At 40.6% G+C, this 144179-nt stretch overlaps 4 protein-coding genes and 4 long non-coding RNA genes across 8 annotated transcripts in view; 2 read left to right on the forward strand and 6 right to left on the reverse strand.

The window, feature by feature from the left end:
* Positions 1 to 11525: 11525 nt before the first annotated feature.
* Positions 11526 to 12486, reverse strand: LOC115587649 (uncharacterized). The gene is made up of 2 exons (XR_003985111.1): positions 12268 to 12486; positions 11526 to 11702 (listed from the first exon to the last, which is right to left on the reverse strand). It is a non-coding gene; the product is annotated as an uncharacterized LOC115587649 (long non-coding RNA).
* A 24363-nt stretch (positions 12487 to 36849) lies between these two features.
* On the reverse strand, positions 36850 to 84676 carry LOC115588751 (interferon-induced protein 44-like). The gene is made up of 8 exons (XM_030429520.1): positions 84622 to 84676; positions 82653 to 82682; positions 82507 to 82540; positions 51463 to 51664; positions 50000 to 50152; positions 42309 to 42477; positions 37531 to 37631; positions 36850 to 37403 (listed from the first exon to the last, which is right to left on the reverse strand). Exons 1-8 carry the CDS (start codon positions 84674 to 84676, stop codon positions 37242 to 37244), a joined length of 906 nt encoding a protein of 301 aa, XP_030285380.1. The 3' UTR covers positions 36850 to 37241.
* A 2134-nt stretch (positions 84677 to 86810) lies between these two features.
* On the forward strand, positions 86811 to 89338 carry LOC115587651 (uncharacterized). Its single transcript, XR_003985113.1, has 4 exons — positions 86811 to 86864; positions 88445 to 88500; positions 88958 to 89023; positions 89278 to 89338. It is a non-coding gene; the product is annotated as an uncharacterized LOC115587651 (long non-coding RNA).
* Positions 89339 to 96927: 7589 nt separating this feature from the next.
* On the forward strand, positions 96928 to 97771 carry LOC115587650 (uncharacterized). Its single transcript, XR_003985112.1, has 2 exons — positions 96928 to 97020; positions 97597 to 97771. It is a non-coding gene; the product is annotated as an uncharacterized LOC115587650 (long non-coding RNA).
* A 5773-nt stretch (positions 97772 to 103544) lies between these two features.
* On the reverse strand, positions 103545 to 108487 carry LOC115587644 (activin receptor type-2A-like). Its single transcript, XM_030427566.1, has 6 exons — positions 108329 to 108487; positions 106991 to 107136; positions 106590 to 106704; positions 106128 to 106266; positions 105895 to 106025; positions 103545 to 104319 (listed from the first exon to the last, which is right to left on the reverse strand). The coding sequence occupies exons 1-6, from the start codon at positions 108422 to 108424 to the stop codon at positions 104125 to 104127; spliced, it is 822 nt and encodes a 273-aa protein (XP_030283426.1). The 5' UTR covers positions 108425 to 108487; the 3' UTR covers positions 103545 to 104124.
* A 3638-nt stretch (positions 108488 to 112125) lies between these two features.
* LOC115588752 (uncharacterized) lies at positions 112126 to 120980 on the reverse strand. Its single transcript, XM_030429521.1, has 11 exons — positions 120859 to 120980; positions 120577 to 120728; positions 119719 to 119763; positions 118550 to 118605; positions 118027 to 118092; positions 117712 to 117772; positions 115861 to 115974; positions 114754 to 114809; positions 114195 to 114296; positions 113270 to 113330; positions 112126 to 112187 (listed from the first exon to the last, which is right to left on the reverse strand). The coding sequence occupies exons 3-11, from the start codon at positions 119744 to 119746 to the stop codon at positions 112126 to 112128; spliced, it is 606 nt and encodes a 201-aa protein (XP_030285381.1). The 5' UTR covers positions 119747 to 119763; positions 120577 to 120728; positions 120859 to 120980.
* A 4945-nt stretch (positions 120981 to 125925) lies between these two features.
* On the reverse strand, positions 125926 to 132920 carry LOC115587652 (uncharacterized). Its single transcript, XR_003985114.1, has 3 exons — positions 132892 to 132920; positions 126469 to 126524; positions 125926 to 126009 (listed from the first exon to the last, which is right to left on the reverse strand). It is a non-coding gene; the product is annotated as an uncharacterized LOC115587652 (long non-coding RNA).
* A 1646-nt stretch (positions 132921 to 134566) lies between these two features.
* LOC115587643 (uncharacterized) overlaps positions 134567 to 144179 on the reverse strand; it is an 11407-nt gene continuing 1794 nt past the window's right edge. The window contains exons 4-8 of the mRNA XM_030427565.1: positions 139113 to 139226; positions 137704 to 137759; positions 137144 to 137246; positions 136251 to 136532; positions 134567 to 135590 (exon numbers count right to left, since the gene is read on the reverse strand). Of these exons, the coding sequence (XP_030283425.1) occupies positions 135310 to 135590; positions 136251 to 136532; positions 137144 to 137246; positions 137704 to 137759; positions 139113 to 139226 (836 nt within the window). The 3' untranslated portion in view covers positions 134567 to 135309. The remainder of the gene's footprint in view (positions 135591 to 136250; positions 136533 to 137143; positions 137247 to 137703; positions 137760 to 139112; positions 139227 to 144179) is intronic.

Consider the following 144179-nt stretch of genomic DNA (forward strand, 5'->3'; position numbering starts at 1 on the left):
ATATATATATATATATATATATATATATATATATATATATATATATATATATATCAGTGGCGGCTGGTGACTGAAAAAATTGAGGAGGACAGGAGAAAAACCAGTCCACGGTGTCATGTTATTTTATACAAGTCAACTACTTATCCCTACTTTCTTATATTTAATGAAAACTAAGCAATAAAACAATGACTTATAAAAATTCTTTAAAAAAACATTTTATTAAATGGCTAATATACAAGACAAAAAAAATACCACTGTATACCCCTTCCGGGATTTGATCCCCAGTCACCTGCTCTACTCACTGTGCTACCACAGCAATCAATGTACATACTTCAGGACAGCACAGGACATCACTCATCACAATCGCCCGGTCGTGCCGCTAACGTCCAGCAGGACGAACGAAACGAAAACTATGAATTATTTTTCTGACTGCTTCGCTCTGATTTCTCCCAAAAGTTTTTTTTCTATCAGAAATTTGCTTATATTTCCTTTGAAACCGATTCCAATATCGCTGAAAACTCCATATTTCTTGTCCGAGCATGGCGGGCAGTGAAAGCTGTAAAGTACCATATTGACCCGAATATAGGACGACCCTGATAATAAGACGACCCCTCTTTTCAAGACTAATCTTCAGAAAAAGACTCTGATAACCAAAATGTGTTTCTCAATAACAAACTCACACACCTTCCTGTCAATCTCATGGAAGCGGCCGCTTAGAGGACCACGATAAGCTTTTCTCTTACTGTTAGCGTTTTCAGACGATCTTTTTGGACCCGCCATCTTCGGACGTTACACTCCGTAACTCCATATTTCTTGGCTGGCTGACAGTTGTTTGGCACCTCCGCTGCATTGATCTCATTATCTTAAAATCAGCATCATAGCTCCGCCTCAGATGTCTGTTAACTTGCCACACTTGATTCGCTTTGCTCCGTAAAATCACCGCGTCTCTCCATTTTTCATCTCCTGTCACTTCTTCTCCGCTGTGATTGACAGATAACCGCCAGGCCCGTATTAACCCCATCTGGTGGTGTAAATATCTAGCTTAAACAGATTTATTTCTTTGCATAAGCAAATGCTTTTTGTTAATGAGGATCATCTCTCTCTCTCACGGCTGTCTGCATGCTGCGCATCACTACCTGTGTGAATATGTTACATCCAAATGAGTCGGAAGCAGCAGCCCGATCCTAGAAGTGGTCTTACATGAAGAAAATGAATTTTGGGCTGTTTTGGTTGTATATGTGTTTCAGAATTAATCTCAAGTTTAATATATAGACCCTAGCCAACATTCAAATGATAAGCTGTAGTTTAGGAATTAGTTTAGTAACGTTAGGTCGGAGGGGTTTTCTCCAACCCAACGTTACCTAAGGGTTTTAATATGTTATTTAACAGAGCTGAATAGAGTTTATTGACAGAGGAGACAGATTGTGGTTGACAGAGGGAGATAACTAGCTTGAAAAAAAAATTAAATCTGTGAGGAAAACATCGCCTGACATTTACATTTAAATTCCCATTGGCAATACAGATTTGAAGAAATCTGGATGTATTTCTCATTTGTAAACACAACACTTACCAGTCTATAGGCAAGAATCTAAAGGTTTATTAATTCAATTTTATTCAAATTCGCTTCATTGGCATGAATGCCACAACAACAATATTGCTAAAGCACCAAGAACCTCAAAGAGTAGCCAGCACTAGAACAGCCAAGATTCAAATTTATGTGCAATAATTTTGTTGAATGAAAAAAAATGCAATACTGCTGTTACATGACTTTTCCTGAAAGTGTCTGTATTTTAATTTAGAACAGTTTTTATATACCTATTACCTATTTCGGCCATAAGCGGTCATATTGACCATACATCATTTCGCAGGGTTTGCTATTTTCATTGTCTCTCTTCTCTGACTTTGTTTGTGGTCTCCAGCTGTGCTTCTTTGTGAATTTACTTGTAAGTGAGTCATATTATGTCCTGGTTGGCACCATGGGCAGACAAAAACCCCTCCGTGAAACAGCACGACGAGCTGTTCAACACTAAAGTGTGGTGATGCGACTCTGACTGTGTAGCAGGGAAATCCGAGGAAGAATGTCTGCATCCTGAGCACCTGCACACAGGTGTGGACAGCTTTAGTGGGGCGAAGACAAAACCAGAGTCTGTAATGAACTACAACAACACCGAGAACGGCGTGGACGTCCCGGACCAGATGGCGAGGACACTCCGTCAGAGGAAGATGGCCGGTGGCGGTCTTGTATAACATCCTCGACCTGGCTGGGATCAATTTCTGCATCTTATTCAAGGAGCACCAGCAGCAGGAGAGCCTGGAGGAAAGTCCTGCAGCAGCTGGCAGAGGAGCTGAGGGCAGAATACATGAAGGGGAAAGAGGCCGCGGCAGTCGGCACAAGGTGGGCAGCAGCGGAAGCAACCACCGCAGCAGCAGACACGGAGACGGAGGCAGTGCCGGTCCGAAAAAGCTGCAAACGGAACCAAATGTCGGACACATGACACGCCACAAGCCCGTGTGTGGTAACTGTGCATCTGGTATCGTCTCCACAGTTAGCTTCGGTTTCGTCAGCACTGCACCTGCTAGTGACCGCAGTTCTTCTTCCTGCTTTGTGGACCAACCCAACTCTGACCGATTGTGGGGGGGGGGGGGGGGACACGAGTGATGGGGTCATGTAATCCTGATTTATTATCATTGTTGTTATTTTTATGAAATTGATATTCATAAACCAGTAATGTATGGTCTTTCAACAATTTCCAGTGAATAATATAAACATTTAAGTAAAACATTTTTAAAGCTTGTATCATGAGGTGCCCCCCCCCCACTGGCTGTAAATGGTTGGTGCCCCTGGGCACTTGCCCAGTCCAGTCTATGGATAATCCGGCCTTGATAACCGCAGCCACAGTGTCAGTGACGTCTCTACAATAAGCTGGCGCTCTCTGCCGTTGCAGTCGTGTAGCGACCCTGACAACTATCAGCATGTGTCAACGGTTAGACCCTGATTATAAGACGACCCCACTTTTTCACATAATTTTAATCGAAAAAAAAAAAAAACTCGTACTATATTCGGGTCAATACGGTACATAGAAGTATTTTTTGTTTACGGCTGTATAAACGTGAGAATGAAATTTGGGAACTGTTATTGGACCAACCTGCTGTCAATCTTGTATTCTGGTTGCTGATTGGTAAGGGAGGACGTCCTCCCTTAGCGCGTCATTTTACGTGTCTTAGCCAATCATAGATCAGCATGAAAAAATCCTGAATGCATTGAGTGAATGGAAGGAGATCCCTCCTACGGAGGACAGAAGCCCTCCGTCCTCCTCTAGCCCCCACCTTCCTGCTCCCTGCTCCTCTCACAGACTGCTCTGTCTCCTCCGTCTGCAGCTGTCGCTGTTCAACCGTTTTAGGTGGATTTTCTTCCAAAGAAGAAACTTTTTTAATGATATAATATATATATAGTATTTTATAAATGATACTGAGATTTGGTAATGATTTATTTCAACCAGTTACTCTTTCTTAAAAAATGGATCTTCCTCTAGCCTCCCAAAAATAGAGGAGGACCAACCTCCTCTGCCTCTATGGACGAGCCTCCTCTGATATATATATATATATATATATATATATATATATATATATATATATATATATATATATATACAGTTCATATTTAGAGACAACAGAATGTGACAGCTTTGTCACAATAACTTCAAATTTGGATACTTTGTAATTGCTTCACTTCAAACGGTCACACAGTGGCTCATCAAGAGTAGATGAATAGCCTAAATGTTGTCTTACTGTAAATGATCATGTTCTGTTTTCCTTGTAATGTCACCATTAAATACATTTAACTTTGTCTATCTGGTACATTATAGTAAGTCTTGCACAATAACAATACAATTACAACAGTTATTCATTATTATGATGACAACTGTGCTTAGGTGCATCATGATTAAATCACAGCTGAGGGGAATTTGCTGACTACATTTAACAAATAAGCATAACTATAGACACATAAGATGAAGCATTTTCTCATAGCAACATTTTTCACAATGAATTAAATACATTTCACTGAATGAATGAAATACAATAATCAGAACAAATGACTGAATCAGATGCCTTGTCCCGCTGCACCATCTCATCACACGCAGAACAGCTCAGGATAATTCTCTGTATTGTTAATGTGACGGGAACAGAAAGGGTTAATTAATAAGAGTGGATAGTACAGATAACACTGGACACAGCAGTTAACCACTTCTCCATCATCACCACAAGCTGACAGAACTGAGCAGTTTATTGACGACATCTTTCAGGGTTGTTGTGTTACATGAAGGATTTTATAGGTTTATTCATGTTGACTATCCCACAGCTGCGGCCACACGGCTGCTACTGATCTGAAAGTATTTGATATTTGAGTAGAAAAGAGGCAGAGGCCTTATGGATATGTAAATTCATCGAAACAAACGTCATATACGTCAGCGTAGATGAGAGCCAATTAGGGCAAAGTCCTGACGTCATGAAGGTGGGTCTGGGGTCGCGCAGTACCTGGAGAGCAACTGCGCGAATGCTCTGCAGCAGCCTCGCTCCCGCGATAACTTAAGGTCATGTGACATCAGATGCGGAGCAGAAACCATCCAGGTCATCGTGGACACATTTTAACCAGCATGCATCACGATTTATGCAGCGCTGCGCAGCACTGCGTGATCTTGAACTCGCCTATTGTCGAGAGGAGGCCTGCGCTGATGGGAGGAGCTTTGCCGGGTCGCCACAGAGAGTGTCGCCGACGGACGGAGCTTCGCTGCCGCAGAGGGACACGGAGGTTTATCGCTGCGAGCATTTTGTTCTCACAGACTAACCTCGCATCACAACAAGGCCGTGACCTCCTATTAGCTCGGAGCTATGTCTGCAAGTCCAGATTTACATGATGCCAATAATGACGCCATCGTGTGTAAGTAACGTTTACTGTTTTCTCCTTCCTTGTTTAATTTTACTGTGACTCGTGTTTTTTTTTTTTTTTTTTTATATATATATATAACGTTATACCTTTCTTTTTTAATTGTTTTCCAGCTGCCTGTAAGACATTCAGAGACAGTACGCAGGAGCTTCAGGTACAAACAACCAGATCTTGCATCGCAGGCGGAAGCTGTGAGGAGTTCAGCTCGGAGTCAAAGAGGGTAAGATTTATTAGATTAGATCCGTTTTTGGTCAATGTGACTATTTTTCAGGTGCATTAAAAGATGTGATGTGTCCATATGCAGTGCATCGCGCAGTACTGATTGTCTTTATTGATTGTTTTTACAGCTGCTGGAAGCGAGACTGTGTGCTAGATGAGGATGAGACCATTGCAAGTGCGCCACCATGGACCTGATGTCTGAGGAGGAAGACGGCGGGGTGTCTGGATGGAGCCAGGAGCTCACCGAGCTTTGTGCCGTGCTGCAGTCGAGATTAGAGGCGATTCCGAAGTACAGAGCGACGCACCACAGACGTCTGCAAAACGGACCGAATTCATAAAGGAGGCCGGCAGTTACCCACAGCTCCGATGCTTTGTACATAGTTGTGTGTTTGTGCTAATAAAGCTCTGTCTTTGAATGAATAGCACCTTCCTGGCAAATTTTCCTTTCCTCAATAAATTCATTCATGTGTTTGATAAGATAAATATGCTTGTTTAAAAGTAGTGGTTTCATCCAATACAATCAAATTTTTATATATATTTATTTATATACTTTTAAACACACACATATATATATATATGCTTATGTGTATATGTATATATATGTATGTGTATATATATGTGTGTATATATATATGTGTATATGTATATATATATGTATGTGTATATATATACAGTTGTGGTCAAAAGTTTACATACACTTGTAAAGGACACAATGTCATGGCTGTCTTGAGTTTCCAATGATTTCTACAACTCTTATTTTTTTGTGATAGAGTGATTGGAGCACATACTTGTTTGTCACAAAAAACATTCATGAAGTTTGGTTCTTTTATGAATTTATTATGGGTCTACTGAAAATGTGACCAAATCTGCTGGGTCAAAAGTATACATACAGCAACATACATTATCAATTTTGGTGATGTAGAAAAGTTACAATAAAATCAAATTAGCTTCATGGCATGGCCTCTTAACTTCATGTGAGTGATTATGATTGACGACACCTGTTGACTTCTCTGAGCCCATTTAAATAGGGCTCATGTGATGCAGTCATTAGGCTCGGTTACAAACGCGACAATGGGAAAGTCAAAGGAACTCAGCACAGATCTGAAAAAACGAATCATTGACTTGAACAAGTCAGGAAAGTCACTTGGAGCCATTTCAAAGCAGCTTAAGGTCCCAAGAGCAACTGTGCAGACAATTGTTTGTAAGTATAAAGTGCATGGCACAGTTATGTCACTGCCACGATCAGGAAGAAAACACAAGCTATCACCTGCTGCTGAGAGAAAATTGGTCAGGATGATCAAGAGTCAACCGAGAACCACCAAAAAGCAGGTCTGCAATGAATTGGAAGCTGCTGGAACACAGGTGTCAGTGTCCACAGTCAAGCGTGTTTTGCATCGCCATGGACTGAGAGGCTACCATGCAAGAAGGAAGCCCTTGCTCCAGAAGCAACACCTTAAGGCTCGTCTAAAGTTTGCTGCTGATCACATGGACAAAGATAAGACCTTCTGGAGGAAAGTTCTGTGGTCAGATGAAACAAAAATTGCGCTGTTTGGTCACAATACCCAGCAATATGTTTGGAGGAGAAAAGGTGAGGCCTTTAATCCCAGGAACACCATGCCTACCATCAAGCATGGTGGTGGTAGTATTATGCTCTGGGCCTGTTTTGCTGCCAATGGAATTGGTGCTTTACAGAGAGTAAATGGGACAATGAAAAAGGAGGTTTACCTCCAAATTCTTCAGGACAACCTAAAATCATCAGCCCGAAGGTTGGGTCTTTGGCGCAGTTGGGTGTTCCAACAGGACAATGACCCCAAACACACATCAAAAGTAGTAAAGGAATGGCTAAATCAGGCTAGAATTAAGGTTTTAGAATGGCCTTCCCAAAGTCCTGACTTAAACCCCATTGAGAACATGTGGACAATGCTGAAGAAACAAGTCCATGTCAGAAAACCAACAAATTTAGCTGAACTGCACCAATTTTGTCAAGAGGAGTGGTAAAAAATTTAACCAGAAGCTTGTGGATGGCTACCAAAAGCGCCTTATTGCAGTGAAACTTGCCAAGGGACATGTAACCAATATTACCTTGCTGTATGTATACTTTTGACCCAGCAGATTTGGTCACATTTTTCAGTAGACCCATAATAAATTCAGAAAGAAACCAAACTTCATGAATGTTTTTTGTGACAAACAAGTAGTGCTGCCAATCACTCTATCACAAAAAAATAAGAGTTGTAGAAATTATTGTGAAACTCAAGACAGCCATGACATTATGTCCTTTACAAGTGTATGTAAAACTTTTCACCACAAACTGTGTATATATATATATATATATATCTCTCTCTATATATATCTATCTCTATATATATATATATATATCTATATATCTATATAATATATATATATATATATATATATATATATACTCTTATATCTATATCTACATATCTCGACTATCTATCTCTATATATCCTAATACTATACCTCTATTATAGATAGCTAACATATACTAGATAGATATATATATATAATATAGACCTAGATATATATATATATATATACATATATATATATATATATATATATATATATGCGCTTGTTTAAAAGTAGTGGTTTCATCCAATACTGAGTAACTAGGCATGGTTTCGCCGCTGTTCATATGCTAATTAGAGCCGTTCGGGAGAATCCTGGGCGTTCACGAACGAAAATCCTACTTTTCATGCAGTTACGACCAGTTGGCCGGGCGGGGATCGAACCGCAGATCCTCTGAACATGGGCCAACCCGCTCTATTACCTGAGCCAAGGTCGCATTTAATTGTTTGTGATGCAGTTTTCAGAACTATGCGTGTATGTGTAGAATAACCAATTTGGAATACATCACTTTTATGTATAAGTTCCCCTTAACGGTAACTGAATAAACACATAAGGTTTATGTGTAAGTTTGCATTAATTTAATTTAATCAAATCTCACCAAGTTATTACATTTATTCACATTAACTCAATGTGATATAAAAACACTGCATTTAATGCAACACTTTACACTGAACTTATGTAATAAAATTAGATGGAAAATTTACATGTAATTAAAATACATAAAGTCAACGTTTTAGGCTTGATTATTTTTTTGAGTGCAGGCACCTTTTTGTTTTTTGTTTGTTTTTGCATGAAGCCAACAGATCCCGAGGAGGACCTCATCAAGGGAATGGTGATTGGAATCCTTTTGGATGCTGAAGATGTGAAGGAGCCCCTTCCTGTTTCCTACAATGATGTTGCCATCGTCATTGAGGAAAATATTGTCGTGCGTCATCTGGGTGATGTACCCAAGGCTTTTGTGAACTTGATGGGCCTGCTGTACATGCTGAACCTTGACTATCCGAAAGACTTGAAATATACTTTTGAGGTTATTCAGCGCCTGTTCATGGGAATCGGGTCCGAGATGTGCACTCCTAGGGTCCACGCTCTAAAGAACAAACTGCTCAGTTAAAGGGATGCCTCAGGAGGATGTTTCTGCATTTGGCCCTAAGAAATAAAAAAATAAACATAAACCCCAACAATGCTGAACACACACTTAAAATGGACTCGGTTGATCAAGTCAGCTAGAGAGTTGATTTTTTTTCCCGTCAAAGGAAGGATTTTTTTATTTAAAAAAAATAAATAAATTTTTACAAGCGCGACAGCACAGTGTAATATCAGTTTTAGACCAGCCCTGAAAGAGCTGGTTGTTAAAGAGGATGTGAAAGCTTTTTTGTCCTCATGTGCCAGAGGAAGAATTCTCATTTTTTACACTATTTAGTAAGAGAAGAAATGTATAAAAATTTATTGCCCTTCTGTTTTCATGTTCTGACTTATTTATATTGCTCTGTTTGGAGGAAAACTAATCCATGTCATGTTACAGAGAAATTATTGAGAGTGGATATTTCAGTCATGTTTGAATGTTTTCATTTTTAACATTTTGAGCAAGTTTCTCAGAGATGCATTTTTTTGTTTGTTCTTACGAATCTCTTTCTGCAATTCAAGTTTTCTACAGCAACTCTGAACATTCACTGAGAACAGACTCTGTTTCAGAGAGTTATTGCTTTTCCCCAAAGGAAGGAAGCTCTTCTTTTTATGTATTATATTATTATTTATGTGTGGGACAGTGGAATTTCAGTTTGTGAAAGCAAAGGTCTGTTAGAGGGTGTTGAGGCCTTTTTTTTTTTTTTTTTTTTTTTTTTAACATGTCCCAAGGAAGGTCTTTTTTGACGTCTTGACATCCATTGACACTTATTTTGAAGCAAGGCAGGTTGAGTTGGACTTGTTGGGGTTTTAATAAAGGTCCTTATTGAATTGTCTTCTCAGCTATTTTTTCATGTGTTAATATTGAAGTTGCATGGCTAATTCTCATGTAGATTCTTTGTAAATATTAGTTTGCTTAAACTCAAGTAACTTGGAAATAGAGGTTGAGAAAAAATATATAATGTTGTGCTAACTTGATAAAATAAGTTCAACCCACATCTTTTTTAGTTATCTTAAGTAATGTTTTCAAGTCCACCTAACTTGATACAGAAAGTTGAGTCAGAACATCTCTTAAAGTTAACTCAAATAATATTTTGTAGTCCACCTAACTTGATACAGAAAGTTGAGTCAACAGACTACATGTTGCATCAACTCATGCTTTGAAGTGTAATGAACTTGACACTATAAGTTGACTCAAATTAACTCAGTCGAAGCAACAAGATGACTTGACTCAGTTAAGTCGAGTCAACTAATCTTTTTTAACAGTGTATATTTTATTTCTATTTTAATTTATTTACTTATTTTTTCTCTCTTATTCAAATCATTTTTAATATTTCTTTAGTATTGTACTTATTGTATGTCTGTATGTCTGTCCACCTTGCTATTGTGACAAGTAAGTTTCCCCGATGTGGGATAAAATAAAAGTCTAAAGTCTTGATAATGATTGATAGTAATTGAAATAAGTATTGCGCTGTTTGCTTTGCCCTTGCTAACATCTATGCAATAAAACCTACATAATTTAGTTAAAGTTAAAGTTGTGGACATTGATTTTATGTCTCTTTGATGGAAGTAAAAGTCAGGTGTTAAGTGTGCAAAATATCTTAAAGGTTCTTAAAGGTTACTCTAGCCAACCAAATTGAAACAGTCCCTTATTGTTTACCAAAAGCCCTTAAAATCCAACCCAGCACCATACTAAGTGCCCAGATCATTTAGAGGAGAGCTGCCATAACAGGCTGGTGGCCGTATGTGACTCAAGGGCTTCATGTCAGGTGCCAAAACAGAGGAAGCAGGTAGACGTTCGGATTCAGGCAGTTAGAAGCTAGGTGAGTCTCCTCACCACCAGCTTAACCAATCTCTGTTTAAATTGCCAGTTTCTAAGCAACCTTTTGTAGGTTTAGGGATCTAACCCTTTAAAGAGCTGGTCAAGTGCCTCCTGGACAGGGATAAAACTCGCAATCTAACAATGTGTGATAAATAAGTACAATATATATGTTAATGATGTGGAATATAATCTCTATATGTGTGTTTATGTGACAAACACACAGGAATGATATGAAGTACACAGAATAGAAAGAAGACAATACTGTGATGCAGCAGCAATATAATAATATATAAGAACAATAACACAAATATAGTATTAATATATAGTTGTTTAAAGTGATATTAGTCATTTAAAGCAATGTAAAGTGGAACAGTGTTGATGTTAGTGTGTATTTATTGCACCAGGACTGTAATAATCACAGTGCTGATGTGTATGTGGGTCCAGTCCAGTGGTGTTCTGATCTACAGAGCTGGATCACTGCTCTTTAAATGAAACACAGAGAAATAATCTGTCCACAGAGAAGATGTGAAAAGCTTTTATCTCTTCAGTCAACATGAAATCTGTTGAATGATGAATCCACACACAGAACAAAGAGTCACACTTTGACTCGTCAATCAAATCTTTAATTAAAGCGTCTGCAGACGAAGAGTTAAAGACAAACTGCAGGACAACTTTTATGATCTGAAACTTTAAAGGCAGCGTCACAATAAAAGCAGATTATTATTATTATTATTATTATTATATATTATTAATGTGTGAAAGGAAGCAAACAGGCTCAAACAAGCTGTTTCCTGTTTTCCACACAGAAAGTGACTGATGGTTACAGGATGACATCATGATGAAGTTTATACAGAACACATTTCATGAACTTTAGCAGGATTAACAACTTTATCACTTCAGTATTTGACACCAACGATCAACAGGACTGTTTGTTAAGTGATGATTTAATCTGTCAGAAGACGACACAGCTATGACTCGGCTTGTCATCATTAATAACAGCTGTTCTGTTGCTTGTTGCTTCACATCCCAACATTAACTCTTCTTGTATTTGTTTAACTGCGTCATCATTTCTTGGACACTTCAGTAATCCCCTCAGAGTCTCATGGAAGAGAACATGAACATCCAACTTGACGTTCTGACAGGTTTCACTCCACTTTTTGATATCAGTGGAATAGTCGACATCTCTGGTGTGATGCATCAGCACTAAAATGACACGTTTATCACCTGAAAGACAAAATATGAGACAAAGTTCGATCATCATCACTTCCTGTGAAGAAGAAGGTGCAGAGAACGTTTTTCTTAAAACACAAACATTACAGGATTGAACGACACAGGAACAAGTTAATACATCCCTCTGAACATTCAAGAGACACAAAATCATATTCTTTCTCTCAGCACGGCCACGTTCCCAATGAAGCGGCGTTGTTTGTTTGTGGCTGTTTGCTCAATAATTTGTCCACACTTGAACCTTAAATTAACTTAATGTGTCCCCTCAACACTTTTTAGTGAAGTGACTTGAGGACTCATGTTTGAATCTGCTGCAGTGTTCTTCACTGCTGTCACTGAAGGGTTTGTAAATGTAGAAGTAGAAGAGAAAAGTATCTGAGCTAACTGTGTACATGTTCACTGACTGTACGTACAGCTGCAGAACCAGAACTACAGGCTCAGACAGAACATGAACTCTGGTTCTGACAGTTGGAGACTATCATCAGTATATAATCTGAACATAATCCCTGTACAGATTAGTCTGATAACAATAAGAGAGAGTTACAAACAAATCTTTCATTACCTGCTGGAATCTTTCTCATGGCTGCCGGCACATCTGATCCAACACAAGATCTGATTGGACAGAAGACAATGATGATGTCACACTCCTGATAGTCTGTGATCTCCACCTTTGTTGTCGACCATAGTAGAGTCTTCACTTTCTCCAGTATTTCATCATCAGCACCAAAGGTCCGACCAGTAGTGACTGAGTGGACCTTCACTGTTTGTGATGAAGAACTCCTCACTGAAAGATAAAATCCTTCATTAGTTCCACAACAGAGACATTTACATCATGACAGCAGCAAAGTGGAGATCACAAACAGAGAGCATCAATTAAAACAGTAATAATTAATAAGTAAAAAAGCAGTTAGACCAATATAAATAAAGACAACTCCAAACATATTTACACCATCACACAGAGATAAACTAACTGTGAACATTTATTCATAAACACTGAAAGAACCTGGTAGGAACATGACACTCACCTTTTTGCTTGGACCTGGACCCAGAGGGTTTCTGTCCTAATTAACAATAAAGCAGAATTCAGTCAGATTCATATTTGTGTGTAACTGTTACTGAGTTTGATGACACGATTTGTGTCAAATAATAATAACAGAGGAAGTATTGACATCTTTTATTCAAGTAAAGATACTAATACTGTGAAAATACTCTGTTACAGGTTCAATATGTGTTATTATCAAAGTGAATCTAAATGATCAGCAGAACTTGTGCAGTAAAATGTGACTGATAAACCTGAACATGTTTTAATATTGAATTATTATTAATGTTGCAGTTAGTGCAGCTGATTCTAACTTCACTTCCTGTTGTGGGTTTAATCTTTAAAACATCATATTTCATGTTTTGTGTGTAAACTTAAACTAAATAAATGTACTGACTAATGTACTTTGTTGATTTCACTTTTTGCAAACTGAATTAATTGAGTGTTCGTGCAGCTCGTTCTCACTCCCAACATGTCAAATACAGCAGCCTGGTCGTTGGCCCTACACTTCTACTTCCTCTTTCATACTAGCCAAAAACCCACAAACATCTGCAAACATCTGGGTTTTGTGTGTAATGTGAATGTGTAAGATCTGCATTTACTCCCGGGTCAGTTAACGCTGCAGTAGTCACAGGCATTTATCTCTTCCAGCCCTGCTGTGATGTGAACACAACACCTGGGTGAACACCAGTGTTGGTCACGTTACTTTTAAATAGTAATTAGTTATAGTTATTAGTTACTTCTCCCAAAAAGAGTTAGTAACGGAATTACTCCAATATAAAAGTAATTAGTTACCAGGAAAAGTAACTCTTGCGTTACTTTCCTTTCTTCCCCTTTTGAGCTCGGCATTGATTTTGATGTACTCTGCATCTATGTATTTATAAAATGTCTTTCTGCATGGCGGACCGGCACCTGCTCTCCCTGGCATTTAGCCAATGAAGGAGTCTGGGTCAGCTGTTGATAACGGGAGCAAGTTCTCAACAACATACCTGCCTCTCATTGCATTCAGTCCAGTCTGTGTCACAAGTCTTAGTGAAGCTGGAGCAGAAACATCCAGCTGTAGCTGCTCGGACGGCTGTGTCCTTCTGTGTTAGCGGAGCTCACGTTAGCCAAACCTGCTATCATCATCAACAGTGTCAACAACAGAGTTTTTGGCCACTAGTGTTGTAGAAGCACGTGCAGTTGAGAGATGCGTCATTAGATCAGAGTTGTTTAAAACGGACGTGGACAAAGGAGGTTAAAGTAGTGTCTGTACTTCCACTTTGAAAACGTTAACTTTCCCTCTGAACTCGCCATTGCTGCAGCTCACCTCTGCTAGTGTGTGTGTGCGAGGCTGTGTGGTTTGTGTGTAAACCGAACACAGCCTCTGATTGGCTTACGAACTCTCACTCTACCTTAGAGAGCCAATCATCACCTCTGCGGTTGTCCCGCCCCTCCCTCCTGCCTCACCGGAGAAAAATAAAGCAGCCCTGCTACTCCGGTGGCTGAGAGCCAGATGACAACAGCTTCAATGAGAAACTTCAATTTGTAACGCGCCACATTTTAAAGCCGGTAACGGTAACGGCGTTGTAACGATGGGAAAAGTAAATCATTAGATTAGTCCGTTACTGAAAAAATAACGCCGTTAGTAACGCCGTTATACTTAAACGCCGTTACTCCCAACACTGGTGAACACGTTCATTTCCTCTTCTCTTCAGGAGTGATGTTGTGACGTGTTGAAGTTCAGACTGCAGACTTGTTTTTTTACTCCATCTGTCTCTGTGGAGCAACTTGTGAACATCGTTCAGTCAGCGCTGAGTTTGAAACAGAGACTGAAGTTATAGATATTGAAAAAACAACTGTTGTTCTATGTCTCTGTGTGGTCTGAGCCTGTCAGCTGCCTGATGGCCACTGAGCATGTGCAACTCATCAGAGATCAGAATGAAGTGAGTTGTCTCACTGCTTAATCACTTCAGTTATCAGCTCCAGATAAAAACAACGTCTCTAATTCAGAACATTACTGATTAAAGGTGCAGTTGGTAACTATTTGCTAAAACTGTCATGTAAAGACAGCATTACATGAAACTAGCAATCTGTAAAAAAAACAGGCTCCTTTAGTCCCGCCTACTGCTCCTACTGCAAATTGCCACAATCCACCGCTACCAAACAAAAAGAACCAATCAGAGCCAGGATGGTTTCTGATGGAGTGTCTGACAGCTGTCAATCACAGCTCCCGCCCCCTTCCTCCTCAGCTCCGCTCAGTCAAGCTCACATCTCCGAGAGCGGCTTCAGGAGCTCAGAGAAAGTGATGGAGCAGCAGCAACCATCAGGGAGGAAACAACTACCGATACCTCCGTTACCAACAACAGCAGACACGAGTAAAAAGAGGAAGCCAGAAGAAAATAAAGCACAAAAGAAAGAATTAGACAGAGCCCGGGATAAAACCAGAGTAAACATCGGAGTGGCTCGTCCACGGCTCCCTCGTCTACCCGTGCTAGTAGAAGCAGCTGCTCTTCATCTGAGCCCAGTGTCTCAGTCTCAAAACTCTAACCATACTGAGATACTGACGTGCTAAGCTAAATACTATACTTTCCGAACATTATTTTTATCACAAAATTAGACTTTATAGCTGAATAAACATGTAATGAATTGGGGAACAAGTTTCTAGCCATGTGAAAGTCACTGTAAAGCGTTTTATATCTAGCTGTGTGGAGTGCAGTTCATGTTACGTTATTACCGATTCATGCGCCATGTTGTTTACCTGGCTTCTTCAGTCACGTGCATGCCAGCCTCCTCTTGGGGAGGGACTTTGGAGGCACGGCAGGAGAGCAGTGGAGAGGGAGGGGGAAGGATCTGAAAGTTGTACTTGTTCAAATTTAATGCTAGTCCTCTCTCTCCTCCAAGTTACCAACTGCACCTTTAAGACTTTTTAAAACAGGTTCAGTGTATTCTGGATGTCGTCTGATGAGGTATATGATCTGCTGTCTTCTACTGTTCCCTGTTTTTCTGGCGGGTCCTCGATGGAAAAACACTCATCCACTGACAAAGTGAAGAGAAACAATTGCCTGTTTTTAGCGAGTTTAACCACGTTTAAAAAACCTGCATATTTGATGCTGTAGTTTCCTCTCCAGTGTCACTTCATGTAGAGCCCCTTTAATGCAGAATAAAGAGTTGAAGTGGGAGGTGGTTGGATTGGTCCTACAGTGGACTCTCCCTCCTGAGACTAGGGGTTTGCATCCGGTTTGTGACCAACAGTCAAGAACATTTGTGTTATGCAGGTAAGTGAATGCATATATATGACAGCATTTACATGCTCACGTGAGTGACATACTTACTTCACGTCTAAGAAACAATATGTGACATATGTCAATGCGTGAAGACTGAGACTGAACATAGTCATTTTTATTATTGCGACCCAAAGTTACTGGGACCATTAGACAAGTTAATAATAGTCCAAAAAGTCAAACAATGTGAGCTGTGTGTCAGAAAGCTTTATCTTAGTAACTGTATCTGGACAGACGTATGACATTATTATTGCTAACTTGACAGTCGAGTCTTTCACGTACAAAACGTGTAGTTAGTGCGTCACAGTTTGCAGTTTAAGGTCAAACCAAGCTGCTGTATTTAATGTGTTGTTCATTATCTTCTCTAAGGAGGTTCTGTTTTAACCCATGACCGGATTTCCACTGAACTTGGATGGAGGATGAGTCTTGGTCCAGAACCGACCTGTTAACTTTTGGTTTCGATCGAGATAAAGCACTATTCTGTGATTTTAAGATTATCAGGTTATTGATTATCTGTACAGGAGTGTATCTGACCTCTGTTTAGTCCCTGATCACATTCAAACATTGATTTCAGTCCTGTTTTGTATGTATGACTTAATGTATGACTTATAGTGCACATTTTAGGACTGCTTTCAAACACTGAAGCAGTGTAAATGTTTCACAGCAGAATATATTTACTTTGGGGACCTACAATGTTAAATATTAACCTATCAATCATGACTGGTGTTGTCCTGCTAGTTTTAAGTCTGCTGTGGTTAAGCCTCTACTTAAGAAACCACACCTCGACCCAGGATCACTAAAGTCCTGGAAAGAGTCGTGTCACAGCAACTTTCAGACTACTTTCTGAACAATAATCTTCTGGAACCTTTTCAGTCAGCATTCAGAGCCTGTCACTCCACCGAAACTGTTCTTACTAAAGAGGTAGATCACATTTTACTTATACTCTAACTCTACCTTAGTACTTATGCTACTGGATCTCAGCCCTGCACTGATACTATAGATCATGGCATATTGTCGGACCGACTTGAAAGTCAATTTGGCATCTCTGGCCTGGCTCTTGATTGGCTAAAGTCTTGACTAAAGGACAGATCACAATGTGTTTCTTACAATAATACTACATCAATATTTACTGATGTGAAGTATGGAGTTCCCCTGGGCTCTGTTCTGGGCCCTTTGCTCTTATCTTTATATGTTTCACTTCTTGGCCGAATTATTTATACATTTCCACTGCTATGCGGAGGACACTCAGCTATGTGCCCATAAAAGCTGATGAAGAATCTCAAAACACGAAATTAGAGACCTGCTTATACGCAGTGAAGAAATGGATGTCAGAAAACTTCCTGCTCCTGAATTCAGATAAAACTGAGATGCTGTCATTGATCCGCTTGACAGAGACACCACTTTGATCAGGTGACTGTAACTCTCGACAACTATTTCTCAAAGTTCACCAGTCAAGGATCTAGGTGATACTTTTGATTCTACCCTCTCTTTTGATCAGCACATCAAAGAAATCAAGATCGCTTTTTACCACCTGCACAATATAGTTAAAATTAGGTCCTTCCTGTCCACGACGGACGCAGAGATCCTGATTCTTGCCTTTGTTCCGTCTAGGCTGGATTTTTGCAATGCCTTATTTTTGGGTCTGCTGTGCAGGGGCACTGAAAGTCTTCAGGATGCTGCAGCTGGAGTCTGAAGAAGAACATTTGATCATATTACACCAGTCATAGCCTCATAGCATTGGCTCCTAGTTAATATGAAATCAGACTTTAAGGTGCTGATGATGACATACAAAACTGTACACGGCCTGTCGTATGCATCAGATCTCATTACATCATATATTCCACCTCATGCATAACATTATCAAAATTCATGGTTTCCAGGGCGAAGAAGAAGTCAGCTGGCTGCAGGGCTTTTTCCTATCGGGCTTCTTCTTCTGGAATAATCTACCAGCTGATATCAGACAATCTGGCTCTATTGACGCCTTTAATTCTAACCTCAAGACTGAAGTCCTTGACTTAGCCTTTGATTGGTCCTTGACTTTGACTGCTAGCTTCTTCAGTGGCTCGGTCTCAGTCTAAGTGAGTTCCTGTAGTGTTAGAATTCACATTGTCCTGCCGACGAGAAACAATCTGCTTATTCTGATTAACATCACAACAAACATCCCCACAAGCTATAAGCTGTGTCACTCTCTACACTCTCTATAGCTTCATCCTCCTCCTCCTCTCTTTCATTCAGGCTCCCTTCTGATGGACCTCGGGCCCCTGGGACCATCTACCTCACTGGGCTCCCTGCCTCACATACTGTCAGATCTGGATCGTCACACCCTGGGCTCCGTTGGATCCTTGCTCTCCTCTGTTTTCTCCTTGTATCTGTATTTCTGTAAATGTTGATGCCTCTTCACTCTGATCTCTCCGTCTGTTACTAATCATCTTGTGTGTCCTCATCAGGTCACCAGGGTGGACAGGAAGTTGTGTGGCTTGTCCTGCTCGTCGTCGTCTCCTGGATCCACACACTTTACATATATTATCATTTGTATCAAATATACTATCGATGCAACTTGTGTGACTTTGTTGTTCTGTTCTGTTGCACGTCTGTCCATGCTGGAGAGGATCCCCCTCTATGGCTCTTCATGAGGTTTCTAACACTCTTTTTTCCCCACTTGAATCGAGGGTCTGAGGACGGAGGATGTCGTTCACTGTACAGTTTGTGAAGCCCATTGAGACAATGTGATTGTGATTTTGGGCTGTATAAATGAAAATTATTTCATTTGATACTTTAAGACCTTAATGTTTCCTATAATATTTATTATAATGTCCTGTAGTATTGTCTATAATATAGACACAGAGGATCCAGCATGAATTTGTAGTTGCAGGACGGGTTGGACTGGATTTAGACACTCTCATTAACCTCAATATGAATAAAATACTGATGTTTTGAACCAACAGCAGCAGGTTACGTGTGTGTAATGATTCACCTGTGAAATAGCTATGAAATAAAGACAAACTGAAGCTCTGCAGTCACTCCTGAACTGAAACTCTTCACAGACTCACAGTACTGTGTTTTAACAGAAAACAGTAAAAACATCTGAATCTACAGGTGATGAACAATCAGTGTGTTCCTGGATTTGTTGGTCCTGATCGACACATTCTCATTCCACTGTAGTTTCAGGGTGTGGATCAGTTAATGAACAGTTAATAAATGGTTATAACTAATACCTATAAAGTAGTAAACAAATCAAATGTTTGGAGGTTTATTAACATTCAGTATTTGCTTTAACTTCTATGAAGACATTCTACTTGTGTTTGTCCTCAGGAGGAACTCTGGTTGATATGAATACATCAACACTTACATCTGTTTACAGCTTCATTAGTGATAAAAAAAAAAACAACAGTTATTTTATACTAATTATGAGGGAATTCAAGAAAACAAAGTCAGACTAATGTCTCTGAGGTATGATATTTACATCTATCATTGTGCTGTAGCACCACCTACAGGTGGAGATCAGACATGTGCTGTTCACTTTATGTTAATGTAACATATTTAGTGACTGAATATGACACATGAGCAAAGACTTCAGATTATATAAATTAAATAAAACTTTTGTGGCAATAAGTGATTGACAGTATTGCTGTGTATCCCTGTTTCCTTCAGACTACATCAGAGATCCTGTTTTATTTCACTTTAACTTGTTTCCATGAAGAAACAGTGTATTAATGTGCAAATTGTTTCCTCATAACAGTAACACACAGTTCGAGAATAATCTAAAAAAACAAAACTGAAGAAGCTACTCAACAACTGAGTCACTTTGTTCATGTGAAGAAACACTTTGCATTCTGAAAATGAACTAAAACTTTGTGATGACTAATGTAGATGATTGTAACATGCTGATGTTTATGAATCAACAACATGTTCCTGAATAATCTGAGGAGAAAGATTCTTACCAGCAGCTCTGAGGTGCTCAGCCATCGTTCAGCTGTTGTAGATCTGCAGCAAACAGAAGGAAGAGACTCTTTATAATGAGGATCCTCCCTCTTTCATGAACTGACTGATAAACTGTCACTGGGTGTGTGACAGTGACAGTTTATAAGAAGGTGGTGGATTTCTTATAAATCATGTGGTTCATGAGAGGGAGGATCCTTAATATAAATCCTAATGTCAGTGTATATAAAGAGTCTTTTCCATCTGTTTACTGCAGATCTACAAGTTTTCCAGACGATACAGACACACTGGTAAGGATGATTCTGCATCTTACAATTAAAACAAAAGTTTGTCATTTATAGACTGAAATGTTACATGTTGTTTTCAGAGGGTATCAATACATTAATAATTTAAACTTTGCAATGAATGTGAGTTTAAAAGTGACGTTTGACAGGAAGGTTTTCAATATTGTCTTGATGCTCTCTTCATTTTCTAAAACCAATATAACCAGTTTAAATTCCTGTTGATCACATTGTTGTTAAGTTCCCTCTACACAGACAGTGATAACATGGATGTAGATCTCTGTAGAGGCCCTGTTACATTTTTCACCACCGTCCCTCAGAGTCCTCCACTGTGACCGAGTGAACTAATCATTCTGTTATATAAGATCTTTAAACATCTATCACAGGTCTGGTTCATGTTGTACATCATGTTCTTCATATGTTTCTCTGACTGCAGTTGGAGTCATGGGGTCAGGGTCTTCTACTCCTGGTAAGATGCTCAATTAACTGCAGCACACAGTCCAAAGATCCAAAATCTAAACATAGTTTAGAATAGTATATATAAAATGCAGACTTACAATGATGCTGATGTTTTAAATGTTATACATGCAATTTCTCTGAAAACTTTTATTTTTACTGACATCTGTTTCTATTCAACAAATCATTAAAATAAATCATACATTTGCTTCTCATTTTGTCAATAAAGGAAGCACATAGACTTAGTAAGTCAGTAAATCATTATTCATAATGGAACATAAATATGCCATAAAATATTTCCTCATTTGTGATTTTGACTCTCATGTGCCCTAAAAAATAGACTAAGAAAAGACTTTTTAACCACATATTTGTGTCAGAGCGAGTGTGACTTAAGTCTGTGTGCTTTCTCTATCTGAGTTAATCAGTTTAACTTCAGAGCACCTGGAGTTTGTCAATTCTAACCTGAGAGCACCTCTTGCCTCTTTTATTTCTGTTTGACATAATTAGTTTGTATGTAATATTTACAAAATATGTTATCTGAAGAGAAATATATAACATATTTTTTTAATATTGTTTCAGGCAACATATCAAAAGTATTCCATTTTATACTTAAATGTTTTCTAAATGTTTTCTTTACAGAACCGTCGCCGCCACGGCCATCAACACCACCACGGCGGCCACCGACGCCGCCACCGCCTTCTCCCCGTGAGATATGAAGTTTATTTCAGACTTTAATAATATTAATATTCATACAAAATGAAACACGTTAATTTTTCTTTGTCTGACACAATTTTCTCTTCAGCACTCAGGGAACCATGGAGGAACATAAACTGGGGGTGAGTTTACTGAAACATGTGTGGTGACACTTTAACAACACAAACACACACGAGTGTCCTCAGCAGAGTAAACTGGCTGCAGCTCAGTGTGACGCTGAAAACAGTCTGAATGCTTCATTAACTCAACAGGTGTAGGTGAGCTTCAGTAAGGACCAATCACAGGAGCTCCTCTAGTCCTCTTTAAAAACAGCAGACAGGTGAAACAGGAGGAGACGTTCTTCACCTCTGAATTGATACAACTCAAACTGAACTTCAACCAACTTTGTATCACTACAGTGTTTGTAGTGATACAGATGAACAATGGTGAACTCCTCTTCATTCAGCCTGCACCCAGAGCTGCACACTATTACAGACTAACATTTTTACGAGGGTCGTTGTTTCCATGGATCTTATCGGGGAAAATCTGGATACAAAGTTGGTGGGAGGGTCCAAATCATTACAATGAAAGCTGCTCAGAAGCCATGAAGAAAAAGAGTTCCACTTCCTGTCTGTAAAGTTACCTGGATCTTCTGCACTGTTGGGCCCAAAGAGCGGAAACACTGGAGACCTCTGCAGACTGGGCAGCTCACTTCCTGTTCAGCCCTCTGATTACTTGAATAGAGATAAAATAATTTAATGATGCAGCTTCTCCAATATTTGTTTTGATCAATAAAAAGCAATAAAAGCAATATATTGTAATCTAAAATCAAATATAATTTCTTCTGACAGAAACAAAGAGGTGGATCTTCAGTATGTGAAGGAGTATCAGCCTCAAAGGGAAGACATCAAACATCTCAGAATTCTTCTGTACGGACCCGTCGGAGCTGGAAAGTCCAGCTTCATCAACTCTGTCAGCAGCGTCCTAAGAGGCAGAATGAGTATTCCTGCTTTGGCCAGTAACACCGCCTCTGACAAAAGTTTCACCAAAAAAGTAAGAAAAGTTTAGATTTTCTTTAATTGTTGTCAGCAAAAGTAAACTGGTTGAGTGCTTAATCGCACGTCGACATCGCTGCCATTCTGGATGTGGCAGCTCTGCCCCTTGAACTAAAACAAGTCAGTGGAGTGAACTTTATGAAGCTCCTTCTATAAAGTGCTATAAGTTAATGACTCTCATTTCTCTCGTTAATCTCGTTTTAGGCAGGTGTGTAAAAATGCTGTAAACTAAGAATGCTTTCAAAAATGGAAGTGTCAATAGTTTATTTTTTATCAATTAACAAAATTCAGTAAATGAACGGAAGAGAAACCTAAATCAAATAAATATTTGATGTGACCACCCTTTGCCTTCAAAACAGTATCAATTCTTCTCGATAATACACACAGTTTTTGAAGGAACTCATCTGGTAAGTTGTTCCAAACATGTTGGAGAACTGACCACAGATCTTCTGTGGGTGTAGGCTTATTCAGATCCTTCTGTCTCTAAATGTAATCCCAGACAGACTCGATGATGTTGAGATCAGGGCTCTGTGGGGTCCATACCATCACTTCAAGGACTTCTTGTTCTTCTTTATGCTGAAGATAGTTCTCAATGACATTGGCTGTATGTTTGGGGTCGTTGTCCTGCTGCAGATTACATTTGGGGCCAATCATTCGCCTCCCTGATGTTATTGCACGATGGATAAGTATCTGCCTGTATTTCTCAACACTGAGGACACCACTAATCCACCAAATCTCCAACTCCATTTGCAGAAATGCAGCCCCAAACCTGCAAGGAACCTCCAACATGCTTCACTGTTGCCTGCAGACACTCATTATTGTACTTCAGTGAACAAACTGCCTTCTGCTACAGCCAAATGTTTTTTCAGATTTTAACTCATTACTCCAAAGCACCTACTGCCATTTTCTGCACCCCATGGAAACAAGCCCAAGCAACTCAACTATGCACGAAAACATAGGAGCTCTATGTTTTCGTGCATAGTTGAGTTGCTTGGGCTTGTTTCCATGTCAGATGTTTGGCTTTTTGGCTTCAACTCTTCCATGAAAACCACTCCTGGTCAGACTTCTCTAGACAGTAGATGGGTGTACCTGGGTCCCTCATGTTTCTGCCAATTCTGAGCTGATGGCACTGCTGGACACCTTCCGTTTTCAAAGGGTAATAAGCTTGATGTGTTTTTCATCTGCTGCACTTTCCTTGGCCGACTACTGCGTCTGCGATCCTCAACGTTGCCTGTTTTTTTGGGCTTCTTCAAAAGAGCTTGAACAGCACATCTTGACACCATAGTCTGCTTTGAAATCTTTGTCTTGAAGAGAAATTGCTGATACAGTATAACTACCTTGTGTCTTGCTGCTTTGCTCAGTCTTGGCATGGTGTGTGACATGTGAAACTGTCCTCCACAACTTCACCTTGTTAGCAGAGTTTGGCTGTTTCTCACCCAGTTTTAAGACTGCTACACAGCTGTTTCTGTTTCAGTTAATGAATGTGTTTCAATCTACATGTGAAATTGATGATCACTACCTGTTTGGTAAACTGGTTGATTATACACCTGACTATAATCCTACAAAATCCCTGACTTTGTTGTAGGGTACCTATAAGAACTGATTCTGGTTTGACGGCAAAGGGTAGTAACACCAAGTATTGATTTGATGTACATTTTTCTTTTGTTCCCTCATTTCATAATTTGATCTAAATAAAAAATTATTTATATTTTTGAAAAACATTCTTAGTTTACAGCATTTTTTTCACACCTGCCGAAACTTTTGCACAGTACTGTATACAAGTAGATGTTTTGGTATTTTTGACACTGTACAACTGATTTTAAGGTTTATTAGAGTGATGATCTGTGACAAACTTAATTCATAAATTCAAGTTTGGGATCAATTTGAATTGATCCAGAATCTGAGACGAACATTAAAAACAACCAGGATTCATATCGATCACACTGCAGTACCACACATCTGTCAGCGGCATTACTGTCACTAAAACAAGTATTTAATCAAGTGTTTGTGTGTCTGTTGCAGTATAAAACTCATAAAATCAGAAAAGGAAAAGAAAACCCACAGACATTCTATCCTCTCGTCTTCAATGACATCATGGGTCTGGAGGAAGGGTCTGGTTCTGGAGTTCATCCTGATGACATCAAACTGGCCATGAAGGGACATGTGAGGGAGGAATACAAGGTACAACATCACATTAACACACTTTTTATACTATCAACCATATCACATACAGTTTGACGAAACATACCGTCACCTGGATCATGTTGACTATTAACACAACAATTAAATATTATTAAGCAAAACTAAAACACACTAAAATGTGTTGGAATGAAAAACATGATTTGTGAAATTATTCAAGGTCTTCTGTAAATGCGATCAAATCTGCTGAGTCAAAAATATACATACAGCAACTTGAACAATCAATGTTGGTGATGTAGAAAGTTGTGTCATACAGCATTGTATATGCTATATATGAGTCACAAGACATTCTAATGTAACGTTATTGGAGTGGAGCAACGGTCAGCAGTAACAAGACCAACTCACAGCCGCCAACAAGCTAAAAAACACACACTGAAGAATTAAACATGCTTAACAAACTCTGGTGAAGAAAATAACTCAGAAAAATGCTGCTTCTGTTCGGTGTCTTGTACAACAGTGGACCCCCGGTGCGAACAGTCCAGCAGAGAGACTTCTTTCACTGCTGGATTATAACATTAATACCACAGCAGAGCACACTCTTTTATTTTGTCATACACATACGCGCTGTTAACCTGTCAAAATCAAAAGGCTGCAGATCTTTTATCTTAATTTCCAGTTGTGTCTCATATTGTATTTCAGCAGATGAAGAACACCAACTAATGGTTAAACACAGTAAACTGGAGCAAAAGACAGAGAATCAAGCCCTCTTTTTCTACTAATTCAATCAATAATCAATTTTGAATTCATAATCACTTTGAATTGAATCATACTCATTTGAGGCCCTGCAAATTACGCTGCTGCCTCCCCTCACCGTCAAAGGTGTGTCAACTTCAGTGAGGTGGAGGTAGCTTTATCTTCTGGTAACCTCAATCACAGACCATACAATATATTAAGTTAAGTTAAGATGGCTCTTACATGCACCCATCATCTAAAACAAGACAATGATTATGTGGTCTCATAGTTCACTGTGTCCTTTTAATGTGTCAGAGAGGCAGGACACGTACCAAGCAACATCATAGGTGGTCACAGCCTTTTGGGCCATGTTATCTCTCTATAGATTGACCAATCAGTCAATCTATATATTGACCAATTGGTCTCAACAGAGCGGTAACAAAAAACAGGTGTGTCCAAAACTAAAAACATGTCAACATTTCACTGATTTCACTTTGTAAAGACAAAATAGTGTTACATTTGAACTTGAGGCAAAATGGAAGTATTCTGACTGGTGGTCCAGTGATGTACCAAATGTGTGATTTCTGACATATTGTGGTGTTTGATGTTACAGATCCCACAAAAGTGAATACACCCCTCACATTTTTGAAAATATTTTATTATATCTTTTCATGGGACAACACTAAAGAAATGGCACTTTGATACAATGTAATGTAGTCAGTGTGCAGCTTGTATGACAGTTTACATTTGCTGTCCCCTCAAAATAACTCAACACACAGCCATTAATGTCTAAACCACTGGCAACAAAAGTGAGTACACCCCTAAGTGAAAATGTCTAAATTGTGCCCTAAGTGTCAATATATTGTGTGGCCACCATTATTTTCCAGTACCGCCTCAACCCTCTGCCTCTCTGGTGAACTTCAGGCAGTTCACCAGAGATTCACAGGTTGCCACTGGAATCCTCTTCCACTCCTCCATGAAGACATCATGGAGCTGGTGGATGTTAGAGACCTTGACATCCCAATGGCGCTGGTTATGGCGACATGCAACAGTAGCTCCCGTGTGCTCCGTGGTTTCTAGCCTGTCTCGTTTCTTGTTTTATGTCACTACTAATGCTCACTTTAAGTTGATTCACAAGTGATAAACTGCAACTATGCCTCACCTTAGTTTGACGGGCCTTGCTGCCCTTTTGATACTTTTATTCCACTTTATGTACGGACTCTGTGAAAACAGGGAACCGCTCCAGTATGGCCGGGAGTTTCTCCTATGCTTTCACAGCTCTGGAGTAGGTGCTGTGGACTCCTCGGCAGTCCTCCCCGCGGAGATCATCCTGCAGGATCACACGGGGGGCCAGAGGTGGTCATCCAAGCCGACAGGTGCGAGGAAAAGGGGCAGACGCGGTGGTATTCGCCAGTGTCTCAAAAGACTAGGACACCGCCGTATTCCCCTGCCAACCATCATGCTTGCCATTGTCCAATCCCTCCGCAATAAGGTGGATGAGCTCCAAGCTAACATCAAGTTTCTGGAGGAGTATAAAAGTGCTTGCCTCCTTGCGATCACAGAAACCTGGCTCAAGGATTAAGACTCACAGTCCAACCTGAGGATTGACGGCTTTGGAGAGCCCTTTCGCCTGGATAGAGACCCCACAGTGGCCTGGCTCTCTATGTCAATCGGAACTGGTGTGGAAACGTGATGGTCAGGGAGAGTCTTTGTGCCCCGGACACTGAACTTCTCTCTGTTTCGCTTAGGCCCTTTTATTTACCAAGGGAATTCACTCAGTTATTTGTCACACTGGTATATATTCACCCCAAAGCTAATATGGATAATGCTGTTCGGGCTATCACTCGCACAGTGCTACAGCTACAAGATATGTCGCCAGACACTCCTAGCTTTATTATGGGCGATTTTAATAACTGTAAACCAGGGAAATACCTGGGAACTTTTACCAGTATGTGACATGTGCAACTAGACTTACTAAGTGCCTGGATCTGTGTTATGGTTCCATAAAAGGGGCTTATAAGTCCCTCCAGAGAGCTTCACTGGGTGCGTCAGACCATAACACTGTTTATTTGGTCCCGTCCTACAAACCAGTCCTGAAGAGACACAAGCTGGAACGAAAATTAGTTCCAGTCTGGACGGAGGATTCTATCGAACATCTCCAGGATTGTTACGCTTGCACGGACTGGGACTTGTTCAAAAATTCGTGAAAGACTGTGGATGAAATTACAGAGATGGTCTCTGACTATGTTACATTTTGTGTATTTTATGTATCCATAAAAAATCAATCTCCATTTTTCCAAACAATAAGCCATGGGTCTCAAAATCAGTCAAAAACGCTATTAATAAAAGAAACATCCGTTTTAATACAGGTGATATGGATACATATAAGGAGCTACAGAAGCAGGTCAGGAAAGAACTAAAACTTTCCAAGCAGCAATATAAGGACAGGGTGGAGAACCTGTTCAGCACTGGCAGCGCATGCCCTGCATGGGAGGGGGTGAAATCTTTGCTGGGGACGCAGCCCCATAAGAATAATATCTGTGAGGGTTCTGTGTTTTGGTGTTTTTGCCCTGCCTGTTTTTTCCCTGCCTCTTTGTTCCTCCCCCTCTGCAGGGCTTGGCTGACGGGGCTGACGAGGCACACCTGCAGCCATTCAATCAGTACCACCTCTATATATACACCTGGTCTTGGCCCTTCTCCCCTGCCAGATAATTCCGTCTTGTCGGTAGAGCTGACCTTCCTCTCCTAGTGAGTTTTTGCTGCAGTCTTGCCAACTAGTGCTGACGTTTTTCTTTGTGTGCCTTTTCAGTTCTTCGTACCTCGCTGCATTGTGCCTGAGTTCCTGAGTTTGCCCTGAGCTGCCTCGTTGCCTGAGTTCCTGAGTTTGCCCTGAGCTGCCTCGTTGCCTGAGTTCCTGAGTTTGCCCTGAGCTGCCTCGTTGCCTGAGTTCCTGAGTTTGCCCTGAGCTGCCTCATTGCCTGAGTTCCTGCGTTTGCCCCGTGCCTGAGCGTCTTCTGGCGGTGGAGTTCCCCCGCATGCCTTACCAGCCACTTGTTGCTTTTACTTGTGGAGCCCCTTTGTTAAAATAAACATTTTTGACGCACCTATCCAACCTGCCTGCCTCTGCTTTAGGGTCTAGCTGTCAGTAGGCCCGTAACAGAATTATCTGGCCAATATGGACCCTGCAGAGATCTCCTCACTTCGGCAGGCGCTAGCAAGTCAGGGAGTCCTTATGGGGCAACACAAAGAGGCCCTTTAACAAATTACGGACACACTTCAGCGCCTTGCTTCAGGAGTTACTCAACTCGAGAGTCGTTTGGACCAGGTGTCCACACACCTCCTCAGTCCTCCAGCTCCAGCTCCAGCTCCAGACTCTGATCCCACTCCGAACTCCTCTCCGGACTCCGCCCCGGTTCTTCCATCCAACCATCCCCGTGAGCCCTTAATCCCCACACCTGCCAGGTATTCAGGAGTTTTAGGGACATGTAGCCAGTTTCTTCACCAGTGTTCCTTAGTTTTTGATCAACAGCCTTTAACCTACTCCACTGATAGATCCAAGATTGCTTTCATTATGAGTTTGCTGTCGGATAAGGCATCCGCCTGGGCGCTGGCCTTGTCTGACAGCAACTCTCCCCTATGTAGTTCACTCCCTTTGTTTACAGCCGAGATGAGAAAGATTTTTGACCACCCCTTACAGGGCAAGGAGGCCAGTAGCGGGCTCCTTTCTTTACAGCAGGGATCCAGCACAGTCTCCCAGTACTCTGTGGACTTTCGCATTCTTGCAGCTGAGTGTGGGTGGGATGAAAGGGCCCTACAGTGGGTATTTGTCAAGGGTTTGAAGGAGGAGCTCAAGGATGAACTAGCGGCTAGGGATGAAACTTGTCTAGACGACCTAATATCCCTGGCTATTCGCCTAGACAACCGCCTCCGTGAGAGACGGAGGGAGAGAGCAGCCAGGTTTAGCTCCCCTCGTCTCTGGTCTGCACGGCCACCTGCACCTTCTCCTCTACCTCCTGGTCCACCTGTCTCCAGTGGCTCTTCGTCAGCAGCCTCATCCCTCCCCAGCACGGAGGAACCAATGCAGCTCGGTAGGACGAGGCTCTCCCCTACTGAACGCCAACGACGACGACACCTGGGCCTCTGCATTTACTGTGGCCAGGCTGGCCACCTTCTCACCCAGTGTCCAGTCCTGCCAAAAGAGCAGGCTCACCAGCCACAGGAGGGGCACTGGTGAGCCACACCTCCGTCCCTTCCTCCCCACCTCAACGCCTCCAGCTTAAAGGTACTGTGTCTCGGTTTCAAGTTTCCTTTCCTGTGGAAGTACTCGTGGACTCTGGTGCCGATGACAATTTTATTGACTCGTGCCTTGTCTCCCAGTTTAACCTTCCCTCGGAGCCCTAATCTACAGCTAAGAACGTGGTGGCTCTTGATGGGAAGCTTCTAGGTCAAGTAACTCACCGCACTGCACCGCTGTCACTGCTTCTCTCTGGTAACCATCACAAATCTATTTCTCTTTTGATCATTTCCTCACCCACTACCCCTGTTGTGTTAGGTCTCCCTTGGTTAAAGCTGCACAATCCCCACATTGACTGGTCCACCTCGGCCATCACCAACTGGAGCCTTTTTTGCCACTTACACTGCCTTCACTCTGCCATTCCTACCACAGTCTCCTCTACACCACCTCCACCCAGACCAGTTGACCTCACTCTTGTCCCTGCTCAATATCACAACCTCCAGGAGGTTTTTAATAAGGACCGTGCCCAATCCTTGCCACCCCACAGACCCTATGACTGTGGCATAGATTTGCTCCCTGGCGCCGCCCTACCGTCCAGCAAGCTTTATAACCTCTCCAAACCAGAAAGGGAGGCCATGGAGACTTACATCACAGACTCCCTTGCAGCTGGTCTTATCCGTCCCTCCTCCTCTCCTGTGGGGGCGGGCTTCTTCTTTGTGGATAAGGACAAGACTCTTCGCCCCTGTATTGACTACAGGGGCTTAAATGACATTACTATACGTAATAAGTACCCTTTACAACTCATTGACTCTGCCTTCAGCTCCCTTCACAAGGCCACCGTCTTCACTAAGCTGGACCTTAGAAATGCTTACCATCTGGTACGTATTAGGGAGGGGGACGAGTGGAAGACGGCCTTTAATACCCCTCTCGGACATTTTGAATACTGTGTCATGCCTTTCGGACTAACTAATGCACCTGCTGTTTTCCAGACCCTTGTTAATGATGTCCTACGTGATATGTTAAATAAGTTTGTATTTGTCTACCTTGATGACATCCTTATTTTCTCAAGGTCCTTTGAGGAACATGTCCAGCAGGTCCGTCTGGTTCTTCAGAGGCTGTTGGAGAATAGACTATATGTTAAGGCTGAGAAATGTGAATTTTACTTGTCTTCTGTGCAGTTTCTTGGCTTCGTGGTGGAGAGGGGGCAGATCAGGACTGACCCTGCCAAGGTTCAGGCAGTGGCCGACTGGCCCACTCCTAACAGGAAGCAGCTACAGAGGTTTTTGGGGTTCGCAAATTTTTACCGTAGATTCATCAGGGGCTACAGTAGTGTCGCTTCCCCACTCACCAGCCTTACCTCTGCAAAGACTCAATTTTCATGGTCCCCTGCAGCAGATGCTGCTTTTAGCAGACTGAATTGCCTGTTCTCCTCTGCCCCTGTGCTCTCTCACCCAGATCCTGCTGTTCAGTTTGTGGTGGAGGCTGACGCTTCAGACACTTGGGTGGGAGCAGTTCTCTCCCAGCGTTCCACCTCTGACCAGAAGCTACATCCCTGCGCCTTTTTCTCACGCCGACTCACGCCAGCAGAGAGAAATTATGATGTTGGGAACCGGGAGCTTCTAGCCGTCGTACTGGCTCTCCAAGAGTGGAGGCATTGGCTGGAGGGGTCCACCTTTCCTTTTATTGTCTGGACTGACCATAAGAACCTCTTCTACCTCCATTCTGCCCGCAGGTTGAATTCCCGCCAGGCCCGGTAGGCGTTGTTCCTGGGCCGTTTCAACTTCAGCCTGACCTACCGGCCGGGCTCCAGGAACTCCAAGCCAGACGCCCTGTCTCGTCAGTTTGCCCTCCCGGAGGGGGAGCCAGATGGGGAGACCATCTTGCCCTCATCGTGTGTGGTTGGAGCTGCCAGGTGGGAGATCGAGAGGTTGGTCCAGGAGGCCCAAGAGGACCACCCGGATCCTGAAGGCTGTCCACCCAACCGGCTGTTTGTGCCTCAGCCTGCCAGGTCTCCGGTTCTCTAGTGGGGACACGCCTCAAAGATGGCTTCCCACCCTGGTTTCCACCGCATCCTAGCCCTAGCGCAGCAGCGATTCTGGTGGCCCACTATGTCCGCTGACACCAGGGAGTACGTCTCCGCCTGCTCTGTCTGTGCACGCAGCAAGGCCTCTCACCGCCCTCCTGCTGGCCTCCTTCGCCCCCTTCCTATTCCTCATCGGCCATGGTCACATATCGCTGTGGACTTCTTCACAGGCCTGCCCCCCTCCGAAGGTAACACCACTATTCTGACTATTGTTGATAGATTCTCCAAGGCTGTGCACTTCATTCCCCTGTCCAAGCTTCCCTCAGCCCTGGACACCGCTACTCTGCTCATCAAACATGTGTTCCGGCTGCATGGCATCCCTCAGGACATTGTTTCGGACCGAGGCCCCCAGTTTTCTTCACAGGTTTGGCAAGCCTTTTGCCGGGCTCTGGGGGCTTCAGCCAGCCTTTCCTCAGGATATCACCCCCAAACCAACGGCCAGACGGAGCGGGCCAACCAGGACTTGGAGACAGCTCTCCGTTGTGTCACGTCTCGCCACCCTGCCTCCTGGTCCACCCACCTTCCCTGGGTAGAATACGCCCACAACTCCCTGGTTTGCTCCGCCACAGTTATGTCTCCCCTCATGGCTTCAAATGGTTTCCAGCCCCCACTTTTTCCCTCGCAGGAGGCGGACTCTGCTGTGCCCTTGGTGCAGGGTCATCTCCGGCGTGCCCGCCGGGTTTGGCAAGAAGCTCGGGCAGCCCTCACCCGCACGGCAGCTCGGAACAAGAGGTTGGCAGATCTACACCGGACCCCGGCGCCCAACTATCAGGCCGGGCAGAAGGTTTGGTTGTCCACTCGGGACCTCCCCCTACAGACTGAATCCAGAAAACTGGCACCTCGGTTCATCGGCCCTTATGAAATTGACCGGGTGATAAATCCCACTGTGGTGAGGCTGAGGCTTCCGCCTGCCCTAAAGGTACACCCGTCCTTTCATGTTTCCCTCGTGAAGCCCGTTTCCACCAGCCCTCTGTCCCCTCCGGCTGAACCCCCTCCACCCCCCCAGATCATCGATGACCACCCTGCCTTCACTGTCCGTCGTCTGCTGGATGTGCGGAGGCGGGGCCGGGGCTTTCAATACCTGGTAGATTGGGAGGGGTATGGGCCAGAGGAACGTTCCTGGATCAAGCGTTCCCTCATCCTTGACCCCAGTCTGTTGAAAGACTTTTACTCGCAGTACCCCGAGAAGCCTGGTAGGCCGCCAGGTGGTGTCCCTTGAGGCGGGGGGGTACTGTGAGGGTTCTGTGTTTTGGTGTTTTTGCCCTGCCTGTTTTTTCCCTGCCTCTTTGTTCCTCCCCCTCTGCAGGGCTTGGCTGACGGGGCTGACGAGGCACACCTGCAGCCATTCAATCAGTACCACCTCTATATATACACCTGGTCTTGGCCCTTCTCCCCTGCCAGATAATTCTGTCTTGTCGGTAGAGCTGACCTTCCTCTCCTAGTGAGTTTTTGCTGCAGTCTTGCCAACTAGTGCTGACGTTTTTCTTTGTGTGCCTTTTCAGTTCTTCGTACCTCGCTGCATTGTGCCTGAGTTCCTGAGTTTGCCCTGAGCTGCCTCGTTGCCTGAGTTCCTGAGTTTGCCCTGAGCTGCCTCGTTGCCTGAGTTCCTGAGTTTGCCCTGAGCTGCCTCATTGCCTGAGTTCCTGAGTTTGCCCCGTGCCTGAGCGTCTTCTGGCAGTGGAGTTCCCCCACATGCCTTACCAGCCACTTGTTGCTTTTACTTGTGGAGCCCCTTTGTTAAAATAAACATTTTTGATGCACCTATCCAACCTGCCTGCCTCTGCTTTAGGGTCTAGCTGTCAGTAGGCCCGTCACAAATATCTCCTCAGATGAGAAGTCTGATTACGACCTGGCAAATGAACTAAATATTTATTCAAACCTTTTTAATGTCCATGATTTTAGCCATGAACTGTCTGTGTTTAAGGGCGCTGCGTTAGAGCCGAACAGCACAGTGGTGGTGCATGTCGACAAGGAGAGGGTACAGAGAGTGTTCCAAAGGGTAAAGGAGAGGAAAAGCCCGGGTCCTGATGGGATTGGAGGTCGGGTCTTGAGAAACTGCGCCGAACAGCTGGCAGACATCTTCAGCTTTATCTTCTCCTGGTCACTCCGGGCTCACAGTGTCCCCCGCCTGTGGACGGACTCAATTATTGCCCAAAAATAAATCCACAAAGACTTTAAATGACTTTAGACCTGTGGCTCTTACCTCCCTGGTAATGAAGTCTTTTGAGAGGATCGTGAAAGACGAGCTCATGAACACTGTTCAGGCAAACTTGGACCCTCTCCAGTTTGCGTATCGGGCGGGGAGGGGGGTTGATGATGCAATAATCACTCTTCTTAATATGATTGTGTTGCACTTAGAAGGGGCCAAGAGCTTTGTCCGTCTGCTTTTTATTGATTTTACATCTGCTTTTAACTGTATCCAGACCCATATTTTAGCCGAGCGTCTTCTAAATTATAATATCGACAGGGGTGTGATCTACTGGCTGTTGGACTTTTTAACCGTCAGATCACAACGGGTCAGAGCCAATGGCGTTTGATGTTCTCTTCTCCTCCACCGGCTCTCCTCAGGGATGCGTTCTCTCGCCTCTTCTATTTGTCCTATATATTAATGCATGCCGGAGCTTACACAAGAAATACCACATTGTAAAGTTCGCTGATGATTCAGTGATCGTGTCCCTCCTCAGCCATGATGACCCGGTGCCTGGCCCCGTAGTGGAGGATTTTATCCAGTGGTGTAAGTCGTCCTTCCTCACCATCAATGTCTCAAAGACTAAGGAAATGACCATTGATTTCAGGAAGACCCGCCCAGACACCGTTCCCCTGTCCATCAGTGACCAAGCTGTAGAGTCTGTCCAGCAGTATAAATATCTGGGGACAGTAATTGATGACAGGCTGTCATTTGAGCATCAGGTCGATGCAGTGTGCAAAAATGCCAACCAGCGCATGTACTTTCTTCAGAAACTCAGGAACATAAACATTGACTCCAAGTTCATGGAAATGTTTTACTCTTGTTTTATTAAATCTGTCCTGACATTTGCTTTTATCTGCTGGTTTGGGTCAATTAGCCTGAAAAACCGCAACAGACTTCAGGACATAGTTAGAGTGTGCAGTAAAATTGTTGGTACTCCACTCACAAACATTTCCCTTTAGTACAAAACCAGGGACCTGAACAAAGCAAGACTTGTCCTGTCTGACCCTCGCCATCCTTTAGCACCTGAATTTAAACTGCTTCCATCTAGATGCAGATTTAATGTGCCCAGATGCAGGACTGACAGACTTAACAAATCCTGGGTTCCAGTGGCTATTGGCCTTCTTAACAAATGATAGCACTGTGGTCACTTTAACTCCTTGTTTTTATCCAGTGTGGCACTGTTGCATTTTGTTTGTTTTGTTGGATTGATGTTAATTGTTGTCCCGTATCATTGTCCCATGTTGTTGTGTATTCCATCATCACTCTTTTGATTATTAGCTTCACCTCATCGTTTGTGTCACTATTGTGTATTTTTTTTACTGTTGTTTTTGCTGCCCTGTGGGGACAATAAAGATCTCTTGACTTGACTTGACTTGAATTAGTAGCATGAACGAATCTCGCACCATATTTGTTGTTTTAAAAGGAACAGGAAGTCGCTTGTGTTATTCGTTGTTGACGATTCTGAGGATTCTGATTGGCTTGCATGGCTTTATCCTTCTCCCTACACTGCTGCCCATAGGTTTGGCATAGTTATAATGGCTCTCGACGGCGTAATTATGCGGGTTCATGTAAATGACAGCTTTTTTGAAAACAATGCTATGTGCACGATGTTATTATTGAAAACAGAGGGAGGGAAATATTTGTTTCTCTAAATACCGGCTATGTGTAAATTAGGGGAGGGAAAAATAATCAATTGTTAGATTAATAGCGATTCGGACGTGGATGATTCTGAATCGATTCACAAAAGTCAAAAATCTTCTACATTGACAACATGATGTTGACGGAACGCAAAAGCAGGGCTCCGAAGTGCAGAAGTGCCGCGCCCGGACAGTTTACGGCGTTCACACAACAAAAAACATGGGATGTGTCGTGAATGTCTGTACTCACAAACAACTCATGGGTGGAACGTCTGAGGCATTTGTTCACGCTGAGCGGCTCGAGAGCAGCATGGAGACCGCTGTTAGCTGTTGGCTGATAGCTTTTGGCTGTGGCGTTGAGTGCGCAGCATGGTTAACACCTGTAACTATCGGGTATTTCTGTCATTCCGCACTGCGTTCCAAGCCGAATACATCGTCATTAAGCTGAATCCAAGTCGATGTGAAAACTGTACACTATCAAACAGCCCGCACAGTATATTGAAATCCAGCCCGAACTCAGTGTGAGGTCAGTCAGCTGTGGCAAAGTGTGAGACGTCCAGATCAACCTGTGATACAAACACCTGTATCGTCCGTCGACCAGCTGCAGCTGTATTAATGTACCACATGTGCTGCGACAGGAACACTTTTCTTTTCCTTTTGGTTCTTTGCAAAGCTGGATGTTTGCTAGCAAATGTAACCTTCCAGTTGACTTGCCACATTTCTTTCATTTGTTTTATTAATTAAATATATTAGAAGTAAATTAAGTATGGATCAATACAGATACTTTGCTTTGAAAGTACCAAGTAGTCACACAGTGAGAAAAAAGTAGGAAGTGATTAGCAAACTCAGATTTAATTTATTATTACTATTATTTTTAAATCATGCATGGAAATGTACATAAAAAAAATTGCTGCATTGAGAATCATTTTAGAATCAAATTGTTGACATCTGAATCAGAATCGAGTTGTGAGGTGCCAAGAGATTCCCACCCCTAGTGTAAATGTAGCCTGGGGTTCTTCAAGGCAGCAACACCAATAAACATCTAGTTCAGTCAGAACACTCTCCTGCTGTTATTCTGACAGGTCTCCACCTATTTCTTAAACAGTCAATTCTAATGGTGGATGACATCACCTGATTTGTCTATGAACCCTCTCATTGGTTGACCTTTCTCCTGCCTCCGTTAGCTTTTTACATTAGCCAGTAGTATTTTTACTAAAAAGTATAAACTAGTAGTTAGTATGTGATTAAACTCTTGCTTCTTGGTTGGTTCTTGATTCTTGGTCCTGTTGTCTGAATCCACCTGTCAGAAAGAATTCTCACAACTGCCACAAGAAAAGGCAAAAGCATCTGATTTATTGAACTTTTTCCAGTAGTATGCTATGTTACATTTAGATAGCAAATTACAAGTGTGACTACAATGAGCACATCATTATCACTTAATAGATCATTTACTTCTTCTCTAAAATGCCCAAATATTTTAGTTAATGTTTTCATTAATATGACAAACTTACCCCAGAGATCAAAGTCCCATTACTGAACATGTTACTTCAGTAAAAGCATGCAAGTATAATAGTTAAAGAATTAAAAGTATTCTGCAATAACTGTGACTGTTGTTCTATTCTGATGTCATCAGGTTATTGTCACTCGTGTATTAATGTAAAGCAGGATTACTGATGTAGCTGCTGAAGCTGTAATCGACCTCATAAAAGCTTAGCTATAGAGCTATAGATCATTTTCCTTTGAACTCCAACCCTTTAAAACATGCAGGTGGATTCAGATTTAGCCTCCTGCTGATCAGATTTTGTTGATGAAGTCGTCTCCAAAGTCGATCATAGGTCTCAGAGCGCTCAGGATCAGACTGTCAACATCATCATTGATGTCGATTTCTTCACAGTAGTTCTTGATAGGAAAGATGTAGTTCATCGGGATCCCCACTGCTGCACTGAAGTCTTTCATCTGAGTGTTAAAGAAACATTTCAGTTCATAAATCAACATGAAGTTTGGACCTCACGTAACCTTTGACAGTATTTGGACTATAAAGTGAAACTCCATGAGTTGTGTACAGACTGAATGAGACACTCACCTTCTTCTTCAGGTGTTTGCTCTTGTACACATTCTTCAGGTTCTTCTTAGTTTCACCACAGGCTTCATCGATCTTGGTGATTATCGCCATCTGGGGAATCCCTTCAGACAGAAACACACTCAGTCAACTGAGCTCATCTTTTTATTTTTTTACAGAGTTTCTGTTGATAAAATCCAACAAACTGAAACAACTAAACATCCCGGAGCTGTTCCAGACAGAAGAGACAGAAAAGCTCCACTTCAAGTCAAAAGTCTGACTTCAGTCAACCTCAAAACTTCAGAGTCAGATTTAAATCTGACTCTTCAAAGCTAACAGGATAAGGCTAACTAAAATAATTTATAATAATATTTATAATGTATATATATTGTTATTAATATTTTTGGCCTTTTCATGTCTTTATTGATATGACAGCATTAAGACTGAAACTGACCCCTGCAGCCAGGACGAGGCCTCTGCCAACGGAGCTGCTGGGTCGCTCCACTAAAATCATTTTATGCATTAAATTGTGTTTTCTCACATTTAAACATACCAGACTCCACATACATGGTGTCATTCACTGCAACACAAACTCAGCTCTGAGTCTGACTTCTCACTTTGATCATTTCTTATAGTATAACGCTCTCAGGAACCTAAATACAAGAAAAATAGCACATATATCGGTGAAATGTACAATTCTTCTGTGACAATATGATTGTAAAACATTTCAAGGTTATTCTTTCATTATTAATACATACGAAAACTGCGCAAACGTCTAAGAATTAAAACTATTAGTAGTGAATGCTGGCATGCTACATGCGCAGTACTGGCTGTACAAAGTGTGATAATACCAATGGTGTTTGAAAGATGTGGAATATTTTCAGACTTGTTTAAAAGCTGAGGCTGAACTGAATCGCTGGTTTTCATTGGTTTGAAGTCTGAAAGATGGGTTGAGAATGAAGAATTGGAAATAGACTGTAGGCTGGCAGCTAAGCTGCATTGCTGGAGGGGGGAACTAAACTATATGGCTGGCTTGAACTTGTATGGAAAAGAAGTTGAAGGTGTTTGAATACTTGAAAAAAGTGAAAACAGTTACTATGAATGTGTCACATTAAAGCAGAGAAGTTGGACCCAGGAGCAGAAGACAGCAGACAGGAAGCTCACGGTCGGGATTAAGGCAACAACACAACAGCCAGAAAAGAGAAACTCAACAGATGACTTGACAATGACTGAACTAAAGACTGGACTTAAATACAAACTAAATAAACAAGAGGAGGGGGTGCAGTAGAGTGAGGCAGAGAAACACACGTCAGAGTTGTCAAAATAGTTGAGATCTACTCTATCTATACTGTCTAATATAAATACCAGTATGTACACACACACACAGAGAGGCAGAACCAGAAAAGTTGAGATTTATACACTCCTGCCAGACACAAGAAATGGACATTATACATAGCCCTGAAATAATTCTGAAACATATTAAAGCTTTGCCTGCTGCATTTTGTTTGCTATAAATTCATTAAAAAGTGTTAAATCATTACATTAAGGTTGTGTTGGAGGAAAAAGTAAAGAGCAAGTAACACAGCACTGTGTGATAAGGAAAAGTGTTACACTCCAGGCTCTGTCTGTCACTCTGTCTCTGTCTTATTGTCACAATAAGAACTAAGTGTTGAACTTGGCTATAAGTATAGTAAAAAGAGGTACAATGGGTAACCATGATTGAAAACAATGTATTGAAGTTTAGAAATCTAATGAAAATCAGTAAAGAAATGGTGTTGATCTGAAGTCATGAGAAAGTGTTGAAGAACTGATTCGATCAATACGAGAACAAGACGATTATTTAGTAACGAAGCGTTATGAAATCGTCAGCCGTCATCAAGGGACTACTGAACGGAGAGATGGTGGGAAAATGTCCTAATGAGGACATAAAACCAAGCCAGTGTCCGAAGCAAGAGAGTATATAAACCAGTGGCGGAGCCAGAACGTAGCTAATGGATGGGCCTGATTATTTTTAAAGCTGATATGAGATGTATGTAAACAATTTATGATAGGCCATAATAAAATCTGCCGGGCCACTGTAAATTAGCCTCTGGTACGAATAATATACCTATGAGTGGATACACAGTAGAGACCGCTACTCCACAACTGGACCTCTGTTCTGTTAAATTTCACTGCTCAGACCCAAAGGGGAAAAACAGGGAGAGAACGAGAGAGATCCAGTTTATGTAGGCTCTTTAATGAAGCTTTATTATTTTGCTGCTATTCAATGAGACGAGAGACATGTTTTTCTCTGTTTACTGTTACTCTGTTTCTGTTAATAGCACAAAACTTCACACTACTGTACACGGGAGACAGAGCGCATGCGCTGCTCCGGGTCAAGCACCTTGGACAGTTCAGTGCGCACAATCAGCGCACAGGTATTTAAATGTCTGACAAATTGAATACCGTAAATTACCAAATAATAGTCGGGTTTCAATTAACTGCAGGATCCCTTTAAACGCCTGGTGCAGGTGTATATTTTGATAAATAACCGCCAGTTCCATATAAATGCCGGGTCTGATTTATTCTAATTAATATCAGCAAACGGGCACGCCACAAGAGAGTGGCCCGCAAAATGATCAGGGTCAAACAAATGTACACTGCCACGGTGAGTGACAGCAGAGATGAGGAGTTTGCAGCAAGTGCTGATTCACCAGAGAATTCACAGAGAAGCTGGAGAAGTTTGTGACATTTTCATTCTGGATTTTTGAGAGGAAGGAATTAAACGCCTGTCCCAGATAACACCTGGTCTGTTAAGTGACTGAAACTAATATAAGCCCTGGCTATTATTTGGGATTTTTCGGTATGTATACAACCACAATCACAACATGCCCTGGTGGGCCAGAATACATTCATAAAAAAAAACAACAACAACAAAAAAAACACTGTTTTACCGGCAGTTTTTACACAAGTCTACTGGGCTTTGAGTTAAACGCATTGATTATGTCATCGTAATCCGAACTGTGATTGATTGACATCGGTCAGTCACTTTAAAGATGAAGTTTATTTTTATTTTGTGTGTATATTGAATTTTAAATGTTCAAGAAAATAAAAACCACAATGAAACTTTTCAAGCAAATTATATTAGAAAAAATATAGGCCTCTTTTAACCTTTTTTTTTTTCTTTTTTCTTTTTTCTCTTTCTCATGAATCTTACTGGGTGGGCCTGTGCACATCCAGGCCCACCCATAGCTCCGCCCCTGATATAAAGTGAGAAGTTGGTTCTTCCACTCGCTCCAGCCTTGAAGAAACACCTGAGATGGAGAATGTGAGCAGCCTGAACATCGCAGAAAGGACTTCAAGAAACTTCAGCAGAAACAGACCAAGACATTAAGAGCACAACGGATTAACCATTTTTGCCAACATGCTGTGGATTACAATTTGGATATTGGAGTACTTTTGTTCACTCTGCTGGCGTGAAGTTTGGACTTTGAGGAAGTTACGAGACCTCGGGTGAGGTGGTGATTTGCCTCAAGGACTTTCAGCAGGAAGGGAAAGGGAAGCCATGGATAGACCTGACCCTCTCCATCTTACCTACATTTAAGTATTTCTAACCAGCCCTAAGCTCTTTGACATTAATTTTGTTATTTAAAGTATTTATCAATAAGTATTTTTGATAATGACTGACAGTAATTGAAATAAGTATTGAGCTGTATGCTTTGTCCATGCTAAAGTCTATGCAATAAAACCTACATAATATAGTTAAAGTTAAAGATTAAAGTTAAAGAACATTCCCTTATTGTTTACCAAAAGCCCTTAAAATCCAACCCAACACCAGACCAAGTGCCCAGATCATTTAGAGGAGAGCTGCCATAACAGGCGTGGCTGGTGGCCGTATCTGACTCAAGGGCTTCATGTCAGGTACCAAAACAGAGGAAGCAGGTAGACGTTCGGATTCAGGCAGTTAGAAGCTAGGTGAGTCTCCATATTACCAGCTTAAGAAATCCCTATTTAAATTGCCAGTTTCTAAGCAACCTTTTGTAGGTTTAGGGATCTAACCCTTTAAAGAACTGGTCGAGTGTCTCCTGGACAGGGGTAAAACTTGGAATCTAACAAAGTAATGAATGGATAAAACAGTAGAAACAGAGACGGACGAATGAAGGAGAAGCAGTGCAGGTGTGGAGGGAAACACATACAGAAGGGAAACAAAACTCCAGAAAAAGAGCAAAGAAGACACAAAAACCTAGAAAACACATAAAATGAAACTGAAATGACCTTCATGAAGTCATGACAGAATGGGACTGACAACTTAAATACATCTCATAATCCATCAAAGATGAGAGAAATTACAATATTTGTAAAGAGTTTCCAGCTTTAAAGAAAGAATGAGCAGATACATGTTGAATACAGTGTTAGTGGCTGGAGAAGTAGGAAAGTGATTCAAAATATACTGTGTGTTTCTGTCTGTGGTTTTGTTTAAGAATTGTCTTTTCTAGTTTCCATCGAAACTTTATAACAATACAATCCTAAAGCAGAAAATCTTTTTTTCCTGCTACAAATGTGAACATTTATTTTATAAATCCTTCCTCTTGATCGTTGTATTATTGACTCTGTCCAACTATGAAGAGTTATTCATAAAACGAGTGGTGACAACTGACCCAGAGTTGACATGAAGTTAAGATTCTGTGTGTGGAAGGTGGCCTCATGTGTTTGTTAAACTGTTAGTATTCTAGTTAACTTAAGATTTTCCTAAATGTTGACTGAACAGGTTTAACTAAATCTCTCCTCCTGTGGAACAGATATTATATTAATCATAGTCTTACCCAGCTCATTGGCTGTCTCTCTGATGCCTTTCATCTTCTGCAGAACTGACTCCTTAATTTCTGCTGAGTTAGCAGAATGCACACAAACCAGAACATGAACTTTGTCATCTGCAGACGGTTCTGGGTAGTAGTGTGGATCACCACTGGACAGTGGAGATACAGGATTGAACTGGAAGACAATTTAAAACACAATTATGACAGGTGAATACAAACAGTACTTGAACTGCTGCACCAACACAACAGTGCTCTGTACGCTTCCTGCCTGTCTGATGCATTAAAGGACCCAGTGAACTAAGAGACCACATAATCATTGTCTTGTTTTAAAATGATGAGTGCCATCTTAACTTAACTATATATAGTCTGGTCTGTGTTTGAGGTTGCTGCTGGAAAACACAAGTTTCAATTCTTGAGCGCGCATATAAACGCTTGTACATGTGCAGTGATGTTATCTTTAAGAGCTGAGGTTCCTGTTGGCATTCATCAAACATAATAAATAACACAAGTTATATTTCAGTCTTGTGTTTTTCAGGCAGAGTCACAGAACAGTGCTGGAAGTGGCTGGTGAATAAAACAGGCAGAGAGAGAGAGAGAGAGACGATGTACTGCCCAGCTCAGTTAACAACACAGAGACTGAGGAGAGATTTACTACAAGCACATCAACTTCACGTTATTGTTCGAGACCACAAGTATACCTGACAGCTGTTCTGTAAGTCTTTATTATGTTTTTGTCTTTTCATGACCAGAACATAAAGCTCGCTCCATCTCACTGAAGTTTTCTGACGACTCGGCTGTTGTTGGGTGTATAAGTGAGGGACAGGAGGAGGAGGACAGGGCACTGGTGGACAACTTTGTGGAGTGGACTGGACGGAATCACCTGCAGCTGAACATCAGCAAGACCAGAGAGATGGTGATAGATTTCAGGCAGAAGAAGAGGACAACTTCCAACCTCAGTGCATTCTGGGAAAGGATGTGGAGGTGGTGGAGGATTACAAGTACCTGGGTGTTACCATCAACCACAGACTGGACTGGAGATCTAACACTGAAGCTGTGTACAAGAAGGGGATGAGCAGGACTTCCGGTATGGCGTAGGAGCAAACAGCAGCATAAAACGGAGGCTCCCAGACAGCCATGTTTTCCCCCCAAATAACACTGAATAATTAATCAGAAAAGGTGTCACTGTAGCATGAAAGGGGGAAACAAAAGACAGACCAGAAGTAATTCACGACGAAACCTGAGAAAAGACGGTAATTCACCTACGGAAAGTGAGGATACAGGCAAAGTTAGCATGCTAGCTGAGCACAAGGCTATGGAGGCTGTCCAAGCTAAGATAATTGCCGAGATACAGGCGGTCCGCGTGGATGTGAAGAAGGAATTCAATGAAGCATTAGGAACACTCAAGAGTGAGCTGGTGGACTTCCGAGGAGAAATAAGTACGAAACTAAACGGCATTTCAACTGAGTTAAGAGAAATAACGGACAGAGTTGAGGCAACGGAGCAGAGAGTGGCCGTCGTGGAGGAGAGCCACGCCGAAACCGCGGAGATGCTGACCTACACACTTCAACTTCAGAAATCCATTCAAGCGCAGCTAACAGACCTAGAGGGGCGTTCCCGCAGGAACAGCATCCATATACACGGTATCCCAGAAGGGGCCGAGGGGGACAACATGAAAGTTTTTCAGGAGGAGTTTTTCAAAAGTGAACTGTCTCTCACCAGACCCCCCTCCGTATTCAGCGCTGCCACCCCAGGTCCGTGCTTGTTTATTTTTTGGAGTATTCAACTAAAGAGCTGGTGCTCCACTCCGCTTGGAGAAAGAAGGAGATTCATTATGAAGGAAGAAGAGTGTTTTTCGAGCAGGACTACCCGACAGAAATACACATGAAAAGAAAGGCGTACACCTTTATTAGAAAAGCTCTTAAGGAGAAGAACATCCATTTCCAGATGCTTTACCCAGCGAAATTCAGAGTGTTTTTCGACGCGGGGCCAGTAGTCTACAACAACGTGGAGGAGGCGACTGATGATCTGAGGAAGAGGGGACTTTTCCCGGTGGGACACGAAGCAGACTTCTCCACGCCAAACACACCTTCGGTGAGATCAAGACAAGCCCCCTGGGAAACAGCTGGCTCAAAATCACGCCGGCAGCAAGAGGCACGCCTCAAACATATTCAGGATAAACTGAAGGGGTTTCGGCGCAACAAGGAGGCTTCATGAAAGTTTTTGGTATTGTGAATGACTGAATATTCTACAAAGACTGGTAAGACTATCACGTCCAATACCACATAAGGCTGTTAACATATACAGGTTTATTTTCTTGTGATGAACATTTTCCAGTTAAATTTGCAGCGTGTCTGGGAGCCAATGTTTACTTTGTTTACTGTTCTATGTGCACTGCTCTGATGTTAACTTGTCAGAGGGAAAGTGGGGCACGAGGAGGGGCACCTTCTAGGTTAAGGGATTCCCCTCCCAAATTAGAAGTTGAATTTATACTTCGAGGATGGAGATCACTAATGTTCACTATGTATGTTAAGTTCATTTGTTGTGTTTCATTTTGGTGCGCAGACAGGTGTTTTGTTGTTTTGGTCATCTATGGTCGTTGGAATATTAAGGTAAACTTATTTTCTTTTCAACAACTGCAATGTACCATCATGAATACAGAGTGATTACTCTAAATGTTAATGGGCTGAATAACCCTATAAAGAGGAGTAAAGCCATCGCTAAAATGAAAAGGGAGAAGCAAGATATTATCTTCTGGCAAGAGACTCACCTTACAAATACTGAACATGAGAAGCTGTGTAAAATGGGGTTTAGGAACACATACTATTCCTCATATGAGAAGGGAAACGCAAGGGGAGTAGCTGTATTAATTTCAAACAGGGTAAATTTCCAATTTTCCTCACAGATTACAGATAAAGAAGGGCTTTATTTGTAGGTTAAAGGCTTCATTGATAATAAGGAAGTTACATTATTGAATTTTTATAGACCACCGGGAAGTAATAAAGGACTAATTAAAAAGGTGTTCAACATGATAACTACTGATACATCAGGTGTGTTGATATGCGCTGGGGACTGGAATATTAATTTACATCCCATCTTGGACTCCACAAGTAAGATAAAAAACATAACACCTGAAGCTCTATACACTAAAAAAATTCTTAAAGAATTGAGCATGCTGGATGTATGGAGAGACTTGCACCCAACTGATAAATGTTTTACCTTTTTCTCCCACTCGCATCGTATTTACTCAATAATTGATTATGTTTTTATGTTTAAAACCGACAGACATAGGATTATAAAATGTGACATAGGGGTAAGGGACATCTCTGACCATGCAGGAGTGTATTTGACATTGCACTTAGATAACAGACCTAAAGAAACTCTGTGGAAACTAAACACCAGTCTCTTAAATGACCCCAAATGCAGAAAGTATATAGAAGAAGAATTTGAAGAGTATATGTTGTTTAATGATAATGAGACAGTGTTTTCCGATACATTATGGGATGCAGCCAAGGCTGTTATTAGGGGCAAATTTATAATGTGGTCAGCTCGTAAGAAGAAAGAAAAAGAGAAGCAAATTAATGACCTGACTGCAAAACTTAAATCCCTGGAAACCAGACACATGAAGTATAATGATATTGATGTCCTTAGCCAAATCAGAGATACAAAACAAACTCTGAATAACATATATGAAAGTGAAATGGAAAAAAGAGTTAAATATATCAAACAAACTTTTTATGAAAATGGCCCTAAATCTAAGATACGCAAACAATTGGCAGAGAGATTTATTCATAAAATTAAAGACCCACAGACTGATAAGATGTATCACAAACCAGAAGATATTCAACGCTCATTTGAAAAGTACTATAAGAACTTGTACTCACAGCCCCAGGCAGTTGAATCAGTAGTTGTATCAGACTTTTTATCATCTTCAGATTTACCGTCAGTAGGAACAATGCAGAATAAAATAATGACCCAAGACATAACGGATGAAGAAATAAATAAAGCCATATCGAGATTGAAAACAGGTAAAATGCCAGGAGCTGATGGCTACCCAGCGGCATGGTATAAAACCTTTAGAAAAATCCTTGTACCGGTACTTAAAAAATGCTTTAATGATATCCTTAGGGGCGCTTTGCTGGAGACAAGCTATAATTTCAGTAATCCCCAAACTAGGAAAAGACAGGACAGAATGTAGCTCGTACAGACCCATATCAGTATTAAACATGGATTACAGACTATATGCATCAATACTAGCAAAAAGGATGGAGGATATTGTCCCTGATCTAATAGACCCAGATCAGACAGGTTTTGTGAAGCACAGGCAAACCCAGGACAACGTGCGACGAGCTCTTCACCTCATTAATCAGATGAGAAGTAGCAACAGAGAATCTATAGCTATTAGCCTTGATGCCGAAAAGGCTTTTGATTCTGTTCGATGGGAATATTTGTATTTGGTTCTCAAACATTTCGGTTTCAACAACCAGGTAATTGGATGTCTGAACTCCCTCTACAGTTCCCCCACCGCCAGAATAAAAATGAATGGGTCCCTGTCTAATACAGTATTTCTTGAGAGGGGGTGTCGTCAGGGCTGTCCCATTAGCTCTACACTATTTGCTCTTTTTATTGAGCCACTGGCTCAGGCGATAAGAGAAGATAAGGACATAACTGGTGTACTGATTGGAAATACACAGTATAAAATGTGTTTATATGCAGATGACATTCTTATGACCCTTAGCAATCCCAAAGTAAGTCTTCCTAAATTACTGCATTTACTTGAATAATGCGGCTCTTACTCTGGTTATAAACTTAATCTACACAAAACTCAAACTCTAACTTTTAATCTAAATCCACATGAAGATATTTATAGAACAAGTACATTTAAACTGACAGACAGTATAATGGAGTACTTTGGAGTACGAATACCGAAAGATTTAACTACCATCTACGACCACAACTATACTTCCATAACAGCTGATATCAAGGCAGACTTAAACCGCCGGTCTCTATTACCGACAAATATGTATAATCGGATAGACATAATTAAGATGAACGTGCTGCCCCGTCTCCTGTACCTCTTCCAGTCGTTACCAATCGAGATACCACCAAAGCAATTTAACGAATGGAATAGGATGATATCTACTTTTATCTGGGCAAAACAAAGGCCACGGATTAGATATCAGACACTACAGTTACCCAAAGATAAGGGTGGTAGGGCCCCGCCCTGTTTGGAGGATTATTACAGAGCGGCACAGCTTCGCTTCCTGGTCGGTTGGTGTGATCCGGAGTGCGAAGCAAAATGGAAGGAGTTAGAACAAAATTTTATATGTGAACCTCTCCCATCTGTGTTGGGAGACAAATCCCCTTGAAAAAGTACCTACTGGGAGATAAATTAAACAATTGGATCGCAACCCCTCTGAATATATGGTACAAAATCCTCAAAGACCCCAAGTATGAAAGAAATGCACGAGTATTACGCCGAGTAGCATTTGATACGGAATTCACACCGGCCGAGCTGGACAGCAGGTTCACACGATGGAAAAACCTGGGTATTACCTCATATTGCAAAATCTCTACTAATGTTGGTCTAGTTTCCTTTGTGCATCTCAGGGAAAAGCACAACTTGGAGAAACAGGATCTCTTCAGATATTTTCAATTGAGAGATTATTTTAATAAAAATATCAAAACTATTGGAGAGGAAGGAATGAACCTGATAGAGATATTTGTCAATACTTACAAAGGAAATTTGAACAGAAAACTGATTTCAAGGATTTACTCAGCTTTACAGGAGGACAGAGGTCTTTCCACAATGTACATTAAATCAAGATGGGAAAAAGAAGCTAACATACAGTTAACTGAAGATGATTGGCTAAATATCTGTAGGGACATTTGCCACCACCTCCAGCTCAGATTTATGGAGGGAATTCACCTGGAAAAGCACTGTACGATTTTTTATAACACCTAAAATCAAAAGTTTACAGACCAAAAATCCAGATGAAGGACGATGTTGGAGAGGGTGTGGCAATATGTCAGCTGGCCACTTCCACATATTCTGGGAATGTCCCATTATTTCATCTTATTGGGAAGATATTACAGCAGCAATCAAATCAATAATCATTTTGCAATCTGATCTCAGTTTCGAAGCCATATACTTAGGCAACATACCAACTGAAATAAATAAACAAGATAGATATTTACTGCAGCTATTATTGGCAGGTAGTAAAAAGGCAATAACCAGGAAATGGCTGAGCAAGGAATGTCCGACGATTTCAGACTGGATTGGAATAATTGAAGAAATTCATAACATGGAAAGGTTGACGTTTTCCCTGAGACATGATACTGGAAAAGGTGACCAATATTGGAGGAAGTGGAGGGAATATATAGGTAAGAGGTGAGCTTATTACTGAATGTATACTCTGTGTGGAATTGTGTTTTTTACTGGTGATCTTGGGGACTGTACGAAGGAAGGTATTTTGTGTCACTGTGGACTCTAATGGAGAACTGTGGGTCCCTTAAAGACCCTGGACCCGACCCCTCAGCCTGTTTTCTGCCAGCCCTTTGTTTTTTACAAAGCCTGTCAATGTGTTTTGCTGTAGATGACCCTGTCTGATGTACCTGTTTTGTTTTTCGCTGAAAAATCAATAAAAACAAAGTAAAAAAAAAGAAAAAAAAAAGAAGGGGATGAGCAGACTTTACTTCCTGAGGAAGCTGAGATCCTTCAACGTGTGCAGCAAGATGTTGGAGATCTTTTATCAGTCTGTGGTGGCCAGTGTACTTTTCTTTGTTGTGGTTTGTTGGGGAAGCAGCATCGGAGCCAGCGACACCAACAGACTCAACAAACTGATCAGGAAGGCTGGCTCTGTGATTGGCTGCAAACAGGACACTCTGGAGGCTGTGGTGGAGAGGAGGACACTAGCCTCTTTCACACTGCACTCTGCATGCGGGGATCCTGCACCAATTCTTCTTCTAATCCGGAGGCGCGGAGCGAGGACTTGTCGGTCTGACAGTCTGATAACTGCACAGGTCCTTCACTCAACTAAATACAGAGAAATGTCCCACAAAGCAACGTTACAGGACCGAACAAAAGAAACGTAGTAACTGTAACTGTCTTTGGCAACTTATGTGAGGAAAACAAAAAAAATCCCACTTTTCATGCAGTGCATCAGACTCAAGTATTATTTTTGTCACTTGGCCTTTTTAAATAACTGATTTCTAGCATTCTTGTAGATTGTTCATTTTAATGTTATGCAGTTACTGCTGGCTGCTCGGGGACTATATATATCTATCTATCAATATATCTATTAATCTAATCTAATCTATGTTTTTGCCTGTAAGGGGATGAAAGTTGCTACACAAGTTCCCTGTGAGGATGTGTGCAACATATTAAAGCATGGTACCAGCAGCACCACTTGTGGCCATTAGAAAATGTTGCTGGATCTCTTTTGATCATCACTCAATCAGCATCATTTCTGTGTGGTGCCCTGAGACGGCTATCAACAACGCTGCTATGAAAAGTGTCATTAACCTCCAGGTGGTGCTACAGTTCAAATCATATTTGTTCATTCCAACACATTTTCTTAAGTTTTAGTTAATAATATTTAATTATGTTAATAGTGAACAATCCAGGTGACTGTATGTTTCTATCACAATGTATTTGATATCGCTGATAGTGTCAAAAGTGTATTAATGTGATGTTGTACCTTGTAACCGTCCTTCACGTGTCCCTTCATGGCCAGTTTGATGTCATCAGGACGAACTCCAGAGTCAGACCCTTCCTCCAGACCCATGATGTCATTTAAGACGATAGGATAATATGTCTGTGGTGTTCCTTTTCTGATTGTATGAGTTCTATACTGTAACAAACACACAAACACGTTGATACTGTAGCGTGTTCCATGACCTGCCTGAATACATCGATATGGATCCTGGTTGTTTTTAATGTTCGTCTCAGATTCTGATTCCGTTTGGGATCAATTCAATTAGTGTATCACAGATCATCACTCTGATCAACAGTAAAATCAGTCGCACACCAAAACATCTACGTATATACATTTGTTAACATTTATTTTTTGTATTGATCTTTTTATTGATTTCAAAATACATAATTCCTTTTACAAATGACATCCTGTATAGTGTCTTGTAGACATACAGTGCAGCAAGAACTCTACAGAGGAGATGCAAACTCTGAACATACATGATCTCATTTATAGTCGAGGTATGTTTTCTTTTTTTCCAGTTCTCTCTCATTTCCATTCCTTCTTAAAGAGTCCTTTTGCTCTTAATGAACATCAAAACACTTACAATCATGTGAACAAATGAACAATTTAAAATCTGTAGAGAGAACCAAGAGGTTATGACACAATATTATTACTGGACAAAGTCTGATCTCAGTGGTTAATAGTTTTTCCAGAAATTCTTAAATGTACCATATTCTAATCTGAGCAGTAAAGTCAACCTTTCCATCATATAAATATTGTACATTACATCAACCCAATCTTCCATCTGAGGTGTCTCTGCCTTCAGTCACTTACTGGCTTTGTTACAAGCAACCAACATGATCCTAAACAAATATTTGTCTCCTGAATATGTAACTCTTCCTTTTTCCCAGGTATAATTTGTAAAATGTACATGGAAATTCCACCCTCAAGATTTTCTTCATACAATTCTTCAAATCCCACCAGTAAGGTATAATAGAGGGACATACTTGAGATTTATTTAAATGTAAAGTGCTTTACAAATTAAATATATTATTATTACATTTAAAGTTTGAAATACACACTGCACTATAACATGTACAATATATATGTCTTCTATAAAGGATGTGGAAGATATATCCTGCACACTTTATGTACTGTATATAGGTGTCTTTATGTGTATGTTGTACATAACCACCATCTTCATGTATTATAAAGTAATCTATTACATTACCCATTCATGTTTATTCTATTGTACTATTTAATGTGTTTGAGAGATACATTAGGTAAAAACCAGGGTCAGATTCCTCGTATGTGGTCACAAACAGTAAAAATGATCCTGATGTCTGTTTAGAGAACTTTAATTCAACAAACTAACAGATAAATACTTCTGATGTGATACAGATGAATACGGATGAACCAAACTACTTTTACTTATGATAATTAAAAGAAATCGAAAGTTTTCTTACTATTTTGGTGAAACTTTTCTCAGAGCCCTGTGCACTGGCCATAGCAGGAAGAGTCATTCTGCCTCGTAGGACGCTGCTGACAGAGTTGACGAAGCTGGACTTTCCAGCTCCGACGGGTCCGTACAGAAGAATTCTGAGATGTTTGATGTCATCCCTTTCAGTCTGATACTCCCTCACATACTGAAGATCCACCTCTTTGTTTCTGTTAGAGGAGATAAAGTTTGATTTTAGATTACAATATATTTTATTGATTTCAAAGTCAGAGAACAAAACATCCAACAAAACAAACATTAGACCCATTGGTTTGGTTTTATTCTGTCATAACCCACAGACACATAACTCACTTGTTAAAATATAACAGTATAAAATATAATATATATAAAACACAGGTCCAATAATGTTTTTTGACAATGTGTTATGCCCCGGCCTAGGGTATACCAGGACGTAACAAAGAGATCTCTCTCTGTTTCCCACTCCCAAGAATAAACCACCAAAAAAACCAACGTATGCAGTCCAAAATAAGGGAATTTATCCAAAGACAAAAAGGCTACTCACCCCTACTAAACTGGACTGAATAGTGTATTCTAACAACATTTACAATATTTAAAATATGTACAAAAGAGATACAAAATCTCGACAACTCGCACAACGAATATCAATTTCACAAATGTTCCAAAATCAAGCAGAAGAGAGAGAGAGAGAGAGAGAGAGAGACAATGTACTTCAATGATATTCAGATCTAAACAGACAGTACACGCTGGCAGAGTACCTGACCACCGTGACTGATGGGAAACTGAGAAAGACTTTAACCATGTACAGACTCAGTGACCACAGCCTGGCCATAGAGACGGGCCGACACCGGCAGACCTGGCTGCCCAGAGAGGCCCGGCTGTGTCGGCTCTGTCCACACAGACAGCTGGAGACTGAGACACATTTCCTGCTACAGTGTAGCGCATACAAAGACATTAGAACAAAGTTCTTCAAACAAATTGAATGCAAACTCCAAGACTTTGATTCACTGTCTGACCAGATAAAAATGCAACATGTACTTGGAGAAAACAGTGTCAGCGCCATAGAAGCAGCTTGATATGTGAGAGCCTGTCACAGCCTGAGAGACGAGATACTCTATCTACACAGTCATCCATGTGGGACAAAGGAAATGAGTCAGGCTTAATAATGGCGTTGAGCTTGCAGTAATCATCACAAAAACGAGCATTTTGATCAGATTTGGGCACCAGAATCGAAGGTGCGCTCCACGGGCTGGAACTCGGCACAGCAAAACCATTTTCTAAGAGGTATGCCACCTCTGTCTGCATCACCGCCTGCTTCACAGGATTAACGCGGTAAGCGTGCAGCTTAATTGGCTTGTGGTTCCCCACATCTATGTCATGTGTGAGGACTGTGGTCTGAGTGGGCTTATCGCCAAACAGCACAGCATGACCACGAATGAGGCAGCAAATGTCACTTTTAGCCGAATCACACAAATATGAAAAATGTCCCTCCAAGTTTCCTAGAATGTTTGAGTTCTCCAAACGTGCGCAAGAAACTGAAATAGGCAGCTCATACAGCCCGTCCTCTTCCGGACTGTACAGTGGTGACACCACAGAGACTACAGGTGATGTACATGGCTCAGGCTGCACGGATGGCACGTCAGCGCATCCGTGGTCAGCGTATTGTTTCAGCATGTTAACATGACACACTCTGGACTTTTTCTTTCTATCGGGCATCTGTGTTGCTCAACTTCCGCTCCACCTCATAAAGACCACAAAACTTGGCCTGAAGACAGGAACCAACAACAGGCTGCAAAACTAGTTGCGACTGAGTGTGTTTTTGTCATACTGTTTCTCAGGGGTGGATTGGGACAAAAATTTGGCCCTGGACTTTTTGGTCCAGACCGGCCCACTACAATCCGCGTGCAGGTATTGTGCCAACTCGCCCCGTTGATGTACATACAAACACAGAAGCTCTTAATAACACCACTATACTAAACAATATCCCTTTATATTCTGAAGCCTTGAATGAAATAAATGATAACTACACCATGTGTTGCTCACTTGCTCTTAAGAAGGATACTGGAGAAAGGATTTAAGATTCAAGAGTGTTTATTTGTCACTCACTCAGATGATGAACTGGGCCTGTCACCTATCACAAACCTGGACATGAAAAGTAGAGGAATAGTGTGGAACAGGTTAAGTTTGAACAAGATTACATGCACATAATGAGTCTGCATGCAATCAGAACTTTGACTAGTTGGCTAAAATATGAAAACAATAGTATAATGATCTGAAAAATGGACAAACACTAATTTTATTTTAGAAAGACAGTACAGCTCGATATAATGTATAGACAATGAAGCATGACATAAGAGGAAATACTTGTAATTTGTGTTCTGCATCATGAGTAATATGTATGCTGATGTTTTATTGTAACAGTAGTTAATCGGTGTTTTATTAATTTTAACTGTATAATGTTAAACTATTGAAAGGACAATAAACCATAAACACTGACTGAAAAAACAAATTCAAGCATACATGTTAAGTTGTTAGCTCAGTGTCCTTCATGACCAAATTGGAGTGTGGGCACGAAGAAAGGTGCATGTTGGCACTTTAATAAAAGCAACTAATGAATTAATCAGGATAGTATATGAATATGGTTATTGTTTTCCAATACTTTAGATAACTAGATTTAGTTGTAACACTCCACACCATCCAGAGTTTGCTATTTATACTGTCAAGTAAAGTTCATAGGCAGTTAAGCAACCGTTCTGAACCATTTATTATGATGAATGTTTATCCACACCATTCTAGAAGGCACATACCTGCTAACCACGGTATCACTACCTCCTTCACGTGGTGGAGAGTCTTCCTCAACACTTGTGTTTTCAGCCTCCTCCTGCACCATAAGGGCAGTGGTAATGGAGCCTCACTCTCTTCAGACTCACTGTCAGACTCACGTGAAGGACCTGCTGCTCAAGCTGCAGCATTGGTGCTGCTCGCCCCGGTCAGGCCGGCCCCTGCTGCAAACATCTGCGGAATTGTTTTACTTTTAGCAGCCTGTGCTGCTAGAGCTTTTCTTTTCCTTTCCCTCAATTTTTCTGCACCGCCTTTGCGTGTTTTACTTTCCTTCTCCATTTTTGTTTTTCGTGTGCTGGTGTGTTGTTGTTGTTGTTTTTTCTCTCGCTCTCTCTCTCATCATCGACTCCTCATCATAAAAGTGATTGGACGACGTGGGGGGGGGGGGGGGTGTCTAGAACATGCGTGGGTGGGACTCCTGGGCCTCTGTAGCCTCTCATATTCCATTGGGCCAGGTATTCTTTAGACAGACTAGCCACTGGGCCAATCGTCACCTCTCTGCTGTGTCTGCAGATGCATGTCTCTCTCCCCGGGCCGGGAGAGTTACAATAGTTACAAAGGCAAAGTTTAATAAATAATTAAATACAAATCAAATTAAAAAAATGCTGTCCATCAGCCCATTAGTGACCGGCCCACCGGGAAAAGTCCCGGTACTCCCGATGGCCAATCCACCCCTGCTGTTTCTTCATGTTTGACTGTGCAGTGGAGAGGGAACTCCGCGCCAGCTCACATACAGTGTGCAACCTCTCCCTGAATGAACTCACATAGTCCAGGATAATGTGCGTGGGACCAGGCCGTTCTGCAAGCCACCTCTCTCGCAGAAGCCGCAGCGGACCAAATCAAATCAAATCAAATCAACTTTATTTATATAGCACCTTTCATACATGTAAAAATGCAGCCCAAAGGGCTTTACATTAAAAGAAAAGAAAATGAAACAAACCCCCTTAACATCCCCACTCCGCGCACCCTCATTCATGTAACACGAACACACACACACACACACACACCCTTGAGCATACTACACTGATACACTGAAATGAAAAACCTCCTAAGACAACATAAATGAATGTTAATATAAATTACTAAGACGTAACCCGTCGTAACCCATAAAAGCAGCATTAAAAATAAATGAATGAATGAATGAATGAATAATAAAACCTTTAAGAGAAAATAAAAGGACAAAGGAAAAATGACAGGACAGTATAAATGAGTGGAGCTAGATGAGTAAAAGGGGACTCAGTTAAAAGCTAAATTAAAAAGGTGAGTCTTCAGCCTGCGTTTAAAAGCATCAACAGACTCAGTGGCCCTGAGGCCCTCCGGCAGGCTGTTCCACAGGCGAGGGCCGTAATGATAAAATGAGGCTTCACCAAAGGTTTTGGTTCTAACAGTGGGAACAGATAAAAGACCAGTACCGGAGGACCTCAGGGTCCACGAGGGCCGATACGGTTAAAGCAGGTCAGACAGATAAGAAGGCCCAAGGCCGTTAAGACACTTAAAAACTAATAAAAGAACCTTAAAATCAATGCACAGTGTGCCCGAAAACTAATTCAGTTGGACTGAAACCAAGAGACTTAATGGTTTCCCGAATGGCGAACAGGAGCAGTGGCAGACCCTCATCCCACTCCCTGTTAGACTCAGCACAGTATTTACGGAGCATGGATTTGAATGTTCGGTGGAATCTCTCCAGTGCGCCCTGACTCTGTGGATGATACGCGCTGGACACCTGGTGCTTAATGGACAGCTCCGACATCACCTGCTCAAAAACTTTAGACATAAAGTTAGATCCCTGATCAGTTTGAATGCGTTTTGGTAAACCAAAGGTGGAAAATAATATGACCAGAGCTTTCACCACCGCTTTAACTCTCAGCGAGCGCAACGGGACGGCCTCAGGAAAACGTGTGGCTGCGCACATCATGGTCAGCATGTACTGATGTCCAGCCTTCGTTTTTGGCAAAGGACCGACACAGTCAATGATGACATGCTCAAAGGGCTCACCGATCGTAAAGGAGCCGGACGAATAACCTGGTTTGGTTTCCCTGTAGTCTGGCAGATATGGCAAGATCGACAAAACCTGGCAACATCAGACTTTAACCCCGGCCAAAAAAGTACTGGCGCACACGGTGATACGTCTTTTTAACGCCAAGATGACCGGACAAGTTGTGATCGTGGGCTTAACTCAGCACTTGGAGACGGAACTCTTTTGGCACAACAACCTGAGTAACCACATCAAACTCCAAACCAGACATCAGGGGCCATTTACGCACCAACACATCTTCATCAAAAAGGTAAGTCATAGGCAGTTTATCATTTTTCTGCTCCTGAGCAGCAGACAGGCAGGCAGCCAGCGTACTGTCAGATTGCTGCGAGTCGATATTTCACCAAGCTTACGAGCTTGGGCATTCTTTATGACGCACGCCGGAAAAACTGACGGCGCGTCAGGTGCAGCGGAGGTAACACACACATCAGCGGTGGGGGGTTCAGTCACCTCCGGAGCCGACGGAAAAACTTTGTTTCCAGCCAAGTCATTCCCCAAAATGAGATCAACTCCCGCAATCGGCAGCTGATCACGCACCGCTACTTGTACTGTACCAGACACTAAATCAGAAGAAAGACAAACGGTGTGACGCGGCGCACGGATCACGCTCAATTTAATTCCCCACAACAGCAAATCAGAACCACAGTACGACTGATCCGAAAAAGGCAACATACCACGACGAGCCACAGAATGTGTGGCACCAGTATCCCTCAGGATAGTGATCGGAAGCCTGGACGCCTCATTCACAGTCACAGAGACAAAACCTTGTGTTGTAAACGGCTTCAAAGAATCATCAACCTCTGTCAGATTTCCCTGCTGGCTTAAAGTAGGCTCTGAATTTATCAGGCCCACAGCAGAGGGATTTTTACTCTTTGATTGTTCTTTAGATTTCAACACAGGACAGACTGAAATGATGTGGCCAGTTTCATGACAATAATAACACTCTCGTTTTTCACCCGCGGTAGAGAAATTACGCCGGGAGTTTTTAGGAAACCGGGCTGCTTATTCACCGCAGATCTCGGTGTTTCCTGGACATAACAAATGTGAAAGAAGAAGCTGTTAAAACCGTGGATATTTATTTGAGCCACAACTTTCAAGCAGAGGTGGGAGTAAGTCACATACGTGCAAGTCATAAGCAAGTCACAAGTCTTAACCTTCAAGTCTCAAGCAAGTTCCAAGTTAACTGTGATGAAAATAAAGCAAGTCAAGTCGAGTCATGGCTAAGAACAAGTCACAAGAAGTTCGTATGAATGTATTCTTCATATCTGTAGACACAGTAAACAGAGGAGGATGGTTAGTCAATAATATGATGTAAATGCATAGTTGATCAATTTTAGAATTTTTTTTCAAACCCATGATTACAAGAATAAGATTAGATTAATATCAACCCTGGGACTGCAGCATACTGCACATCCTGACAGCTGAGAATATTACTCTCAGGTATTTTTCCCCTCCCACTCTATGAAATGAGGCTGAAAATCACAGGACATGTCTGTTCTGTCCTGAAATGTGTGTTTCTCTTCTATAAAATACATTCTACATCTCGGAGGCGACTGAGGTGTCTGGATGGCAACACATTCTGATTTCTGAATTTACTTAGTGTAGGTAAAATGATGATTAATCGTTTCTCCCCATGTGAGCTAAAGAGTGAAGACAGAGTGAGGCTCACAGCTCCAGGGGTCCTAAAGTAGTTTTTCAACTGGTGAAGGCTAAAGGTTAGCAGACAGCAGGCCATCATAAAGTACTAAAACCTGAGGTTGGCCCCGCCAAATGGTGGGAGATGCCCAAACGTTTATGTTCCCGTAGAGGGATGGGGAACCTATTTGGGTCATTTTTGGGACAAGATCTACAGTTGACCGCAGCCAGGTCAGATGAGTTAGGGGAGAAGAGTAGAGAAACAGGTCAACTCCTCTTTTAGGCTATTGGATAATATGCCAAAATGACCAATTAGAAGAAGTGGGTGTTTACTGGCAAAGGGGCTCTAAAGGCCGATGCAGGGGAAGAAACAGGAGGGTGGCACTTGGAAAAACCTCCTAAGAAGCCAAGGCTGAGGTTTTGAGGGAGCAGAGGGCAGAGCACTTTGGCATTGTTTTGTCCACAGATTTGATAATATCAGAACACGGCCGCTTCTGATCAGGACTCAAGGCGCTAGATTTTGTTTCAATAAAGATTGCTTCTTCATTCCACCCGCCTTGACTCCGCAGACTCCTTTTATGATCAAACTACACGCCGACACCTTAAAGAAAAGAAGCCCAGAAACCACAGATGGCGTTGTTGGCAGGATCGCTTTTGACAACTTGGACACACGACAGGGGTCCAGAGACTGACTTTCACCCCAGCCGGCAAACAAGGTGAGCATTTTCGCTCTTGGGGTCAAACTCAGGCCCTGAACGGGACTGTGTGTGTTTTCCAATGTCTGTCAAGCTGAAAAGTACCAAATTTAAGGGAAAACGGGCAATAGGTGTGTAGTTAGATGATACGGGTCTGTCTAAATTTTCTAAATTAAGGGAAAGAGAAACTTATGCGGTAGAGATTTATGACTCAATTGGGAATACGGTGCTGGGGTGGCAGGCAGGTGTCAAGCCTACATCTTCATAAGACATGCGTGAGATTAGTCCTTATTTCCTATGCAATATGTTGTCTCAAGTGAAGAAAAAAGATTAGAGAAGAAGATGAGAAGAAACAGAAATAGAGAAATGAAAAAGAGAAGAATAATTAGGATAATATAGAGAAAAGACAAGAGAATAAAGTTAAGAAGAAGAAAAAAGATGATAGAGAAATGAGTGAAAAAGAGAAACTGCTTTGGCCGCAGTGGCTGTACTGATTGGACCACGAAGCAAATATGTGACAGGCAGACACCAAGCTTACACTATCGTGAGACTTGCGTGAGATCAGCATCATTAACGGCATGGTTTAGTTGTCTCAAAGAGCAAAAAAGAGTAGAAAAGAGTGTGAAAAGCCTGGCCAGGTAGAGAAGAAAAGTGATGAAGACCACGAAGAAAAGTTAGAATGAGAGAGAAATGTTATGTCAAACCAAACTTAGGGTTGTGACAATAGACAATTCGGCGAGTCCACGGGGCGTTCAAGGACTTTAAAATAAAAAATGTGGTGTGGCACTTGGTGGGCTGTTAGAGACGGTTTACCGTACTCTGAGTCCAACAAACCAAGTTGCAGTAGGTGTCATGTGCACGAGCTCTGATGAAATTCAGCTGAATAAGTGTCTGTGATTGTGAGTAGAAGGAAAAAGTGGCCGGCCCGGTTGTGTTAAGTGTTCAGTGTTGATCGTGCTTATTGTGTCCTCTGAAGCTGTGTGTGGGGTTTGAGCTTCAGCTAACAGTTGATGTGAAAGCGGGTTGTTTGTCCATGGAATGAATTATAAGTAATCTACATGAATGCGCATTATTAGAATATATCATATACGATACATAAGTATTGTAATTGATAACGTGATATATAACAGATATAATAATGGATGAATAAATTATGAGAATGTATTAAGGAGGGATGTGCCATCTAACTTCTCAATGATGGGATGCGATTAAGAGGGATGCAATTTTTGCCCTGCAACTAAGAAGGTGACAGTTTGAGTCTCGTAACTATCACATTTCGGAAAGGTGGAAAAGTGTGAAAAAAAGTTATTTAGTAATACAATTCCTTGTCCTCCATGCTAAATTGAGTAGTATGCTTTCTAAGTGTTTTTCACCATCTGATAAGGTTGGTCCTATAAATTAGAACAAGGTCTCAGGAGACCTGCCTGATAAACTGTAAGCAAACTGAAATTAACAAATGTAGAACTATACAGGATTTCACATAGAGGAAATATTAATTGGTATAAATTGGCTGGTTAATAAAGGAAATGAAGATTTGGTGGTATGAAACGGTACCTATTAGTAAAGTTAGTATTTATATGCATAAATAGCACTATTGATCACATAAAAAAAAGAAAGAGTAGAAGCAATAAGGAAAAGCTAAGGGGATATGCAGAGAGAAGATGAAGAAAGTAGGTGAAAAATGATAGCAAGGCGAATATAAGATTGAAACACACATACATGATTTGTGTGACTAAAGGCAATGCATCCTTGTTGAATGTGGATTGGAGGAATTCAAGGGGATGTTCCTTGTTGTTATCGAGCGGGGAGATGTAATTACCTGGGCATGATGCTTGATTTGTTTCACGGTGGAGAAGTTCAATGAGTACGCTAAGTAGGCATTTGTGGACGTACGGACAATTGTTTATTTGGTCGACCGGTGTAGCTGGTCAAAGTATGAAATTGGCCTTTATGCACTGTTGCCCCCACATATTAGAGTGGGAAGTCGTGAGGTAAAGTAAAGTTAAGTTAATTGAATTGAGCAAGCAAAAGTTTAAAACCAAAAATACCGGTACAAGAAAGTTGACATAAAAATTAAAACATAAACCGTTAAAGATCTGAAGACAGGAGACAGCTAAAAATGCATGATTGGGTGGTGTAACAAACACCAAACCACAGTGCTGACAAGACTGAGTATTTAAATATATTGGGGAATTTGGGGTTATCCAAAAGCTGTGCAGTTAGACATATAGGTAGTAGAGCTCGGATGTTTTCGTACCGGGAGTATAACCAAATCATACACATTGATTTTGCTCTATAGACACCACCTGAGAGCAAATGATTAAATTTAAATTAATGAATGATGATAGTTGTCATGAGTCTAGCAATATTTTTTATTTAAGGCGTGGTCTTTGATCTAGAGATGCCTGTTCAAAGGTTAGCGGATGAAGAGTTGATTCATGATTGACAATGAGTTGAGGAGTTGTGAGTGAGGAGGTCAGAGTGCACGTGTCCGCAGAGCAGAGAGAGAGAAGCAGAGAAGGGGGGCTGAGAAGCTGGTGTGTGAACGTGCAGACACAGAGACAGCACCGCTGCAAGAGTGTAGGTACTCCCCTCCCACACCTAAGATACAGATAACCAATATAACTGTTAAAAACTTTAATGAGTTGAAATAAACTGGAGCTGCATTAAGGACATGATAATGATGTCAAGCTAAACCTGTGTAATGTAAATATTATTTGGGTGATGAGAAAGAAGTGACATTTTTGGCTTGCGCTTAGAATGGAAGAAATAATAGTCTTCATTTTTCTTCTTATACATCGGGGATGCGAGAGTGCCAGAGAGAAAGGAATAACATCTAAGGTTGGGGGATGGACAAGAGTCACAGGACACCCGTTACATCTGTTAGTGTCATCCGCCTGTGTGACTCACACTAAACCTGTCAGGCTAGTGCGATTTTATTCACAAACCCTTTGAAGACACACACACAGATACACCCCCTTAAGATAACCCTAAGAAGACAGAAACACACAGACAAACACAATCCCACGCAAACACACACGCTCATACACTCACATACGTTAAGGCTACAACATGTACATGCCAGACTGTTATTGCACATGTATGGGGAGTACGAATTAGGGAAAAATTACAAGTACAGCTTGGCAATTAACTGATCAGCTATAATAGATCATCGGTTGTTGATAGTGATTTTATTATCCAAGCATAGGATTTGATTTAATCTTGGAGGATTTAGTATCTGATGTCAGAATTGGTTTATAATTGCAGAAGGACATAAACGGTAAGGAGATTGGCGCAGACGTCAGAGATAGTTTGTCGGTTCTCAGAGGGAGCTGTTGGACTTTTTCTTGTATCCTCAGAGACAGTCAGGTCCAGAAAAGTTAACATTTTTTAGGGCGATACATTACGGGCTTTCTCTGAGGTTGGCAAATCTACTCCATTGTTTATTGGGAAGTAGTTATGGTGACATGGGGTTCTGAAAACACATTTCTAATTGATTTGATGTGCTTAACGTGAGTTTATGAAAAAGAAAATAGAAGTTTATGAAAAAGAAAGTAGAAAGAAATACTCGCACAGTGCCAAAGATGAACTCTGGAATTTTAACAGCAACTACCCCTGTTGGTGCGGTACAGAAAAGCAACTTCCTCGTTAAAGAGATTGCAGAAATATCAAAGAAATGGCAGCGCGGCTATAAATTGATCAACCCTGGCCAGTGAATGAAACCCTTAATGAATGAATTAATCCTCTATTCTTTTCAGGAAAGGTCACTTGAGAACAAGCTCTCTTTTCCAGAGACGCCCTTAGCACAAAAGACCACAATATGATCATAAATCACGATTACCTTAAGACTGCAGAACATTGAACAACGGGCAATTTGGAAATATCCAAAGAGATAAGATGGTTTAGCTCAAGAGCCGACTATAAACCATTCCGCTTCCGAGGAGCACTGGCTTGAGAAGCACTCTTTCCCAATACAATTCGTATAGTGGGAATGTCTAAAATTAAGGACTCTAGTAAACAAGGGTGAAAATTACAATTTCTCAATGAGATAATATTGTTGAGATAGTCGGAGAAAACATGCAGCAGGGCCTTTAGATAAAAACCATGCAGTACTGTTCCCTCCTTACAGATAAAGATGGTGATCCAAATTTGTTGTGAAGGACACAGGGATGAGTTCTAAACCCATTGCCTGTAATAAATAAAGTGCGAGAAGGGGGGAGAGCATCATGAATGTAGATGACATCAGTATAATCTAGACCAAATAGAAAAATGACTTGAGCAAATTATTTTCCTCATTTCAAAGTAAAGCAAGCACAGTTATGATAAATAAGTGATCATTTACTCTTTAGTTCTTTTTTTTTTTTATTACATCAAAACAGTAAATACAGATCACGAGGACACAAGAAGCAAACAAACATCTTTTACAAGTGACATACAAAGAAAAAAGGAAAAAAAAACAAAACAAAAACACTATTTATAAAAGAAGAAAAAAAAACAAAAACAATTCATCATCCTCAATCTTTTAACCAAGGCCTTAATGTATTCCATTTTCTTTCATAATCCTTGATCTTTTGCTGTCTATTTGCGATAATACCCTCTAACTTAGAATAATGTTTCAAAAAGGAGAGAAAGTTAAACAATGTCAGACATTCTTTTCTTTTCAGTTCAAAAATAAATCTCTTACCCAGTAAAATAACTGTATTTAAAACATTTGGACATCCATTACTTAATTCACCAAAGATTATTTTTTGAGGGCACATTGACAACACAAGGGAGTTTAAGGCTAACCATTTTTCCAAGTCCATCCAAAACATAGCCACATATGGACAAAACCAGAAAAGATGCAACATATCTTCAATTTCAGTTTTACGGAAACGACAGTTTTGATCCTCTTGTAACCCCCAAATGCAAAGCATTGTTCTTGTGGGCAAGATTTTATATAGAATTTAAATTTGGAAATATTGTGATTTAGTATCTATAGTAGAATTATAAATTAGATTACACACCTGTCACCATGGCAAAGGAATATCAAATTTCCCCTCCCAATAAGATTGAAATTTATCTGGCTCCTTATTCAAATTATATGCCCTCAAGAAAAACTTGTACATAAAGGAGTTTATCTTTTTCCCTTTAAGCCACAGGTAATTTTTTATAAGAGGTTTACATACCAGCAATTTTCATTTTGCCTTTTTAACTTTTTTCCTCCAAACTAAGGGAATTGCAGCTACTAACTGATAATATCTAAATTCTGAACACAATTTACCAAATAATTCACAAAATGTTTTATATGAATAAATATTACCATTCAAATCCATTACATCATTTACAAAGATAATGCCTTTTTCAACAAAATACTCCCACAAAATAGGTAATCTGTTAATCAATATATTAGAATTAAACCATATCATTTGTTGCAAAATGGCGTCCACAGACTCAGGTGGAAAGTATTGGAAATGTAGCCATGCCTGTATCATATCTTTAAAAAAAGGTGATAGGTTTACAAAAATACTTTGCACACACTGGAAGTGGGTATTTGAAATCTGTGCAAACATAAATAAATTATACTTAAATATTGGGTGTATATTGGATAAGAAGCAAGAGGAACTCCAGTTGGGATTACAATATATTTTCTGTACCCAAGACGCTTTTAAGGACAGATTCAGTGCCTTAAGATTGATTAATTTAACACCTCCTTCATCCAAAGAATTATATAAATATTTCCTCTTAATCTTTTCTGGTTTATTATTCCATATAAAATTAAAGACTAATTCATCATACTTCTTGTAATAAATCTCGTTAGGGGATGGAAGAGACATTAACAAATAAGTAAACTGAGAGGTACACAGTGAATTAACAAGGGTGACTTTACCAAATAAAGATAATGTTGTTGATTTCCATGGACCTAACACTTTTTTCATTTTTTGAAGTTTATTCTCAAAGTTAATTTTTACCAGTTCATCAATCCTTTTTGGAATGTGAATACCAAGTATATCTATAGGTCCATCTGACCACACCAATGTTGAATTACATGGAAGTTTAAATGTAGTTCCATGTAGTGAGCCTAATCGCAAAATAATACATTTATCATAATTTGGCCTCAAACCAGACAATTCTGCAAACTGATCCAGATCTTTAAGTAATGCATTCAAATAATTTTCTTTGGGTGTTAAAAAAAAAATTGTATCATCGGCGTATAACGAAATCTTTGATTCTAACCCATAATTACTCAAACCTTTAATATTGATATTATTCCTAATTTTAATCGCTAATGTTTCTATTACTAACAGGAACAAATATGGAGATAGTGGACAACCCTGTCTAACTCCTCTAGATAATAAGAAACTTTGTGATAAATGGCCACTGTTTATAATTCTACTTAATGAATTATTATATAGTACTCTAACCCAACTTATCAAGGAAATACCAAAATTGAAAAATTCCAAACATTTATAAATGTACTCCCATTTCACTGTATCGAAGTGTATGTAAGCTTTTTCAAAATCGGCCACAAAAATTAAACCAGGTTTCTCTCCTTTTTCGAAAAGTTCAATAATTTCCAAGAGATGTCTTATACTATCCCCAATAAATCTACCCTCAATAAATCCATTTTGATCTTTATCAATAATTCCATGCATAACCTTTTTAATTCTAGAGGCGATACATTTAGACAATATTCTGTTATCACAACACAATAGAGTTAAGGGTCTCCAATTTTTTAATTTAACTGGATCTTTGTATTGACCATTTGCCTCTTGTTTTAGGAGAAGAGAAATCAGTCCCTCTTGCTGAGTTCCAGATAATCTACCAACCTCAAAAGAATAATTGAAAGATGCTAGAATGGGATCTTTTATATGATCGAAAAATATTTTATAGAATTCAATCGTTATCCCATCTAGTCCAGGTGATTTACCTGATTTAAAGGAATCTATTGCTTGACGAAGCTCATCCTCATAGATCATACCTTCACAATCTTGTTTCTGTAAATCTGACAATTTTTTAGGATAAGAGTCGGGGAGAAAGGATTGGTAGAGGTCTGGAGATGGACAACTCTGTTCTACTAGAATGTAAATATTTTGAAAAAAGGATTTTTCTTCCTCTAAAATTTTTTTTGGCGATGATAACACAGACCCATCTTCAGTCTCCAGTCGAGTAATATTTTTCCTTGTTTGATTTCTACGAACCAGTTTTAAAAAAAAATCAGTACATTTCTCACCCCTCTCCATCCACGTAGCTCTGGAATTAATTATAATGCCACTAGCTTTTTTTTGGTAGAGTCTCTCTAGCTCCCTCTGTTTATTTTCCAAAGTCACATATTTATCTGAAAAGGTTTCACCGTCCTCATCAATTTCTTCATTTAACTTTTTAATCTCTTGAATCAATTCATTTTTATAACGTGTGTTCAACCTATGTTTCCAAGAAGAATATTTTATACAGTATCCCCTGAACGAACACTTAAAGGAATCCCATACAATATGAGGGTTAGCACTACCAGTATTAAACTTAAAAAAATCAGAAATAAATGTTTTTGTATTTTCAACAAACAAATCATCCTGTAGTAAAGACAAATTAAACTTCCAGAAACCTGGACCTCTATGAAAATCATCATTCATCACTTGGAGGGTTATAAGTGAATGGTCTGAACGCATATGTTCACTAATATCAGTCATAGATGTCTTTGAACATAGTGTGAAGGATATAAGAAAATAGTCAATCCGACTGGCCTGTTTTTTTCTACGCCATGTATATCTAATTTTTGGAGGATTTTTTATTCGCCATATATCAGTTAAATCAAGGGAGGACATCAGAGTCTGGATAGCTCCATGTGCATGTGGATGATAATTAACTGAAGAATTTCCAGTCCTATCCATCATGGTGTCCAACACTGTATTAAAATCTCCTGTAATAATAATATTAGACCCACAATCTTTTAAATTCTGAATAGTATCTTGAATACATTCAAAAAAAGTAGCATCATCCCTATTTGGTGCGTATAAATTAACTAAGCATAATTGTAAAGATTTAATTGTGCAATCTACAATAATCCATCTTCCTTCTGTATCTTGTAGAGTTGTATGGATTACATAATCAATATTCTTTTCAATAAGGATTGATACCCCCCTTTGATTGCTAGATCCATGACTAAAAAAAAAATGTCCTCCCCATTCTCTCATCCATTTCATTTCATCCTTTAACACAGAATGTGTTTCTTGTAAACATATAATATCAAATGTACATTTATCTTTAAGCCATTTGAAAACCGCATTTCTTTTGATATTGTTAGCTAACCCGTTACAATTATAACTCCCTATAACCAACCTATTTATGTCCCTAGACACACTTTAATAATATTAAACCATCACATATAAAACAAATACACACAGGCCTACTAATAAATCTCAAGTAATCCAAACAAAAAAACAGTAAAGACATAGAAAAGACATCAACACACAACATAGAATAAAATAAAAATTGGGTGGTCAGCAGAGGCAAAGCCACCTTAACACGTGTGTGGAGGCCATCATTAATGTTACAAAATATCTTACTCACTTATATGGCAAGCAAATCAAATCCCTCTTTTCCTCTTTCTATAATTCATCCTCACATTATTATCTTCTTTATCTATGAGTAGCCTAAACTTTTCAGTCTCCTGTCATATAAGACCACCATATTGAAATGGGCATGGGTAATACAGTAATTCAGATATCCGAAGATTGTCTGTCTCTCTTTTTTTTTTATTTTTTTTTTTCTTCTTTCTTTCATTGCATGTGTGGGTGGTCTAGTTGGGGCCAAACAGCCACGGTGTGATTTCTTTATCCTTGAACAGTCTACCGTTTATATAAAGTTTATCTACAATGAGTCTTACCGCATCTTTCTTCTCCCGATGCTCTTTTAATTTGGGGATCAACTTTCTTCTTCGTGCCACAATTTCTGGAGGGAATTGGTCGTTCACACCATAGGGCTTACCCGCCAGGTGTTTGCTGAAACTTTTAACAAAGGCTTTATCCTTGAATCGTTCAAACTTCGCCATCAATAAACGGGGCTTTCCTTGGTTTTCTCTGTTGCGTTGGAGCCTGTGTACACGATCAAACTGGATTTTTTCCACCATCTCCACATCCATCTGTAATTCGTTGATGAAGAACTGTTTAAGCGTTTTTTCCACTTCTTCACCTGAAGCTTCTGAGATCCCGGAGAAAATCAAATTATCCCTCATGGATCTAGTCGTCAGCTCCAGCATTTTTTCCTTTAATTGGTCACTTTCCGTTTTCATCTGATTCACCGTTGTTTCCACTTTGGTGAATGTGGTTTCCAGCACATCAGTTTTCCTCTTATATTCATCCAGTGTTGCGCATATGAACTCCGAGGTCTGCTTCAGCTCTTGGACATCTTGCCGCAGCTCATCCAGTATATCCAGCTTTCGCAGTCTTATCTCAATAGAGGCCAACAGCTGATGATTTACCTGGGCTGAGGGTGGACTATCCGGTGAGTTTGATTCCGACCAAGATCCAGGTTTTGGTCGTTTAGAAGCGGGCTCCTTCCCTTTGTCCTGATATTCCTCAATCACCGGGCAGGTGTCAGAGATAACGCAGGTTCCAGTCTCGCCGACCATCTCCGTCCCCTTTTCAGCCATCGTGAGTAATTTACCTTAGTTTTAACAAAAGGTTTAGATCATATGTTCCGCTTGAGGTTTTAAGTCAAAACCATATAGAGGTTTTGATTTTGAGCATAGTAGTTACCTTAATTACTTGCCAAACACAGAGCCTCCACAGCGTCCGCGTGTTGCTACTCACGCATGCGCATTTTTTTTTTTTTTACTCTTTAGTTCTTTGTTGGCTCAGGAATAGGAATCTAAAAGATGGCTCATCATCTACCTAGATGCTGGGATATCTGTAACTATGAACCCTGTCAACAGGAGTCCCATACAATCTAGAGATACTACTGTTCATAAGCGAAGAGGCAGATGGAGCTAGGTATTGTAGAGTTGTTTGAAAACTATGGATAGAAAAGCTAAGGACATCTAAAGAAAAGAAGGAGAAGCTTGCGGAGGAATCGGGTACTTTAGGTGTGCGGCTCAATCAGGGTCAGATGAAGGGGTGAGTCACCAATCAAAACAAACTCTGCTCAGCTCCATTTGCATAATTGAAGGACCACCAGAAGCACCTATGAAAACAAACAAGGATGAGTATCTTGGCAAAGAGTACAGCATTGAAGGGATTATCCCACACATGACTCTGATGATAGTCAAGGATTATGAACAAGAACATGTGGGAGAAATGATGGCAGAATTGGGAGATGCCACTTGTGTTCCAACAAAAAGAAATCGCTGCCATTTGGGAAAGTAAAGACCAGGGGTTCATAATACTTATGATCTCCACCCAAGGACTTAGACAATCATAGACAGCACAACTGACACACAAATGGGTCGCCCGAAAGAAGAAAATGTTGCGACAGGTTCCAGAATGTTTGTGGTTACAACACACCACTGACATTGGACTCATGAAATCAACCAAGACCGGAGCCTGGCCTCCATGGAAGAACCAATATTCACTAAAGGAGGAAGCGATCCAAGGGGATTTCATCACAAAGTAAAGAGCTGCTAAAAGCAAAGGTCCTGAAAATAACTCAAAATCCCAAGGGCAACACACTGCCGCCTGTAAAGAAACCAGACGACTCTTATCACTTTGTGCACGGTTCACGAGCGGTGAATAAAGTGGTGGCTGACTTTCCAACAGATGTTCCTGATCCACATGCCTTGGTGGCTCAAATTCCTCCAAAAGCTATGTACTTCACAGTGTTAGATTTGTGTGCAACCTTCTGCAGCGTTCTCTTAGTGCTAAATCCTAGGAATTGTTCGGTTTTACATACAGGAAAAAACATAGAGACACCTCACGCATCATAGTCCTAATTTAGTAGAGTGGAAATTAAAAGAAATATGAATTAAAAAGAAAAAGTTCTTACAGGCCCTGATCATACTAAGATATTGAAGGGAACTAAAATACTCATAGTAAAAAGGAAAATATAACAAAATAAATCAGTAAAAATGTAAGGTTATAAAATATACAGAAGGAGTAAAATATAACAAATTGGATAAATGAATAAATACATCAAGGGGTAAATAAATAAACGCAGCAAGCTGAGCTGCACTCAGGAGGGATAAACTGAAGATCAGGGTGTGATAGACATGAACTGTCATTTAAATTAGACCACATAGATGCGGCAGGTTTTGGTACAAGGTCTCCAAGGTGAACTGTAGCTCACTAAGCAGCTGGCTAAACCGGTTTACTATTTGGGTGAGTGAGCTTTTATATTTCAAACAGAAGTTCCCAAATCAGAATGCAAGGGTAAAATAATAAAATATTCAATAGAAACATGGCAAAGGAGGGTCAGGATAAATTTGTAGAATATCATGGGCTATAGGAATAGGAGAGTGTCATTTTAACAAGGAACACAGTAGTGAATTTTGTTGAACATTTGCCAACCCCAGAAAATGAGGTACCACATGATGGTGTCAAGAAGCAAATGGGCAAGCCCATGTTGCAAGGGGGGAGGTTAAGAGAGGCAAAAATCCAAAGGACCAGGTTTGGGCACCATATGTGCTTGAACAGACTGATCATGTTATAGGTAAATGTAAAATCTGTCTAAAAAACGATGTTAGGAGAGGGTGATGGTCCCTCCTGGTTATATTCGGACTCCAAAAGATTATATGTGTCAGCTAGTTAGGGACTTTGTTGATAGGATAAAACCAATTGGAGGTAAGAGAGATACATGGTAGTAGGTGTAGACACAGTTTTGCAAAGGCCTGAGGTTTGTTCTACCAAGCAGAAGGATGCTCAGTTGGTTGCCAAGCTCTTATTTTGGGAGGTCATAAGTCGATGGGGACTTCCAGATCTCATCAGATAATGGGAGAGAGTTTGTGGATAAAATTGCAGATTTGATTCTACAGAAATCGGGAATTTGACATATAGGAGCGGTTTATCATCTCCTCAAAACCAAGACATCTGCGAGAATCAATAGTCCTGAAAAAACGCATTGTTAAAATCTAACACACAGGTCTAAATTGGGTATTGCTCGAGTAATTTCGAGAGAATCTATCCCCTTTGGAGGACAAAATGAAGGGGTATATTAAATATTTGACTAATTTACATGGGAGTATATTCACGTATGTCTCCGACAGGCAAAACCAGGAGGAGGTGTTAGAGAGTCTTGAGAAGTAAAAAAGAGACAGGGAGACCTGGAGAAAAGGTGTTTGGGAAGGTGTTGAGAAGGAAATGGCTCAATGACCACAGGAGGGTGAAGATTGAAGGAGACTACAATCTCTTTACCTCTATACGTAGAGTATAGCCAGAAGACCAAGGAGAATATAAGTGTTCTTATAAGGATTTACAGCTTGAGAGTTGAAGAGGACAAGGCACGTGGTCTGGGCCTATCTACAAGACCATCAGTGTGAGTCTGGTGACATTCAGTGACTAGTTTACAGCCTGCAGGCTATAAATTGGCGTTGCTCAGAACGAAGGTGTTAAACAACCCACTTGGCTAAATAGACTACTTCAAGTGTTTGTTTGATGAGATCCAGCATATAAGAAGATCAGAGTAAAGGTGAAGTTTGTCAGAATGATAAGCCCATTGAAAGTTTAGGCAAATCTGTCCCAGTGAGTCACCGAAACATGAGGAATAAAAGGGGAAATTAGGAAATCTATCTGACCTTTTAGAGTAACCACTGAAATAAGGGCAGACGAGTCGCGTGTTGCCATTGAAAGGTAAAAGTAAGTATAGAATGTTTAAAGAAGGTCAGAGCATTGAGCAGTACAGATAAGTACACAATAAGATACAAATATTGATGAGACACGCACGTACACAGAAACTGTGATTGGTTCTAAAGACAAAGCATTGCTTGTAACAACATTTGGTAGTTTGATGGCCTTAAGCAAAAGTTTAGTTTGGAAATATAAGAGATGTATATAAGCAAACTGTGTTAATGTTGTATACTTGTAGACTATGTAAAGAAAACTGTTGAGGTCAAGGCTTTTGTTGTTCAGTCTATTATAAATCAAGGTGCCATTGTTGAATCGCTAATCTCGCCATGTATAATCTTGTCTGAAAATAAATCCAAGGGGGGTGGAGCTAATTAAATTTAGGCTATGGTTGTGTATAGGTATTACTATACAAAGGCATAGTTAAACTGAGACAATGTCTCTTCTTTGTTTTCTGGCAGAAAACAGTCCTAAAGTTTGGAAGGACAAGTTGCAACTTATTTCACAAAAAAAAAAAATTTTAAGGCGCTATTATACTCCGGAGGGTCATGAATTGGGTTCCAAGTACATCCAGACAATCTTGGATGTTCGAAAACTGTTAAGGAAAACAAACGATTGCCTTATTGGATTTAACAGGCTATTGTTGTCCATGGGTTTATAATTTGTGGAGATCTCCCAACCCATTCATACATGGGGAAACATTTGACAAGACTGACGTCGACTGACTTGTGAGGCAGAGATAACCTCTACTGACTTAAATTTACTGACTTAGATCAATTACTCACTTAATCAAAGCATGAGTGTGGAACTAACAAAGGTGTTACTAACAATGTTGCATGTCACTCTGAAATGATGTACAGTCCTTAACACATTAGTTTAACTTCCTACAGGTCCGGATCCATGTTTGGAAGTGGTCGACACTGCGTCAAACCAACTCAGCATTGTTTGAGACACACCCCTCATTAACCCGAACTCGATTTCTTTTCAGATGATTCTGCTAGTAAAACATCCAACCAATGGATCTACATATGTCTCGTAAGCAGTATGTAATGACATGTCTGCTCAGGCAGCTAAAAATGTGACAATAACTTGAGGTTCTTCTTTCTAGGAACAGGAAAGGATGTGGCAGTCAACACTAAATTTCAAATAAAGTAACGTCTACCTGTCTGTGTATTGGTATATAACGTTTATACAGGTTTGCTGACCCAATGCAGCTCCAAAGGCAGTTGCTCTTACATCTATCTCTCCAGGGACAAGAAGTTGGAAGTACTGGAACACCAAGGAAAGATGTCGGAAATGTCATTACAGGCAATGAATAAAAAAAAAGATTCGGTGACATCAATTCCTACCATGGTTCAGAGACAGCAGAATAGGCTGTTCCAGGGAGTTTAAGCAAAATACAATTGAATAAAAATGTTGTTTGATGTATGATAATTAGTTTGGGGATAAAATTAAATAACATGGACTTCCGGTATGAGACGCACAGGGTAGACGCGCGCTCAATTTGCTCCCACTACCGCCCTTTTGATTACCTTTTTAAACCTCGGATTTTTCAGTATATTTTGTCTCAAACTGTTTGCATCAGGTTTTTAGAGCTGCACTGATTACTTAACAATGTCAAAGTCTAAAGGAAAAACAGCTGAAAAGGACAAGGAAACTTCGCCAGCCGCTAGCATAACTTTGTCCGAGATTAGCTTGTTACTGGAGGAGCACAGGGCGGCTCTGGCGGCTGATTTCAAGTCATCCTTCGACTCGCTGACATCCATGCTGGAAAACATCCACTCCACTGTGACGGACCACGAACAGCGGGTCAGCTCTCTGGAGGTTAACGCCACCGAGGTTGACCAGCGGCTTCAACAACTTGAGACTGCTTGCGCCGCTTTGCAGGTAGACAAGGAGGCACTCACAGTCAAAGTGGCGGACCTGGAGGGGTGCAGCAGGCGCCAAAATATCTGCATCATCGGCCTGCCTGAATCGATCGAGGGCCCTCGCCCATCCGCTTTCTTCTCCCAGTTCCTCGTTGATGTCCTCGGCACGGAGACCCTCACTTCACCCCCTGAGCTGGACCGGGCGCACCGGAGCCTCGCACCCAAACCTGCGCCGGGAGGCAGACCACGGCCCGTCATCCTGCGCTTCCACCGCTTCCAAATTAAAGACTTGGTGATCCGCGAGGCTCGCAGACGAGGTGAGCTGACCTACAAAGGCCATAAGTTCCGCTTCTACGATGATTACAGTCCCGACGTGCTGAAGCAGCACGCCGAGTACAAGACCTCCATGGCCGAACTGTACCAGCGCGGCTACAAGCCGGCTCTCCTTTACCCAGCCAAGCTGCGCATCACCATGCCTGACGGGGAGAAGATCTGGCTCCCCTCTTCTTCAGCGGCGGTCAAGTTTGTCCAGGGTTTACACAAAGATCCGTAAGCAAGTGATCTGGCATATTTTCCCATTGTTGTTTTATCCTCTTGTTATTTTTTTCAGTGCAGTCTGTAGTTTCGTGACGGGTTATTGCGTCTCGTCTCGATCTGTAGACTGTGTTTTCTGCCCCTGACACTCGTCATATAGGCTGACTGATCCCATCCGTTTAACATTTTACCAAGATGTGGCCTTGCCTTCTTGTATGTTTGATGTTCTTTCTGTTAGGTTTCCTGTCTTGTCATCTGATCCATGTTTTGTGTTTTTTTGTTTATCTTTTGTCTGTTTGTTACCTGTGTGCTGCTCCTGCAGCTTGGCGTGCTTGGCCCTGTCAGGCACCCTCTTTCATCATGCTGCTGACTTGTGGGTGGGGGGCGTCAGTCATGGGGGGAGAGATGTACTGGCACAACATCCACCCAGGCCCCCTAATATCACTGTATGTTAAGTTCTAACTCCTTGACAACACCTAGGGGTGCTTTAAGATTTATTAGTTGGAATGTTAAGGGGCTGAACTCTCCTGTAAAGCGTAACACAGTGCTTAACCATCTAAAACAGCTAAACACTAAAATTGCCTTTCTACAGGAAACTCATCTCAAGCCATCAGATCACCTTAAGCTCCGTAGGGGGTGGGTAGGCCAGCTCTACCACTCCTCCTTCTCAAGTAAGGCTTGTGGTGTTGCAATTCTTGTCCACAAATCAGTCCCGCTTTCTGTGTCCAAGGTCATATCAGACCCCAATGGGCGCTTTGTTATAATTTCAGGGAAAATTTGTGGCAATAATCTGACTTTGGCAAATGTGTATGGTCCAAATTGGGACAATGAGGATTTTTTCAAAACCTTTTTTTTCTCCCTCCCTGATTTACATTCCTGCCAGCTCATCCTCGGTGGTGACTTTAACTGTTGTCTTGATTCCTCACTTGACCGCTTGTCTAACAAGCCGTGTGCCCAATCTAAATCATCCAAAGTCATTCAGCTGTTCATGGAGCAATACGCAGTCTCAGATGTGTGGCGATTTTCAATCCTAGTGCCAAGCAGTTCTCTTTTTTCTCCCCTGTCCATGGTACTTTCTCCCGAATAGATTTTTTTCTAATTGACAGCAAATTACTCTCCTCTGTCAGCTCATCCTCCTACAGCCCTATAGTAATCTCAGACCATGCAGTGGTCACAGTTGACATTTGCCTTCCTGGTAGATCCCTGTCGCGTTCCCCCTGGCACTTTAATGCGCTACTTCTTCGCGATTCCAATTTTGTTAATACTATCAACAGTCACATTGACCTCTTTATTTCTACTAATGTTGATTTGGCTGTGTCTGCGGCAACAATCTGGGAGGCATGCAAAGCCTATTTAAGGGGAGAAGTAATATCCTACTCTGCTTACCATAGAAGGATTGCTGCTGAAAATGGTACGCGTCTCTCCAGTGCTATATCAGAACTGCAAGCAAAATGTATAGCCTCACCTGACGCGAATCTTTTTAAGGAACTGCTCATGAAAAAAGCAGAATTTGATATTCTGGCCTCTACTGAGGCAACAAAAACTCTATTAAAAACACGGCATAATTACTATGAATTCGGAGATAAACCAAGTCGACTACTAGCTCACCAAATCCGCCAATCTTCTTCGTCAATGCACATTACCCAAATTAATACTACCAGTGGAACAACTATTAATCCTCAAACCATTAATGACCAATTCAGGGACTTTTATAGTTCTTTATATACTTCTGAGTGCTCGTCTGATGAGGCACAATTTGAAAACTTTTTTGGGTCCTTAAACATCCCCTCCATTGACCCTGAAACATCTTCTGGCCTGGATGAACCTTTTACGGTGGGCGAACTTAAAAGAGCTTTGCTGTCCATGCAGAGTGGGAAATGTCCAGGCCCCGATGGCTTTCCAGCTGAATTTATAAAAACATTTGCTGATAAGCTGTCTCCACTTCTGCTAAACATGTTTAATGAATTTCTACAGTCTGGCATCCTCCCTCCCACACTACGCCAGGCCACTATTTCTCTTATTTTAAAAAAGAATAAGGATCCCCTTTTTTGCAACAATTTTCGCCCTATCTCTTTGCTCTGCGCAGATGTCAAGTTATTGGCTAAGATGCTGGCAAAACGTTTAGAGTCTGTTCTGGCTACTATAGTTTCCACAGACCAAACAGGGTTTATTAAGGATAGACACTCTTTTCACAATGTCAGACGGCTATTTGATATAATATACTCACCCTCATCCTCGGATTCTCCAGAATTAGTAATCTCAATGGATGCTGAGAAGGTATTTGACCGTGTTGAATGGCCCTATCTGTTCCAAGCATTGAGACACTTTGGATTGGGCAACACATTTATTTCTTGGATAAAGCTTTTATACATCCCCCCTAGCCTGTGTTCGCACAAACAATGACTACTCTGTTTATTTCCCCCTCAATCGTGGAACTCGGCAGGGCTGTCCACTTTCCCCGTTACTGTTCGCCATCGCCATTGAACCTCTGGCAGTGGCTCTCAGGTCCAGTCAGGCCCCGGGCATCTGGAGGGGAGGAGTTGAGCACAAACTTTCGTTGTATGCGGATGACCTCTTACTGTTCATCTCTGACCCAGACAGATCTGTCCCCCTTGTGTTGGCCATGCTGAAGGAATTTGGGCAAAATTCTGGTTACAAACTAAATCTTCAGAAAAGTGAGCTTATGCCCATTAATACTGCAGCCGCAGCCTATCCCCTTTCAGACTTGCCATTTAAGACGTCCTTAAGTAATTTCAAATATTTAGACATCTGTGTAACCAGAAACTACTCTGATTTGTTTAAATGTAATTTCTCCCCTCTGCTTGCTCGACTGACTCAAGACTTCCACCGTTGGTCTCTCACACCTTTATCTCTTGCTGGCAGGATAAACTGTATCAAAATGAATGTGCTTCCCAAATTCCTCTATCTCTTTCAATCTATACCCCTCTTTATTCCAAAACATTTTTTCCATTCACTCGACAGCTTGATCTCGCAGTTCATATGGAACAAAAAACCTCCCAGAATTCGGAAAGACACCCTACAAAAACCCAAAGAAATGGGTGGACTAGCACTACCGAACTTTTTATGCTATTACTGGGCCGCTAATATTCGATCTATACTGCACTGGTATCACATTAACAATCAGCCTCCACCGTGGCTGCAAATTGAGGTTGCCTCTTGTGGCTCCTGCTCTCTAACGTCCCTTTTGTGCCTCCCCCTGACATTATCACCATTATCTTATTCCAGTAATATTATAGTAAAAAACTGTCTCAAGATCTGGACTCAATTGAAACGCCATTTGGGGTTACAGTCAATTTCTCTTTTATCCCCTGTGCATTCTAACCCTCTGTTTACTCCCTCTATTAATGATCAGGCTTTCGCAGCCTGGAGGGATCTTGGGGTTGTGTCTGTCAAAGATCTTTACATTGAGGGAATATTTGCATCCTTTGACCAACTAGTGGGCGTATTCAAATTGCAGAGATCCCACTTCTTCAGATATTTACAAGTCAGAGACTTTGCCCGCAATCGCTTCCCTGGCTTCCCTGCTATTCCTCCCTCTACTCTGATTGACACTATTTTAAATATTAAACCCTACCTCAAAGGTACCATCTCAGAGCTATACAACACTCTCCTTACACACCAATCCTCGCCCTCTGATAAACTGCGCACTATTTGGTCCGAGGATCTTAATATAGAGATAGAGCCTGAGGTCTGGCAGTCCGCTCTGAAATGGGTCCATGCATCATCTATTTGTGCCCGGCATGGGGTTTTGCAGTGCAAAGTAATTCATAGAGTCCACTGGTCTAAAAGCAAACTAGCTCGCATTTATCCAGGCACCGATCCGAATTGCGATAAGTGTCACTTAGGGCCTGCTAACCTCAGTCACATGTTTTGGACCTGTCCCGCTCTCTCTCAGTTCTGGAAGTCCGTATTTGACTCACTCTCGGCCATCACGTCTACCAAAGTCCTCCAGTCACCATTGGTAGGCCTGTTCGGTGTCCTGCCTGCTACCAACCCACTGCCATCCTACTTCACCGAACTGGTGGCTTTTCTCACATTATTAGCAAGGCGTGTGATTCTGATGCACTGGAAGAACCCGCCTCCCCCATCCCACACCCACTGGATAAGGGATACCTTATCCTTTATGAAATTAGAGAAAATCAAACACTCCCTCCGTGGCTCCAATGAAAAATTTTTAAAGATTTGGCAACCTTTTTCAAGAGCATGTCCAGTCTCTGCAGCTGGTTGCTCCCCCCACTGACGAAACAGCCCCCTGAACAGCACCTTCTTGTAGCTCCTGGCTGGGTTGTGATCTCTCACTGTACTAGCAGCACACAGTTTGTCTCGTTTGTTAGTGTCTTTTAAGTGTCGTTCTTTTTTCTTTTTTTCTTTTTTTTTCTTTTTTTTTGTCTTGGTGTCTTTGTCTGGTTTTGTTTTCTTTTTTTTCCCATTGGTATTATGCGTTTGCAGGTTTGTGATTCTGTGTGGGTATTGACAAACTTTATCCTCTTGTTTTAAGTGTAACACCACTTTCTGCTATTAGGGCTTACCTCACCCCATTCAATTGACTGTTGTATCTTACCCACTCAGATGTAAATGGGGATCTGTGTCTGTTCTTTTTTGTTGAAAACTCAATAAATAAATCATATTTTTAAAAAAATGAAATAACATGAGGTGTTGATGACAAGAACGGAGTAAGGAAGTAGTGTTGCCTGGAGCAGAGGTGTCCAAACTTTGAATGGGGATCAGAATGGATAAAAAAGGGAATGGAAGAAAAATAAATAAATAGAAAATATTAATGCAAAACTGTAGATTGAAAGTAAGATATTAGATCGAAAATTTGAAAAATGTATGATAATTAAAGCAAATCGGAGTTGCACAGTAGTTATTCGAAGCTACATCAGGTGATTAGTATGACATGACAGATGAGCAGACATACGTAACGTGCCATACAAAGCAAAATAGAAGTAAAGGGGAGATTAATAGAGAGCCATTTCGGATCCAGGAGTTGGATTTTGGACATGCCTGATCTAGAACACACAACAATAGTGATGGATGTTGTATTCATAATATATAGTATCTGATTTTTGTTTGCAAAGATAGTGGTTGATTTTCTCTTCTCAGGATAACAGCGGAGAAAATAACCTGCCCAGGGACAGGACAGGACTAAGAGAGAATTCATCAATTCAGAGTGTTACAGACAACATGCCGCACTAGACAGCAATGCTGCTGAAGAGCAAGAATTCAGTTGATTTGTTATGTTATATAGAATTGGACAAATTCTATGTTTTCATATATATGTATATCCATATGTCATGATGTGAAAATTGTTGTGTTTTATTGTAACCATGTGATAATTGCAAATGAACCAAGGAATGAGCAATAATCTTAATATTATAATATTTTAATTAGGTTTTAATCTTTATATCGTCACACAGCGATGTACACTTTTCATTAATAGTTGAAAATAGGACCTGTGAAAGGTTTGGAGTTAAATGGCCGATTGGCATATGGTCATTCAATTAATCGATAAATGGTAATTGGTAATTGTAAAAGGAGTTTCCCCGCCTAGATTGGCTTGAAGGCGTGGATCCTCTATAATTGATTAGTAAGGTTTCCTATTTCTTTTTAATACTCCTTAGGAGGGGTAGAGTTTTGGAATAGGATGCAACAGCTGATTTGTGGGATTCCTCTACAACTACACCTGAAAAGCCATAAGCAAAGATTTCGTGAATAAAAAGTTTCAGAGTTTTCTGAAAAGGAGTGTACCTGAGAGGAGTCCTGCAAGAGGCTAAGGGTAGCTGAATTCGACCTAATTAGGATAAATAATTAGTTATCTAGTCATAAAGTAACTTAAAATAAGGTGCTAAAGGACCTAATAAGAAATTAATTAGTTAGCTTTCCCTAAATTTCAGTTCAAAATAGGACTCTGAACTTAGTAACAAGATTGGATGAAGAATCCTTTGTTGAAAACAGACAAGCTCGGCGCCAGGAAGTGGGATAAAGATAAAAATCATTGTGAATGTGTTTGTACGATTTTTTCGAGACCCTGCAGCAGAGTCCTGCACGGGTCTTATTTTGCAAACCCGCACCCGCCCGTACCCGTCGTACTTAAAACCGCATCCGACCCGTTTCCTGACAGTAGCACAAATTACGTACATTCCGCACCCGAGCCGACCCGCTATAAATTGATACCGACGCCCGACCCGCACCCGAAGCAAAATTAGACTGACTCAATTTTTAAAAATGAAAGTAAACCAGCGTGGGGAATGGGAGTTCTGGGAGGGCGCAAGCACGCATGAATGAGCTCATATGAAATATACCGTATTGACCCGAATATAGGACGACCCTGATTATAAGACGACCCCTCTTTTCAAGACTTCAGAAAAAGACTCTGATAACCAAATTTCGTTTCTCAATAACAAACTCACATACCCCCCTGTCAATCTCTTGGAAGCGGCCGCTTAGAGGACCACGATAAGCTTTTCTCTTACTGTTAGCGTTTTCAGACGGTCTTTTTGGACCCGCCATCTTCAGACGTTACCCTCCGTAACTCCATATTTCTTGGCTGGCTGACAGTTGTTTGGCACCTCCGCTGCATTGATCTCATTATCTTAAAATCAGCATCATAGCTCCGCCTCAGATGTCTGTTAACTTGCCACACTTGATCCACTTTGCTCCGTAAAATCACCGCGTCTCTCCATTTTTCATCTCCTGTCACTTCTTCTCCGCTGTGATTGACAGATAACTGCAGCCACAGTGTCAGTGACGTCTCTACAATAAGCTGGCGCCCTCTGCCGTTGTGGTCGTGTAGCGACACAGACAACTATCAGCATGTGTCAACGGTTAGAACCCGATTATAAGACGACCCCACTTTTTCACATAATTTTCGTCCAAAAAAACCTCGTCCTATATTCGAGTCAATACAGTACATGCTTATCATATTGAAATGCAGGCATATTTTTGTAGATGTGTCGCTAATGATTTTTTTTTTTTTTTTTGCACCTGACGCCATGAAAATGACAATCGCAAAACCCGACCCGCGCTCTCTAGGCGTCCGACCCGATCCGCACCCGTGTCCGACACAGGACATTACTTTTCACCCGTTTCATCCAAATTGTGCGGGTCACCCGTCAGGTACCCGCGGGTACCCGAACCCGTGCAGGACTCTGCCCTGCAGGTCTCGAAGGGGGGAATATGAGGTGTCTGGAGGGCAACACATTCTGATTTTTGAATTTACTTAGTGTAGGTAAAATGATGATTAATCGTTTCTCCCCATGTGAGCTAAAGAGTGAAGACAGAGTGAGGCTCACAGCTCCAGGGGTCCTAAAGTAGTTTTTCAACTGGTGAAGGCTAAAGGTTAGCAGACAGCAGGCCATCATAAAGTACTAAAACCTGAGGTTGGCCCCGCCAAATGGTGGGAGATGCCCAAACGTTTATGTTCCCGTAGAGGGATGGGGAACCTATTTGGGTCATTTTTGGGACAAGACCTACAGTTGACCGCAGCCAGGTCAGATGAGTTAGGGGAGAAGAGTAGAGAAACAGGTCAACTCCTCTTTTAGGCTATTGGATAATATGCCAAATGACCAATTAGAAGAAGTGGGTGTTTACTGGCAAAGGGGCTCTAAAGGCCGATGCAGGGGAAGAAACAGGAGGGTGGCACTTGGAAAAACCTCCTGTCCACAGATTTGATAATATCAGAACACGGCCGCTTCTGATCAGGACTCAAGGCGCTAGATTTTGTTTCAATAAAGATTGCTTCTTCATTCCACCCGCCTTGACTCCGCAGACTCCTTTTATGATCAAACTACACGCCGACACCTTAAAGAAGAGAAGCCCAGAAACCACACGACGTCTTTACACATGCGGGCCTCCTTCTCCTTTCAAACGGGGCAGAGCTCCGTGAGAAACAGTAGGAGAGACACAGACACAACACCTGAGGGAGAAGCAGGTCTGTCGCGGACGTGCACGAAAAAACAAGTGTGTTGCACCGAATGTGTGCTGATACGGTATAATGTTGGTCTGTGAGCGCGTAAATGCGCACCTACATTTAACATAATGGCTTTGTGCGCACTGAAGATGCTATATCTGAAACACACACACGCTCTAACCAAGACGGCGGCCAAAATCACCCACGGATGAAATAATCTTTGAATCCAAATTTGATGATTTTCGGAGCTCCCTCCATGCTGCCTCTCCTCCTCTGATCCTGTCCGCCACCTGTCAGGCTTGCACGCACCGCGTCATACAGTGGCAGAGGGCAAAGTATCAAAAACAAAACTAATGTCTCAATATGCGCAAAAAAGAAAGAAAGAAAGAAAGAAAAGCCAAGACTTTCGAGTCATCTGTGTCAAGTCTAAGTCAAGTCTCAAGTTATTAATGCCAAGTCAAAGTCAAGTCGAGTCTTTCATCAGTGTTAGTCAAGTAAGTCTCGAGTCCTCAAATTTGCGACTCGAGTCAAGTCATGTGACTCGAGTCCCCCACCTCTGCTTCCAAGAGATGAGTCACAAGGAAGAAAGGCAGCAAACATCGTCAGCTCACCTACACCTGTTGAGTTAATGAAGCATTCAGACAGTTTTCAGCGTCACACTGATCTGGAGTCAGTTTACTCTGCTGAGGACACTCGTGTGTGTTTGTGTTGTTAAAGTGTCACCACACATGTTTCAGTAAACTCACCCCCAGTTTATGTTCCTCCATGGTTCACTGAATACTGAAGAGAAAACTGTGTCAGAGATGGGTAAATATTTGAATAGATAAATCATGATGTCATATTTTGTATGAATAAAAATATAATTAAGTCTGAAGTCAACTTAATTTCTTACGGGGTGGTGGCGGTGGTGGAGGTGGAGGTGCTGTAAAGAAAACATGTTAGAATAAGATGGAATACTTTACATATGTGGCCTAAAACAATATTTTAAAAACACATATTATTAGTTGGAATATGAAGTTGGAATATTAAATACAAAGTAATTATGTCAAACAGAAATTATGAAATTGATGTTAAACTGATAAACTCAGAGGAAGCACACTGACTTACTGAAGACACTCTCGCTCTGAGCCAACGATGTGGTTAAAAGTCAAAATCACAAAGGAGGAAAAGGCCACCTGTTGCCAACCCACACTGAGAAATGGCTTGTCATAGGATAATCTAACATGTTTTTTTAGCATATTTATGTTCCATGATAAGTAATAATGTACTGTTCTGATGTATTTATCATAATGCCACATTACCACAGCTCCACCAGTATCTGCTTTTTCATGACCGTGTCTTTGTTGGTTCAAAGCTCTTTCAATATAACTCCCTCCAGGCACGAACAACACAAGTGGCTTTCTTGGTACTGGTTTATTTGAAGCTCCCTCCAAATCCACCGTGAAAACTATAACATACTAGCTCTGGTCTTCGAATGTTTCTTGAACCCTTAATCACTTTATAACCACTTAAATCGGTCCTTAACTTCACTGTTTAGCTTAACTACAGCACATGTGCGTCTTCACCTTCTCCTGTTGTCTTCTTACTCACCGGAACAGCGCAGCAAAAAACAGAATGTCAAAATAAAAGCGGTATTTTCAAAATAAAGGTTGACAGCCCTCTTAAGCACCACTCCACACAAAGGCACTTGAAACTAGGGCTGGGTATCACCAGGTACCTCGCGATACGATACTATCACGATATTTTGCCCACGATAACGATAATATCACGATACAGCGATTCTGCAATAATCGATATATTGCAAGAAATTTCACCCACGATACATCACGATATCTGTGTCACTAAAGAAATTCAGAATTTATTGACTGCACTGAATCCATTTCACAGGAATTACAAAACATTGTCAATCAATTTCACATGAATGACAGCCAAGTAAACAAAGAGTATATTGCACAGTGTCTCTTCTTAACACACACACTGACTACAACTATCATTAAATATCTATATGTGTGGGTTTCAGAGCTACTTAAACCATTTTTTAAATTTTATTTCGTTGTATCCCGATGTTTGAATAAAGATAAAGCTGTCCTCCGAAGATGGGTGGTGGTGGTGGGCCAAAAAAAAAAAAATCTTTTTTTTTTTGTTTTTAGTTACATTTTTAAATATCGATATTTGGCACCAGTGTATCGATAACGTACCTCAAGACGAAATATCGCGATATATCGTAGTATCGATATTTTGGCACACCCCTACTACAGACTCACTCTCATTTCCTCCTTTTCGTTTTTTGGCACACCCCTACTTGAAACATGTACAAAAAGACAATAATATTATAAACAATGATAAATTATGACTATCAGCTACATTCAAGGTAGTGCATACAGCTAGGGAGGTTATAGTCTCTGAGGGGCTGATTATTGATTAGATGGAGAGAGACAGACCAAGGGGACAGGTCATATAGAATACAGCTCTGTGACTCGTAATAAAGCAACATCCATTGAACATCCGCATGCTACCCTCCACTTTCAAGAGCTTTATGACATTTGTAGAAATGACATGTCATTGGATCATAGAAAATGTTCCATGATGAATACTGATTTACAGCTCGGTGTGAGTGTGTCTCAAGTAAATCTATGTGCTTCCTTTAGTGACAAAATGAGAAGCAGATTTATGATTTACCCTAATGATTGTTTAAAAGAAACAGATTTGAGCTAATTTATCAAATTGAACAGAGATTGCATGTATGACATTCAAAACATCAGCATCATTGTAAGCCTGTACTTTATATGTATATACTATACTAAACTATGTTTAGATTTTGGATCTTTGGACTGTGTGCTGCAGTTAATTGAACATCTTACCAGGACGAGAAGAACTAGAAGTAGAAGAACTAGAAGTAGAAGACCCTTCCCCCATGATTCAGTCTGCAGACAGAGAAACATATGAAGAACATGATGTACAACATGAACCACACCTGTGATAGATGTTTAAATATCTTGTAACAACAGAATGATTAGTTCACTCGGTCACAGTGGAGGACTCTGAGGGACGGTGGTGAAAAATGTAACAGGGTCCCTACAGAGATCTACATCCATGTTATCACTGTCTGTGTAGAGGGAACTTAACAACAATGTGATCAACAGGAATTTAAACTGGTAAAAAAAAAAATGTCAGGGAGATTTATTCTAACAACACCAATCAACACTGAGTTAATTCAAAGTGCTTCACATAAAACAGTCATTGAGAAACAGATGAAAAGAATCTCAAGACAAAATTCAAAACTTTCCCATCAAACTTCACTCTTAAACTCACATTTATTGCAAAGTCTCAATGTACTGATACCCATTTACATTTAGGCTGTTTCTCAGATGCTTTTGTCCAAAGTGACTTACAGTAATTCATACACTGGTGGTGGTGGCTGTCAGTGTTCAATGAAATATCGTTCATGAACTCGTTCATATTTTGTGCGAACTTGAACTGAACACACGTATTTCTGCCTGATGAACGTTATTGTTCATTCTGGTGTTTGTGAACGGCGTGTTCTCACAGTTTAATTTCGTTCAAGACAGTGCCAGATTTCCATCGAGCCTTCCAGGCGAAAACCGGCTAAAACACACCGTGAACAGGCCTTAAAAGTAGCGGAAAACACCCAGTCTGGCTGTTGTGTATAAAAAGCAAGCTGGACGAGAGGTTTGTGCAACTCGCTTTAGATCAAAACGAAACTTAACTATTTCAGACAGAAACAGCTGCATACCAAACATGCAGTGAGGCATTACCAAACGAACACAGATGAATTCGTCCAGAACGGACAGAACACTGGCAACCCCAGCCACCACAGAGTTGCACCGCAGCATACGTCATTAACATGTGAAGCATGTAGACAAAAACAAATGTAGGCAGCAGCACTACCTCAGACTCTGCCTCCAACATTAATACGGCATCTTTGTATGATTACTTAAAACAATTTTATGAAAAGGTCAGTGATGATCCAGGTGGGAAAAATCTGACCCTTTTGTGTAAACCTTGCCCACCGGACAAGAAGCAACTCTGTACATCAACAACGTCAACAGCGAACCTGAAACAGCACATTGAACTATAGCACCAGGCCAGCCTTTCAAGGTCTGTGCAAGTAAATAAAAAATCAAAAGACACGGCAGCCAAAACAGATCCTCTACCACCCAAATCACATTAACGGTGTACAGTAGCAGCTCTGCTGTCTTCATCTCCCAGCCGCAGCTGGACAACCTGGTTTTGCAGAATATTGTGGGAGAGCTGCAGTTTCAATGTTAAAACTGATAAATAGCCGTCTGTGGTTCTAAATGGGTTGTGGCAATAATTTAGAAAGATAATAGCTCGCAGCAACATATTGAAAAAAAAAAAGAACTATGAACTAATTCTTTTTTTGGAACTGTGAACTTAGTTCAAAATGTTGAATTATGAACTATGAACTGAACTAGTTCAATTTAAAATGTGTGAACTGAACTTTGAATTAGTTCATGTAGAAAGTGAACTTTCCCAACACTGGTGGCTGCCATGCAAGTTGCCAACCAACACATCAGGAGTTCACTGTAGTTCAGTACATGCAGACCAGGGGAATCGAACCAGCGACCTCCCGCTAACAAGACATTGGCCCCCTGAGCCACAGATACCCTCAGCTGAAGCAACATCTAAAATACCAGTCTCAGTGACGAGCATTTGTTCCTGATATAAAAAGCAGAACCATCCTTACCAGTGTGTCTGTGTCGTCTGGAAAACGTGCAGCTGTTGTAGATCTGCAGTAAACAGAAGGAAAAGACTCTTTATATGGTGAGGTTAGAGTTTATATTACGGATCCTCCCTCTCATGAACCACATGACTCATAAGAAATCCACCACCTTCTTATCAAAAGTCACTGATTGTTCATGTGAAGGTTCAAAGTTTAAGGTGATTTATTTGTTGCATAACGAAATGACGGTCATAATGACAGTTTCTAAGAAGGTGGTGGATTTCTTATAAGTCATGTGGTTCATGAAAGAGGGAGGATCCTTATTATAAAGAGTCTCTTCCTTCTGTTTGCTGCAGATCTACAACAGCTGAACGATGGCTGAGCACCTCAGAGCTGCTGGTAAGAATCTTTCTCCTCAGATTATTCAGGAACATGTTGTTGGTTCATAAACATCAGAATGTTAGAATCATCTACATTATTTCATCACAGGGTTTTAGTCCATTTTCAGAATGAAAAGTGTTTCCTCACATGAACAAAGTGACGAAATTGTTTAAGTAACTTCAATTTCACTTTAAGATTATCTGAACTGTGTGTTACTGTTATGAGGAAATAGTTTATACATAAATACACTGTTTCTTCATGGAAACAAGTCAAAGTGAAATAAAACAGGATCTCTGATGTAGTCTGAAGGAAACAGGGATACACAGCAATACTGTCAATCTCTTGTTATTGCCATAAAAGGGCAAAGTTTTATTACATTTATATAATCTGAAGTCTTCACCCAGAGAGCAAGTGGGATTGGCTCCAGTAACACCTGCGACCGCTTGGAAAAAGGGATAGAGTGGTTACATCCCCACAACCCTCACGGATAAGCAGCTGATAATGAGATGAGATGAATCAGAAGTCTTTATTCAGTCACTAAATATGTTACATTAAAGGGATAGTTGGTGTTTTTTGAAGTGGGGTCATATAAAGTACATATCTATAGTCGACCTGTTTCCTGCCGTAATCAGCGATCAGTGCAGCCTCAGTTTGGAGCAGCAGAGAGCCGCTCCAGCCCAGACGCTCAGCTTTGAGAAAAAGCTAAATTAACCACCTACAACAAGGCTCACCTAGAATTTTTTACATCAGTTCAAGTGTACGTTGTATAGGTAAAATTCACAAAGCTTTACATCGCCGTCAGACCGCGCTTTCTTTTGGCACTACATTTTCCCAACCGCAGAACCCCCGTATCCCTACACACTAGCGTAACTGCGTACTGATATGTACTTTATATGACCCCACTTCAAAAAACCCGAACTATCCCGTTAACATAAAGTGAACAGCACATGTCTGATCTCCACCTGTAGGTGGTGCTGCAGCATGATGATAGATGCAAATTTCATAACTCAGAGACATTAGTCTGACTGTGTTTTCTTGTAGTAAACTCTGATGGGATTAAACACATAGTTTATACTCAACAGGACTGATGCAGATTAAAACATGGAAGACTTCTGCATCATGAAATCATCATGAAATTCACTCATAATTAGTATATAATATCTACTATAATATATATATATATATACACACACACACATGTATATGTATATGTATATGTATACTGTTTTTTATCAGACTAATGAAGCTGTAAACAGATGTAAGTGTTTATGTATTCATATCAACCAGAGTTCCTCCTGAGGACAAACACAAGTAGAATGTCTTCATAGGAGAAGTTAAAGCAAATACTGAATGTTAATAAACCTCAAAACATTTGATCTGGAAATAAAGAAATCAACAAACTGTTACTGTGTCTGTGAAACTAAACAACCAACAAACATGAAATCTGCACTTTAACTTGGATAATGAAGAAAACAGAAGTCAAAAATAGATTCAGTTGAAATCACAGAATGATGTGAAAAACACATTTAGTTGTTTTAACCATTTCCTGAATATGATTAAACATATTGTTAATCAACACATCACACCTGTGTCCACAGGTGAAGGTAACCTGTCACCATCAGACCATCAAATGGAAGAAGACACAACCCAACAGGTGAGTTAACATCCTGCAGAGTCTCTGTCTTTATTCACCAGCAATATCTTCATTCATATGTTCAGATAAGTGACAACAACAAAGAAAGTGTTGTTGCTGGAGTTGAACATTTATCTGTCAGTGGCAGCTACATGTTCACTTTGAAATATTCATTTATCACTATAAAGAATATTAAAGGAAAATAGATGATTGTCAAACATTCAAACTATTCAAATGAACTAAATGTCTCCACTTTTGTTCCATTGGTCTCATAACTTCATTGTTATTGTTGACAAAGTCAAAGACATAGTTGACCTGGAACAGAACAATCAGCATTAAGATGAGTTCAGATAGTTAGTGAATATTACATTAATATACATTTAAACTGTTTGATGTGTTTCTAACACACACTGACACAACACATACACAAACCTTGTATCTGCTGGAAGCTCTCTGTTTCTGTCTCCTCTCTCTACAGGATGCAGACTCAGACTTGGTGAAGTGTCCAAAGTGTGCTTTCTCCTTTACACCCACAGTAGACCAGGTTAGTGGAGGTTCGGCCTGAACAGGTCAGACTGCAGACAGGTAGACTTTGATGAAACTGTGGGAGAAAGATTCCAAAATATCTGGAGCTTTTTATTTTATTCATAATAAATAAGGTTATAATTTACTGAACTACTGTCTGTGTTTAATGTTGCAAGTTTTCACTTCTAAAAGTTTTTTGTAATAAATAAATTAATAAATAAAAATAGATAAATAAATAAAATAAAATTGATTTGATTTGTGTTTCTGATGCAGCTTGATGTGAACCCAGAGATCCTAAAGGAGCTGAGAGCTGTGATGTCATCATTGAATAAATGTAGGTACAATTATTTATTGTTTTATTAAATGTTTCTTACTTATACTAATAATCTTTCCCCCAGTACTCCTGTGTGTAAATATCAGGGCTGTAAGAAAGAAGTCTCACTGGTTCAAACACAGTTTGGAGTTAAAGCTCAGTTTAATTATGTTTCACAAAAACTAAATGTATAAAGAAACATTTCATTTATTCTGAACAAACAGAAAATAATCCTCCTGCTGGGACTCAGACTGATTTCTGCACTCTGGAAACTTCAGTAAATCATTTTCATCATGAAAATAAAAAACATGTCTGTGTGACGCTGGATGAACACTGAACACTTCACAAAAGGATGATACACATTAAAGGTTCATTTATTTGTCATTTCACAGCAGCAGGGTTGTGAAATGAAGCTGAGTGTAAATTTCTTTATGCTACAAAAGAACAACTAAACTATGTTACAGAGTGCAGATGATGAAGTAAAGAGTCTGGTGTCCTGAGGAGTGAAGCTGCTGTGTGTCTGGTGGTGCAGCAGCAGGTACTTGTGTATCTGTTGTCAGGTGGCAGCAGGTGAACAGACTGTCTGGGTGTCTTTTAGTATCTTTAGGCTCTGTGCAGCATCTCACCTCACTGATGTCACTGATGCTCTGCAGACAGCAGATCTGTAGGAACCTGTGTTGATGCAGGAGGGAACAGTCTGCTGTCAGACTGAGCTGTTTAAAATCAGCTGGCTGATCTGCAGCTTTTACTTCACATCCAGGTTTATTATCTGGACCAGCAGCTCATTCAGATTCACTCTCAGCAGGACTTTCCTCACATCTGCTGTGGTCACTGACAGTGTCTGGTCCTCTGGAGGAGGAGGAGCAGACTTCACAGCTCAGTCTTGTTGAGGAGGTCAGAGTGAGGATAAGAAGTGTTCAGCTCATCAGACAGTGTGTCCTCACACATGATGGAGGCTCCTCTGTTTCTGCAGCCTGGGACATTTTGAATCTCCTGCCACATATCTGTGGTGCTGTTGGAGTTGAGGTCTCTCCAGCTGCTGATGTTTCCTCTTTGTCTCACTGATACCTTCTCTCAGTCTTACTCTGAGTCTCTGTTTGTTTCCTTGTCAGCTGTTTTGGCTCTGAATGGAGCCCTCGTGTCTCCATCATCCAGACCTTCTGTTGGAGAATGATCTCACTGTCTTTGTGATCAAAACGTCATCAATACATTTGCTGATATATGATGTCACTGAAGATCTACATTCCTCAGGCCTGATGATGTCATCCTGAGTGGCAGCATCTGAACAGTCCTGTAGGGCTGCTGTAGCCTCACCTGTCCACACTTTAACAGTTTCAGGGTTTGACCCTCTTTATCAGCTGAGAGTAAGCAGGCAGAAGAAGCAGAGAGACATGATGTGCAGGCTGAGATGAAGATGTAGGAGGACTTTGTAGCTGCCAGGAATATTTGTCTACTCATAATCTGGAATATTTCTTCCTCTGGACCTCAACATGGAATTTAGGTAAAACACTTCTGTGGTCTGTTTGATTTAAATCATCAGCTACAATAATATATCCATACCATCCAGCTGTTTTTGTCTTGTTGCTGCTGATGACGTTGTACAATTCCTGTATTTAATTTATTGAGTTTCCACTGAGGAAATGTTCACAGCAACAATAAAACACAGGTGAATCCTCTGAGATAATTTGGTCAACATGCACTTTGTCTCCCTCTTGTGGCAGTCAGGTGTCTCTGCTATAAGCACTTCATAGTTGCTGTAGTCTCCTTTACAACGTTGCTCCTCTGCAGTGATAGTGTTAGTGACAGCTTCTCCACAGACTCATTAATTAAAAACTTAACAAAGATTAATCTGGAGGCTGAAGACTTGATCAGTAATGTGTTACTCATTTAACAGGTGGTTGTGAGTAAAAGTCTCAGACTCTGGCTTTAACTGAAAAATTAACATCTGCTAAATACTGTTGTCCACTTTGTGTTTGAGCAACAACATTATTTATAGAGACACAGCTGATCCAGGATGTCAGGAGTTAGTCTGGCTGAAGATGTTGAACAGCTGATTTCCTGTTCCTGAGAGACACTGAGTCACATTTCATCCAGCAGGAAATAATTATAATTAAACCTCCCAGATTGGGACCAGTATGTAATTGATCAGCTCCTTTGTTACTATCAAATACATTTTGTGTAAATGTAATCTTATCTATCCTGTCCTCTTATTTTCCGCGGTCATGAGCTGAGCTGTGGTTTATTCTCTTTAGTGTTTCAATATTTTAACATATGATGATTGTAAACCCAAAAAGTAAGTTGGTGTCTGTGCTGTGAAATGAGTGTGTAGGTGCAACACTGTCCACAGCACTGAAATACTGATTATTGTGAAACTCTGATTAATAAATGGCAATAAATAATGCTCAGTTTAAAACATCAGTCTAAGTTTACTTTAGTTAGTTTGTTGTGGATTTCTGATGTTCTGTGACTGTTCTGCTCCCTCTGACCTGCTGGAACAGAATCCTGTTTCTGTTCTGGCACCTTTAGCTTTACAAATGAAGCACTGAGCATGTTCAATATGTTTCCTTTTACAAACCCAACACAGACACACGTCCTTCTTTTATCAACAACTCTGCTCTGTTGACTATGAACACAAATCATTTCCAGATAAATGATGTACTTAAAGAACTCAGGCAGGTCTTCAGCTGCACTGTTTAACTCACACTCACACACAGATCAGCTTGTTGTGCTGACCTCAGATCATGTTACTGTGTCCACCAGACCATCACCACTGTACTGTTACAGCACTAATAAATACTGATAACATCTAACAATATATTACAGATATAAGAAGATGTGACTGTGATTAACAAATAACACTTTAACTGTCTCTTCTCCAGATCCTCTAGATGATGAAGGTTTGAAGGAGGGCATCATGAAAAGGTCAATTGGCGAGAAGAAGCTTTTAAACTTCTTTAAAGATGTTGAAGCTCGATACGAGAACACTGATCAAGGTGATGATACACAGTAAACATATATATATTCTCCTTCTTTCTGTCTTCATCATGTAGAAACATGTTGTGTCTCTACTGTTACTGTCCATGGAAACAGGAACAACATAATCCTGCTGCAGTCAGGGAGCTAACACAGTCTGTCATCTGGATTTAAACATCATGTCAGACTTTTCTTCCATGTTGGCAGAGGAAGAAGCTCTGACACCACCAGGTGTTTTATCCTGCTGACCTGCTGAAAGAAAGAATCTGATAACCTGATTTAGTTTCTGATGAACCTCAACACATTCTGATAACAAACACTTGATGAACTGATTCTGAATTGGCTGATCTGACTGATGATGATGATGATGATGATGATGATGAAGAAGCAGCCTGATTGGAGCTGATCAGGATACAGTGGTCCAATCAGTGAAGAGGATCACACAGCAAAGCGACACAGATCTGTTTGAACAGACTGGATTAATACAAACCAGCTGAATGGCACCAAGTAGAACCCAACAGTCCTCTTTAATTCAATCAAGTCTGATCCAATATCATACATAACATATTTAAATCAACTGGATCCAGGTTTTTGTTTCCTGCATCAAATTGTACTCACTCACATGCTGTGTCTCAGTTCAGCTCTGCATCCTTCAGAGGAGCATTTGAAGGCCGATTACATCACAACACCACATGAAGTCTGTCCCAGTCTGAAGGCTCCTCCAGATGCTCCTTCTTCTCCCTGTTTCTGGAGGATGCACCGCTACGATCCTTCGTGGCCTCACATATCCCAAGATTCTTTGTGTGCCCAAAAAAGAAGAAAGAAAGAGAGAAAATGGCGACATCACGTGGCGTAGATCGTCACTTTCGCGGGCCTGGGCAGCAGAAATGGTGACGTAAGAGTAAAACATCTGGTGACGCAACCAGGAAATGCTCCAAAGGCTAGACCGTCACATTTAACAACGGCTGACGAGGTTAACAAGGTCTCTCTGAAGGACTCGCCTTCAAAGACCACAAAGGCCGAGTCCTTCAGAGGATGCAGACCCTGAACTGAGACACAGCAGCAGCCACCTAAATACACCAGATTGTTTCCATCATGATCCATGAATTATTAACCAGAACAAATTATTCACTGAGAAATTAACCAAAATGCCAAAAATCTTCTTATCTCACAAAGTTAATGTAAGTGAGAAAAGATTCCAGGATCCGTCTCTTTATCTCGATCCAAACCAAAAGTTAACGGGTCTGTTCTGGACCGAGACTCATCCTCCATCCAAGTTCAGTGGAAATCCGTTCGCTGTTGGTTCTGACAAACCAAACAACAAACAAACGGTCACAGGTTAAAACAGAACCTCCTTAGAGAAGATAATGAGCAATCATCACGGAACCGCCAGAAAAACAAGGAACAGTAGAAGGCAGCAGATCATATACCTCATCAGACACCATCCAGAAGACATCAAACCTGTTTTAAAATGTCTTAATCAGTAATGTTCTGAATTAGAGATGTTGTTTTTTATCTGGAGCTGATAACTGAAGTGATTAAGCAGTGAGACAACTCACTTCTTTCTGATCTCTGATGAGTTGCACATGCTCAGTGGCCATCAGGCAGCTGACAGGCTCAGACCACACAGAGACCTCCAACAGCAGTTGTTTTTTCAGTATCTATAACTTTAGTTTCTATTTCAAACTCAGCACCGACTGAACGATGTTCCTGAGCTGCTCCACAGAGACAGATGGAGTAAAAAAACAATCCTGCAGTCTGAACTTCAACATGTCACAACATCGCTCCTGAAGAGAAGAGTAGATTAATGTGTTCACACAGGTGTAATGAATAAATACCCGTGACTACTGCAGCGCTAACTGACCCAATCAGTCAAACTCAGCCCCTGGACAGTAACAGTTACACTGCAAATATGAACCTGGATCTGACTGAATTCTACTTTATTGTTCATTAGGACAGAAACCCTCAGGGCCCAGGTCCAGGCCAAAAGGTGAGTATCATGTTCCTACCAGGTTTTTTCAGTGTTGTTTATTAAAGGTCCCATATTAAACTGTTTTTCATCAATTTCACACAGCTGTCAGAGGTCCAACACCTCTGTATTCCAAATGTATTGCCCCAAACACATCCTTGGTCCTGAATTTCAGCTGTCTCAAAGACGCTCAAGTGAGCTCTACTGAGGTCTACTGAGACCAGACTGTTTCTGTGCCTGCACCTATAAATGCTAATGAGCTCCGTCTGTCACCACCTACTTGGAGAGCCCTTACTGCTAGCCACTCTCAGGGATAGGATGCCAGTTGTGCTAGCAGTAGCATGCGCTAATGTTTTGGTATATGTAACACTATGGCTCGCAGAGATTTTTTCATTCAACCGAACCAGTTTGACCCAGAATGGGACCCAGAAGGAGAGGCTTCTGAAGAAGTACAGACTGCAGCAGGACGTTTCAGAATGGTTAGTGTGTCTGAATAATGTTAGTTTGTTCTATGTGTTGTTACAGTTACTACCAGTTCTTCCAGAAAAATGTGGAGTTTTTTTAGATTGTTGCGGCCAAAAAAACTTAATTTTGCGGCACATTTTCTTAAAAGATGCAAATGGAATATGCAGGATATTTATGCAATTTTATGCAATGAAATCGCGGGAACTTGCAAAAACTGCGGTTTGATGAAAAAGAGAAAAAAACGTGATTCCCCCGACACCCTGTTCTCACTAGGCTACTACCTTAATGTAAAGAGGCATTTCTTAGTACTTCATAAGCAGCATACTACATCACAGAAAGGAATATTTAAGTTCTTGTTTTATTTCAGACCTTAACAAACACATGGCTCAAACTTACAAAACATTGATGGCTCAAACAAGTTCTGTAGCTTTACAAAAGGAATATGCTACAACTTCTGTAAAATAAAATATAAAAAAAATAAAATGTGTGCTTCCTGTTTTACAGAGGTAGCTTTATAAAACAGACACCTTCTGTTAAAATAAGTGCTTCCAATGCACAAAGTGCATCTCTTACTGTACCGCACATTTACATACTACTAATATACTTACAACTGGACGGTTTTTGAAAGTAGTATAATTTTTTTGTTGGCAGATGAGACTGATTTGCAGGCGTCATCATGGCTTCATCGCGGGGTTTGCAGCTTTTTGATGATGTTCACGTCGCGTAATTCCGTCACTTCATAACGTTCCCATGGCAACAGGGGAAAATGGCTGCTCTTGTGTGAGGTAAACACAACATTTTTCAACTTTCTGCTGAGATATATGTGACTTTTTTGCAACGAAAATGCAGAGATTATGAAATCATGCAAGTCCCGCATATTTTGTGCTGAAATCGGCAATTTATGTGGCGAAAGTGCGGCGTATTTGAAAAAATGCGGCCCCGCATAAATATACAGACTTTGGCTGATTATGCATTGAATTATGCGATCGCATAATCGCGTTTTTCTGGAGGGACTGTACTACCATGTAGCTAATGGCTAACAGCTAGAGAAAGCTGTGTTTGTTTCCAACAGTCTTCAAACTCTTGGACACTGTTCACATCGTCTCTGTCTCCAGTCTGCATGTTTCCAGACTTTTTACTGTGACAACCAAGCTCCCTCGTAATATTATTAACATCAAACTCGCTTCAAACACCATTGCATAGCGGACCGAAGTGGAGCTAACTAGTTAGCCAGTTTCCAGTTGACTTCATTGTACTCGTAGGCAACTGTAAATACTATCAAACCGCGGAGACACTTACCTGTGGCTCAGGTGCAGGTGCTGGGTCCGGTATGGTTGGGACTGATCCTTTTACGAGGGTCAGTGTCGAGGCAAAGCCAGCTTTGTACTGACTCTCGTTACTGAAGCAGTCCGATGTAAAGTGGTTAGCACACACATACAAGCTAACACGAACCGCAGCCGGCACGTTGTCGTTAAAAATGAAACACAACCACGGTCTCTTCTGTTGTTCTGTAGCTGGGACAGAATATAGGCACTGATGTTGATTTATACAACAACAACAGAGCAATTAGCGTGCCTAACATTGTGAAACACTGCTGTCTCTCTGCTGGACACACGTAACTTCATCTCGGGGATGAACGCCCCCCTCTCTGATATCTCCTATCACCTCAGAGGAGGCGGGGCTATGATAATGACTCCTTTCATTACGTAACGACAGGAGCAGAATCTGAACAGCCTGTAGGAGCGCCGTGTTACCAGTGGGTGGGCTGCAGAGACCATGCAGGGATCACTGGTTTTCATCATTCTGGGAGTTGGCAGGCTCAGGGAGGACCAGCTTATATATGTAGAGAGCAGGGAAAACCTGTTGTTCATAATATGAGACCTTTAATAAACGTTCACAGTTAGTTTATCTCTGTGTGATGGTGTGAATATTTTTGGACTTGTCTTTATTTATATTGGTCTAACTGCTTTTTTTACTTATTATTACTGTTTTAATTTACACTCTCTGTTTGTGATCTCCACTTTGCTGCTGTCATGATGTAAATGTCTCTGTTGTGGAACTAATGAAGGATTTTATCTTTCAGTGAAGAGCTCTACATCACAAACAATGAAGGTCTGCTCAGTCACTACTGGTCTGACCTGTGGTGCTGATGATGAAATACTGGAAAAAGTGAAAATGAGATGGACAAAGGTGGAGATCACAGACTGTCAGGAGTGTGACATCATCATCATCATCTTCTGTCCAATCACATCTCGTGTTGGATCAAATGTGCGGGCAGCCATGAGAAAGATTCCAGGTAATGAAAGATATATATATATATATATATATATATATATATATATATATATATATATATATATACATATAAATATATATATATATATATATATATATATACACGGTATATATATATATATATATATATATATATATATATATATATATATATATATATATATACATATAAATATATATATAATGTATCTTTTTTTCAGATTACATTCTGGTCTCCAACACTCCGAGCCATCAGTAACACTTCAGTGACAGCAGTGAAGAACACTGCAGCATATTAAAAGATAAAGTCACTTCCTATGTTCAGGTCCACTACCATTACTCTTCATCATATTTAGAATACAGTTTGCTTTTTAAAATGTGGTGACGAGAGTTTGAATGGACACATTCAAACACATGAGCAAACAGCCACAAACGATGCAGCTTTGTTCGTTACGTGGTCGTTTGGAGAGAAAAAGTATGATTTTGAGTCTCATGAATGTTCAGAGGGATGTGTGAACTTGTTCCTGCCTGTGTTGTTTAAACCTGTAATGTGTGTTTTAAACATCTCTGAACTTTGTCTCATATTTTGTCTTTTCAGGTGATAAACGTGTCATTTTAGTGCTGATGCATCACACCAGAGATGTCGACTTTTCCACTGATGTCAAGAAGTGGAGTGAAACCTATCAGAACGTTGTGTTGGATGTTCATGTTCTCTTCCATGAGACTCTGAGGGGATTACTGAAGTGTCCAAGAAATGATGAGGCAGTTCAACACATACAAACAGTGTTAAAAGCTCACAGTAGAAGTTGGTTTTGATGACCAGGTCTGGTTTTAATATGAAGCAACAAGCAACAGAACAGCTGTTATTAATGATCGCAGCCAGATAAATGTCTGTGACGTTTGTTATACTTAATTAATTGAATCAACAGTCCTGTTCACATGTGTCAAATACTATCATTAGGAATGTGTTAACCCTGCTCCAGTTAATGAAATATCTGCTGTAAAAACATCATGGATGTCAGTCATCCTGTTTTAACTTTGTTTAACTCTCCGTCTAAAGCTGCTTTAATTAAAGCTCTGATTCATAAATCATTAAAAAAAGTATGAATCTTTGTACTGCATGTGAAGAGATAATATGTTGATTCAATAAATACAACTTTTCAAATATTTTCTGTGAACACATCTTCTTCTTCTTCTTCTTCTTCATTCATTGAGTAATATAACTCCCATCCCATACATGAAGTACAAACAGAGGACTGTTTACTTTACATTGCTTTAAATTGCTAATATCCGTAAAACAAAACTCTTATTTTATAATTCTAGTGCAGTGCTGTTGTTTAGAAATATGATGATGAACATGTGATGCTTTATTATTCATTAAACCATTCAGCATTACATTAGAATTAAAGCTTCACCTTAAACAGACATCTGCCCTATTAGCAAACATTTGTGATGTTGTTAAAGTGGACAGAACACTAATGTTGTAGTCAAGACCACACCAACCGAGACCGAGACTAGGCCAGGACTTTTATAGGATGAGACTGAGACAAGACCAAGACCTTTCTTTTGAAACAATGTGTTTTAAACCATTAATTTTGCCTGATTTATATTTTACCCATACATTACTCCTCAGTGCCTGTTCTTTCTATACTAGCACACACAACTCCAGTTTGACTTGACAAAGCCTCTTGTGTGTATCACATATTTTGGGGAAGAAATATGGCACATTTCATCTATGCTGTTCTGTTATCTTGCTTGTGATAACAAGGCTAATATAGTCGGTGCTTTGAAAGTTAGCAAATAAATGCCTTAACCGATCATGCCAGGTTAGCCTGTTTCATACACAAAACTCACAGCTTTAATTACGCTTCAGTTGTCATCGCGTGACAAGACTGCACCCTGTAATGTCTTAAGATCTGTTTTAAAATGCCTGGCAACATTGCGTGCCATGACCGCTCCCTCTACAGTGTTTCCATTAGGATGGAGTTGTAGCAGTGGAAGTGTCAAAACACGCTAACATTTATTCATACTTTTTCAAAGTGTGCCATTAAATACACATGTGATGAGGGGGAAAATAACTGTTTGCTGGAGTTTAACTGTGAAGTTGGAGGACAGTTTTTTCTTCTTCTGTGAGAATGATAATCATGAAGTGTTCAGCATTGTTTGCCTCAGTTTTAACATCTCCATGATGCTTGTTATGACCATTGAGCTGACATCTTCAGGTAAGGGCAAAATTCCTTGTTTTATATGCTTATTAATAGTTTCCAGTAACATGAGCTGCGCTCTGACCGAGATGGCAGTTTGGACTTCCTGTAGAGACACAGCAAAAGCCTGAAAGTGGCACTTGCAATCCATATACAGCCCCAGAATTTCAGCCATTACAAACCGGCAGGTCCCTGCCAGTGCTTGACTTGGGTGACATCATGTGGAACTTTTGGAGAATCCCTCAGCTCATACTGCTGCCCGGATGAAAGCTCATACAAGTACAGACAGTTATCTGCATTTACGATCTGGATGGGTGAATAATGCTGCTGTAAGAAGAAGTTCTTTATTGTAAAGGTGAGTACTAATTAACTAACACTAGATGTTGAACGACACTGTCGGCTGTAACATCTTTATAATGACGTATTTTCACAGTCTGTATTTCATTAGTTTGGTGACAAACTGACAAACATCATGTGTGATTCATGACACAATTCAAACAGCATCATTACTTTATGTGTCAGTGTGGTACTGGAGTCAAGCACACATATTTACCAGTGTGTCTACTGCTTCTCAACTTGTTCAGTGAATCGATTTGATATTCGACAGTTTTCTGATGATCAGAATCTGTTCGTTTTGTTGATTTTAAAATAGCAAGTTAGTACAAAAGTAACTACTAACTAAGGTTATCAAATAAATGAAGTGAGGTAAAAACTACAATAGATGCCTCCAAAATGTAGTAAAGTGGAATGAAAGTACTCAAGGAAAGTAAGAGAACACCATAATTGTACTGAAGTAGACTACTAGAGTAAATGTACTTAGTTACATTCCATCACAGCATACTATCCACCCACCCACCCACGCACACACACCCACACACACACACACACACACACACACACACACACACACACACAGCCTCTGAAGCTGAGTTTTGAGCTTTTGTCTCCCTCTTGTGGCTGTTTGGTTTCTCTGCCACAGATTCTACAGCTTCGAGCCCGTCAGTTCACACCTGATATTAAAAGAGTGACCACTCGTCATCACTGAGACCAACAGACACGATGATTTTTACACAAAGAAACAAAGAAAGAACTTCATGGAGAACTTCTGCTGAAGTTACAAGACACAGAAACACGTGAAGAAGAGCAGCAGACGAGGACGAGATGCAGAGCAGTCACTGTACTTTATTTCAGGGGAAACAACATTTTCTTCTGTACAATATTCAACAATCACCTCCAACAGAAGCCCTCGAACCGTTTAAATACACAGAACTTAAACTGCCGACAGTCAGTGAACGCACCGTCGTGTTGGTCTGAGCTGCAGGGTGAAAATATTCAGGGAGAGAATTCAAACATTAATGTGTTCATATCTAATATAAAACATAAAGACCAGTCAGAGGAAAACATCAAATCCAACTGCAAACACATCTGATGTGTTTATTGATTCATTATTGATTGATTGATTGATTGATTACTCAGCAGAGTTCAGGAGGAACAATTCATCCAGTTTGAACTTAAACGTCTTTAAAAATGAAACTGTTTTATCTCTAATCTGGTTTTATTTTTTTACAACACTCGACTGGTTTTCCTGGTATCAGCTGATCCAAACTGGATCACTGAGCTGTTCCATCGGTCCAGGATAAACTCAGGAATAAATTTTACATCGTCAGATTCTCAGGCTGATGCTCGACTCTGAGCTCAGAACGTCACATTAGAATCAATTCAGGAATAATAATAATAAAACAAATAATAATAATAATAAAGTGTTCTGATGCTGCGAGTCTTCAACATTCATGTTTGAGATTTATTCACACAAAACGACGACGTTTTCTTAAAGAAGGGCGTTAAAGTGACCAGAGAGCAGAAAAGTCTGACTAATAAAACCTCCAACTGTTTCTGTTTCAATGAGCTTCTGTCCACTTTTGACGAAAAAAAAGAAAAAGTAAGAGAAAAACAGTTTTTTTCTCTCGTTCACATCAAATATTTAAATAAAACAAACGGGAGAGGGGGAGGAGCCGAGGGGGAGGAGCCGAGGAGGGGTCGCCCTGATCGACGCTGCAGGAGGACGATGATGTCGTGATGATGTCGTGATGAGAGGTGAGCACCAGCAGGGATGTCTGAGGTATCTAACACACACACACGCACACACGCACGCACACACACACGCGCACACACGCACACGCACGCACACACACACACACACGCACGCACACACACGCACACACACACACACACACACACACACACACACGCACACACACGCACACACGCACACACACACGCACACACACACGCACACACACACGCACACACACACACACAGACACACACACGCACACACACGCACACCTTCCTCCACAGGAAGTTAGTGTTCTGAGTTTTGCACATAAATTAATAAACCCAGATTGTTTGTCATTTGTACATCATCATCATCATCATCATCATCATCATATAAAATAAACAACGTAAATCTATTTGTCATATTAACATTATAAAGGATTCTGTGTCCATAAAAAACAAACTCATGCTAAAATCACAATCTGAAACAACATTCATATTTACAAAGTGTGCAGCTTTAAACTCGTCTGACCGTCGATCAGACTCTAATATCAAACAAAGAAACCGGCTGAGTGTCGACGGCTGCTGCCACTGAAACACTGACAGAGGAGGAGGCAGCGGACCGGAACCGGACCGGAACCAGTCCGAGGACGTTCAGCGTTTAGAAAACCAGGTCCCTGAACGCCTCTCTGAATGTTTCTGATGTTTCTGAGTCTGGATTCTCCCGACGTCTCGCCTGAACAAACGTCACGTCAGAACGTCTCATCCTTCAGTGAAACTGCTGCAGGACAGAGACGACGCTGAAATCAGCCGATTGTTTCGTTCTAACTCGCCCTAAAATTCAACCTGGTCACGGATTTGAACATCGGGGAGAACGGCCTGCTGGGTAACGAGCGACGTTTGTTATCTCAGCAGAAAAACAAAAGCAGCGAACGTCGGAGAAAAGAAGAGTTTTTGGCCTAAAAACAAAATACAAAATCTTTCCTGAGACGTTTTGAAATCCATCAAACAAACGGAGCCACGAAGCCGACAAGAGATTATCAGATGAGCAGAAATATAACATCCAGAACTTATATTTAAATAATCTGATCAGACACATTAAACTGGTTGTTACTCTTTCCTTTCTCTAGTTTTATTTGTCCACCCTTTAGTTTGACTATTGTTCATTACTCTGACAGACGTACGGTGGCCTGCAGGGGTCAGCTGAGGACTAAAAGGTCAGAAAGCAGATTTATAGTTTCACAATTAATCTCTTTATATACTCACGTTTTCATTCCTAACGTATTATTTGTGCTAAAGTGTTTAAATGTTTTTTTTAAGTCCACGTTGTTGCTTGTGCCAATAAATAAATAAAAATAAAATAATTTACTGATTTATTAAATTAGATCTTTTGATGTTTAACTACATGTTGTCAGTTTTTAGGCTCCACAGATTCAGAAGAAACCACAAACAGAATAAAAAGAGGAAACTAACAGTGAATATTAGAAATAACATTAAAATAAAGACATGCTTTAAAAAACTCACGTCCTGATGCTCGTGTTTAATCTTAATTCAAATCTGGAGACTCACAGCAGATCAGCGGTATTGATCGATCAGCTGATTCTGCTCTTTTGGTTTGTGGCGAGGAGAAACTGATTCACATCTGAAGTCGTCACGATTGAAAAAACGTTCTGTGGTTTATAAAAACGTAGAATCGTGTTTTGATTGATTGTCTTATTGATTCAGATCCAAAATGAATTTCGAGCGAATTCTGTGGAAGGTTTAAATTATACAAAGGTCGGGGTAAAGTGAGGTTAACTGGACAGAAACTAATTATTATTTTCAATATTGATTTAATGCTATATTTTCTATATTTAATTTAGTGCATAATACATCAGAAAACATCTTCACAGACAGACTGAAAACTATCAGCTCATGTTTTTAGTGTTTCTTGTGTTTTCTTCAGTTTAGTTTTCTTTACTTTTCCTCGTAGTAATCAAGCAAAGAAAACACTAAAATGACAGATTCTTAAATGGAGTTTGGTGCAGAGGAACGACGTCTACTCACACGGTTTTCACCTTTTTCTGACTTTTGATTGAACAAATTTAGAATCGTTTATGAAACATATCGTCCATTAGAGGATAATGAATATAAAGTAGCTTTACAATAACAGAGTAAAGCTTTGCTTGTTTACAGGATGACTAACCCGTCAGAACAAAAACAACTCTGAGATAATTAACATGTGATGTCGTTATAGTGTATAAAATAAAGTAATCTCAGCTTCACTACAATCTGTGTTATATTTCACTTCATCTCTGTGATTTGATTTCAATTAAACCTTTAAATGGTTCATATATGTCAGTGTTTAAAGTTTCTCCTGGTATGTTTGTCTTTCTGTCCTGATCAATAACCTGATTAATAAACTCTTCTCTCTGACTCTCAGGTGACAATGGAAATATATCTGTATATATATTTATATATTCATGATCTGTATATATATATACAGCGGTGATACAGACATTCAGAAGCTGTTTCTTATTGGCATCACATCATTCAGAGAAACAACAAGTGTGTCTAAAAACTACAGTTGCCCTTTTTTATACTGAAACCAAACAAACGGTTTTATCGTCACATTATGGTAGAAAAAGTTCGTCCAGGAAGTCTTTTATTTTGTAATAAAAAAGAGGAACTGATGTCAGAGGGTGGAGGTCGGTGCTGCTCACCCTGCAGAGAGGAACAGACTCTCCGCCATGTTGTCCAGCGGGTCACATGACCGCCGAGTGGGTCACCTGACCGGGTCACCTGACCAGCTCCACTTCACCTGAATCAGAGACAGAAAACGCTCACTGAGGGAGTCCCTGCTCCGTCCTGATTGGTCCTTGGCCCGGTCATAGGCTCGACTCTTTAGGTGGGTAGTCCACGTTGGTCACCATGGTGACAACAGTGACGATCTCCTCGGGCGCCGTGACGCTCGCCTGCCGCTGCATCTGCACGACGCGTTCCTCCACGCAGCCGGCCGACAGCCGAGCTTCAGCCTCGTGATCCCAGCATTCCTCGATGGTCTCACAGAGCAGCACCAGACCCTGCAGGGACCACAACACACCAGGTCAGCTGGAGGGGCATTATGGGTAATGTGTGACGGGTGCATGATGGGTAAGGTGTAAGAGGTGCATGATGGGTAAGGTGTGAGGGGTGCATGATGGATAAGGTGTGAGAGGTGCATGATGGGTAAGGTATGAGGGGTGCATGATGGGTAAGGTGTGAGAGGTGCATGATGGGTAAGGTGTGAGAGGTGCATGATGGGTAAGGTGTGAGGGGTGCATGATGGGTAAGGTGTGAGAGGTGCATGATGGGTAAGGTGTGAGGGGTGCATGATGGGTAAGGTATGAGGGGTGCATGATGGGTAAGGTATGAGAGGTGCATGATGGGTAAGGTGTGAGAGGTGCATGATGGGTAAGGTGTGAGAGGTGCATGATGGGTAAGGTGTGAGAGGTGCATGATGGGTAAGGTGTGAGGGGTGCATGATGGGTAAGGTGCGAGGGGTGCATGATGGGTAAGGTGTGAGAGGTGCATGATGGGTAAGGTGTGAGGGGTGCATGATGGGTAAGGTGTGAGAGGTGCATGATGGGTAAGGTGTGAGGGGTGCATGATGGGTAAGGTGTGAGGGGTGCATGATGGATAAGGTGTGAGAGGTGCATGATGGGTAAGGTGTGAGGGGTGCATGATGGGTAAGGTGTGAGGGGTGCATGATGGGTAAGTAGGGCTGGGTATCACCAGGTACCTCGCGATACGATACTATCACGATATTTTGCCCACGATAACGATAATATCACGATACAGCGATTCTGCGATAATCGATATATTGCAAGAAATTTCATCCACGATACATCACGATATCTGTGTCACTGAAGAAATTCATAATTTATTGACTGCACTGAATCCATTTCACAGGAATTACAAAACATTGTCAATCAATTTCACATGAATGACAGCCAAGTAAACAAAGAGTATACTGCACAGTGACTCTTCTTAACACACACACTGACTACTATCATTATCTATCATTAAATATCTATATGTGGGTTTCAGAGCTACTTAAACCATTTTTTAAATTGTATTTGGTTGTATACCTATGTTTGAATAAAGATAAAGCTGTCCTCCGAAGAGGGGTGGTGGGCCAAAAAAAAAAAAAAAAATGTAAAAAAGAAAATGAAAAAATTATGTATTATTTTTTTTTTTTACATTTTTAAATATCGATATTTGGCACCAGTGTATCGATAACGTACCTCAAGACGAAATATCGCAATATATCGTAGAAGCGATATTTTGGCGCACCCCTATGGGTAAGGTGTGAGAGGTGCATGATGGGTAAGGTGTGAGAGGTGCATGATGGGTAAGGTGTGAGGGGTGCATGATGGGTAAGGTGTGAGAGGTGCATGATGGGTAAGGTGTGAGGGGTGCATGATGGGTAAGGTATGAGAGGTGCATAATGGGTAAGGTGTGAGAGGTGCATGATGGGTAAGGTGTGAGGGGTGCATGATGGGTAAGGTGCGAGGGGTGCATGATGGGTAAGGTGTGAGAGGTGCATGATGGGTAAGGTGTGAGAGGTGCATGATAGATAAGATGTCACTGATGGATTCTGGGTAGCAGTGACTCACAGCGTGTTTCTGCCAGCACTCCCTGAGCGTCGGCCTCAGCTTCTTGTGGACGACCACCTCCTGCATGTCCTCCAGAGACGGATGTTGTCCGATCTCCTCCTCAAACGGCAGCATGTACTCGTCCACCGGACCTGGATCAGAGAGAAGGGGGACCATCAGAGTCCACGACAAACACACTAGACCAGCATCGACACTAAAACCTGATCCGTCCTCCCTGCCTGAGGTTTTCTTACCATCAGCAGCTTTGCAGCGTGAGGCGAGCTCCCACAGCACCAGGCCCAGAGCGTACATGTCTATCCTCAGGAAGGCGTCTCTCTGGAAGTTAATGGCCCCCTCCAGGACCTCCGGGGCCATGTACCTCCTGGTCCCCACCTGACACACAAACAGGGACACACTCTTAAAAGACTGAATGCTGTACAACAGACTGGATTGGTGCTGCCCGAGCCATCTGTCATCTGTCATTGTCTCCCCAGCTCTAACAACTACAGTTGAAGGTATTTGAAGATGTCAAACTGCAGTTCATCTAACAGCCACCAGGTGGAGCTCTAACAACTCCACTGAACTGAGAAGAACTACAGAGGAGCAGCTAAGTGAGGAAGAGGACAGATTCATGATTAAGTGACAGTTTCAGGTCTGAACAGAACAACTTCTTCCTCTGACAGATTCCTCAGGTGCTCTCTCTGAGGTGGACTCACCTGTCCGTGAGTGTCTCCAGGAGATTTTCCCGCCTCAAACCTGAGAGCGAGGCCGAAGTCAGCGATGCAGGCGGTCAGGTTGGACTTCAGCAGGACGTTCTTACTTTTAAAGTCCCTGAAAAAACACAGAGCGACACCTCATGTCTGACAGAACATCTCTGATCTATTGATGTACCTGAGTCTGAGTGTGTGATGTGTGTGTGTGTGATGTGTGTAGCTGTGTGTGAGTGTGTGTGAGTGTGTGTGAGTGTGTGTGTGTGAGTGTGTGTGTGTGATGTGTGTGTGTGTGATGTGTATACCTGTGTGTGTATGAGTCTGTAGCTGTGTGTGATGTGTGTAGCTGTGTGTAAGTGTGTGATGTGTGTGAGTGTGTGTGAGTGTGTGTGTGTGTGTGTGTGTACCTGTGTGCGACGGCAGGCTTGTGTCCGTCCTTGTGTCCAGGTATGTCTTCGTGCAGGTAGGCGAGACCTCGAGACATCGACTGAGCGATGAGACACAGCTCAGACCAGGAGAGGACGTTGGCCTTCAGGTAGTCTGTCAGAGAACCCTGAGGAGAGAACACACAACACAGAACATGATGTCACAACACGTCACATGACCTCATGTTGAGCACCTGCACCTTCTGCAGTCACTCTGTAATAATCTGATGTCACATTCATCTTGTTTGAAACTGTGAGAAGTAATTATTGATTTAAAAAATGTAACTTCATCTTGATTATAATTGTTGGAATTGTCTTATTATCACGTTGTTTAAACTAAATAAATCATCATATTATTTTAAATTATTAAATTATTCACAATATTTAATAAATGTAGTAAAACATTAGAAGAATAACAAAAAGAACTGAATATTAATAATCAGTAAATAATCTCAACATAAACACACTCTTATCATTTCTAAACAAAAACTTTAAACCATAAATATGTAATCCTACAAAAAGAGTCATGATAAGATTATTAAATTATAGTCCAAATGTAAATAGCAGTGTTGTTAAAACATATGTTCTAAAAAGTAACGATATGTTGTCAAAATACACATTTGGTGAAAGTTAAACTCATGAAGAGAACTCGAGTAAAATTCAGAAACTATCTGATATTAAATGTACTTCAGTATCAAAATAACAAGTAAAGGTAAATGACACATATATTCACATGTTGGTATTTACTGCGTACCAGTGACAGGATGGAACTACGTACTTAAATATTATTTTAAAGTGTTCACACTTCTGCCCTCAGGCCGACGGTACACAAGAGTTCAATCACCAGACTGAAGAATCAGACTCAACAGCAGAGAGTTCAATCCTCCTCACAACTGTTGTGACTGTTGCACACGTATAACTGCACAGATTTCAGATTTACTGTTTTATTATTGTTGTTGTTGCTTTTTCTTATTCGTGCCTTGTAAAAGAGCTTTACTTTGTATCTTGTTTATTTCAGTTGTATATATTTCTTTTTGGCATTCTGTGGGCTGCAAAGGAAGAATTTCATTGTACAGACAAACATGTTTCTTTACTGTTCATATGAATTCACTTAATTTAGTGATTATTTGTTATATTTCAAGCACTAATTTAAATGTTGTGAGCAATAAAATGTTAAATAAAAACAAGCAGTAAATTGATCAGCGTGACTTCCTGCCACAGTTGATGTTTTGCTGATGTGTCTGGTGAGTTTGATCAGTGGATTATATTCTGTTTATTGTGTGTGTTGCAGTTCCTCAGGTGTCCAGCAGGTGTCAGCACCTTCTCATGGTAGGTGGTGATGAGCCACAGCTCCATGTCCATGTTGCTTCCTCTCTTCTCGGCTCCGATGAACTGCAGCAGGTTTTCATGTCTCATCCCGTTCAGGTTGAAGATGTCGTACTCGTTCTGCCACGACTGCTTGTCCTGCACACACACACACACACACACACACACACACACACACACAAACACACAGAGGTCAGAGGTCATGACTGTCTGAACACAGTCAGAGTCCAGAGATTAGACAGAACCGAGAAACTGGTTTTAAAATGGACCACTGGTGGATTTTTCACTGAATGACATCAGTTGGATATTTTTTACAGTGTGCTGTAAGCAGACAGAGAAACAACATAAAGATCAACACTCAAAGAAGTGAAGAGGAGAGTGACAGAATACAAGATATCAATCAAAAAGTGTCCATCAAAAACTGAATATCACTGTTCACTCTGTGTGTGTGTGTGTGTGTGCGTGTGTGTGTGTGTGTGTGTGTGTTTGTGTGATGTGTGTGTGGTCAATTGAGGTCAGTGGGAGTTTACTGGATGCTGATTGGCCGAGGACCCGGCCAGCCTGAGGGGGATTAAAGCTCTGAACTTTAAGGCTGAACACGCACCCCCACACACGACAACACACACACACACACGACAACACACACACACACACACACACACGACAACACACACACACACACGACAACACACACACAAACACACACACACGACAACACACACACACACACACACACACACACACACGACAACACACACACACACACGACAACACACACACACACACACACACACGACAACACACACACACACACGACAACACACACACAACACACACACACACACACACGACAACACACACACACACACACACACACACACACACGACAACACACACACACGCACACACACACACACACACACACACGACAACACACACACACACACACACACACACGACAACACACACACACACACACACACACACACACGACAACACACACACACACACACACACACACACACACACACACGACAACACACACACACGCACACACACACACACACACACACGCCGACTGTCATCATATGCTGAAATATTCACAACTAAGAAGAATAAAGCACGTGTCCACTCAGCTCGGGTTTCTTGGATTATTGATGGTCCCTCTGTCAGCCTCCAGAACACACGAGGTTCTGGATGCAGCTAACCGTCCTCCTGCTACAACAACGACGTCTCTGAGTTTCTCTGGAGTGAATGTTCAACATCCAACATAAAACTAACTTTACTGTGATTTTATGGAGATGAAACTATGGCTGAAAGTACAAACAACTGCAAGAAGCAGCAGGTTAAGAACCCAAACTAAGTGACAGGTTCTGTCTGTATGATCGATCCATTTCAGGACTGTGGACACACTCACACACACTAAATTATCCGTAGACCTACTCATTTCATCATTTCATAGCACAGCACAGACACTAACTGTCATCATATGCTGAACTATTTAGAACTAAGAAGAATAAAGCACGTGTCCACTCAGCTCGGGTTTCTTGGACATTAACTCTCAGTTTTAATCACGCTTCATTCAGGTGTTGTTGTCACATGACTGCTGCCTGAGTCTCTTTCTAAAATCAGATTTAAAATGATTCCAAAATCAGCATTCGAGCGATAGAGAGGACAGGACAGATAACATCAAATATTACACATTATGTCTGTGATAGTGACAAAGGAGATAATGGATTCTATCAATTAGGTGCTGCTCCCAATCCAGGATGCTGTTCTGGCAGGACCTGGCACTAATTACACTGAACATGCTACATTTATGAGAAATACGTATTTGATGGGATGCTTTGTATGTTTACATATAGCCTCGGTGTATCTAATCATAATTATCTCCTACTGGATGAAATCAGGAACAGGAAATCAGCTGTTCAACATCTTCAGCCAGACTAACTCCTGACATCCTGGATCAGCTGTCTCTATATAAATAATGCTTGTTGCTCAAACACAGACAAAGTGGACGACAGTATTAAGCAGATGTTACAGTTTCTGCCTGATGCTTAAACACTAAAAGTGGTTGCTATGCCCAAAGCATCACAGCCTCTAACTTTGGTGACCATGCACTAAACAAAAGCACCAACACTGCAAACACAATATATGCTTTGCACTGTGTTTGAAATTCTCCAACACACTTCTTGCAAAACACTACACACTGTTTTTTACATAAGACACATAATTCAAAAAGGAAATCTCATGCAATCGTTGGGAAAACACATCTATTTAAAATACAAAACACAACTAAAATTGGAAAAGCACACAGACTAACACACATGAACACATTTAAAATCTAATTGTAGAGCAATCAGTCTCAGCCAGAGCACTACAAATACACCTGATGTGAGCTCAGCTCCTTTGTGCCAACTGTGGAAACATGGAGGCAGAAAGAGGAAGAGGGAGAGTAAGAGCAGCAGCAGGACGAGGAAGAGGACGAAGAAGGAGAGCAGGCAACAGAAGGAGACAAATATCTGATGACATGAGGGCCACTTTGGTGGACCATGTAAAAAAAATCATGGCCTTACAATGAGGGAGGCTGAGCAGAGAGTCCAGCCAAACCTTAGAACTGTCAGATTGGAAAACAGGTATGTTTTGAAGTTTCCACACTACACTAGACTGTACCAAAGAAATGACAGTACTGCACATTGTTCAAACGCACAGTACATTACATTGCTGTATTACTGTAGGTCTTTGGGTCTGAAGTACAAAATGTATGATGGTTCACTTTCTACAGAGCTGCCAGACGACCTGCACAGGGTGGAAGGCAGATTATGTTCAGTGATGAACAGGAGGCGGCCACAGTGAACATTGTTTTGGCAAATAACGAAATCCGGCTTTATGATTTGAGAGAGCAGATCATAGATCAAATAACCTTCGCTGGCATCAACACTGTCAGCATATCTACACTGACCGCATCCTTAAAAAGCACAACATCTCACTGAAGCAGCTGTACAGAGTTCCATTCAAGAGGAACACACACACACACACACACACACACACACACATTACAGTATTGTGTGTAAATGTATATGTGATAGTCCTGTGTTTTCAATCACACTATATTCACTGTACATTATCTACATTTTTCTGTTTTAGAGATTCCTGGAACTTGATGCAGCTCCACAGCAACAAGAGTTCATTTTTGTAGATGAGGGTTCAACCTGGCGCAAACCAGACATCAGAAACATTATTGGGCAGAGGGCCACAGTACAGCCCCTGTCCCTGGTGGGGGAAATATCACCTTGTGTGCCACCATCAGTGTACAGGGAGTCCTGCATCACCACTCCATCCTCGATCCCTACAGCACAGCCCTCATTATTCTCTTTATGGACACACTTCATGACACAGTTTGTTGTTGTCTGGGATAATGTCAGTTTCTAACACTGCAGAGGAGCAACATTGTAAAGGAGAATACAGCAACTATGATGCGCTTATAGCAGAGACACCTGACTGCCACAAGGGGGAGACAAAGTACATGTTGACCATATTATCTCAGAGGATTCACCTGTGTTATTATTGTTGCTGTGAACATTTCCTCAGTGGAAACTCAATAAATTAACTACAGGAATTGTGTGATGTCATCAGCAGCAACAAGAGAACAACAGCTGGATGGTATGGATATATTATTGTAGCTGATGTTTCAAATCAGACAGACCACAGAAGTGTTTTACCTAAATTCCAGAGGAAGAAATATTCCAGATTATGAGTAGACAAATATTCCTGGCAGCTAGAAAGTCCTCCTACATCTTCATCTCAGCCTGCACATCATGTCTCTCTGCTTCTTCTGCCTGCTTACTCTCAGCTGATAAAGAGGGTCAAACCCTAAAACTGTTAAAGTGTGGACAGGTGAGGCTACAGCAGCCCTACAGGACTGTTCAGATGCTGCCACTGCCACATCAGGCTTGAGGAATGTACATCTTCAGTGACATCATATATTAGCTGTATTGATGATGTTTTGATCACAAACACAGTGAGATCATTCCCCAACAGAAGGTCTGGATGATGGGGAGACGAGGGCTCCATTCAGAGCCAAAACAGCTGCCTGCTGGTCCCTAACCACAGCAGATGAGAGGAAAGTCCTGCTGAGAGTGACTCTGAATGAGCTGCTGGTCCAGATAATAAACCTGGATGTGAAGTAAAAGCTGCAGATCAGCCAGCTGATTTTAAACAGCTCAGTCTGACAGCAGACTGTTCCCTCCTGCATCAACACAGGTTCCTACAGATCTGCTGTCTGCAGAGCATCAGTGACATCAGTGAGGTGAGATGCTGCACAGAGCCTAAAGATACTAAAAGACACCCAGACAGTCTGTTCACCTGCTGCCACCTGACAACAGATACACAAGTACCTGCTGCTGCACCACCAGACACACAGCAGCTTCACTCCTCAGAACACCAGACTCTTTACTTCACCATCTGCACTCTGTAACATAGTTTAGTTTTTCTTATGTAGCATAAAGAAATTTACACTCAGCTTCATTTCACAACCCTGCTGTTGTGAAATGACAAATAAATGAACCTTTAATGTGTATCATCCTTTTGTGAAGTGTTCAGTGTTCATCCAGCGTCACACAGACATATTTTTATTTTCATGATGAAATTAGTTTACTGAAGTTTTCAGAGTGCAGAAATCAGTCTGAGTCCCAGCAGGAGGATTATTTTCTGTTTGTTCACGATAAATGAATAATAATAATAATAATAATAATAATAATAATAATATAATAATTCGTTTAATAATAATAATTAAACTGGCTTGAACTCCAAACTGTGTTTGAACCAGTGAGACTTCTTTGTTACAGCCCTGATATTTACACACAGTAGTACTGGGGAAAAGATTAGTAGTATAAATAAGAAACATTTATTAAAACAATAAATAATTGTACCTACATTTATATGATTTTGACATCACAGCTCTCAGTTTCTTTAGGATCTCTGGGTTCACATCAACCTGCATCAGAAACACAAAACCTTTAGAAGTGAAAACATGTAACAAGTAAACACACAAAGTGGTTCAGTTAATTATAATAATCATTACATTCAGAGGTGGAAAGTAATTAATCACTTTAACTCTTTTACTGTACAAATCTGAGGGACTCGAGTATTTCTATTTTCTGCACATATTCAGAGGAAATATTACACTTGACTTGACATGTAGGGACAAACAACTGTTCACCATCACATTCACACCGACGGGCAATTTAGAGCGACAGATTAACCTCAGTTGTGTGTCTCTGGATTGTGGGAGGAAGCCGGAGACAAACCACACAGACACACAACATATCAGTTTAGGTTTTGTTATGTGTCTAATTTGCAGCTGTGTTAAATTGGAAAATGATTTGATGAGTGGTGTGTGTTAATTGAGCACAAATACTGCTTTGTAGACACCAAACAAGTCAGCACATTAAAGTGAAACTCTCGCCAAAAAGCAACCGAGGCTTTATTTGGGACCTTCGTGTAAAAGCATAATTGTGATGAAAGAGGCACTTTTAAGATTTACCGTAGTTTCGGTTTTGAGCACGTTAATTTTGAATGGGAGTGCTAAGGGCAGGATACGCTAGCATCAAAATCGCTATTTTGAGAACACAAAGAAGGCTCCACACAACATGAAACTTTGCTTGCATATCCTGCCCCATGCACTCCTGTTCAAAATTAACGTGCCCAAAATTGAAACTACGGTAAATCTTAAAAGTGCCTCTTTCGTCATAATTATGCTTTTACACGAAGGTTTGACTCATATTCAATCCCAAATAAAGCCTCGGTTGCTTTTTGGCGAGAGTTTCGCTTTAAGCACACAGTCAGTCTGCAGTCTTACCTGTTCAGGATGGACCTCCACTGCCTCCTCCCCAGCCTGTTCTACTGTGTCTCTCCCAGAGGAACGGCTCTCTGGACTCTCCCCTGAGTGTGAGTCTGCATCCTGTAGAGAGAGGAGACAGAAACAGAGAGCTTCCAGCAGATACAAGGTTTGTGTATGTGTTGTGTAAGTGTGTGTTAGAAACACATCAAACAGTTTAAATGTATATTAATGTAATATTCACTAACTATCTGAACTCATCTTAATGCTGATTGTTCTGTTCCAGGTCAACTATGTCTTTGACTTTGTCAACAATAACAATGAAGTTATGAGACCAATGGAACAAAAGTGGAGACATTTAGTTCATTTTAATAGTTTGAATGTTTGACAATCATCTGTTTTCCTTTAATATTCTTTATAGTGATAAATGAATATTTCAAAGTGAACCTGTAGCTGCCACTGACAGATAAATGTTCAACTCCAGCAACAACACTTTCTTTGTTGTTGTCACTTATCTGAACATATGAATGAAGATATTGCTGGTGAATAAAGACAGAGACTCTGCAGGATGTTAACTCACCTGTTGGGTTGTGTCTTCTTCCATTTGATGGTCTGATGGTGGCAGGTTACCTTCACCTGTGGACACAGGTGTGATGTGTTGATTAACAATATGTTTAATCATATTCAGGAAATGATTAAAACAACTAAATGTGTTTTTCACATCATTCTGTGATTTTAACAGAATCTATGTTGACTTCTGTTTTCCTTCATTATCCAAGTTAAAGTGCAGATGTCCTGTGTGTGTTTAATGAGTGCAGCAGTGTTTCACAGCTGAGTGTCTCTACTTCAATACACACAGTGCTGTGGAGACACTGTTTGAATGGAGCACACTGGAAACATCTGGATCTAAAGCTGATCAGGAATCAGTGTTCTGGAGTTGTTGCTCCTGACTGAGAGGTTCTTCTTTATCACACACACACACACACACACACACACACACACACACACACACACACACACACACACACACACACACACACACACAGTGAGAGTTTGTGGATTTCTTATAAGTCCTGAAGTTCATAAAGTGGGAGGATCATTTCTGTAAAGAGTCTCTTCTGTTTGCAGATGGACAACAGGAAGTAAGTTTTTTTTGTTTGTTTTTTTTTTCAGCTGAAGAGGGTGACACAAAACAGAGAGAGAGAGGGGGAGTGACATGCAGCAAAGGGACCCAGGTCAGGAGTTGGACCCGGGTCCGCTGCAGAGCCTCAGTACATGGGACGCCCGCTGTACCCACTGAGCTAAACGGCACCTCAGGATGTTTCTCTTGTTAGTGTTTTTATTTATAGACTGACATTTTAATACACTGTATAGATAATGTATCTGACTTTATTCTGCCCTTTTAACCTATTTAAATTCATGTTAATCACACTGTTGTCTGTTTTAATTAGACCAGTTGTAAAATATAATAAACAGTTTGTATCTGCATTAATTAGTCTACATCTATCACAGGTGGTGAATGTTGTACATTATGCTCTCGTGTCTTATTTTCTGTCTACAGAGTCTTTGTCTAGGTGTTTTTTGCCTCATGATTCTGGTAAGATGCAAAATTAACTGCATGAATCGAAAATCTAAACATAATGTAAATATAAAGCAGAAAATATATATGTTCAGTGTGTATGATCACCTTTCTCAGTGTTCTTGTGTAGAGCTGCAACATCTTTAAAGAAGTTTAAAAGCTTCTTCAGGTCAATTGACGTCTTGTTGATGCACTTCTTCAAACCTTCATCATCTACAGGATCTGGAGAAGAGACAGTTCATCACAGTCACATCTTCTTATATCTGTAATATATTGTTTGATATTATTAGTATTTATTAGGGCTATAACTGTACAGTTGTGATGGTCTGGTGGACACAGCAACATGTGCTGAGGTCAACACGAAAGTGTGAATTAAACAGAGCAGCTGAAGACCTGCCTGAGTCCTGTAACAACATCAGATGTCTGGAATGATTTGTGTTCACAGTCAAGAGGCAGAATTGTTAATAAGACAGAACCAGTGCCAGATTATATTACTGAATAGAGAAAAAAAGACACTCTTTTTTTATAAATGATTCTATTCTTTATGAATATTTTGAGTTTTATATGTTTTCTTCTTCATTATTCTGCAGACAGTAAACAAACAGACCCATATTGTGTTTCTTATAACTGTAAACATGTTGTTCACTTTGCTCTGCTGGTTTCTCCTCTGTGACCTGTGTAGTGATCCAGTCCAGCACTGGTTTGGAGTCACTGGTCACATGACATGGACAATAACAATAACCATCAATGTAAATGTGATACATTAAATCAGTTAAGTATTTTTGTCATCATAATATTTACCGATATCCAGTGTTGGGCAAGCTACTGTACAAGTGTAGCTTGTAAAACTACATAGTTCAGCCTCAGGTGACAAGGAAACATACAGAGACTCAGAGTAAGACTGAGAGCTCAGTGAGACAAAGAGGAAACATCAGCAGCTGGAGAGACCTCAACTCCAACAGCACCACAGATACGTGGCAGGAGATTCAAAATGTCACAGGCTGCAGAAACAGAGGAGCCTCCATCATGTGTGAGGACAAGCTGCCTGATGAGCTGAACACTTCTTATCCTCACTCTGACCTCCTCAACAAGACTGAGCTGTGAAGTCTGCTCCTCCTCCTCCAGAGGACCAGACACAGTCAGTGACCACAGCAGATGTGAGGAAAGTCCTGCTGAGAGTGAATCTAAATGAGCTGCTGGTCCAGATAATAAACCTGGATGTGAAGTAAAAGCTGCAGATCAGCCAGCTGATTTTAAACAGCTCAGTCTGACAGCAGACTGTTCCCTCCTGCATCAACACAGGTTCCTACAGATCTGCTGTCTGCAGAGCATCAGTGACATCAGTGAGGTGAGATGCTGCACAGAGCCTAAAGATACTAAAAGACACCCAGACAGTCTGTTCACCTGCTGCCACCTGACAACAGATACACAAGTACCTGCTGCTGCACCACCAGACACACAGCAGCTTCACTCCTCAGAACACCAGACTCTTTACTTCATCATCTGCACTCTGTAACATAGTTTAGTTGTTCTTATGTAGCATAAAGGCATTTACACTCAGCTTCAGTTTACAACCCTGCTGCTGTGAAATGACAAATAAATGAACCTTTAATGTGTATCATCCTTTTGTGAAGTGTTCAGAGTTCATCCAGCGTCACACAGACATGTTTTTTATTTTTTATGATGAAAATAGTTTACTGAAGTTTCCAGAGTGCAGAAATCAGTCTGAGTCCCAGCAGGAGGATTATTTTCTGTTTGTTCAGAATAAATGAAATGTTTCTTTATACATTTAGTTTCTGTGAAACATAATTAAACTGAACTTTAACTCCAAACTGTGTTTGAACCAGTGTGACTTCTTTGTACCGTTACAGCCCTGATATTTACACACAGTAGTACTGGGGAAAAGATTAATAGTATAAGTAAGAAACATTTATTAAAACAATAAATAATTGTACCTACATTTATTCAATGTTGACATCACAGCTCTCAGCTCCTTTAGGATCTCTGGGTTCACATCAAGCTGCATCAGAAACACAAATCAAATCAATTTTATTTTATTTATTTATCCATTTTTATTTATTTATTTATTTATTACAAAAAACTTCTAGAAGTGAAAACTTGCAACATTAAACACAGACAGTAGTTCAGTAAATTATAACGTTATTTATTATGAATAAAATAAAAAGCTCCAGATATTTTGGAATCTTTCTCCCACAGTTTCATCAAAGTCTACCTGTCTGCAGTCTGACCTGTTCAGGCTGGACCTCCACTAACCTCGTCTACTGTGGGTGTAAAGGAGAAAGCACACTTTGGACACTTCACCAAGTCTGAATCTGCATCCTGTAGAGAGAGGAGACAGAAACAGAGAGCTTCCAGCAGATACAAGGTTTGTGTATGTGTTGTGTAAGTGTGTGTTAGAAACACATCAAACTGTTTAAATGTATATTAATGTAATATTCACTAACTATCTGAACTCATCTTAATGCTGATTGTTCTGTTCCAGGTCAACTATGTCTTTGACTTTGTCAACAATAACAATGAAGTTATGAGACCAATGGAACAAAAGTGGAGACATTTACTTCATTTTAATAGTTTGAATGTTTGACAATCATCTATTTTCCTTTAATATTCTTTATAGTGATAAATGAATATTTCAAAGTGAACATGTAGCTGCCACTGACAGATAAATGTTCAACTCCAGCAACAACACTTTCTTTGTTGTTGTCACTTATCTGAACATATGAATGAAGATATTGCTGGTGAATAAAGACAGAGACTCTGCAGGATGTTAACTCACCTGTTGGGTTGTGTCTTCTTCCATTTGATGGTCTGATGGTGACAGGTTACCTTCACCTGTGGACACAGGTGTGATGTGTTGATTAACAATATGTTTAATCATATTCAGGAAATGATTAAAACAATTAAATGTGTTTTTCACATCATTCTGTGATTTTAACAGAATCTATGTTGACTTCTGTTTTCCTTCATTATCCAAGTTAAAGTGCAGATGTCCTGTGTGTGTTTAATGAGTGCAGCAGTGTTTCACAGCTGAGTGTCTCTACTTTAATACACACAGTGCTGTGGAGACACTGTTTGAATGGAGCACACTGGAAACATCTGGATCTAAAGCTGATCAGGAATCAGTGTTCTGCAGTTGTTGCTCCTGACTGAGATGTTCTTCTTTCACTGTAGTTTCAGAGTGAGGATCAACATATTATCTCTAACCCAGTTATTAGTCTGAGCATTATACTAACATATTAACCAGGTATTATCATTATTAGGGCTTCACTGTTGATGTGAGCTGTGTTATCTCTGCAGTACGTCCAGTCCTGCTGGCTGAGCACTCAGCTGATGCAGAGAGTCTCAGACTCACTAAAGCAGACTGAGCTGTAAAGTTTACAGCAGAGACGCCTGGAAAACTTTACATGAGACAAACTTTCAGCAGTGATGATAAATGTGTGGCTGCAGCTGCAGACAGATTAACTCTGTTTGATGAACCTTTACGAGTGTTCAGTTGGACACTACATGTGTCAGTATTACTGATGAATGTTACATTCAGGTCAGTGTGTTCTTCTGTTGTTGGACGTGAGTTTGTCATGTTTTGCTTTCAGCAGATTTTCTGAGCATGCAGGTTAATTGGGACAATACTATGAACATTATATGTTGTTTTTTATTGTTGCAATAATAATTAACATACATTTGAATAAAGAATATGTATCCACTCCCATGTTTAGAGTATTAAAACGTGCGCACAGAGTTACAGTATCAGTGTCACTGAGATCTCACTTCACTTCCTGTTAACTTGTTTCAGTGAAGAAACAGATTGTTGTATGAAAACTGTTTCCTGATAACAGTAACCTCAAATGAACTAAAACCTCATGATGAAATAATGTAGATGATTGTAACATGCTGATGTTTATGAATCAACAACATGTTCCTGAATAATCTGAGGAGAAAGATTCTTACCTGCAGCTCCGAGGTGCTCAGCCATCATTCAGCTGTTCTGATCTGCTGCAAACCGAAAGCAGAGACTCTTTATGAAAGGATCCGCCCACTTTATGAACCACGTGACTTGGAAGCGATCCAAACTCTCACCGCACACACACACACACACACACACACACACACACAGTGGCCCTCATTTATCAAACGAACGTACGGCAGAAAAACGTGCGTACGACCATTTCCACGCACACTTCGGCATTTATCAATTTGGACGTGAGAGGGAGCTACGATCAAATCTCACGTCAGGTCTGAGCTCGTGTACGCAAATCTGAGTCTGCAGCACAGCAAGATCTGGCTGAGTCTGAAAATAACAAACCTCAGCTGTCATTAAGCAAAAGCAGTCACATATTTAGATCAGATCAAAACGGATTCTTAAAATAAAAATAAAAAAACATAAAAAAAATAAATAAAAAAAAGCCCACGTTTTTACTGATGCCACTATTTTGTAATATAACATATTAGCCTAACATGACAACTAATTAACGGAATACCTAATAACCCCGCTGGCGAACCTGCTACAGAGCAGAAGAGTGCGCACACACGCACACGGTCACAGTGGAGCTGCTGCGGGCTGCTGAAGGGCAGCTGGTTCTGTCTCGGACCAGCAGGGAGAACGCTGCTGTATACCCGGAGAAAGTGTGAGATATTATTTTGGCCTGTCAAGTTTTGCACAACATTGCATTAGTGAATGGAACCTCTGATGTTCCGGCGCAGTCAGGTGAGCCAATGCCCAGTGAACCACCGTGACCAGCACAGCCTCCACTGGGGGCTGTACGGAGGAGACAGGACCTCATTCATCACCTTTAAAACGTAAAGTACCTTCAACTCTTGCAAATGCTCTGCAGTATTTAATCAGTAATGTGAAGTCCAGGACCTCTGCCGTGATGAGGTTCGGTCTGGACGCAGCACCGGGGCCAGAGGGCACGCGCTCTGGGGAGGAGACCTGGCCGACATGATGCTGGTGCCTGGCTCTGAAACAGTTCAAAATACAATATAAATGTATACCCATGTAACATGTGGAAGCCTAATTATGTGTAAGAAATGTGAACAGTCAGAGTTTGATAGATATTACAATGCAAGCAAAAGCGGGTTGTTAGTTACCATTCTGCTCTGACGCGAGTGCGCCTGCGTCACCTCAGCCGGAGTCCGTTCCTCTGGCAACGCTGCTGACTGCCTCCGTTATTCTCTTCCATACAGCGTTTTTATCAGCTCCTTTAATTCCATTTTTCAGACTGCCGAAAAACACATCTTTGTTTTGCTCCACGTAAGGGCGTAACATGTTAATGACGATCGAATTCAGCCGCCGCATTTATCAAGACCCGCTCATTCGTACGCTGAGATTGGTCAGATACGAATGTTTCATAAATCACACGTGTGTCCTGTCGTACGACCAATTCTGCGCTCAGATCTGCACCAGTTTTCTAGATTGATAAATGAGGGCCAGTGAGTTTGTGGATTTCTCACAAACTCACGTTGTGAGATCTAAAACACATTGTTGTTTGTTTTAGACTTAAAAATGATCATTAACAGTTTGTTTCAGCATTAAATAGTCTACATCGACCACAGATGGTGAATGTTGAACATTATGCTCGTCATGTCTTATTTTCTGTCAGGTGATTCTTCTGTGATCAGTAAATAAGTAATATCAGGTCAACATGTAAATCATTCATGTAAATATTTAAAAGTTAAACTTCAAATGAGGAAATGAACTGATTGTGTTTTAAATCTCTGTATGAAGAACAGAAATGTTCTGAAAGTCAAATAACATTTGTTTTTCTTCTGTTTTCTTCAACTTGTCAGTTTATTTCCACTGAATAAATGATGTTTTACTTTGTTCAATAAAGAACAAAAAGAACAACAGATTTTTTTAAAGATCATAAAACAATTAAATGTTCTCAGATTTAAAAAAATAAATCTCTTCCATGTAAAATAAACAAAAGATCACAAAATATGTTTTGCTTTAATGAATTAAATAATTAATCAAAATGAATAATTACAAATATTTAGGTAGAAAAGACTGACGAGGCGTTCAGGAGCAGTGATTTCTGTGGGACAAAGGAGCTTCTGATGGTGCATGTTTAACTTTCAGGCTCCTTTAGAGGCACAAGAAACGATATAAAACACTGAAGCAGAGGAAATAACCTGAAAGGAATAAAAGGTCTTTAAATCTCCTATAAATCAGAGTGTGTGTCACAGTTTGTCCACCAGAGAGCGCTGACACTCTGATCCATTCAAGATCAGATCAGACTTTATTGATCCTCACAGACTGAGAGGTCACACAACAGAAACAGCTCTTTGAATGAAGAAAACACAAAGATTACAGATTAAACAAAGTACAGATGACATTATAAAGATATATATCAATATTTAAATCCCTCACACTGTATTATTGGAACAGTGTTGATGTTAGTGTGTATTTATTGCACCAGGACTGTAATAATCACACTGCTGATGTGTATGTGGGTCCAGTCCAGTGGTGTTCTGATCTACAGAGCTGGATCACTGCTCTTTAAATGAAACACAGAGAAATAATCTGTCCACAGAGAAGATGTGAAAAGCTTTTATCTCTTCAGTCAACATGAAATCTGTTGAATGATGAATCCACACACAGAACAAAGAGTCACACTTTGACTTGTCAATCAAATCTTTAATTAAAGCGTCTGCAGACGAAGAGTTCAAGACAAACTGCAGGACAACTTTTATGATCTGAAACTTTAAAGGCAGCGTCACAATAAAAGCAGATTATTATTATTATTATTATTATATATTATTAATGTGTGAAAGGAAGCAAACAGACTCAAACAAGCTGTTTCCTGTTTTCCACACAGAAAGTGACTGATGGTTACAGGATGACATCATGATGAAGTTTATACAGCACACATTTCATGAACTTTAGCAGGATTAACAACTTTATCACTTCAGTATTTGACACCAACGATCAACAGGACTGTTTGTTAAGTGATGATTTAATCTGTCAGAGGACGTCACAGACATTTATCTGCCTGCAGTCATTAATAACAGCTGATCTGTTGCTTGTTGCTTCATATCAAGGCATTAAAACCAGAACTAGTCATCCAAACCAGATTATCTACTGTGAGCTTTTAACACTTTTTGTATTTGCTGAACTGCCTCATCATTTCTTGGACACTTCAGTAATCCCGGCTGAGTCTCATGGAAGAGAACATGAACATCCAACACAACGTTCTGATAGGTTTCACTCCACTTTTTGATATCAGTGGAAAAGTTGACACGTCTGGTGTGATGCATCAGCACTAAAATTACAGGTTTATCACCTGAAAAGACAAAATATGAAACAAAGTTCAGAGATCAACTTCCTGTGAAGAAGAATGTTCGTTTAATCCTGTAATGTTTATGAGTTCCATTCAATTATTTTATTTTTCATAACGACCACGTTATCAACGAAGCTGCGTAGTTTGTGGCTGTTTGCTCAGTAATCTGTCCACACTTGAAATTTACAGTGACTGAATGTGTCCCTTCAAACACTTTTTAACAAACAAACAGTATGTTAAAGATATTAAAGAGTGATAGTGTGTAGAGGAGCTGAACACAGAGCTGCTGTGAAGTGACTTGAGGACTCATGTTTGAATCTGCTGCAGTGTTCTTCACTGCTGTCACTGAAGGGTTTGTAAATGTACAAGTAGAAGAGAAAAGTATCTGAGCTAACTGTGTACATGTTCACTGACTGTACGTACAGCTGCAGAACCAGAACTACAGGCTCAGACAGAACATGAACTCTGGTTCTGACAGTTGGAGACTATCATCAGTTTATAATCTGAACATAATCCCTGTACAGATTAGTCTGATAACAATAAGAGAGAGTTAGACACAAATCTTTCATTACCTGGAATCTTTCTCATGGCTGCCGGCACATCTGATGTAACACGAGATGTGATTGGGCAGAAGACGATGATGATGTCACACTCCTGATAGTCTGTGATCTCCACCTGTGTTGTTGACCTTCTCATATTCTTCACTTTTTCCAGTATTTCTTTATCAGCACCAAAGGTCAGACCAGTAGTGACTGAGTGGACCTTCACTGTTTGTGATGAAGCTGTAGAGCTCAATAAAAACAGTAATTATCAGTAAAAAAGCAGTCAGACCAATATAAATAACACACCTCCAAAGATGTTTACACCATCACACAGAGATAAACTAACTGTGAACATTTATTCATAAACACTGAAAGAACCTGGTAGGAACATGACACTCACCTGTGGACCAGGGCCACCATGAGGTTTTCTTTCCTAATGAACAATAAAGCAGAATTCAGTCAGATCCAGATTCATATTTGTGTGTAACTGTTACTGAGTTTGATGACATGATTTGTGTCAATAATAATAACAGAGGAAGTATTCACATCTTTTATTCAATAAAGGTACTAATACTGTGAAAATACTCTGTTACAGGTTCAACATGTGTTATTATCAAAGTGAATTTAAATGATCAGCAGAACTTGTGCAGTAAAATGTGACTGATAAACCTGAACATGTTTTAATATTGAATTATTATTAATGTTGCAGTTAGTGGAGCTGATTCTAACTTCACTTCCTGTTGAGGGTTTAATCTTTAAAACATCATATTTTATTAACCATCACATGTTTTATAAAAGAAACAGATCCAGGAGTTTTTTCTCACTTACATTAATACTGTGAGAGTGTTTTTCCACATTGTGGTTAATAATTGATGGATCATGATGAAAACAATCAGGTGTATTCAGATGGCTGTTATCTGTGAGTATATTTGATGCAGGAAACAAAAACCTGGATCCAGTTGATTTAAATATGTTGTGTATGATATTGGATCAGACTGGATTGAATTAAAGAGGACAGTTGGGTTCTACTTGGTGCCATTCAGCTGGTTTGTATTAATCCAGTCTGTTCAAACAGATCAGAACACAGACAGGATGTTCTAGTGGGTCAAGAAGAGCAGAACGGTCACAGAACGCATCAAAAATCCACAACAAACAAACTAAACTAAATCTGTCGTTTCAAACTGAGCATTATTTATTGTCTTTTATTAATCAGAGCATTCACAATAATCAGCACACACACACACACACACACACATTAATGTAAAAATGACTCATTACATTGAAACAGTCATTATTTGTGATTAAAATAATGGTGATATATTAGTGACCCTAGTGATGTGTCGTTTTACTGCTTTCTGTGGGAGTCTAGATCCTGCTGGTTCCAATGTAACTCTACAGCGGGTGATGAAACTGTCTGTGAGGGTTCTGGACCGGTTCTTCTATCTTTCAGACAGAACTTATTCTGTGTAGTTTGGCCCCAAATGTCTAAAACTGCTGTTCTGTCCTTCAGTGTGTTTATTGGGTTAATTAGCCTATATGTGTTTAAGTTTGTGCTCATGATTTATTGCTCTATTTTTATCAGCATTATCTTATGTCATGTCATATAAATATATTATAATCAACTGCTTAACTGTAATTGATCAGAATGACAATAAAAAACAAACTTGAACAACCTCCAGGTGGGACCTCCTTCTGCTTCTTCTCCTCCTTCAGCTTCTTCTTCTCCTTCTTCTCCTTCTCCTCCTCCTTCTCCTCCTCCTTCTCCTCCTCCTCCTTCTCCTCCTTCTGCTTCTTCTCCTCCTTCTCCTCCTTCTCCTCCTTCTGCTCCTTCTCCTCCTTCTGCTCCTTCTCCTCCTTCTCCTCCTTCTGCTCCTTCTTCTCCTTCTCCTCCTTCTCCTCCTTCTGCTCCTTCTCCTCCTTCTGCTCCTTCTTCTCCTTCTCCTCCTTCTGCTCCTTCTCCTCCTTCTGCTCCTTCTTCTCCTTCTCCTCCTTCTGCTCCTTCTCCTCCTTCTGCTCCTTCTTCTCCTTCTCCTCCTTCTCCTCCTTCTCCTCCTTCTTCTCCTTCTCCTCCTTCTGCTCCTTCTTCTCCTTCTTCTCCTTCTCCTCATTCTGCCTCCTTCTGCTCCTTCTGCTCCTTCTGCGCCTTCTTCTGCTCCTTCTCCTCCTTCTGCTCCTTCTTCTCCTTCTGCTCCTTCTCCTCCTTCTGCTCCTTCTTCTCCTTCTCCTCCTTCTGCTCCTTCTTCTCCTTCTGCTCCTTCTCCTCCTTCTCCTCCTTCTTCTCCTTCTCCTCCTTCTTTCTCCTCCTCCTCCTTCTCCTCCTTCTCCTCCTTCTCCTCCTTCTCCTCCTCCCCAGCCTGTTCTTCTGTGTCTCTCCCAGAGTAACGGCTCTCTGGACTCTCCCCTGAGTGTGAGTCTGCATCCTGTGCAGAGAGAGGAGACAGAAACAGAGAGCTTCCAGCAGATACAAGGTTTGTGTATGTGTTGTGTAAGTGTGTGTTAGAAACACATCAAACAGTTTAAATGTATATTAATGTAATATTCACTAACTATCTGAACTCATCTTGATGCTGATTGTTCTGTTCCAGGTCAACTATGTCTTTGACTTTGTCAACAATAACAATGAAGTTATGAGACCAATGGAACAAAAGTGGAGACATTTAGTTCATTTTAATAGTTTGAATGTTTGACAATCATCTATTTTCCTTTAATATTCTTTATAGTGATAAATGAATATTTCAAAGTGAACATGTAGCTGCCACTGACAGATAAATGTTCAACTCCAGCAACAACACTTTCTTTGTTGTTGTCACTTATCTGAACATATGAATGAAGATATTGCTGGTGAATAAAGACAGAGACTCTGCAGGATGTTAACTCACCTGTTGGGTTGTGTCTTCTTCCATTTGATGGTCTGATGGTGACAGGTTACCTTCACCTGTGGACACAGGTGTGATGTGTTGATTAACAATATGTTTAATCATATTCAGGAAATGATTAAAACAATTAAATGTGTTTTTCACATCATTCTGTGATTTTAACAGAATCTATGTTGACTTGTTTTCCTTCATTACCAAGTTAAAGTGCAGATGTCCTGTGTGTGTTTAATGAGTGCAGCAGTGTTTCACAGCTGAGTGTCTCTACTTTAATACACACAGTGCTGTGGAGACACTGTTTGAATGGAGCACACTGGAAACATCTGGATCTAAAGCTGATCAGGAATCAGTGTTCTGGAGTTGTTGCCCCTGACTGAGATGTTCTGCTTTCACACACACACACACACACACACACACACACACACACACACACACACACACACACACACACACACACACACAGTGAGAGTTTGTGGATTTCTTAGAAGTCATGTAGTTTTTTTTTTGTATGTTTTTTCTTCAGTATTTTTTTGGCCTTGTTGAAAGTACAGCTGAAGAGAGTGACACAAAACAGAGAGAGAGAGGGGGAGTGACATGCAGCAAAGGGACCCAGGTCAGGAGTTGGACCCGGGTCCGCTGCAGAGCCTCAGTACATGGAACGCCCGCTGTACCCACTGAGCTAAACGGCACCTCAGGATGTTTCTCTTGTTAGTGTTTTTATTTATAGATTGACATTTTAATACACTGTATAAATAATAGGGGTGGTCAATCGGCCCAATTTCTCGATTCGATTCGATTCTGATTGTTGAAGTCTCGATAACAAATCGATTTTCGATTATTAACGATTATCGATTCGATTTTCAATTATTAACGATTATTGATCTTCCATTTAACATCAGTCAGCTGCTTAAGTATTTTACTTCTCTTTTGAGTAACACCTCACAGCACCTTCAATATTGTAAAGTGTAACTGTAATATCAAAATGATTATTTTTTTAATTTGTTTTAAATGTAGTGTTTATCTGTTCCCCACTCGTCTGCCATTGCTTTGAGAAACTCACACATATTTGTGCTTGTGTGGCTATCATCCATAGCTTTCGTCTGAAGTACGTAGGACATTAGCTTCCATTAACTGCTGACATAATGAGCTGTAACGGTCACATATGAGTCTGTAGCTCTGGATGTCCAGGCATCGCAGGTTATTGCTACCCTGTGAGCAGAGTTGAGGGACTCTTGCACGGAAAGTTTTGTCTCCTTGTAAAGATTTAGAATCGATTTAAGTGTGAAAACGCTCCGGGATGGAATAACATATCTTGGCTCCAGACTGTGGACCATGTAGCGGAAGCCAGTAAGAGGAGGACTCCAGTTTGTATTACTATTTAGAAAAATAAATAAAAAAATGTAAATCGTTTTTTGGAAATTTAATAATCGAATCATAATTGTCAATGGTATAATTGCGATTAATCAATAATCTATTTTTTTCACCACCCCTAATAGATAATGTATTCATTCTGCATTTTTAACCTATTTAAATTCATGTTAATCACACTGTTGTCTGTTTTAATTAGACCAGTTGTAAAATATAATGAACAGTTTGTATCTGCATTAATTAGTCCACATCTATCACAGCTGGTGAATGTTGTACATTATGCTCTTCATGTCTTTTTTTCTGTCTACAGAGTCATTGTCTAGGTGTTTTTTGCCTCACGATTCTGGTAAGATGCAAAATTAACTGCATTAATCGAAAATCTAAACATAATTTAAATATAAAGCAGAAAATATATATGTTCACTGTGTGTGATCACCTTTCTCAGTGTTCTCGTGTAGAGCTGCAACATCTTTAAAGAAGTTTAAAAGCTTCTTCAGGTCAATTGACGTCTTGTTGATGCACTTCTTCAAACCTTCATCATCTACAGGATCTGGAGAAGAGACAGTTCATCACAGTCACATCTTCTTATATCTGTAATATATTGTTAGATGTTATTAGTATTTATTAGGGCTGTAACAGTACAGTGGTGATGGTCTGGTGGACACAGCAACATGTGCTGAGGTCAGCATAAAGTGTGAATTAAACAATAGAACTGAAGACCTGCCTGAGTCCTGTAACAACATCAGATGTCTGGAATGACTTGTGTTCACAGTCAACAGAGGCAGAGTTGTTAATAAGACAGAACCAGTGCCAGATTAAATTACTGAATAGAGAAAAAAAGACACTCTTTTTATAAATGATTCTATTCTTTATGAATATTTTGAGTTGTATATGTTTTCTTCTTCATTATTCTGCTGACAGTAAACTAACAGACCCATATTGTGTTTCTTATAACTGTAAACATGTTGTTCACTTTGCTCTGCTGGTTTCTCCTCTGTGACCTGTGTAGTGATCCAGTCCAGCACTGGTTTGGAGTCACTGGTCACATGACATGGACAATAACAATAACCATCAAAATAAATGTGATACATTAAATCAGTTAAGTATTTTTGTCATCATAATATTTACCGATATCCAGTGTTGGGCAACCTACTGTACAAGTGAAGCTTGTAAAACTACATGTAGTTCAGCCTCAGGTGACAAGGAAACATACAGAGACTCAGAGTAAGACTGAGAGCTCAGTGAGACAAAGAGGAAACATCAACAGCTGGAGAGACCTCAACTCCAACAGCACCAAAGATACGTGGCAGGAGATTCAAAATGTCACATTCTACAGAAACAGAGGAGCCTCCATCATGTGTGAGGACAAGCTGCCTGATGAGCTGAACACTTCTTATCCTCACTCTGATCTCCTCAACAAGACTGAGCTGTGAAGTCTGCTCCTCCTCCAGAGGACCAGACACAGTCAGTGACCACAGCAGATGTGAGGAAAGTCCTGCTGAGAGTGACTCTGAATGAGCTGCTGGTCCAGATAATAAACCTGGATGTGAAGTAAAAGCTGCAGATCAGCCAGCTGATTTTAAACAGCTCAGTCTGACAGCAGACTGTTCCCTCCTGCATCAACACAGGTTCCTACAGATCTGCTGTCTGCAGAGCATCAGTGACATCAGTGAGGTGAGATGCTGCACAGAGCCTAAAGATACTAAAAGACACCCAGACAGTCTGTTCACCTGCTGCCACCTGACAACAGATACACAAGTACCTGCTGCTGCACCACCAGACACACAGCAGCTTCACTCCTCAGGACACCAGACTCTTTACTTCATCATCTGCACTCTGTAACATAGTTTAGTTTTTCTTATGTAGCATAAAGGAATTTACACTCAGCTTCATTTCACAACCCTGCTGTTGTGAAATGACAAATAAATGAACCTTTAATTTGTATCATCCTTTTGTGAAGTGTTCAGAGTTCATCCAGCGTCACACAGACATGTTTTTATTTTCATGATGAAAATGATTTACTGAAGTTTCCAGAGTGCAGAAATCAGTCTGAGTCCCAGCAGGAGGATTATTTTCTGTTTGTTCACGATAAATGAATAATAATAATAATAATAATAATAATAATAATATAATAATTCGTTTAATAATAATAATTAAACTGGCTTGAACTCCAAACTGTGTTTGAACCAGTGAGACTTCTTTGTTACAGCCCTGATATTTACACACAGGAGTACTGGGGAAAAGATTAGTAGTATAAATAAGAAACATTTATTAAAACAATAAATAATTGTACCTACATGTATTTGATGTTGACATCACAGCTCTCACTTTCTTTAGGATCTCTGGGTTCACATCAACCTGCATCAGAAACACAAAACCTTTAGAAGTGAAAACATGTAACAAGTAAACACACAAAGTAGTTCAGTTAATTATAATAATCATTACATTCAGTGGTGGAAAGTAATTAATCACTTTAACTCTTTTACTGTACAAATCTGAGGGACTCGAGTATTTCTATTTTCTGCACATATTCAGAGGAAATATTACACTTGACTTGACATGTAGGGACAAACAACTGTTCACCATCACATTCACACCGACGGGCAATTTAGAGCGACAGATTAACCTCAGTTGTGTGTCTCTGGATTGTGGGAGGAAGCCGGAGACAAACCACACAGACACACAACATATCAGTTTAGGTTTTGTTATGTGTCTAATTTGCAGCTGTGTTAAATTGGAAAATGATTTGATGAGTGGTGTGTGTTAATTGAGCACAAATACTGCTTTGTAGACACCAAACAAGTCAGCACATTAAAGTGAAACTCTCGCCAAAAAGCAACCGAGGCTTTATTTGGGACCTTCGTGTAAAAGCATAATTGTGATGAAAGAGGCACTTTTAAGATTTACCGTAGTTTCGGTTTTGGGCACGTTAATTTTGAATGGGAGTGCTAAGGGCAGGATACGCTAGCATCAAAATCGCTATTTTGAGAACACGAAGAAGGCTCCACACAACATGAAACTTTGCTTGCATATCCTGCCCCATGCACTCCTGTTCAAAATTAACGTGCCCAAAATTGAAACTATGGTAAATCTTAAAAGTGCCTCTTTCGTCATAATTATGCTTTTACACGAAGGTTTGACTCATATTCAATCCCAAATAAAGCCTCGGTTTCTTTTTGGCGAGAGTTTCGCTTTAAGCACACAGTCAGTCTGCAGTCTTACCTGTTCAGGATGGACCTCCACTGCCTGGTCTACTGTGTCTCTCCCAGAGGAACGGCTCTCTGGACTCTCCCCTGAGTGTGAGTGAGTCAGTCTAATTGATCAGAATAACAATAAAAAACAAACTTGAACAACCTCCAGGCGGCTTCACCTCCTTCTCCTCCTCCACAACCGGGTCTACTGCAGGTGTACCAGAGTAACGGCTCTCTGGACTCTCCACTGAGTGTGAGTCTGCATCCTGCAGAGAGAGGAGACAGAAACAGAGAGCTTCCAGCAGATACAAGGTTTGTGTATGTGTTGTGTAAGTGTGTGTTAGAAACACATCAAACAGTTTAAATGTATATTAATGTAATATTCACTAACTATCTGAACTCATCTTAATGCTGATTGTTCTGTTCCAGGTCAACTATGTCTTTGACTTTGTCAACAATAACAATGAAGTTATGAGACCAATGGAACAAAAGTGGAGACATTTACTTCATTTTAATAGTTTGAATGTTTGACAATAATCTGTTTTCCTTTAATATTCTTTATAGTGATAAATGAATATTTCAAAGTGAACATGTAGCTGCCACTGACAGATAAATGTTCAACTCCAGCAACAACACTTTCTTTGTTGTTGTCACTTATCTGAACATATGAATGAAGATATTGCTGGTGAATAAAGACAGAGACTCTGCAGGATGTTAACTCACCTGTTGATGGTCTGATGGTGGCAGGTCACCTTCACCTGTGGACACAGGTGTGATGTGTTGATTAACAATATGTTTAATCATATTCAGGAAATGATTAAAACAACTAAATGTGTTTTTCACATCATCCTGTGATTTTAACAGAATCTATGTTGACTTGTTTTCCTTCATTATCCAAGTTAAAGTGCAGATGTCCTGTGTGTGTTTAATGAGTGCAGCAGTGTTTCACAGCTGAGTGTCTCTACTTTAATACACACAGTGCTGTGGAGACACTGTTTGAATGGAGCACACTGGAAACATCTGGATCTAAAGCTGACCAGGAATCAGTGTTCTGGAGTTGTTGCTCCTGACTGAGAGGTTCTTCTTTCACTGTAGTTTCAGAGTGAGGATCAACATATTATCTCTAACCCAGTTATTAGTCTGAGCATTATACTAACATATTAACCAGGTGTTATTATTATTAGGGCTTCACTGTTGATGTGAGCTGTGTTATCTCTGCAGTACGTCCAGTCCTGCTGGCTGAGCACTCAGCTGATGCAGAGAGTCTCAGACTCACTAAAGCAGACTGAGCTGTAAAGTTTACAACAGAGACGCCTGGAAAACTTTACATGAGACAAACTTTCAGCTGTGATGATAAATGTGTGGCTGCAGCTGGCAGACAGATTAACTCTGTTCGATGAACCTTTACGAGTGTTCAGTTGGACACTACATGTGTCAGTATTACTGATGAATGTTACATTCAGGTCAATGTGTTCTTCTGTTGTTGGACGTGAGTTTGTCATGTTTTGCTTTCAGCAGATTTTCTGAGCATGCAGGTTAATTGGGACAATACTATGAACATTATATGTTGTTTTTTATTGTTGCAATAATAATTGACATACATTTAAATAAAGAATATGTGTCCACTCCCATGTTTAGAGTATTAAAACGTGCGCACAGAGTTACAGTATCAGTGTCACTGAGATCTCACTTCACTTCCTGTTAACTTGTTTCAGTGAAGAAACAGATTGTTGTATGAAAACTGTTTCCTGATAACAGTAACCTCAAATGAACTAAAACCCTGTGATGAAATAATGTAGATGATTGTAACATTCTGATGTTTATGAATCAACAACATGTTCCTGAATAATCTGAGGAGAAAGATTCTTACCTGCAGCTCCGAGGTGCTCAGCCATCATTCAGCTGTTCTGATCTGCTGCAAACCGAAAGCAGAGACTCTTTATGAAAGGATCCGCCCACTTTATGAACCACGTGACTTGGAAGCGATCCAAACTCACTGCACACACACACACACAGTGGCCCTCATTTATCAAACGACCGTACGACCTTTTCCACGCAAACTTCGGCATTTATCAATTTGGACGTGAGCGGGAGCTACGATCAGATCTTACGTCAGGTCTGAGCTCGTGTACGCAAATCTGAGTGTGTGGATTTGTGGTGCAGCACAGCAACATCTGGCTGAGTCTGAAAATAACAAACCTCAGCTGTCATTAGGCAAAAGCAGTCACATATTTAGATCAGATCAAAACGGATTCTTAAAAAAAAAAAAAAAACATTAAAAAAAAAAAAAAAAAGCCCACGTTTTTACTGATGCCACTATTTTGTAATATAACATATTAGCCTAACATAACAACTAATTAACAGAATACCTAATAACCCCGCTGGCGGACCTGCTACAGAGCAGGAACGCAGACTCAATAGTGCGCACACACGCACACGGTCACAGTGGAGCTGCTGCGGGCTGCTGAAGGGCAGGTGGTTCTGTCTCGGACCAGCAGGGGGAACGCTGCTGTACACACCAGAGAAAGTGTGTGATATTATTTTGGCCTGTCAAGTTTTGCACAACATTGTTTTAGTGAATGGAGCCTTTAAAGTTCCGGTGCAGTCAGGTGAGCCAGTGACCAGTGAACCACCGTGGCCAGCACAGCCTCCACTGGGGGCTGTACGGAGGAGACAGGACCTCATTCATCACCTTTAACACGTAAAGTACATTCAACTCTTGCATTTCTCACAAACTCACGTTGTGAGATCTAAAACACTTTGTTGCTTGTTTTAGACTAGTTAAAAATGATGATAAACAGTTTGTTTCAGCATTAATTAGTCTACATCGACCACAGATGGTGAATGTTGAACATTATGCTCGTCATGTCTTATTTTCTGTCAGGTGATTCTTCTGTGATCAATAAATAAGTAATATCAAGTCAACATGTAAATCATTCATGTAAATATTTAAAGGTTAAACTACAAATGAAGAAATGAACTGAGTGTGTTTTAAATCTCTGTATGAAGAACAGAAATGTTCTGAAAGTCAAATAACATTTGTTTTTCTTTTGTTTTCTTCAACTTGTCAGTTTATTTCCACTGAATAAATGATGTTTTACTTTGTTCAATAAAGAACAAAAAGAACAACAGATTTTTTTAAAGATCACAAAACAATTAAATGTTCTCAGATTTAAAAAAATAAATCTCTTCCATGTAAAATAAACAAAAGATCACAAAATATGTTTTGCTTTAATGAATTAAATAATGAATCAAAATGAATAATTACAAATATTTAGGTAGAAAAGACTGACGAGGCGTTCAGGAGCAGTGATTTCTGTGGGACAAAGGAGCTTCTGATGGTGCATGTTTAACTTTCAGGCTCTTTTAGAGGCACAAGAAGCGATATAAAACACTGAAGCAGAGGAAATAACCTGAAAGGAATAAAAGGTCTTTAAATCTCCTATAAATCTTCTACCTGCTCTCTCACAGTCTTCCACAATGTGTAGGTCAAACATGGCAGCAACATCACAACACTAAGACATCTACTGAACCTGCACATCATATATGTCACCAAACCATTTATTACATCATCATAAATCTGTTGGAGCTCATTCAGAAACAGAGTGTCTGTCACAGTTTGTCCACCAGAGAGCGCTGACACTCTGATCCATTCAAGATCAGATCAGACTTTATTGATCCTCACAGACTGAGAGGTCACACAACAGAAACAGCTCTTTGAATGAAGAAAACACAAAGATTACAGATTAAACAAAGTGCAGATGACATTACAAAGATATATATCAATATTTAAATCCCTCACACTGTATTATTGTGTAAATATTTGGTCCAGCAGAGAAACTCCTGCAGTAGAAGTATAAAGGAACATGTGTGATGAATAAGTACAATATATATGTTAATGATGTGGAATATAATCTCTATATGTGTGTTTATGTGACAAACACACAGTTAATTAAAGACAACTGCAGGACAACTTTTATGATCTGAAACTTTAAAGGCAGCGTCACAATAAAAGCAGATTATTATTATTATTATTATTATATATTATTAATGTGTGAAAGGAAGCAAACAGACTCAAACAAGCTGTTTCCTGTTTTCCACACAGAAAGTGACTGATGGTTACAGGATGACATCATGATGAAGTTTATACAGCACACATTTCATGAACTTTAGCAGGATTAACAACTTTATCACTTCAGTATTTGACACCAACGATCAACAGGACTGTTTGTTAAGTGATGATTTAATCTGTCAGAGGACGTCACAGACATTTATCTGCCTGCAGTCATTAATAACAGCTGTTCTGTTGTTTGTTGCTCCACGTCAAGGCATTAAAACCAGAACTAGGCCATCCAAACCTACTTTTACTGAGAGCTTTTAACACTTCTTGTATTTGATGAACGGCCTCATCATTTCTTGGACTCTTCAGTAATCCCGGCTGAGTCTCATGGAAGAGAACATGAACATCCAACACAACGTTCTGACAGGTTCCACTCCACTTTTTAATATCAGTGGAAAAGTCGTCATCTCTGGTGTGATGCATCAGCACTAAAATTACAGGTTTATCACCTGAAAAGACAAAATATGAGACAAAGTTTCAGAGATCAACTTCCTGTGAAGAAGAACGTGCAGAGAACATTTTTCTTAAAACACAAACATTTTACAGGTTAGATGATATAGGCAGGAACAAGTTAATACATCCCTCTGAACATTCTTGAGGCTCATAAACATATTTTTTAAACGAGCACGTAACCATCAAAACTCCAAAACAGTTATGTTACTAAAAAAGCTGCGTTGTTTGTGACTGTTCAGTAATCAGTAATCTCTCCACACTTGAACCTTACAGTTACTGAATGTGTCTCTTCAAACACTTTTTATAAAACAAAGTGTATGTTAAAGATATTAAAGAGTGATAGTTTGTAGTGGAGCTGAACACAGAGCTGCTGTGAAGTGACTTGAGGACTCATGTTTGAATCTGCTGCAGTGTTCTTCACTGCTGTCACTGAAGGGTTTGTAAATGTACAAGTAGAAGAGAAAAGTATCTGAGCTAACTGTGTACATGTTCACTGACTCTACGTACAGCTGCAGAACCAGAACTACAGGCTCAGACAGAACATGAACTCTGGTTCTGACAGTTGGAGACTATAATCAGAATATAATCTGAACATAATCCCTGTACAGATTAGTCTGATAACAATAAGAGAGAGTTACATACAAATCTTTCATTACCTGCTGGAATCTTTCTCATGGCTGCCGGCACATCTGATCCTTCACGAGTTTTGATTGGACAGAAGACGATGATGATGTCACACTCCTGATAGTCTGTGGTGATCTTCACCTTTGTTGGCCATCTCATATTCATCACTTTTTCTAGAATTTCATCATCAGCACCACAGGTCCGACCAGTAGTGACTGAGTGGACCTTCACTCTGCATACTGCTAGAATCCTCGAAGGCTGTGATGAAGCTGTAGAGCTCTTCACTGTTTGTGATGAAGGTGTAAAGCTCTTCACTGAAAGATAAAATCCTTCATTAGTTCCACAACAGAGACATTTTCATTATGACAGCAGCAAAGTGGAGATCACAAACAGAGAGCATCAATTAAAACAGTAATAATTAATAAGTAAAAAAGCAGTCAGACCAATATAAATAAACACAACTCCAAACATATTTACACCATCACACAGAGATAAACAAACTCATATTTACAATGTTGGACTGTTGGGTTCTACTCAGTGCCATTCAGCTGTGTTTGTATTAATCCAGACCGTTCAAACAGATCTGTGTCACTTTGTCATTTATAAATCCACAGGTGACAGAACACAGACAGGATGCTGTTCTGGCGGGTCAAGTGGAGCAGAACGGTCACAGAACGCATCAAAAATCCACAACAAACTAAACTAAACCTGTTGTTTTAAACTGAGCATTATCTATTGTCATTTATTAATTAGAGCATTCACAATGATCAGCACACAAACACACACATTAATGTAAAAATGACTCTTTACATTGATTTATTGTTTGTTCTTTTTACTGTTTGTATGTCATGGAATATTAATATATTATAATCAACTGCTTAACTGTAATTGATCAGAATAACAATAAAAAACAAACTTGAACAACCTCCAGGCGGCTTCACCTCCTTCTCCTCCTCCACAACCGGGTCTACTGCAGGTGTACCAGAGTAACGGCTCTCTGGACTCTCCACTGAGTGTGAGTCTGCATCCTGCAGAGAGAGGAGACAGAAACAGAGAGCTTCCAGCAGATACAAGGTTTGTGTATGTGTTGTGTAAGTGTGTGTTAGAAACACATCAAACAGTTTAAATGTATATTAATGTAATATTCACTAACTATCTGAACTCATCTTAATGCTGATTGTTCTGTTCCAGGTCAACTATGTCTTTGACTTTGTCAACAATAACAATGAAGTTATGAGACCAATGGAACAAAAGTGGAGACATTTAGTTCATTTGAATAGTTTGAATGTTTGACAATAATCTATTTTCCTTTAATATTCTTTATAGTGATAAATGAATATTTCAAAGTGAACATGTAGCTGCCACTGACAGATAAATGTTCAACTCCAGCAACAACACTTTCTTTGTTGTTGTCACTTATCTGAACATATGAATGAAGATATTGCTGGTGAATAAAGACAGAGACTCTGCAGGATGTTAACTCACCTGTTGGGTTGTGTCTTCTTCCATTTGATGGTCTGATGGTGGCAGGTTACCTTCACCTGTGGACACAGGTGTGATGTGTTCAGCAACACCTGTTAATATTCAGGAAATGATTAAAACAATTAAATGTGTTTTTCACATCATTCTGTGATTTTAACAGAATCTATGTTGACTTGTTTTCCTTCATTGTCCAAGTTAAAGTGCAGATGTCCTGTGTGTGTTTAATGAGTGCAGCAGTGTTTCACAGCTGAGTGTCTCTACTTTAATACACACAGTGCTGTGGAGACACTGTTTGAATGGAGCACACTGGAAACATCTGGATCTAAAGCTGATCAGGAATCAGTGTTCTGGAGTTGTTGCTCCTGACTGAGATGTTCTTCTTTCACTGTAGTTTCAGAGTGAGCGAACACTCGTACACACAGTGAGAGTTTGTGGATTTCTTATAAATCATGTGGGTCATAAAGTGGGAGGATCATTTATATAAAGAGTCTCTTCTTTCTGTTTGCTGCAAATCTAGACGAAGCTGGACGAACACGATGACACCGTTAGGTAAGGATGTTTCTTTTGTTAGTGTTTTTATTCATAGAGTGAAATTTGTATACGCTGTATAAATAATGTGTCTGACTTTATTCTGTATTTTTAACCAATTTAAATTCATGTAAATCACTCTGTTGTCTGTTTTAATTAGACCAGTTCAAAAATCTTATAAAGTTTGTTTCTGCATTAATGACTCTACATCTATCACAGGTGGTGAATGTTGTACATTTTGCTCTTCATGTCTTATTTTCTGTCTTCTGTCTTCTGAGTCATTGTCTAGGTTGGTTTTGCCTCCTGATTCTGGTAAGATGGTAAATTAACGGCATTAATCTAAAATCTAAACATAATTTAAATATAAAATGCAGACCTACAATAATGATGTTTAAGAGGACTGTTGGGTTCTACTTGGTGCTGTTCAGCTGGTTTGTATTAATCCAGTCTGTTCAAACAGATCTGTGTCACTTTGCTGTGGGATCCTCTTCACTGATTGGACCACTGTATCCAGATCAGCTCCAATCAGGCTGCTGCTTCTTCATCATCATCATCATCATCATCAGATCAGCCAGTTCAGAATCAGTTCATCAGGTGTTTGTTATCAGAATGTGTTGAGGTTTATCAGAAACTAAATCAGGTTATCAGATTCTTTCTTTCAGCAGGTCAGCAGGATAAAACACCTGGTGGTGTCAGAGCTTCTTCCTCTGCCAACATGGAAGAAAAGTCTGACATGATGTTTAAATCCAGATGACAGACTGTGTTAGCTCCCTGACTGCAGCAGGATTATGTTGTTCCTGTTTCCATGGACAGTAACAGTAGAGACACAGCATGTTTCTACATGATGAAGATAGAAAATATATATGTTTAATGTGTATGATCACCTTGATCAGTGTTCTCGTATCGAGCTTCAACATCTTTAAAGAACTGTAAAAGCTTCTTTGGGTCAATTGATGCCTCGTTGATGCACTCCTTCAAACCTTCATCATCTACAGGATCTGGAGAAGAGACAGTTAAAGTGTTATTTGTTTATCACAGTCACATCTTCTTATATCTGTAATATATTGTTTGATTCATGTTGCGTTATTAGTATTTATCAGGGCTACAACAGTACAGTGGTGATGGTCTGGTGGACACAGCGGTAAGCAGCACAATACTGTGTGAGGTCAGCAACATGTGCTGAGGTCAGCACAACAAGCTGATCTGTGTGTGAGTGTGAATTAAACAGAGCAGCTGAAGACCTGCCTGTGTTCTTTAAGTCCATCAGTTATCTGGGAATGATTTGTGTTCATAATCAACAGAGGCAGAGTTGTTGATAAGAGAGAACCAGTGCCAGATTATATTACTGAATAGGACAAATAACACACTTTAATTTTTTATTTTTTATTTTTTTTATAAATTCTTGTTTTTTACATGAATATTGTGAGTTATTTCTTCTTCATTGTTCTCCTCACAGTAAACAAACAGACCCATAATGTGCTTCTTAAATCTGTAAAAACATATTGTTCACTTTGTTGGTTTCTCCTCTGTGACCTGTGTAGTGATACAATCCAGCACTGGTTTGGAGTCACTGGGTCACATGACATGAGAAAAAAAGCCATTATCTTATTTAAATAAATACAAAACACATTAACTATCAAAATAAATATGCAACATGAAATCAGTTGAGTATATAATTGTCTCTAATATCATCCAGTCAGCATGAAGAAACATAGTTTAGTGTAAATCAAACAACAGAGTCATTTATTGACGGTCCCTCAGTCAGCCTCCAGAACAGCACGAGGTTCTGGAGGCAGCTAACCTTCCTGCTGCAACCAGGGGCGGTTCTAGGGGGGGGGGGCCAAGAGGGGCCAGTGCCCCCGTGACTCTGAGTCTGGACCCCCCTGTGGCCCCCCTGACAGGGAGTCTGCATCAATAATACAATGACAGATTTCTTGGAATGATTTTGTTCTGAAGGGAAAGCCAGAAATAAAGTGTCTCAGCAGTTTACTACCCAATCAAAATTGCTGAAATTGTAAACATTGTTTTGTCTGAATGAGGGATTTATCCTTTTTTCCGGGTTGTATGTGCCCCCTAACAAAAAAGCCGGCCCCAAACTGGCCCCCCTATTAAAACTGGTCTAGAACCGCCACTGGCTGCAACAACACTGAGTGACTCTGAGGAAGAGACGTCTCTGGGTGTCTCTGGAGTGAATGTTCAATATCCAACATAAATTACCTTTACCGTGATTTGATGGAGATGGAATTATGGCTGAAAGTACAAATAACTACAAGGAGCAGCAGGTTAAGAAACCAAACTAAGTGACAGGTTCTGTCTGTCTGATCGATCCATTTCAGGACTGTGGACACACGCACGCACACACACACACACACACACACACACACATAGCCGGTCTTAACATAGAGGCATAGGTAGGCGGTTGCTTGGGGCCCCTCCACCAGCGGTCGTGGGGGGGGCCCCCCACCAACCTCCAGGAAAAAAAAATAAAAATGAAAATAAGAAATGTATCATCTACACACTTCAAAACCGCCAATAAACCACACAGAAGGAGAAGAAGAAGAAGTAGAAGATGTAAACAAACAGACAAGGAGTAAAAGCTAAAATGAAACGAAACTACCCGAGCGGTTCGAATAAACGGAAAAAGGAAAAAGACGCGGAGAAATATATAGCAAAGCTGACAAACTATTTTACCACTGCTGTTACCGGGGATACAGTCAACAACGTCCAAACGGTTGGATATGCCGGCGCCGCAACAGCAGCAGCAGCAGCTAACGTTAGCTGTGTCTGGCGTTGACACAGACAAGGTGGAGGAGTTGTCCAGTGATGGCCATTTTGGCAGCGATGATGATGACAATGGTGGGGTTCTGGTGAGTCAACCTAGTTCTGCCAGTTATAGCCCTAGCTGTACTAACCCTGCTGCCACCAACCAAAGCACTCTAGACTTACTAACAGGTGACCCGGCTCTCTGGCCTAAGAAGCTCACGGCTGAGGAGCGATGTTCCAGTGTTAGCAAAGGTCCCATACAAATTAGTGTGGAATTCCCCAAAAATCAAGAGGGTCGGAGATTTACTACACTGCATGAAAAGTGGGATTTTCGTCAGTATGCGGCACTGTAGATTGACGTGGAATTTCCACCGAAAACTGCCGTGAATTGTCGGAAATTGACGTGGGCCTTGCTTGGCAGTTGTCCCCCCATGACCCCCCTCCCCCTGATTCTAGGGGAGACTTTAACATGTAAATGCAAATGCTGTGAGCTATACAAATGCAAATCAGGGTAGCAGGGGGAGTTTTACCCCAGGTGACCCTTTTCTAAAAGATATTAACTTCATTTTAAGAAAATCTCTGGTATAAATTGATGAGGCTCAGTATTGCCTAATTATAGACCCTTATATTTTAGCTTGAATTGATTAATTTAATGAAAGTATGCTAGATAAATTACTGTGTATGTCATTAGCAATGGCCAATGTTATGTAAAAAAGATTATTTATTCTTTTCTCTCTCTCTCTCTCCTGGGAACAAGTTAAAGATAAAACGCCAGTTGTTAAGAAGTTAAAATTTGCATGAAATATTTTGAGATAACTAAGATATTAAAATGTATTTCAGTAATATCATGGGTTCTGGATGTTTTAAAAGAAGTTGAAAAGTAATTCTTATTACGTGTGAGAGTTCATGACTTTTAAGAGTTTTACACTTCCGGGTAGACCGGAGCGTGAGTGACGAGGAAGAAGGAGCGGAGAGTTAATGGCGTCGAGCAGCTGACGGTGGACTGTGTGTGTCGTGTTTTATCACTAACAGACTGTGAACTGTTGTCGGACGACGTGCTGTGAGTGTGTGAGTTGGAGTCGAAGTGTTTGTGTTTTATTGGACACGAAGCAAGTTCGGCTAAGATAGCTAGCAGGAGCTAGGCTAGCGACCCGGCCATTGTCGAGAGAACGTCTGCGCGGACGGGAGGAGATTTGCCGCGTCGCCACGGAGAGTGGCTATGTGACTATTATTCTATTAAATAATAGATGTGTTGTATCCATACGCAGTGCATCGCGCAGTACTGATCGTCTTTATTGATTGTTTTTACAGCTGCTGGAAGCGAGACAGTGCTAGCTGAGGATGAGGTGGACCTTTGGAAGTGCGCCGCCATGGACCTGATGTCTGAGGAGGAAGACGGCACAAGATGGCGGGTGTCTGGATGGATTGTGCGACCTCCGTCCTTTCGCAGCCGGGAGCTCACCGAGCTCTGCGCCACACTGCTGTCACATGAGAGGCGATTCCGAAGTACAGGGCAGCACCACAGACGTCTGCAGAAACAGACACTTCACGGTGCTGCAGGATTTTGGGCCTCTCAGGAGCTTCCTGTTTGTTGTGTGGGCAGATTATGCTTTGTACATAGTTGTGGTGTGATTGTGTTTGTGCTAACAAAGCTCTTTCTTTGAATAAACAACTCCTTCCTGGCAAATGTTCCTTTCCTCAATTAATTAATTCATGCCCTTGATGATATCATAAATATAAATGAATATATATATATATATATATATATATATATTTTTTTTTTTTTTATTATTCTTGCTAGGGTTTACATTTATAATGACCCAGGGTGACCAATCACGAGTGATTTTGCTTGTTTATGAGTTGTGGTTTCATCCAATACTGAGTGAGGATATTCAAGCCAGCCGACGCATTCTCTGGCCAGGCGTGGTTTAGCTGCTATTCATATGCAAATTGGAGCCGTTTGCACCTCCGGAGCTCAACATACGTCATGGTTCGTTTCCGTCAGTATGTGGCACAGATGAACGACTTTTGCAGGCTGTAAATTGAAGTTAACTGCCGAAAATTAGGGAGATTTCCGGGCGTTTATGGGGACGAAAATCCCACTTTTCATGCAGTGTAGTAATAACTACTACATCCAAATGAAAAACAGGGAGAAGATTAATAGGACGTGGCTTATCTACAGTGAATCAGGGGACTGTGTTATGTGCTTTTGTTGCCGACTTTTAGAAATAAACAGTGCTGGTTAATCTGGAATTTTTGCAAGGACAGTTGTTTTCTTATTCTCCATCATGGGTGACTATTAGCTTGTGTACTATTAGCTTGTCTTCGTTCTCTGTCTTCATTTTGGAGTAAAGAAGTGTATGCAGGGTTTAGGGCCCCCATACACACCTTCGCCTTGGGCCCCCAAATTGCTAAATCCGGCACTGCACACACACGCTGACTGTCATCATATGCTGAAATATTTAGAACTAAGAAGATAAAGCACGTGTCCACTCAGCTCGGGTTTCTTGGTCATAACTCTAAGTTTTAATCACGCTTCATTCAGGTGTTGTTGTCACATGACTGCTGCCTGTGTCTTTTTCTAAAATCAGATTTAAGATGATTCCAAAATCAGCTAACAAGCGATGGAGAGGACAGGATAGATAACATTAAATATAACAGATACTGTATTTGATAGGATCCATCATCTCCTTTTTCACTATCAATTAGGTGCTGCTCCCAATCTGGGAGGTCCAGAATGCTGTTCTGCACAAATTAAAACATGAACATGCTACATTTATGAGAAATACATATTTGATGGGACGCTTTGAATGTTTACATATAGCCTCGGTGTAACTAATTATAATTATCTCCTACTGGATGAAATCAGGAACAGGAAATCAGCTGTTCAACATCTTCAGCCAGACTAACTCATCAACATCCTGGATCAGCTGTCTCTATAAATAATGCTTGTTGCTCAAACACAGACAAAGTGGACGACAGTTTTAAGCAGATGTTAATTTTTAATGTTTTGTGACTTTTACATGCCACCACCTGTCAAATGATTTAACACATTACTGATTAAGTCTACAGCCTCCAGATGAATCTTTGTTAGGTTTTAATTGATGAGTCTGTGGAGAAGCTGTCACAGCTGAAGCTGCAGGTTTCATCACAGTTCTAACACTGAAGAGGAGCAACGTTATAAAGGA

The sequence above is a fragment of the Sparus aurata genome, chromosome 9 (genome assembly GCF_900880675.1).
Source record: "Sparus aurata chromosome 9, fSpaAur1.1, whole genome shotgun sequence".
NCBI classification, from domain to species: Eukaryota; Metazoa; Chordata; class Actinopteri; order Spariformes; family Sparidae; genus Sparus; species Sparus aurata.

Bases quoted from the DNA above. Each gene is read 5' to 3' on its own strand.
- LOC115588751 (XM_030429520.1), bottom strand. From the start codon at position 84,676: ATGGGGGAAGGGTCTTCTACTTCTAGTTCTTCTACTTCTAGTTCTTCT. The intron at 37,632-42,308 runs GTAAGACTATGA...TTCTGTCTGAAG, and splicing joins AGAGACAGCCAATGAGCTGG to GGATTCCCCAGATGGCGATA. The intron at 37,404-37,530 runs GTGAGTGTCTCA...TTTAACACTCAG, and splicing joins GCAAACACCTGAAGAAGAAG to ATGAAAGACTTCAGTGCAGC.
- LOC115587644 (XM_030427566.1), bottom strand. From the start codon at position 108,424: ATGAGACATGAAAACCTGCTGCAGTTCATCGGAGCCGAGAAGAGAGGA. The intron at 106,705-106,990 runs GTACACACACAC...GTGTTTTTTCAG, and splicing joins AAGCCTGCCGTCGCACACAG to GGACTTTAAAAGTAAGAACG. The intron at 106,267-106,589 runs GTGAGTCCACCT...TTTGTGTGTCAG, and splicing joins CTGGAGACACTCACGGACAG to GTGGGGACCAGGAGGTACAT.
- LOC115588752 (XM_030429521.1), bottom strand. From the start codon at position 119,746: ATGATGGCTGAGCACCTCGGAGCTGCAG. The intron at 118,606-119,718 runs GTAAGAATCTTT...CTGTGTCCACAG, and splicing joins TGAGCACCTCGGAGCTGCAG to GTGAAGGTAACCTGTCACCA. The intron at 114,810-115,860 runs GTGATCATACAC...CTGTGTCCACAG, and splicing joins ACACAAGAACACTGAGAAAG to GTGAAGGTAACCTGCCACCA.